Below are 110,227 nucleotides of genomic sequence, written 5' to 3' on the forward strand. Positions count from 1 at the left end.
TGTTTCTGACGTCACAAACTACCTTGTAACCAATCAGATCAACGTGTGATCGTCAACCAGTGGATCTCTGAGCTGAGCGAGTCAGTGGAGGCGGGGCTCATTCGCATATTCATAGAACCGCGTATACTAAATGAGGCGAGGGTTTAGAGTTACATTAAAACTGTTTTAAGGCATGATGAATTTTTTTTCAAGGAAAAAACTTTAAAGGAACCGTATGTAAGATTGTGGCCAAAACTGGTACTGCAATCACTTTCAAATGACTGTAGAGCGGTGTATCCCCTCCCCCTTCCCCCTGACTCGAGGTTGCCAGTTAGGCTGCAGGATCCAGCAGGAACGTCGGCTGCTACAAGGAGCTTTCAATGGCAATGGCAAGTGACGAGTCCTACACAGTACGTTTTTTTTCCGGACTTTGTCACGACGTATTTCGGATTCATAACGAGGTCTTTTAGGTTTCGTAACGTTAGACATTTTTTATCCGACACGTTTGTAGCGGCAGCTGTGGTAACTAGAGCAGAGCTGGCAACCCGGATGCCGAAACACTACTGACTTCGTGATTGGTAGATAGGTGGAGGGTGGAGCATCAGGCCAAAACACAACATGACAACATCAACATCAGTTGAGGGCTGCAACTTCACTTTTAAATGACAATATCCTGGCCGGACTACTGTTGTCAGTGATATAAGTATTTGAAATGAACATGATTTCTTAATGTCTAGTGACATATCAGGGCCATTTTATGATTAATTGAAATACATTTCTTACATACGGTTCCTTTAAATATGTCATTTGGTGATCAAAGATGAGTTTTAAAGGATAAAATTATTGACTACAGGGGACTTTAAAATGCCTCGCAAAGGGGTTAAAATGGTATTTCAGCCGAACCAACACATGCTACATATTTTTATTAATGCACAGGATATATTAATGGCCTTCATGAGAGAGAGAGAGAGTATGGCTTGGCAGCAATTCACAGATTAACAAGTATTCAAACCATGTGCCACATGAGAGTCTCAGTGACACACAGGAAAGGTGTGGCCTCTATAAAGAATATATGCTTTGCAGGACCCCTGAGACTTCACATAAGTACTCCTTTAAGTGGAAGCATTAACATGGGTTCAGAGATGACGCCGCAATACCTCTTAGACACTTGTGTGATGTGGAACACTGATGTGAGCCTGATTTATGAATGTAATGTATGACATCAGACACTAAGGACCCACAACATTCAGTTGGAGATGTGTTTGTTGGTCTTCATCACATTATGACATTATGAAAAAAAATAAAAAAATTCAGAGTTCTAAATAGAACCCTAGGGTTCTTGACTCGATTTTAAAGAACCCTTTATGCTAAGAAGGTTCTATATAAGGAGAAATGTCCTAAATGATTGCATAATACTTAAAAGTTTAATTAAAGTTAATTTTGTTCTCTCAGAAAGCTCAAGTGTGCTGTAAATAGAGAGTGAGAAAAAACCTGAGAAATAATCTTACATGAGAAATAACGGTAACACTTTACAATAAGGTTCATTAGTTAAAATGAGTGCATTAACTAACATGAACTAACAATGAGCAATACATTTGTTGCAGTATTTATTAATCTTTGTTAATGTTAGTAAATGAAAATGCAGCTGTTCATGTTAGTTCACAGTGCATTGACTAATGTTAATAAATACAACCTTTGATTTTAATAACGTATTAGTAAATGTTGAAATTAATATGAACTAATATTCATAAATGCTGAAGAAGTATTGTTCACTCTTAGTTAATGTTAACTAAGGTAGTTAACTTATGAACCTTATAAACTTATAATAAATAACCTTTCATTTCTCATCCTCATCATTGCACACAAGAGGCGAACAGTGGGAGTCAAAAGCTTCACTGATGTTCCATTGGAGTATTTTTATTGCTGTAAAATGTGATCCGTGTGAGGCTCTTTCAGTTGCTATTGTGGCATCTCTCAGTGTGTTTACTGTAGTTACAGTTCCTCTATTAGAAACTATAAGCCAGTGGAGGTTGAGAGGTCTGGATGTGTCTTTGTGTTCTTAGTTACATTCATTTAGGGAATCATTTGTGTCCAAGAACATCCTCATTTGGAAAAAAAACTATTTTTTTTTTAGGTTTTGAATTAATCTATAGTAATGATAATAGATGAGTTAAAGTAATTAAATAGTGCACTTCTTTTTTTCTTTTTTTTTTTGCAAGAGTATAAAACAATAAATTTAGGGAATCATTTGTGTCCAAGAACATCCTCATTTGGAAAAAAAAAAAATATTTTTTTTTAGGTTTTGAAATAATCTATAGTAATGATAATAGATGAGTTAAAGTAATTAAATAGTGCACTTTTTTTTTTTTTTTTTTTTTTTTTTGCAAGAGTATAAAACAATAAATGTCTATGATCTGGTAATTGATCTCATATGATATGCTAAGTAACTGCCTGTGTGATGCTTAGTTTGCTCAAACCAGTGTGTTACCAGGGCCGCTCATATCCTGACAAACATAATCTGCGCCATAATGACCAGCGAAGAGGTTGTTAAGACGAAGAAGCGCTGGAAACGGACAGCAGGGTGGAGATACAGATGAATGTTTCTCTGGTAACCAGCAGCAGGAGGAGTCTGTCTGTCTGTCACCTCTCTGTGTTCGGCTTTCACTGTCTCCACCATGATCTGTGTTCTCCTCATTCAACTGCACATAATCCTCAGAAAGTATTGCTCACTCAGCTCTTTCCACATAATCTTTAGACAGTGGGTTTCATTTCATGGGACCAACCAGAAATGATTTCAAGCTGTGTGTAACAGCTGAGTGCGATTCGGTCACTCCAAAATGTCCGGGGAAAGCGGAAGGTCATTCTGATTGTGGTTTCAATGAAACTGCACATGTTAGTGGCGCTGTGGCGCAGGAGACCAGTTAAAAGAAAAGCTGAAAATGTCCTTTTGAACATGACCTTTTGATGAAGCATCATAAAATAACAGTGAATTACTCATAGTTAAAGATGCAGTGATAGGGACGCAAACAGCATTTTTTCACAACAAGCTTCTGTTTATGTCTGTTGATCAATGTTTATGTGCGATTAAAAGCCTGAATTCATCACATCTCTTCAGAAGCCTTGGATGAAACCACTATGGATTGCAATGGCTTTATATACTTCAAAGGTGGTGTATGTAATTTCTTTGACTGAACTAAAGCATAAAAACACCATATGTTTCAGATATTTAGGAGAGATCACATACTTGTTTATCTGAAAAACACTTCTAAAGCCAGTTATTCTACTTTGAAATGTGCGTTCTGTGTCTGAATGTCTGTTTTTGTTTTGGTCCGTGTGATTCGCCCACTGCCAATTAGCCCAATAGTATTTCCACACGCCGGGTTGCCAGTTAGTGGAAAACTGTGTATTTATTATAACCGTGTAAAGCCAGCAAACAAACTGGGTCAGAGATCGCAGACCCAACCCACCCTAAAAAGCCTCGGCATCCATCTAAAAATCTCTACGAACAGAGGCATATTAAAGGTCCCATATTGTCGAAACTGAAATTTCCTGGCTTTTTGCATGATAACTGAGGTCTAGGGGCGATGAAACTACCGTATAAGTTTCAAATCAGTCGATCCACAGACAAATGCACACAGCCTGCATAAAGTAGCTGTGCCTTTTCACGAGCCGTTGTGACTTCCGTATAAATGTGATGTCAGAACTACTCAGTCACCGCCTTCAGTCATCACCCCCACCAATGGTGGATCACTCAGAAAACAACAGGCCAATCAGAAGAGAGGCTCATGAATATTAAGTAGACAGGCCAAAATCGACCTGTTCTTGGCAGAGCTCCTGAGAAAGGAGCTGTAAAAATATATTGAGATGGTTTTTGGTACTTATACCGCAAATATATATTCTTAAGGACATCAAAACCTAACATAAAACTCCAGAAAGGTGTACGATATGGGACCTTTAAAAGGCGGATAAATCAACTCATAAACTTACAGTGTGTAAGTGTCCTCACCTGATCCATTGCGCTCGCTCCTGTTGCGTGTCCTCAAGTCTCGAGTTTGAGGAGGAGGAGGAGGAGGAGGAGGAGGAGGAGGAGGAGGAGGAGGAGGAGGCGGGGAAACATCTGTCCAATATTTAGAATTTGGAGTTGTCGATATTACATACCGCACCTTTAAGCTCGAACATTTTCATTGTATGTGTCACGGGTTGCTTGTAGGAAAATTAAAATCACGTAATTCTGACTTTATTACTCACAATAGCAAGTTTATATCATGAAATTCTGTGAAAAATTGTATGTAACTGAAATATTATCACTGAAATCTTATTAGTAATTAGTTATTCTACTAGTTACTGCAAAACGTAATATCACTGTAATGCATTACTAGTAACACATTACTGCCCAACACTTGATAAGATTATGTTTTTATATATATTGTTACGTTCCCACTTTAGTCTAGGGGATTTAAAGAGGGAGTAACAAATGATGTAACAAAAATACATAAATAAACGTGAGAAATCTCCTTTCCCTTTATCCCAGCTCTAATTACTTTTCACATTTATATCCAAAAGGCTACACAACACGCATTGATTTACACCTTGTCACAAAAGGAAACTGAAAGAGTATGCTTAATGAGTTTTTCCTTTATTAAAGGCTTAACCAATATATTTATAAAACAAACAAAGATCAACAAACAGGCAAACAAATTTAAATAATAACCAGATCGTCAGGAGAGGGCCAGGTCAAAATAACAAACAAAACAGGGGCTTCCTAAAGTTTAAACCAAGATAAATTCCAGATATATACGTATATTATTTTATTTTAGCTAATGTCTATTTTACTTCAAGTAATGCATTTTTTTATGATTTTTGTTTCAGTTAACGATAATAGCGCTGTAAAGACTTCCTCAAGTAAACATGAGGGCATGTAAATGATGATGGAATATGAATATTTGGTGAGCTATCCCTTTAAATCTTAGATTCAGACATGGGGTGGAAAATACTCATGTATAACTAAATTATGACTGTTCTTTATGCAAGAAACTTTGACTTATTATAAGTAGACTTTGTTTGACATGGAAGCTTGTTTCCGCCACTGAATAAAAAAATTTAAAAGCGAAATTGCAAATTTTCTTTCTTGCAATTGCGTGTTATAAAGTCAGATGTAAACTCGCAATTGTGAGGGAAAAAAAGTCAGATAAAAAGTCGAAATTAACTTTTCAAATTGTTTATTCCAAAGTGAAAACAAGCTTCCATAGTTTGACTCATAAGGTTGACTTATTATAAAATAAAATGTTATAAAATGTAGGACATGACCTCCTTAAAAAAACACAATTAACCTTCTTTTCTTCATCCATGTGGAAAAGCACAGAGACCACTAAGCTGACCTGCAGATCAGTCATAAATAAGTGTACAGCAATAAAGTTAAGATATTTACACTGACTTATCTCACAATGGTTCGATGAGTGATCCACTAGGATCATTTACCAAACATACTTATCATAATAGCCTAGACTGCAATAAGATAGCAAAAGGTTATGCAAGAACTGCAGAACTCTGTGTTACAACAGGGCAGGCCAAGGAAGGCAACCAAAATATGATAAATGCTCTTGTAATTTGAGAGACTCAGACGCTACAGAGAAATAGCGAAACAAAAGCATAAAGCTGTACATGTCCTCACATCTGGGCAGCTGCTCAAACTTCAGCACAGCTTTTTACTACGTGAAAATATGGAAGTACAGATAGTGAAGATCTGTGTAGTGATGATGTGCCTTCTGCTAAATCTCTATCACATGATTTAGCAGAATACTGGAGGAGATAATCAACATTACTGTTTGATTCAACACTCTGTCATGGCAGTGACTATTTTATGTTTTGGCAAATATGAGCTTAATTTGTACTTGTATTTTTAGGGGTGGACTTTCATGCTTCTATTCTAAAAATCTTACATATTAGTATGAAACAAATCATACAAATTTATTCAAATTTTCCAAAATGTAAAATACAATAGTTACGTTTTCTCATGAGATTGGGTTGTTTGATTTTAATTTCAGAGGTTAAATGGACTCCAAGAGCTCAAACTACAGTATTTTCCCATAAACATCCCAATAGTGCTATGTTGATGAGCTGTAATGAGCTATTGTTGTCACATAATCTAATTACATCCATTTTATTTTTTTTTTTATTTTTTTTTTTTATGTAAAAACATCTTAACTCTTGGTATTTCAATTACATAACGAATGGGGGAAAACATGTTAAAACCCTTTAGGGCCCTATTTTAACGATCTAAGCGCGAATGGTCTAAAGTGCAGGGTGCAAGCTCCCTTAGGTCGTGTCCGAATCCACTTTTGCTAGTTTAACGACAGGAAAAATGGTCGCCAGGCGCATGGTCTAAAAGGGTTGTCCCTATTCTCATAATGAGTAATGGGTGTGTTTTGGGATTTACGTGCGTTAAACCAATCAGAGTCTCATTTCCCATTCCCTTTAAATGCCAGTTGCGCTCGCGCCATGGCAGATTCGCTATTTACATGATGGAATTTGATAGTGGAAAGACCGAACGTGTCTCCCGAGCGCAAACGGATCTGCTCGTGCTCGAGGTAAAAGTGCGCAAGCAGGCCCTCTATGGGACAAGCTGGATTCCACCATATCTTTATGTACACAATAATAATATTTTACATTTGAATCCTTTTATATTAAATATTTGGCATGTTTGTGTGCTGCTGTGCGTCCCTGTGTGTTTAATAAGCAGAGTGTATGCGAGTTGTGGACCCACCTATAGGCGCACATTACTAACGCGCTCTTTAAATAAATAAAAAGAATCGCGAAATTGACTTTAGACCAGGTTTCAGTTGGTCAATGGTGTAGTCTATTTCTATTGCCTCAAAATAGCAATGTGCCAACAATGCGCCAGAACACACAGATGGGCGCAAATGCATTTGCTAACGTGGCGCAGGACGTGAAAATGAAAACTGCGTCGGACTGAAACTAGCAAAAAAACACTTGCGTCACGCTTGGCGCTGCATTGCGTCGGGTTTAAGATTAGCCTACTTCTGATTTATCACAGAAATGGAAGGTCAAGTTGAGTGCATTGTGGGATAGTATATAACCCACACAGCTGTTTAATGCTCACAGACAAAGATTAAAAAGTGCTAATGCGACTAAAAGAATATGGTATGTATGCTTTATCTACTCATTTTATCCTTCCTTTGGTGCAGTGAATAATGCTAAATGTAATTTTGTCATCCAAGTATGTTATACAGTACTGTTTAAATTAACAATACTTTCTAGCAAGCTTTATCAGCATTTTGCTAGTTGGTTATAGCTTTATTACTTGCATTTCAATAGCTGACTTAGTTGGTTATATTTATATAAGGAGTTTTTTTTATATACCAACATTGTAGAAATTGTGAACAAATACATTTTTACATCATTTTTTACTAGACACACCCCCATGTAAAAATAAAAACAAATAAAAAATTGTGTGACCTATTGTGTGATGAACATTTGAATTGTCTAAATAACTTTTTTTCCCACTATAAAGAACCTTTTTTGTAATGGAAAGGTTCTTTAGATGTTAAAAGTCCTTTATGGAACCATAAAAGCGTGGAAGCATGCAAGCATGCAAAAACATGGCGTTTATAGCTCAGGCTTTAACAAATGATCTCTGGAACTGAATGTCCACTGAATTGAGCAATAAAGCCCTTCTACTAGCTCATTCTCTTTGCCTCTTTACCTGCATGCACCAACCGAGCAACTGCCATTGAGATGAATGTGAATGCTAACTTTCTCCAGGTATCGTACTTACGTGTGGTAGTTGTTTGATCTCATCTCATTCTGAAATGATGGCAGAATATACATACTGAAAATTCACATTTCATGCACAGTATATATTGCAGAAATAGTAGTGTGGTAGGGAAGCACCGATATGAACATTTTGGCCGATACCGATAATTCTTTATATTTGAGAGCCGATAACCAACATATTGGCCGATAAATCTAAATCCAGATTTGTTTATAATTTTTGAGAGCCTGATTAGAAAAACAAAATTTCTCACCATTAAAAAGCACACAATTATAATGTTCTTATTGTAATTTTATGGAATCAACATGCGACATTGCACTTAACAGTATTTTCCTTTTTTTGAAGTGATTTCAATCATATTTCAAGCAATTTAAAACCATCATGGCAAACAGTGCGCATCTGAAGTGTCTCCGCTTAAGGAAATAATCCATTATTTATCGGCTTTAATATATCGGCCAAATCTTCTTATCAGACCGATAACGATAACATTAAAGAATGAACCTGTATCGGCCGATACCGATATGGTGGCCGATATATTGTGCATCCCTATATGAAACACGGTCTTTCTATTAGCTCATTCTCAGCTTACGCTCTCAATTCCTCTCTGTTGTAGCATGTTTGATAAGTTAGCAGAGAGCAAAGGCTGATAAATGTGAATGGATTCCCACAATGCACTGGAGCAGAGGGGGAGGGGAAGGTGCTTTAGACCACATGGCTCCATTAGCTTGATGGAGTTTTTATGAAATTAGCAAAGGCAGTCTATGGATGCCTCCTCTTTCACCAGAACATGAAGAGAGAGAGAGAGAGAGAGAGAGAGAGAGAGAGAGAGAGAGAGAGAGAGAGAGAGCAGCTCACTCAATCACATTAGAGTCCTTATTTCATTTGTGAAAGCAGAAGGGAGGGTCACTCCGCTGTGGGCGAGAAAAGACAAGGCCTCATAAATAGGGACAAATAGAGGAGATGAAGAAAAGCACTGAAGGAACGGGTGGCAAGGGCGGCGATTTATCGGCGTGTGGCAGAGTGACAGCATGCTACAGTTTGCTGCCTGCCAAAAGATATTTCTAAATTGGATGAATTGATTCTGACCTCCATATTGTTGTCAGCAGGTGTGAGTTGTGAGTCGGCTTTGTTTAGAATAGCATACTAACATGATACTCTTATGGCAGGAATTCCTCCTCTGATCTGATGTGAAGAGACCGAACTCTAATGGGCATCACGTCCTGTTTTTCATTCATTTAGATGTCTTTGGTCTATGTTGCGTTCATATTTCAGTCGGACCGCACCAGAGTTCGTTTGAAAGAGGATTGAGACTAGGCCTGGGTATTTCACAATTCGATTCACAAGCTTGCAATTCGATTCGATTTCGATTCTGATTCGATTCGATTCAATATTGATTATTTTGGATATCAGGGACAATACATGGCAAATTTTCTCAAGGAAAACAAATCTCTTAACTAATGCTGTAAACTATGGGAGTCAGTTGTAGCCTATAGGCTTCATTAGCCTACTATAATATTGAAGGTAAAAATTAACTGATTTGTATACAAACACTTAAATTACACTTTTATTTATTTTTATAATAATAAAGTCATATGAAATATAAACATTTAAATGGTGGCTGTCATAAAAACTTGCCAGATGTATTCAAACATGCATTAAATATTGAAGAACATAAAAAGTATAATGAATATGTAATATGGTGCATATATTTAGCAAAATGCTCCTCTCTAGAGCTGACTGACGAGTTTATGGTCACTGGATATGTTTTTTCTGAGGTAAATGTGACGTTACATGACATTGTTTACAAGCTGTTTTACTGACGTCTTTCCACGGTTGAAACACGGATTGAGCGACTCCATGTCACATGATACGGATTTCGATAAGTTGTACTCTATCTTTTAACACACTTTCAGATGCTCATTCATGTTTATTTCACGCTGTAACTGGTATTATTAAGGCGGAAGAGAAGATCATGTGCTGCTTCTCTTGCCAGAGCGATCTCACGCCACAGCGGCAAAACGGTATTTATGTTTTTGAATTTCGTAAGAAAATGGACGTAATTTGAAATCTGAGACTTTGTTTCATATCAATAGCAACAAAGCACAACATTTTTTGCTATTTATTGGATGGGATGTCCGCTACAATGTTCCATTCATTCATCAACTGAAAACAGGATGACTTATCAATTCTTGGGATTTAAGAATCGATATCGGTTAGTAAAAATGAGAATCGATTAAAATTGAGAAATCGATATTTTTTTACCCAGCCCTAATCGAGACCCATCTTTTTAGGAGTCTCGGTCCGCTTGTTTGGTGCACACCAGGGTTCAGATGGCAGTGTTCACATTTATTCAAATGAACCGCACTGTAGGAGCATTGATTATTTGATATTTATTATTGGTTATTCACTGTCACGTGGGCACAGGCGATCACTTCCGTTTTCTTTATTATTTCCTTTGGCGGATTGTTTGAGGCGGTGTTTTGGAAGGGGCGAGTTGTGGGAGCCAACTTTCTGTTGATCGTATTGCATTGGTTGAATCATGTCTGCATATGTCAAGCCGAAATAAAGGTGAAATCAACCTCATTTCGAAGGTCATTCGATCTTCCATTTCCAATAAGTATTATAAGAAGTACAATAATAAGTAATATCAGCTGCAAATTTTCATGAGTCATTAGGACTCGGACTTACTGCCAAATGTTAAGACATTTTCTATAATAAATAGATAAATAAGAATCGGATTTATTTCCAAACCATCCTTTGAAATGGATGACTGAAAGGGATTCACTTACTATTTTTACATACTGTAGTACACTTTAAAAAGTCCATAGAAATAAGGTCTAATGACCTATTTGTGACCCTGGACCATAAAATGGGTCAATTTTTTTGAATTGAGATGTATACATCATCTGAAAGCTGAGTAAATAAGCTTTTCATTGATGCATGGTTTGTTAGGATAGGACAATATTTGGTCGAGATACAACTATATGAAAATCTGGAATCTGAGGGTGCAAAAAAAATCGAAACATTGAGAAAATCTCCTTTAAAGTTGTACATTTATGTTCACGATTGTGCAGCATTCACTCACAAAAATAAATGTTTTATATATTTACAGTATGAAATTTACAAAATATCTTCATGGAACATGATCTTTACTTAATATCCTAATGATTTTTGGCATAAAAGAAAAATCGACAATTTCGACCCATTCAATGTATTGTTGGCTATTGCCACAAATATACCCGTGCGACATGTGACTGGTTTTGTGATCCAGGGTCACATATGCTGATATTAAGGAACTTTCCGTACTGATTTCCCCCCATATTTAGAATTACACATTGTATTGTTTTGTGTTAGAGTCCTTAAACTTAATGGAAAATTTGTATATGGATTTTTTCTTAAAGTGTAGGCAGTATACAGTAAGCTGTAAGACTCAAAAGTCTTTAGATGTGTGTGTGTGTGTGTGTGTGTGTGTGTGTGTGTGTGTGTGTGTGTGTGTGTGTGTGTGTGTGTGTGTGTGTGTGTGTGTGTGCATGAACAACTCTTGCGTGTGAGAGTGGGCAGTTTTTATGAGACCCTCATGCATGTGACTCTTTAAGTGCCGCCACTCAGCGATCCAGTTATTTACAGATGCTGATTTGAAAAGACATCCTCAACCTGGAAAACCAATATAATGAACATTTTGTAAACAGAGCAAAAAAAAGGAGAGACAATAAGTCTGAGAGAAAATAGCTGGCTCAGACACAAGCGCTCTGGAACGTACGGTTACTTCAGGTGAGTCAGGAGACTTTTTGACAAGAATTCACCCTATTATTATCATCATCACATGAGGCTGTGCATATCAGGAGAATGAAGTGAGTCTGTGTATCAGACCTCTTTTGGATGACAGCATTTCATTAAAGCAGACAACAAAGCAGCGGCAGGAGGAGGAACATCAGAGTAATGATGGCATCCCTGCTCTCAGACAGTCTGATGTCGGCGTCTGTGGCCGGCGGGCTGTGAAACACAAGCTTTACACATTTCTGTCCAAGTTCACATGGCACATGATGCTTTATTCACAGACTGCATGCACAGAGATCTTTTTAATATCTCCGCTGATTTTCCTATAGACAGCAGAAAGATGGAGTGCAAAACCCTTGTGGAAAAGAAATGCGTTTTATTGTATTGAATTTGAATTCAAATCAAACAAAATAAGCATCGAAACTAATGAAACTGAAACAAGAAAAATATTTTGCTTATTTTCTTCATTTTGTTTATTTTTTGTTAGTTGTGTTGCTTATTTTGTTGACGTATATTCATTTTGTTGCTTATTTATTTATATTCACTTTCTTTTTTTGTTCTTTTTTGTTCATTTTGTTGCTTATTTAGTTCCTTTTTTAAATTATATTGCAGAGGTTTATTTTTTCATTTTATATCAGGTACACAGTTAAATTTTTTTGCATCTTGAAATAAATATTTCTATGTTCTGTATCACACTGTGTTGTGTTTGTTTCCTTTTTCTGTTTAGAAGATAACTGAGCCTTAAAAGCTTTACGAGGCATAACTAGTCCTCACTTTAGATGAGCTCACAAAAATAGTTAACTGACAACTACTAAATGCTTTATAACTACCTAAATTAATCATGAATTACAGTAGGAATACGTGTTAATAAAGCATTTATTAACACACTGAGTAACTATTACTATACGTTACCCTGGATGACAAAACCAGTCGCACGGGTATATTTGTGGCAATAGCCAACAATACATTGTATGGGTCAAAATAATCTATTTTACCGTAAATATATGAAATATTTATTTTTGTGAGTGAATGCAGCAAAATCGCGAACATAAATGAACAACTTTAAAGGCGATTTTCTCTCAGATTCCAGATTTTCATATATTGTCCTATCCTAACAAACCATACATCAATGGAAAGCTTATTTATTCAGCTTTCGGATGTTGTATAAATCTCAATTTCAAAAAATTTACCCATGTGACTGGTTTTGTGGTCCAGAGTCACATAATGTCTAAATAATAAGATGTATAAATGTACCTTTAAATAATTTATTAATCATTTACTTACACTCTCTAAATGATCGTATATGAACCACTGACAATGTCTAAATAACAGGTTTTGTAAATAATTTAATGCTAACAGTATTATATTTATGAATGACACATTGATGATTAATAAAGTATGAACAAATTATACATAGTTTAAATGATATATATATATAGTTTAATACAATTATTAAACATTATAGATATGCTTATAAATCAAGAATATAGCATTTATAGCTATATTTATAAAATGCTAACTGATGTCTATTTATGTAGAGACAAATTTACTAATGCTTAACTAATGATAGCTTGCAGTTATTATGAAGTGTCACCGTATTTGAGTAAATGTAATTAGTTACTGTACTTAAGTATCTTTTTGGCATACTTTGTACTTTGAGTATCAAAGATATTAGCAACTTTTACTCTCGTCTTGACTACATTTCTGAATACGTTTATGTACATTACGATATATTCGTGATGAGTAATGCGTGTCTATTAGGTGTTGAAGTGCATCTTTAAGGCCTATACATTCAGTATGAGTAAAACACTTAAGTACTGTTAAATTCAGACACTCTAAGACTAACTTGTAATGGAGTCCTTTTTGCTGTAAGGTTTTCAGGTACTCTTTACACCTCTGAATTATAGGGACATCAAAAGCTGTTACTGAAACCAAGCTGAGTCAAAGCTGTTACTGAAATGAAACGAGACTTCAAGTCAGAGCAACCACTGAGCAATAATACAAGTTTCCTCTGGGAATACTGTTAAAGAGGGAGGCTTAATGAATTTATAGGAGCGGCCAATCAAAGATTTATAGGTTGTATCTCACCATTGGGTGTGCGCACCAGAAAAGCTATTCATCGTCTCGTACATGCAAGATATTGCTTGAGCCCCATCAATATCTGTGCTCAAGTCACGGAGAACCGGGAAGAAGGGAGTGACATCATGATGTAACGTATGGGGATCAGAACTTTAAGAGCTGTCACCACTTCTGATCCTTTAATCTTTTCATTTTATGACACTATGAGAAAACCTGCCCTATAATGGTCACTGAGATGTGAAGAAGCATGTAAGCAATACCAGAGCCATGCAAACAAAGCAAGCCATCACAACAGGGACTCTCGGGTTATTCATTAAACTCCAGGTGAAGTTTGCTTTCCGGCGTGGTTTATCATGGCCGTTTTTAGCGTTTAACGATGGGAGGGTTAGCATTAGCTTCTAGCGATAGGGATCTTAGGGAGGACTGACCTTTTTGAGGCTAGGATCAGAGACAGGGACACAGCAGGCGTGAATGAAGCCATTAAGATCTATTACAATGGCCCTGACCTCATAGGAAAAGCATGGAATCTGTGTTATTGCTCTCATGGTGTTCACACGCAAACGGTGACAGCCGGCAGACCGAAGGTCAAAAACACTCGCGCTAAATATAAAGTGTTCTTCTCACCTCTGTCTTCATAATTTACAGCATCCCTCCTAGAAAGAAAGAAAACAAGATGGCAGCTTTATTGAGCAGTGATGTATTTAACTAATATCCGCTTTCTTCACATGCATGAAGAATCTCTTTAATATCGCATTTATTTGCCATTGGATATGAATGAGATTAAATGAAGAGCAAATTGAGACTTTTAATGGCATCATATTTTCCGCCCGACTTTATTTCTCGTATTTGGGACATTGTATCTATTTACCATTGTATCTTATAATTGCGACTTTCAATGTGCCTTATTAAAGGGATAGTTCAGCCAAAAATGAAACTTCTGTCATCATTTATCAAGATATTTTTGAAGAATGTTTGAAACCAAACAGTTGTTGGGCACAATTGACTTCCATAGTATAAAAAAAAAAAAAAAAATAAAAAAAAAAAAATAAATAAATAAAAAACCTATGGAAGTCAATGGCTACAATCAACGGTCAACCAACATTTCTTAAAATATCTTCTTTCGTGTTCAACAGAACAAAGAAATGTATACAGGTTTGGAACAACTTGAGGTTGATTTAATAATGACAAAAGTAATTATTTGGGTGAAATATCCCTTTAATATATAGCAATGTAGGCCTATATGTTTCTTTCATATTTTTAACTCACAATTACCTGTTTTATGTTTGTCTCAAAATGTATTGTGCCCCTCTCTGATAAATGTAAATAATAATAATTATTAAAATAAATATTATAATAAATAACAATACACTTATACACCATTGCCACTAACAATAATAATACAAACAAATTTGTTTTTTTGGTTTTTTGGCGGAAGCATTTGGTGGAGGTGAAGTGGTTTCCTTCGTCTTCAAACTGCACGTAACATTAAGCTAATACGGAAAAGTTATATTTATCCTACCATGCTACTGTAAAAGTTGCGGCAGCATGTGAGTTATGCTTAACAATCATAAAATGATAACTCAATTTCAGCCGCATTCTGAGTCTGACAATGTCATTCGTTTTTTATCCAAGCCAAGGCAATAGCAAGTGTTATTAGCTTGGGGAAATACATCTAGTGAATGGAAATTTTAAGTCCATGTCCAGCTCTACGTTGTAAGGAATTTATATCTTTGATTTCCTAGTACACTTTACAATAAGGTTCATTTGTTTATTATTCATATTAACTAACATTTCTGTAATGATTTATGTCTGTGTTCCTCTGTCCTGTCCCGTGTTCAGCAGTTCCCCGTTATGTTGATTAGTCTCCCCAGGTGTTTCTGATTAGCCACGCCCCCTTGTTATCTTGTTTAGCTTGTCTGTCTGTGTATTTAAGCCCTGTGTTTAGTTCAGTCTTTGTCAGTTCTTGTATATTGTTGCACCATGGTGGTTGTTCTGTTCCTGAGTCTTAGTCCTGAGTTTATTTAATAAAAGACTACTGCATGTGGATCCTGCTTTCTCCTCTGCTTCAACCAAGACGTAACAATTTCCTAATCATGAGCAAAACATTTGTTAGGCTACTGTAGGCCTATTTGTTAATCTTAGTTAATAATAAATGTAATTGTTTGTTCATGTTATGTCACAGTCAGTGCATTAACTAATGTTAACAAATACAACTTTTGATTTTAATGTTTTAGTAAATGCTGAAATTAACTAAGATTAATAAATGGTGTAGAAGCGCAGTTCATTAGTTCATGTTAACAAATTTAATGAAACCTTATTGTAAAGTGTTACTGATTTCATGATAGCGAACACTTTAATACATACATCAAATTTATAACATCAACATAACTAAACATGAATTCCTCATAATTACCTACTTGATTCTCTGTTTTGTTTGGTAAAGTAAATAATATTTAGTAATATCATCATTTCCCTATTTTTGTTTGTGTTATGCATTCTAATTGTATCAACGTCTTTTCATTGGTAATGAAGAGAGGCTCTCTGACCGACTGCTGCTCTCCATCGAGCGAGATATTCCAAATAATTGTAAGGAAGTCATTAAAATATATAAAAACACAACAGACAGACGGGTACTGCTTTAAATACAGGTGATTTATTTAAAAAATAAATGTTTTTTTTAAAAAGTGTCCTTTTTGGTCCTTCCGCCCCTGCCCCGGAGGAGGTCTGTGCACACCACTGTATAGGCTACACATATGTCTTGAGAACTTTGATTGTGTGAACAGAAAAGAATACTAAAATACTCCAAAATAACCCTTTTACGTAACAGAAAAGCCCACCTTGTAACTTTCTCCAACTCACACCCAGTATGTTACACCAGAAGTGATGTCATCACAAGTCTTCCGCAAGGAAATGCGAATCTGTGGACTGTAATCCCTTTCCTCTCTCGCTTCCCCGAGGGCATGAGATGAGTGACCATTATAACAGGCACAGGAAGTCTATTGTTCTGGCTGCTTCACACACTTAACCCAAATTACCCTAGAAACCAAAGTATTGATGTCAGCAAACCCACCCAACCCTTACCCCCTCAAAGCCCGTGTGCACAAATGCCAAACGCACCTTTGTTATCCAACCATTTATCTAGTGATTGAGTTTTCAGTAGTTTCAGCCTCAGACATCACGCCCAAAGACCGTCGGCTGAACGTCTGATGCATAAGGCACACACAAAATGGAGAAGACCTCTTGAGTTTTGCAGTCATCATCATCAGGGGTGTCTTTCCCGAAGTGTTAGCCAACTATGGTCCCAAGTTCCATCGTTTTTCAGCATAGATCAACATGTTGGTGTTTCCTGAAACCATATTTCCAACAAACATTCGCAAACAGCATCTAAAGTCGTGTGGTTTAAATGACAGCGCTCGACGTGTGGTTAGAAGCAGTTTCTTGTTAGCATGATGTGCACTTAATAAATCATTATCTTGAGCAAAATAAGCAAGCTGACAGTCAGAAGGCTACAATCTACATCTTTTATTTAATTTAAATGTAATTTAAGTCTTTTAGTTTGTCGAAGCATGTGTGTTTGCTTGAATCTGGAAATAAAGCAAAATAACTGAGGAAAATGAGAATTAGTCCTCAGATGGCATGTCCGTAATTTATAGCACAATTTTTTAATTAATTTGATCTCAAACAGATTCGCTATAAGAAGTTATTACTCAAGCATCGGCGTGTCATTGTTAACCAACGTGGTTGAAAGACAAATTTGCGACGGTGTGGTTTCGGGAAACAGTCGTGACTAGCTGGTTGATTTCTTCAACAATGAATGGTAGCCTACTATATAGTTAAGCAGTGAGTTATGTCGTTATACACTCACCTAAAGGATTATTAGGAACACCTGTTCAATTTCTCATTAATGCAATTATCTAATCAACCAATCACATGGCAGTTGCTTCAATGCATTTAGGGGTGTGGTCCTGGTTAAGACAATCTCCTGAACTCCAAACTGAATGTCAGAATGGGAAAGAAAGGTGATTTAAGCAATTTTGAGCGTGGCATGGTTGTTGGTGCCAGACGGGCCGGTCTGAGTATTTCACAATCTGCTCAGTTACTGGGATTTTCACGCACAACCATTTCTAGGGTTTACAAAGAATGGTGTGAAAAGGGAAAAACATCCAGTATGCGGCAGTCCTGTGGGCGAAAATGCCTTGTTGATGCTAGAGGTCAGAGGAGAATGGGCCGACTGATTCAAGCTGATAGAAGAGCAACTTTGACTGAAATAACCAAGCGAGGTATGCAGCAAAGCATTTGTGAAGCCACAACACGCACAACCTTGAGGCGGATGGGCTACAACAGCAGAAGACCCCACCGGGTACCACTCATCTCCACTACAAATAGGAAAAAGAGGCTACAATTTGCACGAGCTCACCAAAATTGGACAGTTGAAGACTGGAAAAATGTTGCCTGGTCTGATGAGTCTCGATTTCTGTTGAGACATTCAGATGGTAGAGTCAGAATTTGGCGTAAACAGAATGAGAACATGGATCCATCATGCCTTGTTACCACTGTGCAGGCTGGTGGTGGTGGTGTAATGGTGTGGGGGATGTTTTCTTGGCACACTTTAGGCCCCTTAGTGCCAATTGGGCATCGTTTAAATGCCACGGCCTACCTGAGCATTGTTTCTGACCATGTCCATCCCTTTATGACCACCATGTACCCATCCTCTGATGGCTACTTCCAGCAGGATAATGTACCATGTCACAAAGCTCGAATCATTTCAAATTGTTTTCTTGAACATGACAATGAGTTCACTGTACTAAAATGGCCCCCACAGTCACCAGATCTCAACCCAATAGAGCATCTTTGGGATGTGGTGGAACGGGAGCTTCGTGCCCTGGATGTGCATCCCACAAATCTCCATCAACTGCAAGATGCTATCCTATCAATATGGGCCAACATTTCTAAAGAATGCTTTCAGCACCTTGTTAAATCAATGCCACGTAGAATTAAGGCAGTTCTGAAGGCGAAAGTGGGTCAAACACAATATTAGTATGGTGTTCCTAATAATCCTTTAGGTGAGTGTATGGTAAACACAGCCTTGATTGGATGAATTCTACAGGATTCCCGGGAGACGTGTGTGTCGCGTTCTTTAACGGTCTACCTGGAAACAAAGCCGTTATGTGACGCCAAACCCTCCTCAATGAAGAGAAAGCCGTCGTGTTTACAACTGTGACAATGAGTGCTTATCAGGATCAACTAAATTCATACTTCAAAAGTATGTAAAGTTTGCAATAAACTCGCACAATGTTCTTGAATAAATCATTCATTAGATGCACGCCGGTCTGTTATCGTAGGGACATCGACTTTACATTTTTTCGCCCCTAAACGATGCGGAACGAAACGAACTGTGATTGGTTGCTTTAAATGTCAGTCAGACGGCCTCTGGACGGTCCTTGGCCAATCAGTTGAGACCTTCGGTCATCAGTCTGATTCTTCAGTTTCCTTCCAGTCACAAAAGAGCTTAAAATATCAATTACTCTCCAACGTAACAGATCAGTGCGGTCGTCGAAAAGCACACGTCGCAATTCGATAACGTTCTGCTGGCCAAGAAAAAGGTGCTAGACGAGCGTGACCTTTGACCCTTTCTTTATAAGTAATCAGGAATTATTGATTTGTTCTTAGATTATTAACACCAGCTCTAGAAAAGGTTTTCTAAACATTTCTAAACTAAACAAATCTGTAACTTTGTAAGTGAATTTTGTGAAATATTATCTAAAGCCACTTACTGCACTAAAACATTGTGTACTCTCAGACACACTTCCTTGTATTTTCCTGGAACATGATTGAGCACTATATGTGACCCTGGATCACAAAACCAGTCACAAGTCGCACGGGTAAATTTGTGGCAATAGCCAAAAATACATTGTATGGGTAAAAAATTATCGATTTTTTTTTAAATGCTAAAAATCATTAAGTAAAGATCATGTTCCATGAAGTTATTTCCGTACATATATAAAAACATTTATTTTTGTGAGTGAATGCAGCACAATCGCGAACATAAATGCACAACTTAAAGGAGATTTTCTCAATGTTTCGATTTTTTTGCATAGGGATACCAAACCACCGTGATAACCATATCTCAAGAAACACAGAGAGACATCAAGTCAAGTCGAGCTTTATTGTCATTCTTCCGTATACATGTATACAGCTAAACGAAATGTATTTTCGTACAGACCGAGGTGCATAACCAATACAAGAATACACAACAGCAGATCACAACATCCAACAATAGACAGTGCAACACAGCCCTCAACCATTCACATGATACGCACAATACAATACATAGCAACAGTAAACAATAGACATCAGTAAACAGTAAAATAGTGGAAATAGCCAGTAAATAGTGCCAGAGCAGAAGCCAATAAAGTATCAGTGCACAATTGTGCATTTTAATGCCCATTGTCCATTTAAAGTGACAGTACACAGTCATTTGTGTGTTCTTGAGTCCTTTATCATTGGGGGGCAAACTAATTATGGGGATGAATGTGACTACATCAGATGACTATGGAAGAAATATAACTCTCTCCATGTCTACAGTAGTCTTAGCACATATTCATCTGTCACCAGCTGTATATAAGACTGTTCTCCGCTTTATACGTTCCTTTCCGTCGATCCTGCTTTCCTCACCATTTGAGTTTTGTCAGAAAGACAAGAGGGGCTTTTGTAGTCTGTGCTTGTGACCCCCACAGCCAGCTGACACTCAGTCTGTAATGAAGTCCATTCATTTTCCTGTTCTTCTATCTGGAACTCCTACATACTGTTCATTCCTACATACATGCACGCATTAGATGCATACCACACAGGTCAAACGCCGGGACGAGACACCAGAAAGTTACCAGAAATACCCTTTAGTTCAACACTTATACTTTTTAAAATATCTGCGTTTGTGTTCCACAGAAGAAATATAGTCGTACAGGTTTGGAACAACCCATATTATATATATAGCCAAAGAGCAGACAGGGTGGTCAGCGTAACTGCCAGCATTTACAGAGCCGCTGACAGAACGAGCTGGACTTTTGATTTCATTGTAAACTTGCCTGGAAAACACTCTGTCACTGTAAAACTAACTCCATCTGGTGTCACTGTAGCATGGAGTCTGACTGACCAGCAGGGAAAAACTGCTCTGATGTGAAACATGAGGTCACAAAACAGTGACAGGGTCAATAGTGTAACTTTAGTTTTAATACTTCATTACAGTTCCCTGGAGACAGCCAGGGCGTTCCGGCACCTATGGGTAAAAAAAAAACTCTGCAGACAGCTCTCTATTACAGTGAATTATATGACAAAATAAATGCAAACTTAACACTGTTTCTGATAACCACTGATTTGCAAATGTTTGCAAATGTTGCAGATTTGATGTTGCAAAAATAGCAGCTTAATGAAATATAATGTATATGAAAATATAATATAATAATATGAAAATATATTTGTTTTAACTTTAAACTGTCAAAGTATACATGATAGATAGATAGATAGATAGATAGATAGATAGATAGATAGATAGATAGATAGATAGATAGATAGATAGATAGATAGATAGATAGATAGATAGATAGATAGATAGATGGATGGATGATTGGTCGATTGATCGATTGATTGATTGATTGATTGATAGATAGATATAGGGTTCTCCCACTCCAACTTAACTCCATCCATCAGTCCATCTTCTTTTCAACCCAGGAAAACAAGTAAACACATTCAGACCATCTATCTGAACCGAACTCCTGGGACCTGCTGACCCCTCGATGAACCTCCAAGCTGGCATTCTCCAGACCAGCCTTATCCGCCGAAATCTCTCAGAGCGGATACAGGACTCTCATCTCTCAGAGCTCATTTGTATAGGACTAAAGACGTGACCACAGAATCATACATTTGTTTGCATTGCAATCAAAGAAACGTTTAGAGCGCCTACACAGTCATTTCTCATTTCAAATGTTGGTATTTGACATGGCTGTCTGGGGGGATGTGAGTTCAATACGAGAGGTTTTGTGTATTGTCTCTAAGGAGTTTTCTGATGTTGATGAGTATAATTGCAGGAAGCACAGCCCACAGCGAGGATGTTGGACAGATCGAGGGACGGGCGAGGAATGTTGCGCATGCTAGATCTCTCCAAACAGGAATGCAGATTTACTGCCAGATGAAACACCTATGTGGTCTGACTTGCCTTACTTCTTTCGGAATTGACTTTTTAAGTCAAAAATATCTATTTAGTGTGTGTTAGCATTCACATTTCAATAAATATTTATTTTATTTGCAGTATCAGGGCCTTTAGTATATCGCTCCGTTAACTTAGTCAACTCTTGTTTTTTTTCTTATAAATGATTTATCCTTGCACATCTTTTTTTAATTCATGTTCCCTCATAATCTTGAATCAAAATAACTTTCCGTCCTCTTGCAGCATCTCTTCTCTTCTCTGATGACGAGGGCAGGGCTATAACCTGTCACTCACAGGAGATCCACCAATAGCAAACCACAACCATCCAATCAATGGACAAAATCAAGTCCTTCCCTACATTTGTTCTTGTTCGAAAAGCAATTTCACTCAGATATACATCACAATAGAAATGTAAAGACTAGCACAACTTCTGTTTCACGCTGACTTTAACAACATGTGGTAACACTTTACTTAAAGGGGTGTGCATAAGACTGACATGACACCTTCATAATCATGACATGAGACATGTCATGAATATGAAGGAGGTTTTATGCATGTTAATGACAACTGTCATTGAGTGTAATTCACTCAATAAAACTCATTTTTAATGCAAAGATGACATTGTTTGAGATGTCTTTGTTATGACAACTTGACATAAACCAATACATCATAACCTGTCAGTGTCTTTGTCATGACAACTTTACATTACCAAGACAACATAACCTGTCATAAATATGTCATAAACATGACATAGCAGATTAATCATCAAACATATGAAACTACTTCTTTGGGTTAAGATTACATCATATCACTGACCAGTTTTTTTTTCCAGTGGTACAAATTGAATTTGTCATTAATATGTCATTAAGTGTTAATACTCTGTCAAATAATTTTATAACAGTGTCATGAATATTTTTCTTGACCTCAACTACAGTGATACGAATTTAATTTGTCATTAAAATGTCATTAAGTGTTAATACTGTCAAATTATTTTATAACTAATACTGGAATACTGGGTGGGTGGGGGGAAATATGGTCAGAAATATATTCATGACACAGTTATAATGACCTCATGACAGGCAATGTCAAAACCAACCACATGACAGTTTAATGTAATTTTAACCCATAAAGCTAAGTAGTTTCTTAAGTTTGATAATTAATCTGCTATGTCATGTTGATGACACATTTATGACAGGTTATGATGTATTGGTTTATGTCAAGTTGTCATAACAAAGATATCTCAAACAATGTCATATTTGCATAAAAAAATCATAATTGAGCGATTGACACTTAATGACAATTATCATAAACATGCATAAAACCTCCTTCATATTCATGACATGTGTCATGATTATGAAGGTGTCATGTCAGTCTTATGCACACCCCTTCAAGTAAAGTGTTACCCAACATGTTAATGGAAAACTTTATTGAAATCAGTACTGGTGTTGCAAGTGGAGTTGCTGCTTATAAACAGTATTCTAGATCATTCAATCAAGAGTTCAAGAGTTCCATTGTGTTACTGGTTGAGATCTAGATCAATAAGGTGGTATTCTGACCTATGATTATGATAATGCTGCATCCTAAATAAAAAAGTTCAACTTCAGATCAGCCCAGTTTTCTTTGTGTACGAATACGTGAGACGAGAGAGTAAAAAAGGAAGGGAATGAGCAAGTATTTAAGTTTGCAGATGATACTACAATAATTGGTTTGATAACAGACAGTAATGAATCTGATTACAGAAAGGAGGTATCAACATTGATTGAATGGAGTTCATTTGAAATTGAATGTTCAAAAACCAAAGGAAATGGTGTTTGATTTTCGGCAGAGAAAAAAAATGCTGTTAGGCCATTAATCATTAATGATCAGGTCATTGAAAATGTAGATAGTTTTAAGTTTCTTATTCTGCATCGCTGAAGTGGTATGATAACTTAAGAGGCATTATCAAGAAATCCCATCAGACTGTATTTAAGTTAGCTGAAAACGTTTTTAGTATCTAAAGTTAGTATGTCCAGGTTTTATAGAGCGTCCTGACTTTCTCAATAATAGTGTGGTTTGGCAGCTCCACAGTCCAGCAGAAAAGTCAGATTCGTAATATAGTGCGGTCTGCTTCCAAGATCATAGGTTGTGATCTTTCTACCATTGACAACATTTTTACCTACCAGATCCCACACATACCCGGCTAGACATTTCTTAACTCCTCAACCTTCAGGCAGACGACTTGTTAAAATCTGTTAAAACTAAGTCTGCATGTTTCTTGAACAGCACTTATTGTAGGATGGTGCATGTTCTTAACTCTTCTGGTATTTATGCATTAGTTTTTCATTCCTTGTAACGCTCGGGATACAGTATGTATCTATTTATGTATGTTTTTTTGTTGTTTTTTGTCTCAGTGTTATAATTGTGGATGAGCTCACCAAGAAAAATTCCAGACAACCTGCTTGTTATGGCAATAAATAAATAAATAAATAAATAAGTATCGAATTAGATCATGCTGATGCAATGGTGTGTCTGGTGATATTGATGACATCAGTGGCCAGTCTCCTCAACCAATCACAATAGCAATCCTGACGTCAGCCCACCTCCTTACTCCTCTTGATAAGAACTAACTCCATATTAAAGCTGCAAGCAGCAATGAAAAGGGCCCTCGCACCCGTGCCACCGCCACCCGACGCCTTTAGGAAAACAGAGCACGATGGGCAGTATGTAAATATAGGAGGACTATGTTAAAGTAATTTGTATTTACCACACTTCCTGCTACCAGCAGGTGGCGCTATTACTATAACCGAATATGAGGATGGTCATGTGTTCAGGACAGGACTCTTATCAAACATGTGAAGTTTGGGGCAGATTGGACATTGTATGCCTGAGTTACTGCAGGTTGTTTGTGGTTGCCTAGCAACATCGGAACTGCAAGCAACTTTAATATAGAACTTATCTGATGATGCCTATATCACCCAAAGGCTGAAATTGGGTGTGCACATCTACATTTGTCAGGCCACCTGGGACACGCCATTCGGCAAAAACTCAAGATCTTCGCAATTTAACGTCTCAAAGGCATTAAGATTACACTCACCAAATTTGAAGAGGATCAGATCAAAACCGTAGGAGGAGTTTGTTAAAGTACAACGTCTGGAAATGGCAAAAACTGCAAAAAATCTGAGAGAAAGTTCAAAATAGCTGACTTCCTGTTGTGTTTAGGGCTACGCTCCATGATGCTTTTTTGTAGGTATTGGGTCATTACATGTATGTACCGAATTTCATACCTGTACGTGAAACGTAGAGCCAGGGCAATAATGTAGGGAGCGCTATTGAGCCATTTTGCCCCACAAATTTGTCAGGCCGCCGAGAGCATACCCTTTGACGAAAACTCAAGATCTTCGCAATTTAACGTCTCAAAGGCCTTAAGATTACACTCACCAAATTTGAAAAGGATCAGATCAAAACTGTAGGAGGAGTTCATGGCAATTCAGCCATTTTGCCCCACCAAATTCTGAAACCCATATAGTTTCATGAGTTTGAGAGCATGTTTAGGCCCTCAAAAAAGCGATTCACTTTGAAGAAGAAGAAGAAAAAGAAGAAGAAGAAACGGAACAGAAACAATAGGGTCCTCTCACCATCGGTGCTCTCAGATTGGTTGCTGTTTAAATCCCTTAGCAGATGTAGGCAGGTGGAGCTGGGGGAGGTGAAGGGTTGCCGAGGAACTCCGAACAACATCAATGAACCAGACTATTTATGTTGCATTTAAATGTAGCAATCCTGACGTAAGCCCAATGTCCTTTATCCTCTTAATAAGAACTGACTCCAAATTAGGGTACAGCACTCTCTGTCAATGTACCATCAGCATGTTTCAGTTTTATAAGGGTCTCTGTGATGCTGCACCATAGTGACATAATTTACGACGTCGCCTTCGCTCTGAGGTCAGGTCGTTTGGCACAATTAACCTAAATATTGTCAAAACATCCATGTGTGCCATGTGGTCAGTGACATCATCTCTCAGTGCCCACTTGCCTCCACCCACGATCTAACCACAAGGCTCCACTGATGACCTAACCTCCACTGGGTTTTCCCCCATTCTCTGCCCTTACATCCTGACAGCAAGTGGTGAAACCGTATCTGCAGTCATGAGTGTCGAGGTTAGAGGATATGTGTTTCCTGTGTGGGAAGATTCGGTCATACCAGGTGATGAAGAACATGTCGCTGGTTGCGTTTGTCTTCCAGCCCTACCAACTTGACCAAGATTAACCAAGATGTTGAAACCAGGGACTGCATTGAATGAAATCTTTTAAAAGAAGTTACGAAAGTCCTTAAGACAAAAATCGGTTTCATTTTATTTTGATGGTCCCCTTTGAACATTCTGTTGACTATATGTAACGTTGCACCTACATGTTAACTAACTCTCATTAGAGTGTAAGTAGTATTAGTAGACTATAGGGTTAGGGTTTAGATTTTAGGGTTAGAATAAGTTGACATGTAGTTGCAAATTTACTTATAGTCAGTAGAATGTCTGTTGGGGAGCATCACAATAAAGAGTTAGCAGATATTAAGCAGACAGTACACTAATACTCTAATGAGAGTTAGTTGACATGTAGTTGCAACGTTACTTATAGTCAACAGAATGTTCAAAAGTGACCATCAAAATAAAGTCCAAAAATCTTAAAGTGTTTTCTTAAAGTCCCCTTGTGGTGAAAATCAAGATTTTAATGTTGTTTATGTGGTGTTTTTAATATGCTTTCAGACAAACCATGTGTAAATTCATAAGTCAACAGCATTGCTGAGTATTTTCTCCTTAAAACTGCAATGAACCAAAGACAGTCTCAAAAACACGGTTTGAAATCGTTGGTGTTTCTGACGTCACAAACTAACCAATCAGGTCAAGCTGTGATCGTCAACGAGTGGATCTCTGAGCTGAGTGAGTGAGTGGAGGCGGGGCTAATTTGCATATTCATAGTGTATACTAAATGAGGCACGAGTGTAGTTACATTCAAACTATTTTAAGGCATGAATACTTTTTTTTCAAGGATTTTTTTTTTTTTCATTTTTTTTTTTTCATTTTGGTGATCAAATGTGAGTTTTAAAGGATAAAAGTATTGACTACAGGCGGACTTTAAGTAGAAAATGCCAGGTGCTTTGGTGTTATCTGAATGAATGGTGGGTCTTGGCAAAGACCTGCTGATCAACTCAGTTTAAAACACCTCCGATAAAATAAGAAGAAAATAGCAATTTAGAAAAAAACCATTTTTTTTAAGAATGTGTCATGAGTCTGGCCCCAGGTCCAGATCATCTACACCAGCTAAAGCATATAAATTACCAACTAGAAAACCATAGGCACCACCTCAGGCCAGTTTTAGCCTGACCTACTTTGATACCTGCTTAAAGATGTCAGGCTGTTTTTTGGTCATTCTTCTACTGATTGTTTGAGCAGGGTCTGAAAACCTCCTTCATTATTAGGCAAGACAGCTCATTTTATACATTATACATACAGAACATTCTTTCTCTTGTTCAGCTTTGCATTCCACTATCCTTCAAACCCCAAATCAAAGACGTTACAGAGCCGTCTCATCCTCCCATCTCATCACTTCACCATCCCTCCCCTGCACTCAAAGCAAAAATGCAATATCTCAGTCTGCACAACCAAACAGCACTCAGACACTTTACAGTCAGGCAGTAAATTACCATACTGCCCTAGGTTAACAAGACCTTTAATAGAAGGGTTACCGTAATCTCATCCTCCCTTCTTTTTATTTGTATATGAGTCAGGGAATAATTGTGTCTAGCTATTGTCTAGTAGTGTCCTCACTGTCATCTGACTCAGGGTCTCCTGAGAGCTGTTTCCGGTCTGCTGCACAGCATGCTCACATTACCTTCATAGACAGGAGGGCTTTTTTCTGATCTCCTCAAGCTAAAAGCTCTCCTGCTGTGTTGAATCTGCTGTGATGATAAACGGTGCTTGAATTGCGTCAGAGAGCTCTTGGGGGTCACAAGTCTTTTATTTTATATTGTGAAGATGAAAATCTGAAGAGTCAATCTGTAAGTGAGCCAATGACAAGATGCTAATTTATACGTATAATGAAGTGAATATATATATATATATATATATATATATTAATTGTCATTAAAGTGAAATTACTGAAATTAAATATACGAGCTTGATAAAAATACTAATTTTAGAAGAGAATTTCAGATGGCACTTAGAGGCTTTTGCATCTGAAGTCTTCATATATATATATATATATATATATATATATATATATATATACACACATGAAGATGTACCTTTAATTTCACCAAGCTGATTGCTCACAAAAAACACACACAAAAAAAAACACAGTCACCATGTTTTCAGGCCATTTCAAGTTTGATTTTGATGTGATATAAAGTGGTGATCTAAATGTCTAAGTTGTTTACTTACTTTTTATTTAGTATTCCCATTCCCATTGTCTTCATTCAGGCTGATTCGAGAACGTGCACGAAAACAAGAGGTGGGATTTATCACACAAACCATTCATATCCAATTATATCCAATCATATCCAATCATAGTGCGATGAAGGCATTGCCTCCTCTTACATGACTTTCCCCCATTCATTCTCAATTACCCTCAATCAAACTCAACATTTTAGGGGGTCTGTTAAAAGTCAATGGGCTCAGGGGTGGCAAGCCTCCCGCTGTAACTTCACCTGCAGGTGTTGCTTTCGGACAATGTTACTTTATAAAAATGAGTGACTTTTTAATGTCACATTTTGTAATATTTGCGTTGTTTTATTTTTGTACTAGCAATTATTTTCTCATCCAGTTGTTTTGAGGAGACACTGCCTACTTTGCCACCTTGGAGGAAATGCCCCTGATATTTGTATATATACACATGTATGTCAATCATGACAACTCTCGAAATAGTTTCAGCATTTTCTTGAACATTGCAATGTTAATGTATTTGGTCTTGGTGGACTAGATCTGCTACTGCTGTTGATTATTGAGCAAGTATGGACTTGCTACTGCTAATAGATACAGACACGCTGCTGTGAGCATGTAAGGTTTGCTGCTGCATAAATAAACATACATAATTCCCTTAGCAGATCTAGGCAGGTGGAGCTGGGGGAGGTGGAGGGTTTCAGAGGAACTCTGATAACGCACTGCAGGACTAGCTTACAGCTAACAATCAACCAGACTATTTAAATGTTGAGCAAGCAATCTCATTGGCTGCAGGATCAGCAGAGGCCAATCAGCTTGTGCCATGTGGTAATGATGTGATTGCTTGCAGATTACGTGTAAAGAACCGTGTTAATCGGTCTGCACCCTCTAGAGTTTCGTGACTGAACTATATAGTCTAATATCAAATACCAGATCATTTCACCTTTTTATGAGCAAGGTTAGTACAGGTGGATGTCATGTGGTCTGAAAAAAAATAAATAAAAAAAAAAAAAAATGTTTGTACACATCAAATCATTGATTAAAATATGTTTTTATGAAAAACAATCACATTATGTCAGAGCAATAATTAACTTTTTTTTTTTTTTAGTTCAGTTAAACAGATTGGAATTACATTGCAAGTAAATTTTTTTTTTTTTTTTGCTCTTATGGGTGGTCCCGAGGGCCCAGATGCACCAGCCCCCCTTCACTCCAAAGGTAAAGGGAAGAAGGAGAAAAACAGAGGAGTTGTTGGCTAGTTCTCAGTTTTGTGATCAACATAATTCAGACGGGAGAGGAGATAAAGTGACCTGAAGGCCAGGCAGGTCAGCAGACGCCTAGATGCACAAGGCTCTCAATTTCTGACAGCGCATCATTCTCACACAGCTCTCTTAAACTGCCCGCATCAGATAACTCTGCGGATTATCACAGAAAAGTCCTAATGCATTTCTCCAGGCACGCAACAGACCTAAATATCAGTTTCACAGGCCATTTTCATCATGTAACGTGGGGATGTTTGATGTCAGCACCTGTTGAGGTTTCTGTGTGAAGAGGAAAAAAAATATAGCAACCCTTCAAAGAAAAAAAAAAAAGAAGAGTATGTGTCTCTGTCTTTTGTCCAGAAATGTTGTGTGGTTGAAAAGACTGTCAGTACTTAAAGTGTTTTTCACATGTGAACACTGACAATGCTTCTTTACCAGTCTCACAAAAAATGTCCTCCTCTTTCAGCTCTTGTCTGGCTTCTTTGAAATAATCTATGACAGCTCAACTGTTGAGAAAAGCAAGCCCACTAACAGAGGTGTCTTTTTACAAGTAAACACAGGGATGCAGGGTCGCCACAATACATGAATGTCCCAGTTAGTTTAATATTTCCCCAACACACAAGGGACATTTTCAACAGGGAACTTTTGTTATCACCAAACAGCCTTCACAAATATTAAGGCAAGATTAGACATTTAGCAGAACACCAATAATGAAAGTAGATGAGAAGGTTAAGCTCCAAAAAAGAAGGAAATAGTCCATACAACTTGTGTTATATTCCACATCTTCAAAGCTAATCAAAAGCTTTGTCTGAGGAACAAACTGAAAGTTAAATCCAAGTTAACTTTAAGTGATCACAAATTTATCGAGATATCTATAGAAATAAAACATAATATGCTATCAGTCACACTCATCGTACTCAAAATAGTGTAGTGAGGTGGACAGAGAGTTTGTAACCATAACTGTACAAAATGTATCTGCACGTCCCGCAAACTATGGTTGTTATAGTTATTCTGTGTTTCTTATGTTCATAGACTATTTTGAATTTATCCATAAACTCTTATTTTCTGTTAGGTCCCTTTGTGTTGGCATTTCCTTTGGTTCTTACTATAGTTACTAGTTGCTTTCAATCATCTTCTAATCTGAGTCTCTATATTTACTCTTTGTTTCTCTCAGTTCATGTTGGTTCTTGTTTTATTGCAGCCATCGTTATACTGGCTATAATTATTTTGTTTCCTTTGGATGAAATCTTCTGGTTAACTTCCTTCGATCTTGTACTTTCTTCACATTTTATTAAAGCACACATTTCACTCTTTGCCTTCAGTAAACTGTTACAAGTGTATAACGCCCCGTTTGTTTTACGCCATCCGAAAAACTCCTAAACTGGCAAGCTAACTTTTTTGTGTGCTTTTGTCTGACTTTTCCGATGACATAATTTTGTAATGCATTAGTAACTACACACTGTCCTATAGTAATAGATGAAAAACAGCATGTGAGCCAAATAACATGTCTGAATTCATAGTATTCATAAAACAAAACAAAAAGTGTGCATTTAATGGACACGCCAATTTGTGAATGGCAGTGAAGCGACACAACTGATGCCATAGATCACATGACAACATGGCGGATGTAATCCGAATTTCTTTCAAACCACACACATTCATACTATATAGAACATACTTATATAATGGTCGCAAACATTTAGACAGCTTGTATCTTCTTCTTTATGTTTTATGACAGATGACAATTAGCGTGCAATATCGCCACCTACTGTGTTGGAATGTCAACCAGTTACTACCATGATTTTTTCATGATATTAACGTGTGTAGTATTAACACAATAACAATATTTAATTTGTGTAAATGTCTTTTAATATGCAGTGTAGAGAACTATGTTGGAGGGAAAGATTTTACGTGAAAAACGGCTTCAATTTCAGTTTCCCATAAAACTATTGCACGATTTCAGAAGACCTGGAATATATACTGCACACAAACTGTGTAAGTAACTGCACACAAACTTCATTTGCTCTTGCATGTATCATCAATATGCCAGGTTTGGATATGCAGAGGTGTGAGGGGAGTTTAAGAGCAAGGGCTGAAGGCAAGGTTTGGAGATATAAATATATATATTTTTTTAATCCCTGATATTCAGAAGCAAATGGACTTTAAAAACACTTGAATGTGTCATCACAAATACATGTGCAATAGCTTCACCATTGGAGGTCCTGAGGTCCAGTCGTTGAGATATGTGAGGCTCATAATGGCTGTCAACCATCAGATACTTTTATCGAGCTTCAGACTTCAAAGCTTCAGCATAAAGCCTGTGTGATGTGTGAAACACACCAAGGTCTCTGTGTGGTCTAATATCTCCAAAACGAGGGCTCTTGTTATCTGCCGGACACTACGGCCCTGCTAATGACAAGAGACAGGACTCTGGGAGTAATGGGAATACACTTTATGCATTTCAGAATGCACTTTATATGGAGATGGATAGTAGGTTCGCTTTCATTCAAAGACCAGTGTGTTCCCCAAAAGCATCGGTAGCCAACTATAGTCGCAAGTTCTGTCACAGAAATAATAATAACGATTTGGTGGTTTCCCGAAAGCTCCAACAAACATTTGTAAACAGCATTGCAAAGTTGTGTGGTTGGGACTCCAGCTCTCAGCTTGTGGTTAGAAGCAATAAGTGTGTTCGGCTTTGGCTGTGGCTGAATGTAACCGTTTGGCAAGATTTGCCACTTGTAGTCGAGGATGAGATGAAAAAGGAGACATGAAGTCGGACACTTTCTGTAGTGACGCTCTCACTGTGTTTGCATACTTTATCTCTGACGAAGTGGATTAGATGCAATATTTGTCAAATACACTGACGTTTCAGACATTTTCATGAAGCAACAGACACTTTTCATTCAATACTTTATGTACTGCTTAATACAGCACCTGTATGTACAAGAACAAAGTTAAACATAAGCCTATACCATTTAAGCACCAATCTATATCAGTTTTATTTTGAATAACATTACAAAATATAACGTTAAGATTGCATGAAAATAGTTTTTACTTGTATAAAAAAACACGTATTTATGAACATCAGCTGAGCTGAATGTGTCAGAATAAGCACGAAACACACGCGATCGTTGTCTTTGATAAATCCGGCCAATCGTGAAACAGCTGTCATCTTCAGAGCGGTATTTGATGGCATACATTACAGTCATGTGACGTCGACGACGTCTTAATTCGGACAAAATTTTTAACCAGCAGGCACTGCTTCAAGTCAGATATTGATCAGTCTGCGCAGTGCCACACCAAGTCAAACACACCTATAGTTTCTTGTTAGTATGGCATGAATGACAGATCATGATCTTAAGGAAAATAAGTGAGCTAGTATAATATACTGTATCTCCATATATATACAAATTTCATTCTACATCTTTTAGATGGTCAAAATAATGAATGCGACATTTTTGAAGAATGCACATGTGTTCGAGTATGATGTAAGAGGGAACCCGTGATGAATCAAACATCTGGACACAAAGCAAAACAACGGAAAATTAAAATAGCGAAGTATTCCTCAGATGCCATGTTCGTTATTTACAGCCGCATCACACAGGAATTACACTGAAGAGAAAACTGATAGCTGAACAAACTGCATGTATAAAGAGAGTAAAGCCAATTGCATGAGCATGTCAACAAATGCATGGCTTTCTGTTGTATAATAATCTGACATTTGATCTCAAACCATTGATTTGATTTGATTTATTTATGGATTGAAAGACATACATAATCCAAAGGATAACATGTAAAAGTGTAAACACTTATTTCCAACATGGTCCTTGGTAGTAAAACAATTCACACAAACAAAGACCTATTATAAGTCAAAGACAAAAACATTTACACAAATCATCCGGATTTCAACAACATCCTAAAAACAGGCAATCATAAATCACTCAGTGCTAGTTAAAAAGATCAGCTACTCTATTCCATAAAAGGGCCTTAACCTGGTATCTAAAAGTCCCTCTGGTATTTACCATTTTGAGGGAAATTGGCAAATTATTCCACAACATGATACCTGTATAAAAAAAAGAACTTCCAGCTGCATTGTTGACTCTGGGCACTTTACAAGAACGGATACTGGCCCTAGTATTATGGTAATGCTGTGTATGAACCATTTTTATATTGGACAGTAAATATTTGGGAGCAGAACCATTTATAACATTATACATATGATTCAGCTTTAACTGCTCCACTCTAACCTGTACTGGCAACAGACCTACTCTTTTAAAAGCATCTCTGCCAATATGAGTCCTAGGGGGTGCATTTAACAGGTAGCGGATAACATTATTTTGCATCACTTGCAGTCTGTTTTTAAGTTTAACTGATAATCCACAGTACCAAGCTGAGCATGCATAATCGAAATGACATTGAATCAACGATACAACCAGTAATTTCTTGATAGAAAAATCTAAAAGCCTTGTTCTGCGATACAAAAATTTCAATTTACCTGCACACTTGGATAGTATTTTGTCAGCAATAGATGAACAGGTTAATGACTGGTCTAATGTTAACCCCAAGTATGTAACACTTTCCTGAGACACTATTTCAGTGCCATTACATTTGATCTTAAGCAATTTTATTTTAGACAACTTTTTTTTTGTTCCAAATAAAATGGACTCAGTTTTTCCCAGATGTATTGAAAGCCTGTTGTCTATAAGCCACTTTCTGACACTATTTAATTCGTTACCCAGAGTCTTCTCAATCTCGCTGATGTCATCCCCAGAGACCAACAATGCAGAATCATCAGCATATAAAAACAGCTTACATTTCACAGCAGCTGGCATATCATTAATATAAACTAAAAATAAAAGGGGGCCAAGGATTGAACCTTGAGGCACCCCACAAGTAATATCTCGAGAATCTGATATGGCCCCCGCAACATCACAAAATTGAGTTCTTCCAGTGAGGTACGAGGTGAACCATTTCACCGCAGAATTTCTGAAGCCTATACTTTGCAGCTTTGATAATAAAATTGCATGATTTACAGTATCAAAGGCTTTTTGTAAATCAAGAAGAATCATACCCACATACTTTCCTTCATCAAAGTTTTGTCGAATATAATCACATAAATGAATAAGACAGGTTTCAGTCGAATATGCTGCTCTAAATCCAGACTGCAGTTCATATAGCAGATTATGTTTAACAAGGTACTCTTCCACCTGCTCATACACAAGACGCTCAAACACCTTTGATATTGCTGTCAGAATTGATACAGGCCTATAATTACCAACATCTAATCTACTATTTTTCTTAAAAAGGGGGACTACCCGGGCCCTTTTCATATCACATGGAAAAATACCCTGACTTAAAGACAAATTTATTATATGGGTGAGCACCCTAGAAATTACATTGGCACTATCGCGCAAAAATCTGGACGGAATAAGGTCCTGTCCAGTAGCTTTGTTAATTGACAAAGTGGATAGACACAATCTCACCCTTTCCTCTGAGACCGGATCAATTTCAAAAACATCAGAAGTGACATGTTTGGTTTTATAAAAGGAGTTTACAAATGATGGGCCATATCTACCTGACACCTTCGGCAGCTTATCGACCAGACTGGCAGCAACAGTTGTAAAAAAAGTATTAAAAACGCAAGCAATTATTATTATTATTATATTCCTCACCAACTGAGTTACGCCAATAATGACAGTTCAATATTATTGATCCACCATGGTTAAAACAACAAATGTGCAAAAAAGTGACTACAGTTTTGGAAAGCAAGCATGACTAGTCTCCAATGATGCATCATACAGTTGTCCTGAAGCAGTCAGTTACATCATTGTAAGGTAAGTTTATTTATAAAGCACCTTAAAACAACATAAATGATGACCAAAGTGCTGCACAACCAACATAACAAAGGGAATGTGCATAAGCAAAACATACCAGCTCAGACCAGAACGAATTGTCTGGTTCATGCTAGTTTGGTTCTGATAAAGCTGGTAGACCAGCAGGGTTGAAGTAAACAACACCCTCAGGTTAAGCTCAAGTTTCCCTGGTAAGGGATATCCCCACAGCAGAAAAATGACATGGAAATGTGCTAGGAATAAGTGCAGACACAGTTTTGAGAATGTAAACATGAAAGTCAATGTATAATCAACATAATTCCCTATTTGGCAACAGAAGCCTAATTTAGTGACAGTGTGCAGGGACGCCCGGCTAAGTATTGGAATCTGGAAGGGGATTTGACAGTCCACTCCGCTGGGCTGTTTATAGCCTGTGCTGCGTAACACTTGCAAAGAAAATCCAGCTTCAGCGTCGGTGTGCATGACAAGCGTGCATTAGTGGGCTGAAGAGAATAAACAGGCCAATAAATTACACCGAACGCCCGTCTCAGCCCCTTGGGATGCGTTTGTGTGCTGTAAGAGATGTGTTTTGTGTATTCGTCTACAAAAAGTGAGCAAACATGGGAAAGCTAATGTGAGTCAGCAAAAAAAACCAACTCATTATTATGCCGTCTAACAAGCATTTTCTCTCTTAATTTTATATGCTTTCCTGGACTACAGCAGGATAAGATATAAAGCAACAGCAGCAATGTGGGTTTAGACACAATGATGAGTTCATTACAAGGGAAAAGTAGTTCTATGTCCTAACTAAGAACACTGTGATTATGAGTTTAGAGATTATGCATACAGTGGCTGTGACTTGATCCCACTTGATAAAGATCTTTTGTTGGCCCTGGATCAACATTCTTAGTCCCTTTCCCTGAAGTCTAATAACTTGACATTAACTACAGTACACTTATAAATTACAGAGTAATGATGGGTTGCTAAGAATGTTGTTCAAGCCAAATTGACAAAGAACTAGCGACGATGAAAGCCGACTGTGTTGTTGCCTGCGTCTTGGTCAAAAAGTTGCGCTTGAATAAATGGCAAAGACTACAGCCGGCGTTAGAGGAAATAACTCTCCGTACCAGCAGGTGGCAGTAGTCTGTATTAGTCATTTAAAAATGGAAACCAAAAATAGGACTCAAGATATACAAACCATAAAGCAGCAATCGCTATATCTTTTTGATTATGACTCATGTTGATCAGTTAGTTGGTATTCACGTTCTTCATTAGCCATTTCGTTATTAAAATATTCAAAATGCAAGTTTAGCTCTCGCACGGTAGAGCTTCTGTGTTGTGTTGATCAATGTTTATATGTGATTAAAGTTTACTTTGGATTAAACCACACCCACAGCGAAATCTCACTGGTCCAAAATTGTGCTCCACATGGCTTTATAAATAGATAAGCTGTGTATCTGATGCTATGTGCAGGATTTTCACTTTCAATGAGGCTATAAAAGGGAGAAATTAAGTGATTAAGGTATAAGTTCTTATTTCAGGTTTCCTCGAAAAATAAATGAATAAGGAAGTGATCATTTCACCAGCTGACCACATACAACAAATCACTAGGTGGGTTCGACTTGATCGGTGTATGACGTTGAAGTACCGTGAGAGCGATTAAAGAGCAGACGGCTCTATATGCTTCTGAATCGCTCTTTGATGTCATGCACCGATTGGTCTGCGCAGGGCCACTTCAAGTCGAACACACCTAATGTCTTCGCGTCTGCAACTCCCACACACTGATATTTCAGCAGCTCGACCAGCATATCTATGCCCCATCCTCTAATGGTCCACTGCTCTTCTCTCTGTTTATCATCAGCTGACTGAGGGTTAAAGAGAGCTGGAGGATGTGGTCTTATCGCTGCCTAAAACCCTTTCATCTCACTCCCTTCCCTCCTCGGACTCTGTTTGAAGGACACTCGTTTTGTAGGGAAAGAGCCTTTTGAGGGAAAAGAGCTGTTAACCCTCACATAGTCTTGAACTCTACCTTAGGGACTTTAAAAAGCCTACTTGCCCTTTTCGTGTTGCACAAATAGAGATCAGGACGGTGCATATATCAAAGAAAAATGTGTGAATCTGTTCTGCATCATTGGTTTCTTTCGGTTTAAATCACATGAGAAGTCAACCAAGATTATACCGGACTAAAAGGATTTGGAAAGGCAAAGACAGAGACCGTGACTTTGGCTCCATGCATCTTAAAGCTTTATTTCATTATTTTTTATAAAAATAACGTTATTTTTTACATAGTACTTTCACAATTTGATTTCTCATGATATGATCCTTAGCCTTTAGCAAAATCTTAAAGCCACATATTTTTATGCCCTAAAACTACCCTGGTTGTTTCAAGTGAAATCATTTCACCCATGATTTTATCTGTCAAAATTATGTTTCCTTCAGGTTATGGCAGAGTCAAGTGAATCACAATAGCGCACGCACACACACACACACACACACACACACACACACACACACACACACACACACACACACACACACACACACACACACACACACACACACACACAATGATGCCATTCAAGTGTGTGGAGTGGAATGGAGAAAGGAATGTCTGCAGTGTGTTGGTGTGAGAACCAGACAAGAGCATCTCATCACCTGCAAGAAATCCCTATTCATTTAAAAGCAACACCAACAAAAGAGGTGATCTAGTGTCTCACCCAAAGACACTAGATTTTCACATTTTCTCATAAACATTCACTGTGCAAAATTAGAGTGTAGTGGGTGGTTGTCATGGCATTGCTGTGCAGTTTCTAGGGTGGTTGCTAGGTGGTTACTTACTGGATCAAGTCAATAGATCCCACTATCATCTCTATGATAGCCTGGTCCCAATATGTTTCAGGTGTCTCCTTGGTCTTATGGATTTTTCATCTGTTTTATAATCAACCAGATGAACATTAAAAGTCTAATCACTTAATAGTGATGTATGCATTAGCAAACACCATTAATAATGCAAAATTATATTCCCTATATTGTTTTAGACTGGGCAGAAAGCATTACTGAAATAACATCTCTGGCCTGACTAAGAAATTATGTCCAGTGAAAAGTGCATTACATAAGGTCAAAAGACACATTTCATACCAAGGTACGCTTGAGTAATGAATAATAATATAAAAATAATAATAATAATGATGAATGACATATTTCACATTTGGCTCCTGAAAACACTTTTTCTTGAATCTTGATATATCTCAACTCTAAAACTGTATATGTACAGTATCATACAGTAAATGTACCATAAATACCAAATTACATCACTGTTTTAGGGTCTCAGTTTCGGTACGGTTCAGTATGTGCAATGTTCAGGGGAAAAAGTACTACTGTCAAATAAAAAGAAAATAAGAACAAATAGTCAAACTACAAGCTCAAATACATGCAAAAGATAAACAGTGTTTTTCATGTTTTTCAGGTATCTAACAGTAGTTCTCTTACGAGAGGTCTCTCGTACTGCGTAAGATATCTTACGCTAGGGGAAAATCCTTTTCCGCGAGATATTGAAGCCAAAAATTATCCTTAATTTTGTAATAATGCAAAACGCGTTGCAGCAGCAATGCAGACATAGGCGAGACAGCTCGCGCGCCTATTGGCTGCTCTGCGGCAACTGCAGCAGCCTATCGAGCGAGGCCTGGCGTGACGTCAGACCCAATCAGGGCACTTTGCGCCCGCTGCGTCACGTCCCGCCGAAATGGGCGTGGTCTAGGCCTATAAATATCGCTCGCAGGCAGCTATTATCTGATTTTTCATCCTTCAAGCGAAGCACACGCATCGCTGGAGCTGGATTAGAAGCCGCGCCGTCGAGAGAGAGCACCTTCAGCGGGACGAGTCACTGAAGTCGCTGGCCGCGCCGCCTTCCTGCCTTCCTGCTGCGCTTTCCGGCGCTTATATCCTTCTCTTTTATTTGCACTGTATTTCTGTGTGTGTGTGTCGCCGCCGCAACACACATTTCTAAAAGAGCTAGCGTCTTTTTAAAGATGCCTTCCTGCGGCTCGTGCAGAGCCACACTCAGCGACGGGGACCGCCACGTGATCTGCGTTTCCTGCCTGGGTGAGGAACATGCAGCTCTCGCGCTCGCTGACGGCGGATGCCCTCACTGCGAGCTGATGGCAATGGCGACTCTGAGGACTCGCCTAGCCGTCTTCACCGAGACTGCTCCCCCGCCCGCCGCGGCGTCGCGCCGTAAAAAGCGCCGTGCCCAGCGGGCCCCGGAACCCTCCCTCAGCCGCCAAAGCTCGCCGGTTCGCCCGCTTGCTTCCCCGGCTTCTTCTGTTTCGCTTCCTGACGGACAGCGGCCGCCGTCTGCCGCCGCTTCCGTTGATATCGCGGATGAGGAAGCCCTGCTGGGAGAGGATGATTCCTGCTCTATCCTGGCGTCAGGCAGTGAGGATTGGGCGGGCTCTGAGGACCCCGCACCCCCTGCCCGCACTTCGTCAGGCAAGAGAGCTTCCATTGAGACGGAACTCATGCGAGTACTCGCACAGGCCGCGGCGAGCCTCGGCCTCGAGTGGTCTTCGCCTGAGCAGCCCGCTCACAACCGGCTGGATGGATTTTTCCTGCCTGGGGAGCGCGCTTCGCCTGCATCCAGACCGGCGCCTTTTCTTCCTGAGTTACACGAAGAAGTCGCCAAGTCCTGGAGCGCCCCCTATTCTGCTAGAGTGCGTCCTGCTGTTTCTTTGGCATTCTCCGCCGTTGACGATGCCAAGAACAGAGGATACCTCTCGCTGCCGCCGGTTGAAGAGGCGATAGCGGCCCACTTATGCCCGCCCTCCGCTGGACGGCGCGCTAAGCCGGCCCTACCCTCTAAAGCTTGCCGCACGACGTCGAGCTTGCTCCACCGCGCTTTCTCCGCCGCCGGGCAAGCTGCGTCAGCGTTGCACACCATGGCAACGCTCCAGATCTTCCAGGCCGATCTCCTCCGTAAGCTGGATGAGGAAGGACCTGACGCGATCTGTGTGCCGGACTTAAGGAGTGCCACGGACCTCGCTCTTCGTGCTACTAAGTCCGCAGCGCAAGCCATTGGACGGACTATGGCTTCTCTCACCGTGTCTGAGAGACATCTCTGGCTGACGCTCTCGGAAATGGCCGAGTCTGAACGCACCGCGTTCCTCGACGCCCCGCTTTCCGCCACAGGCCTCTTTGGATCCTCCGTCAAAGATTTCGCGGAGAGATTCGCAGAGGTACAGAAAGCGTCTCAGGCTATGAAGCACTTCCTCCCGAAGCGCTCCAGCTCTGCAGCAGGCCGTGCGAAACCGTCTGCTCAGAGCTCACAGCCACAGCCACCGTCCACTGCCTCCACTTCACAGCGCCGCCAGGCCAGAAGCGCGAGACCGCGCTCCCGCTCATCCGGTCGCCGCCCCGCAGGACGCGGCTCGCGACCTAGGATCACGGTGAAGCCCGAGGCCCCGAAGTCGTCCTAGCACAGCTAGGAAAACGACGGTGTTCCAGTCCCGCTGCGGCCGGACTCACACCAAAGCTATTCGCTCGTCCAGTTCCAGAAAATGTGACTGTTCCAGTGTTTTCTGCAGCCAACAAGTCGGTTCTGTCACCCGCTTGCCTGCACACAAATGCCGTTTTCACGGCTACCCAGATAAATCCCCAAAAGAGTGTATTTTCTGGTGTCCCGGCCACGGCCGATGGTGTTTCGTGTGTAGTAAGAATGCCCACTGCCCAGTGCCCATCCCTACACATAAGCACAGCCTGTCACACAGGGCTCGCGCACATAAAACCGACTCAGATCGGTTGCGCTTCAAACATGGTGAACGTGCCCACTACCCAGTGCCCACTAACACCACGTTATGCATGTCTCACGGTTTCTGTAAAAACGAAACCAACGTGCACTCGCTTCACGCAAGCGAACGATGCTTTCGGTGTGATAAATGTGCCCGCTGTCCCGCGCCCACATCCACACATAGACATGACAGTTCCCACGGGAACCGCCCAGCCCTCCCCCTCGCGGCTAACCACCGTAGAGGAGTCGAGCGCGGGCAATCTGCCCGCTGTCATCAGCGCGCCCCATGCCTCAAATGTCACGAGCGACACGCTTGTGTTACAGCACACCGAAGCTTCTCCATCGCTGAGCGAGCGGAGCGCGCTTCGTATTCGACCCCTAGCTATCCATGCAGACGCATGGGCAAAGCTACCCGGGGTTTCGAAGTGGGTGCTGAACATTATAGAAAGAGGCTATTCGCTGCAGTTTCGCCGACGCCCTCGCCGCTATGTGGCGCGCGTCGAGACCACGGTAAAAACAGAAGTAGCACATCTACTTCGAGCCGAAGTGACGAAACTATTGAGCAAAGGGGCCATAGAACCTCTCTCTCAAGATCAGAGCGAGGGAGGGCTATACAGCAGATACTTCCTGGTACCGAAAAAAGACGGGGGTCTCAGACCCATACTAGATCTAAGGCAACTGAACAAAGTGCTTGTGAAGCGACAGTTCAGGATGCTCACGACCAGGCAAATCCTTGTGCAGATTCGCCAAGGAGATTGGTTTGTGTCAATAGATCTGAAGGACGCGTATTTTCAAATACAGATAGCGTCACGTCACAGGCGATATTTGAGATTCGCCTTCGAGGGCCAGGCATATCAGTACACAGTCCTGCCGTTCGGTTTGTCCCTAGCACCCCGTACATTTACGAAGTGCATGGACGCGGCGCTCGCACCCCTCAGAATGAGAGGCATGCGAGTGCTGAACTATTTGGACGATTGGCTGATTCTAGCGCAATCTCGCGCAGTGCTCATAGAACACACGACCATTTTACTCGATCACCTCGAGGATTTGGGTCTGAGTGTCAATTGGGCGAAGAGCTCCCTGTCACCCAGTCAGAAAATCTCTTTCCTGGGCACAGAACTGGACTCACTATCCATGATAGCGCGACTATCACAACAGCGCGCGGTAGACATTCGACGCACAGCGAACTCTTTTCGCTGCGGCGCGTCTGTCCCGCTCAAAAGATTTCAGAAGATGCTAGGTCTCATGGCCTCAGCATCGTCAGTGCTCCAGCTGGGTCTGCTACGCATGCGCCCGCTGCAGTTTTGGCTGAAAGCGCGAGTCCCACGCGAAGCGTGGGCACCCGGTTTGCTTCGCCTCAGGGTCAATCAGAAATGCGTTACAGCTCTGAAACCCTGGAAAGCGAACGACTGGTACCAATCAGGTGTAAGCCTGGGGACTTCCTCGAGGGTGAAAGTGGTGTCCACGGACGCGTCCACCTCGGGATGGGGAGCGCTGCTCGAGGGCAGACCGTTCTTCGGCCAGTGGTCAGAACGGGAGAAGCTCCTGCACATAAACTGCCTCGAAATGTTGGCAGTAGACAACGCGCTGACGCGTTTTTGTCCCCAAATAAAAGGTCACCACGTCTTGGTCCGTTCGGACAACATGTCTGTGGTGTCCTACATAAATCGCCAGGGCGGCATCAGATCCGAGAAACTGTACAGGCTGGCAGAACGCCTCCTGGTATGGGCTCAGTGCAACCTGCGCTCGCTCAGAGCAGCGCACGTGCCAGGGATCATGAATATAGGACCAGACAGACTGTCCAGGAACAATGTTCCGGCAGGCGAATGGTCCCTACACCCACAGACAGTCCAACTGCTGTGGAAGAAATTCGGCAGAGCGAAAGTGGACCTGTTTGCGTCTCAAGAAAACGCTCACTGTCAAGAATTTTTCTCCAAGAGCAGGAGCGCGCTGTCCCATGTGTGGCCCCGCCGCCCGCTCTATGCTTTCCCCCCCGTCTCTCTCCTGCCTCAGGTGATAGAACGGATCAGGGAAGAAGGATGCTCAGTACTGCTGGTAGCACCGTTCTGGAAAAACCAACCTTGGTTCCCAGCCGTGATGCAGTTAGCAAGTACTGCCCCGTGGCCAGTACCAGTGAGGAGAGATCTCCTCTCACAGGCCCGCGGCTCGATCTGGCATCCTCACCCGGAACTATGGTCCCTTCATGTCTGGGCCATCAACGGGTACATGTTGGACTCCCTAAAGGAGTATTAAACACGATCACGCAGGCTAGAGCTCCGTCTACAAGACGACTCTATTCTTCGAAATGGTCAGTGTTTTCGGGCTGGTGCACAGCCCGTGGTGTGTCACCCACAAACTGTGATGTGACGGAGGTGCTTTCCTTCCTACAAGAGCTGTTGGATGGGGGCAGGGCCCCCTCCACGCTCAAAGTTTATGTGGCGGCTATAGCAGCGTTCTCAGAAACAACGCTTGGTCAGTCAATAGGAAGGAACGATTTAGTCATCCGCTTCCTTAGAGGAGCTAAGAGACTGAATCCTCCCAGACCTCCCTCAGTCCCCGTATGGGACCTTTCTACGGTTCTGGAAGCCATGAAAGGTGCGCCATTTGAGCCTTTACAGTCAATCGATTTGAAACACCTGTCTTTCAAAACGGTGTTTTTGCTGGCTCTCGCTTCAGTGAAGCGCATAGGGGATCTGCACGCGCTCTCTGTGAGCGCGGCGTGCATGGAGTTTGGGCCCAATGACTCTAAAGTTATACTCAAACCTAAGCACGGTTATGTTCCAAAATCCCTCAACACACCGTTTAGGGCGCAGATTATCTCTCTGTCAGCCCTACCGGTCCCTGATGAGGAAAGAGACGCGAGCCTCCTTTGCCCAGTCAGGGCATTACGGGCTTATGTGTCTCGCTCGTCTGTTTTCAGACAGACGGAACAGCTCTTTGTTTCGTTTAGCGGACGTTCTAAGGGACTAGCCGCGTCGAAACAGAGCCTATCCAGATGGATAGTTGATGCTATAGCGCTGGCATACGCCTCCAAGGGCATGCAGTGCCCTTTGGGTGTCAGAGCGCATTCCACGAGAGGCATGGCCTCTTCGTGGGCCTGGTCAAATGGGATTGCCTTGCAAGATATTTGTATGGCGGCAGGCTGGGCCTCCCCGTCTACATTTATAAGGTTTTATAACCTAGAGGTTCCCGCCCTGCAGGCCAGGCTGCTGTCGGTCTAAACTACCAGTATTATCTGACCTGATGCGTTCAGCTCAGAATGCTGCGTTTGCTGAGCACAGCTCAATGTTCGACAGTTTAAAGCTGGGCAAACTGTGTAAGACCCACATTTTTTCCCATCAGTTCAGGCCGTACCCCGGCCTGTCTGTATGATGAAATTCGCGTCCCTTCGACGCTACTTTATGTGGAAAAGTGAGGCTGCACCCCTCCTTCTTCCCGGACTCTCTGTGAGTTCACTGAGTGATTGTGCACTATATGTACCCCGGGCTTTCGCCCTTGGGTCTTTGGTGTCAGATCTCAGCATGCACGGCGTTTTACATTGGGTCCCCTAGCGTAAGATATCTTACGCAGTACGAGAGACCTCTCGTAAGAGAACGTACTCGGTTACTAACGTAACCTCGGTTCTCTCTAGAAGAGGGAACGAGTACTGCGTATCTTGCCGTGCATGCACACGCTCTGGTTGCTTCGATGATGAAAAACCAGATAATAGCTGCCTGCGAGCGATATTTATAGGCCTAGACCACGCCCATTTCGGCGGGACGTGACGCAGCGGGCGCAAAGTGCCCTGATTGGGTCTGGCGTCACGCCAGGCCTCGCTCGATAGGCTGCTGCAGTTGCCGCAGAGCAGCCAATAGGCGCGCGAGCTGTCTCGCCTATGTCTGCATTGCTGCTGCAACGCGTTTTGCATTATTACAAAATTAAGGATAATTTTTGGCTTCAATATCTCGCGGAAAAGGATTTTCCCCTAGCGTAAGATATCTTACGCAGTACTCGTTCCCTCTTCTAGAGAGAACCGAGGTTACGTTAGTAACCGAGTACGTTTTCAGGTACAGACATTGCATATAATCTTCACTGTATAAATTAAATAAAGATAAATCATTATTAAAGTTACAAGCGCTATTCAATCAAGAGAAGTGAGTGATTTACTTGTCTTTTGTTGTTTGATTACCATTAAAAACACACACAGCAGGAATATTAGGCTGCTGTCACTTTAAAGGTGCTCTAAGCGATGTTGGGTGATGTCACTTCTTGTTGACGTTCAATGTATTGTCAAACAGGAGGCTAGCTCGACCCTCCCTCCTCCTCATCTCCTCCCCTCCCCCTCCCTTCCTTCCGTGTTTCCTGAAACAGTCATGAACCATTTAGAAAAACCAAACTGGATTTACCCGCCTGTCCAGCAAAAACAGAGCCACCTGAATGTCAGATTGGAAGCCCTTCTACCGGCGGAGTTCTCGCCACCTTTTGAACGCTTTTCCGATGTAAATTCGGGAATTCTTCTCCTTTTCCCTCTTCTTTGTTATTTGTTCATCGGAACGTCGTCTCTTTGGTCGTGTGTCAGCCATATCAAAATTCAAGAGAATATAGATTTTTAACGTTAGTCATTGTCTAGGACATCTCTCCTCTAGCTAACTTCCCTCTTCATGCTTCTCTCTCCTCCACTCCCCCCTTCATGTGCACGCGCACTAACCCCCCCAACCCCCACCCCCAAATCATTCTTGTCGGGTTATTGGCTGGAACAGTGTTTGTTATGTTTCGTGGTCCAGGCTGGGCCAGTTTGTTTTTCTTGCCGTTTGTGGAGTCTGGGCTGTCTACAGAGACAGCGTTTTTTTTTACAGTGTGTTTAGGGGACAGGCAGCTAGCGGATAGTGAGGAGATGTTTGCTGTATGTGACAAAAAAATGTTTGGCCTAAAAAACGCGTGACATTGCTTAGAGCACCTTTAAGATAAAATGCACGGATTCAGTACACTGATACTGTTGACATGCATTGTCTTTCTCGGCTGTTTACATTCACATAACCTACTATGTTTGCTATACTTGCCAAGACAGGCATGTTGATATAATTTGTGTATGAATTTGGTGTAAATGACTGGTGATATTAGAGCATACGGCACTCGCATTGAACAAAGTTTGGGGAAGCTAGAATCCGTATCCATCGACAGAAATATACATTAGCCGAACTCTGTCTGTCTGTTTTATGTGTTGTTATTTTCAACAAACCATATATTATAGATGTGTATGCAGATTTGAGATGAACCACAGTGCAAGTACGGGAATGGTACGGCTCAATATTTGTTACTGTTACACTTCTAATATATAGGTATTTATACTTTATATATTAGTATTTATACCAAAACATAAATATGAATTAACAGATAGAAGTCAAAACTTACAGTAAGATACAATGTTTTCAGCAGCCAAATGTGAAAGACTACATGATGAAAAACAAAAGGAAAGGAGAATAGTAGCACCTATGAGAATGCTTGTCTTTGTGCTGATCAACTCAGAACTTGAATTAAGTCCTGACTCTCAACTCTATTTCCCTAATTAACATGCCACGGAAGAAGAGGAAGTGTCTTTCCCCCGGGTCTCCATCTCTCTATGTTTCAGTTGTTTATGTGAGTGATCTTATCTGGGTGACAAGCCAACAAGAACCAGCATGATGATGGATGGAGTGCTGCAGTGAGCGAGCGGATGAGTGCAGCACAATGAAGCCCAGGCACAGAACAAGGGAAGTAGAGGAAGGAGGAATGACCTTTCATGATGGTCATCTAAGGCCTTGTCCACACTAATACGTTTTTATTTGAAAACGCATCTTTTTCTCTCCGGTTTGGCCTTCCGTCCACACTGAGACGGCACACTGAAAACGCTGTCCAAAGTGGCTAGATTTGAAAACGCTGTTTTTGTGTTGTAGTGTGGACTGTGAAAACGGAGGTATTGACGTCAGTTTAGTCATGTGACGCAAATTGTACCAATGTTTATACTGGTATTGTGCCTTTTATGTGTTTGCTCACTCTTCATATCACAGTCCTGCAAATATGATAAACATGAGAGCAGTTGTGTTTTAGACCAACAACATTCGTATCAGTGATGGCGAGATATTTAGCTAAATAAAATGATCCTGCCAGAAGAATTACGCGATAACTTTATTATGTATTTTTTCTTCTGTATCATCTCAGTGAGCTTTTGTGATGTTTCACACATGCGCAGTATAAGGTGAATTTAGCGTTTTCAGGCGTTTTTCTAAATTTTCTCATCCACACTGAAACATCAGGAAAACTCCTAAAAAAACGCTAGTGTGAACGGAGAGTTTTTAAACGAAAACGCCGCTTTCAAATTTATCCAGATTAATGTAGACGTAGCCTAAAGCCCTATTCAGACGGGATTAACTTTACAAGGGTAGATGGAGTAATGTCATTTTACCACAGGACGTCTGTAGTATTAATGGCCAATTCGCACGGGATAAGATATCTCAGTAAAACTAGCAGAAGTGGGAGGAGTAACTCGATTTGTGCATCGCCGTCACATGTGTGTATTACGTTGCTTCCTGATATCACGTGCACAAACACATATAACCTATATTTATAAAACAGTTATGTCCGATCGAACGATGTATTAATTAACTTCAGATTGGATTGTGTTGGTAATGGGCACTTACCTAACGCTAAAAGATGTTTTGTGCCTCTAACAAGTGCTTCGATCTTCTTCCTGATTTGAATGGTGTGTGGAAAACACTTGAGTTTTGCCACAGACTCGTCCCAGCGTCTAGAACACAACTGAATGCTTTTTCAAGTGTCCATACTTGAAAAAACGCGGAAAACTACTTTTAAACAGGAAATGACGGAATATTTACGTACATGTTTACAGCGGGTCTATTCGCACGGGATTAGTATCACCTGAGGTAATTTTTCCGGACCTTTTTACTGAAGGTAAAAGTCGCCGTAATCTTTACTGACATTGTCCGTGATGATTACTGAGATGGCGCATTCAGACGGGACTAAAATCACAGAGAAGCTCTGGTAATAATTACTCTACCCCACCTCTCCATGTTAAACTAGTCCCGTCCGAACAGGGCTTAAGTTGGGTGTATCTAGAGTTTTGGAGAGTAGACAATCCGTGGAATCCTTCTATTCTCTGAGCTCAGATCGAATTCTGTGTCCCTAATTCCCCATCTCTAATATCCATTTGGAATCGAGGAAGACATTTGATGGACTCCATATACAGTAAGTCTTCCCAGGACTCTTTTTGGTGCCTGACCCTTGAACACACCCTGAAATTATGGTATGGAGTCCAGATGCTGAGCCCCCTGGTGGGGTCTCCACTGCACAGCTGCAGGACCAGCCGACATCATGGGCCGGGAATGTCTGACTAATCGGAGAACAGGACCACGAGCAGATGTGCTGAGTCTGCTAAGTAATCTAACATATACGTTTGCAAACTTATACAAGTGCACTCCTCCCAACACACATTTTAATAATATATCAGAACGATTTTTATCAGTCTGACATAGCATAAAAGAGTGTCAATTTGTTAAGAGAAGAAACAGATTGATGCTCTGGTCTTACTTTCTCCTCCCTGCTGAAAGGTCTAGCTCAGGGATGTCAAACTGAGTCCACTGTCCTGCACAGTTTAGCAGTTTAAACCAGCTAATCAATGTCTTCAGGATTACTAGAAGCTTCCAGGCTGGTGTTTTGGAGCTACACTATGCAGGACAGTGACCCTCCAGGAACTAAGCTTGACACCCCTGGTCTAGCTTATGTTTTGGATGCTGGTCCTTAAAGTGGAAAGCTGAAGTGCATATAGTAATTTACGTATAAGCACGGAGACGACGGAAAAACACACGGAGAGCAGCAGCTTTAGTTTCTGCTTTGACAGACACAAGACCAGCCGAACACTGTGAGTGTGTGTTAGAAATCAGGAATGGAGAAAGAACATTGTGCTTGGTAAGTTTTTTCATCTTCAAACCAATCTTGGGTCTTCAAAGTTTAAATCCCGTCTGGCTAGAGCTTTTCCCATTATGTTCCCGCATTAGATCAGTGGATGGAGAGAAGACAGTCTTTAGTGGCTGTTTGAACACATTCGACCACATGAGCGTTTACACTACGAAAGCAATCCGGTCGAATGTATTTTCCACTGCCTCTGGAAGTGGTTGAAAGTGGACGAGCTCAAACCGCTTTAGACCCTGTTTACACCTGTATTTAGCGTCGTCCACTTGTGATCCGATCGACCAAAACACATCTTAACACCAGGTGTAAACAGAGCCTAGGATGGAAACACATTTAACAAATACATTCCTGGATGCGCAACAAAAATCTCACGTGACTTTTCCTCAAAAGAGGATGTGAATGGATAACTGGACTAACCAGTGGACGGACCAATCTCATTACACAGCATCTAAAATATTTCTGAAACGCCTGAGTCAAAGTCTGTCATCAAAGTGGTTCAGTATTACCTCCCAGAACTGTCTGTCTGTTCCCAAACATCAGGCATCCACCTCTGAACACAACAGCTGAGGCATTTAGTTTTAATTATGTAGGTTTGAATTGCAACTTTGTACGGAAACGGGTGATGATTTACCTTGGATACGAGCAAGAGTGAGTGTAAAGTGTAAGGGCCAGTTCACACAAAACACATAAAAATGCAAGATGCAGGTCAGTGGAACGCAAAAAGCGCAAGATCTAGAGACACGTTTTTAAAGGGATACTCCAAATACTAAATACCAATACTTAAAAAGGATAACTATAATGTATGGCGGAATAGCACTTTCAGGAGTACTTCGACTCGGCGCAGTAAAAAGTCAAGCCTGATCCTCTTCCCACTAGAAGTGAGAAGAGGATCAGGCGTGACTTTTTACTGCGCCGATTCGAAGTTCTCCCGAAAGTGCTATTCCGCCATACATTATAGTTATCCTTTTTAACCCGCTTAGAAAAGTGCCACGTTTTATTTTGTGTCACCATACTTGGTCGTGTAACTACTCGTGTAACTGTTTTAAATAGGGAAAACGTTGATGTGTTTGGTCACTTCTAAATGTATTGCTGTTAGATACCATTGAATATACTGGGCTAAGCTAAGTGCTATCAAAGTGTCACCGCGCGCCAGAGCGATTAAGTGCACGCACTGAGATGAGAGAGGTATGTATCAACTCGTCTTACTTAAGGGAATAACATAGTTTAATATGAAAAAACGGTGGAGTATCCCTTTAAAAAGTGGAAGTTCTTTTAACTTGAGTGCATTGTTTTTAGAACACCGTCGCATGAGAGACGCTGCAAAACTGTCTTTTACCATATTATAAAGTTAATTTCCAGGTCATGGTTGACTTGAAATATGACCATGGTTGTCAGAGTATGACTTTTACCAACAAAATTTTATCCACATTTTGGCCTGTTTTTTCCCAAGCCCTTCTAATGATTTTAACATCAGCGTCTGTCTATCCAGCAGGGAAGGCAGAAAGACACCTGTGCTGTTTACAGGCGGCTCGACGCCCTGCAGTGAGGTAAACAAAGCATTTACTTACAATGGGTTGAGTACTCACAGATGTGAACACCCAAGGCAAGGCAAGTATCACTATCACTATTCCCAATATTTAGGATTAGAGGGAGAGAGAAGTCTTAAAGAGATAGCTCACCAAAAAAAATAGAAGAAAATTCAGTCATCAATTACTTACCCTCATGTCGTTTCAAACCCTTAAGACTTTCATTCATCTTCGAAACACAAATGAATATATTTTAATGCCACGCCATTGAAAGTCTGCTATCCCAAAACTGTTCAAAATGTTCTTAAAGAGATTGTAAAATAAAGAGATTGTAAAATCCAGATGAATCAAGCGGTTTAATCCAATTCTTCTGAAGAGACACGATCGCTTTATATGACGAACAGATTTAATTTAGGCTTTTATACACTGATCCACAAACATATAGATAACTCAAATATGTTTAAAGCTCAGTTGTACTCGCTTGATGCACAAGCTCAAACATCACTGGTTCTTGCAAGTCTTAAAACTCAAGAATGCTTGAGTTTACGTTTACTAAATTTGAGTGCTCAATGTACGCTCAATGCACCAGACTTACAATGTACGCATGCTAAATAACAATAAAAGCTGAATAATTCCATAGACTTACATTGAAAAAAAAGTGTCATACAAAACCACATTTTAGTTGCTCTTTGTTTGCAAGTTATTAGGCCAGTTTTCTATGTTTCTTAGCATGTTTTATATTTCTAATGCATAGTGAGATGTACTAGAGTACACGGAGATTGTGGTGTTTTATAGTGTGGAGTCAGCATGACTGAACAGACACTGCAGGTATCCTGTCTGATTTGGCAATAAGAAAGCTTTTGGTTCTTAAACACATGTCTTTTGATTCACACAATATGGCCTTTTGCTGATCTGATTCCATAAAGGATAAGAGCAGTCTATTAAAGTTTTTTCTTTCTTTTGAAAATGCAGACCGATCAAAAGGTTCTGTCTCTCAGGGCTATCTAGCTCCACGCTATAGTCATAAAGAGCGATCACATAAATCAAGACCATTTGTGAATATAATCTCTGAGTGCTTTGCATCTGCATCAATGGAGATGGAAATTCTATAAGCCCCAATGCACATGAAAATGTATGTGTGTGTTCGCAATGAAACATGCTTACTAGCATACTATTTAGTCAAGTCACAAGTCACGCGTTATACAACACTGTAAAAAATTATCGTGATTTTAACAGTAAAAGACTGTAAAAATGCTACAGTGAAAAACTGTTAATTGGTTAACAGAAAGTGTCCTTACTATATAGGGTAAATAACTGTGATAGATCTAATGGTATATTTAATGTAATTTTGCTGTAAAATACCGTTATTGTAGTCATTGTATAATTTACAGTGAAAAACCGTAATTTGACATTCCCACAATTCCCTGCGTGACACTTCACATTTGATGTATTTTTGTTGAAATAACTGTTTCGTCATAGTTTTCTTAGTTTTTTTTTTCTAATCAGTTATGTACATTAGGGTTTTATGTTACATTTAATGTTGTTAAATTAATGTTTATTGTATTTTTTAAATTTCATGCGTGTTATCATGATGGTGTTTAATGTTTGTGTGAATGACACACTGTAAAACGTGATAATTTAAGTTGAGAAAACTTAATTTCTTTAGGTGTTACCAATTGAAGTAATTTTCAAATAAGTTGATCCAACTGTTCACTTTTTACAGTGTCTGTGCAGTGTGCAGCTTATATATATATATATATATATATATATATATATATATATATATATATATATATATATATATATATATATATATATATATGAAGAGTTCAGATGCAAAAGCCTCTAAATGCCATCTGAAATTTTCTTATAGAATGATCATTTTTATCAAGCTCGTATATTTAAGTTCAGTAATTTCACTTAAATGACAATTAATAGGTAATCTTCATTGCCATTTAAGTGAAATTATTTAATTTAAATATACGAGCTTGATAAAAATGATCATTCTAGAAGAAAATTTCAGATGGCATTTAGAGGCTTTTGCATCTGAACTCTTCATATATATATATAAACTTGATTGTGTAAAAGCTGCTTGTGATGAGCTTTGATTGATCATGTGACTCATCTCCACTGTGATTGATGGTTGTCAGTGTATTACAATGGTACCAAACAGATATTAATACTTCAATAGATTGGTAAATTAACATTAAATCAGATAATGAAATACGGTTTATTACTGTAAATTTTAAGTCTGTGAAGCCTAAAATGTTGCTACCGTATTTTTTACAGTAAATTTCTGGTATCCACGGCTGCCAGTTTTTTACCGTAAATTCAACGGATTTTTTTTTACAGTGAATACAGTAATAAACTAACAGTAAAACAACAATATTAATGGTGCAAAGTTCTTCAGTTATGAAATTTCAGCTGTAAAGCAGCTCTAAAAAGACAATAATGTCATTATGCAGCTCAATTTAGTTCAAGTTTATTCAATAACATCAGTGTCAATTTTGCAGTTCATCATGAAGTGAGCATAATCAGCCATAAGAAGCTAAGGCATAAAGGAGGTGATGTTGTTGTTATTCAAGTCAGTTCAGTGTCGATGTTGCAGAGTTCATCAATTATGAAGTATTCGATTCATCTATAAAGCAGCTCTACAGAAGACATTTATCATCATCCATCTCAATTTAGTTCAAGCTTTTATCTCATCCAATAATGTCAGTGCATTCAAATTGATAATATAACTGATATTAAGTGTCTTGACAGTATGTATTGCCTACTATGTTAACCATATATGTGATATCCTGCAGTGCAACTATAAACATCTCACACAGTCGTAAGCTACACTGCCGTCACATGACCTCAAAAAACCCTGTAAACAGGTCCAAAGAAAACCCAATGTGTTCAAAAGAGACACTGCCTCCCCCTGAGACTTTAGTGTGTTCACACCATGTCGTAAGTATTCCAGATTTCAACTTGTAAAAAGTGTTCACATCCTCATATAGAGCTCCTAATTACAACTAGTAGGCTGGGAATTTTCCGAGAGCTCCTACTCACAATAATATACTTTAAAAAATATACTTCAGTCTGAGTTGAATTTATGTGCAATTAAATAAAAAAAAAGTGTTAAATATAAAGTACATCTTTATATGAATTTCATAATTACTTTCTTGAAATATTGTTAACCGCTGGATATACTGAGAAGTATTTATGCTAAGCTCAAATTTTATGCAATTTCTATTGAAACTTGGATGTTATGCATTTAAATATATTGGCAATTACACATTTGTACTAATGAAGTTGCTATATAGTATAGAACAGTTAAAATTAAAATAAGTACTTTACTTTAGGCAACAAAATAAGTGTATTCTTTAAACCAAGATTATTAAAACAACCATTTAAAACATCCTTTAAAGTAAAACTGACAATTTAAACAATAAAACAATTTTGCATGATTATTTGAGGGGATTTTTATTTCATAAATTTTTTACAGTATATGTAAGTACAGTTTTTCTTTTAAGATTTGAAGTGAATATTCATTACAATTAAGCAAGATCATTGAGATCCATGTGAACATGTCATGTGAGTATATGAACTCGTGTGTGTGTGTGTGTGTGTGTGTGTGTGTGTGTGTGTGTGTGTGTGTGTGTGTGTGTGTGTGTGTGTGTGTGTGTGTGTGTGTGTGTGTGTGTGTGTGAGAGTGTGTGTGTGTGTGTGTGTGAGAGTGTGTGTGTGTGTGTGTGTGAGAGTGAGAGTGTGTGTGTGTGTGTGTGTGTGTGTGTGTGTGTGTGTGTGTGTGTGTGTGTGTGTGTGTGTGTGTGTGTGTGTGTGTGTGTGTGTGTGTGTGTGTGTGTGTGTGTGTGTGTGTGTGTGTGTGTGTGTGTGTGTGTGTGTGTGTGTGTGTGTGTGTGTGTGTGTGTGTGTGTGTGTGTGTGTGTGTCTCCAGGGTTCTGCTGCCTGAAATGTCAGAGACACAGGGAGGTTATGGGAACTAAAGAGTAGAATGAGCAAAGACTCCGACTACTTGATCAAGACTTTCTCTCAGGAAACAGAGTGACCTACAGAGACCACCTGACCCTGTCAAGCCACTTCCTCTGACCTCTGATAGCACTCAATATGAGGTGATGCAATCCATCCAATGATTCTCTTCTTCAGGTCAAACCTCCAGAAGAAATAACACAAAATGTATTTTCTCATAGGTGGAAAAATGCTTTCAAAATAACAGACGGGAGAGTCATTTTTAAAGTCATGGCACTACTACAACAGTCAGTCAAATAGTTGGAATTTAATATAAAAATTACCCTTAAATTTCACTCCAATACATATCAAAGAAAGTGTGTTTAATTGTATTGAATCTTAAATGTATATATATATATATATATATAAAAAAAAAAAGTACAGGCAGATAATATAATATTAATAATTTTAAAAGGTTAAATTAATCATGACCATTTTACTTTACACACTTAAGGACGCCATTAAAAAGTGTACTGTTTCAAAGTGTAAATGATTTTGTTTTAATAATATTTTGTCGTGATTTAAAGTACACTTTTTTTTGATGTTTTGACTAACCATAATCAACTATAGTCGACTATATTTATCATTTTTATGATTACAATATTAACTGTAGTGTGTTATTTCATATAAAATGTACACGTTAATATAAATTAAACAGTGTTGAGGAAAGTTACTTGAAAAAATAATGTTTTACTATATTGAGTTACTCCCTAAAAAAGTAATTAATTGTGTTATTAGTTACTTTTATTGAAATAATGCATTACATTACTTTTTCACGGCTGGGCAGGACTTGCTTGTTTGGTTGGTTCATAAAGTGAGATTACATACATAAAGTATATTTGTGTAATTTAACAAATTTAATTATTGCATGTTTGCGTAATATTCTGAGTTTGCATTTCAATGAGACAAAGAGCTGTCAGTAACTTGCGTTACTCATTTGAAAAAGTAACTGTTAATTTTACTTTACTGTAAATTTAAAAGTAAGGCAATACTACACTGTAAAAAAATTATCGTAAAAGTTAAAAAACGGTAAAAAACAGTAAAAATGCTATGGTGAAAAACTGTTAATTGGTTAACAGAACGTTTCCGTACTTTAGACGATGAATAACTTTCATAGATCTAACCATACATTTTACAGTAAATTCAAATCATTGTATAATTTACAGTGAAAAAACATAAATTGACATTCCCAAAATTCCCATTCCCGAAATTCCCTGCGTGACACTTCACATTTGATGTATTTTTCTTGAAATAACTGGGTTTTTTTTCATAGTTTTGAATGTTACCATGATGGTGTTTAGTGTTTGTATGAATGACACTGTGCAACTTCTATATAATAGCAATAACTTTCTCAGCTTGTGGAAAAGCTGTTTGCGATTAGCTTTGTTTCATCACGTGACTCTAATCACCACTGTGATTGGTGTCTGTCAGTGTATTACAATGGTACCAAACAAACATTAGTACTTCAATATGTCGGTAAATTACCATTATATCAGATAATGAAATACTTTTTTTTTTTTTTTTTTACTGTACATTTAAGTTAAGTCTGTAAAACCTAAAATGTTGCTACCCTATTTTTTACGGTAAAGTACTGGCAACCACAGTTGCCGTTATTTTACCATAAATTGAACACGTACCTCACATTACTTGTAATGCGTTACCCCAATACTGATCTTAAATGACATAAATTGCAAATTCATCATAACAAATGTGTAATTAAGAATATATTTAAATGCATGAAATACAAGTTTCAAGAAAAAATAAATACATTTAAGTATATTTTGTTTAGCATAAATGCTTGTCAGTACACTTTAAACATACATATAAAGATGTACTCAATAAAGCACTGTAAACTAATGCTAGTTGCATTTAATATAAATTTAAACTATAATACATTTTCATTTAATTGCAATTAAAATTCAGTTAAATGTCAAAAAAAATAAAAAAAATCACATTCAGTTCACACTTAAGTAATATTAGTTTAAAGTGTATTATTTCCGTAATAAAAAGTATGCATGTAAAGAGTAAAATACAAATATTTTCCCTATATCCCTTTCTTGCTGCTGCTTTACGTCATATGGCATTTAACTGATGCTTTGTCAGACAAACATCCTTTTACTGGCAGTTCTGAAAGCTTCTCTGCATTACAGCTCAACCGGAAGGTCATTACGAGCTAGAATCTCATTATGATCATCACAATGATAATTTTTCCACTAATGTGTAACATATGGATGACTTCAGCAGCCATTACACGACCAAGCCATTAACCGGCTGCTAAATGACCTCAAATGCTTTTTCAAGACTGAACTCGTGTAAATACTTGATTGTTTCTCTGAAATGTTTAATGTTGTTTTGCATAAACCACTTTTCATGAGAAGTCATGCTCAGTAATTTTCCAATCTGCTGTCAAAGAAAAGTTTAAACTTTTGTTTCAAGTTTCAAGTTGAACTGATAGATCTCTTCTGTGCGTGCAATAATAATGAATAAATCAGTGATTTGCATTTCCACTTTACATTAAGGTGCACTTTTTACAGGTTATTCATGTTTATAACTAATGAATTAATGTTTTGCATGTGTCCACCCTACATTAAGGTTCACGGGTAACTAATGTTGGAATTAATTTGTTCATATTTAAAATCTCATAAAGTTATGGTTGTGCTATTATATATTTTTTGATACTTTCATATCAGTTTTTATACATTGCTGTGGATAGGCATCATGAGCTTCTAAGAAACATAGTAGGAAAAGTGACACAAGTCATGAGATATTAATAAGAAAACCACAAATACGACACCCTAGTATAATAGTTTTTGCTGCATCATGAAATAAGTATGAATAAATATATTTATTAAGCATTTATAACATGCAAGTTAAAAATGGCTCACTATTTGTAAGGTATTGCGTTAAAGTCACCCCTTTTTATACTAATGCAGTTATAACTGCTTATCAACGATTTATGCAATTGTAAATTAATTATTAGTCTTTAATGAACACCCTTATTGTCAGGGTTACGTTTGTTTTTAATCTGTTTCCCTGTTTTGCTCATGTCTGAGTTTCACATGTTCCTTTGTTCAGTTTCCCGCCCTTTGTTCAGTTTCCATGGTTACCATCATTATTAGTTCATTGGTTTCAGCTGTGTGTCATTTATTAGCTCGTTTCAGTTTGTTATTTAAGCCTCACCCTTGCCTTCACTCTTTGTCCAGTCTCTGTTGTGTTGAGATGTGTTTGCATTGCCTGTTTGCTTGCTTTTTGAGTAAGAATTAAACTTATTAGTGTTTTGTGAGTCTTCTGTCTTGAGCTTCCCTGCATGCATCATTACACTTAACCCTCAACAAAAGGGAACCTTAATGTAAAGTGTCAACTTACTTCATTATATTAGCTATCTGCAAGTAGTTGTTTAAAAAATATATATACGTTTGAAATTTGATAGGCCTATACATGTCGACATTTAATAGAATTAAATGTTTTCCCTTAGATTCCATATTAATCTTGGATTTCCTTTTCCGTATGACTTTTTTTGTGTGTGCTAATGCATTCAATGTGACCTGCACTAAGTGGACTTTGTTGACAACTTCACTGATCAGGAAATAGTTTAAAGACCCTTGAAGGAATAAAGTTTCCACAACATCCTAATAGCCACCTTTTGTGCTCAGCCATTGTGTCACAGTTTCTTTAACCCATTGTGTACCTTCAGTCTTCAGAGCTGCCAATCAATCTTTCGGCTGGCCTCGGGCTGAGAAGCTGACCAAGCATTGAGCGCCTGCTTCTTCTAGGGTTACAAGTGTGTGGTCAAAAGTGTGTCAGGTTAGAAAAACAGGCATGCCCTTGGAGGATTCGTTTAGAGAAAACGCCTCAGAGCTGCAGGTGTTCGTCGTGTGTTATGAAATGGTTTCCTCTCGACATTCACAGATGAAGTAAACCCATGGCTCACATTAGACGTGCGCAATTAAAAGGTGCGTTAGGTTGTTTTGGTCTGTTTACAAGTTTAGTGGAGGAAAACTTGAAATTGTTCGTGAAGGAAACCATATTAATCCGAAGAAAGAATGTGCTTGCTGGATCTTGTTAGAGTCGTAGGTTTTTATGGAGAGATCTTATAGTGTGCGATCGCTGCCCACCCTAATTCTTCCACAAATAAACACTCTGAACCACATGCTTTCTGCTGAAAAACACTGACCTCATTTCCCAGCAGGGACGAAGACGTGAAGAGTGGGGGATGCTGTCAAAATTTAACTAAGTATGTAGCGACAGACCACCTGTTTTCTTCAAGACGAGCTGTTAGGAAATAGCAGGTGCCTCAGGGAGGAGTGAGTGTTAAGTGTGTTTCTTTAACAAACCCCAGGTGGGGATCTGAAAGTAATTACCTCAGAATTAAGTAGAATCATATGACATAAATAGTAAGAATAGTAGGCTAGCATGCTATTTTGAATTCAGCCAGTCCAAATATATAGCGTACTGCTAACTTTCCTGCTTGTTTTAACTCTTTACATTGCATTCAGCAAGTGGTTTTTCCATTTCAGTTATTGTTTTGGAAATAACATTGCCATTTTGCATGTGTAATAGAGTTTTTCGGTTTAAAATTGTCCCTATGAGTCTCAAGAAAAAGCTCAGGGCTGATGTACACTGGAAATATTAAGTCAAGAAAAAATTAAACTCATAGCATATTAATACTATTATTTGCAAAACATGCCTCTGTTTATACAGCAACTTTAGACAAATGTACTGTAAACTAGTACGGTTATGGGTCAGTAAGATCTGTTACTTGCATATTTTTTTAAATAAAAAAAAAACTGTAATATTGTTTAATATTCTTACAATTAAAAGTAACTGTTTTCTATTTGATATATTGTAAAATGTAATTTATTCTTGTGATGCAAAGCTGAGTTTTCAGCATCTTATCATCTTCAGTGTCACGTGATCCTTCAGAAATCATTCTGAAATGCTGATTTGCTGAAACATTTCTGATTATTATCACTGTTGAACACAGTTGTGCTGCTTAATATTTATGTGGATTCTTTGATAAATAGAAAGTTCATAAGAACAGAATTGATTTGAAACAGAATTTTTGTAACAATGTAAAAGTAATACATTTTTTGTGCATCCTTCCTGAATAAAAAAATATGAATTTGTTAAAAAAAAAAAAAACCTTTTGAACAGTTGTGTAGGTCATCCATGCATTCAGAAAATTAGGAAACTGCGGAAACAGTATGATAGTGTTATTCCGGATATAAAGGGGATGGGAGTTTAGCAAACTTGTTATTGCTATTTTATCAACACAGATATTGAGATGGAAAAGGACATAAACAGGGAGAAGAGGAGGAAACATTAGCTGAGTTTTGTTGATCTAGGTCAGGGGTGTCCAGTCCTGTTTCTGGAGATCTACCTTCCTGCAAAGTTCAGCTCCAACCCTGATCAAACAACAGGCACAGATAATTAAGATCTTCATTAGCACTTTATAAATACAGACAGGTGTGTTGGATCTGGTAGGATTGGACACCTGATATAGGCGGTCCACAACCATGGTGGTTCACCGGATGGTTGAGAGAGCATGAAACTGCTCCATGATAATTAAAATCAGTGTGTAAATCAACAGCACACTCTGGATTTGTGTCTGCTAGGATTCCTACAGTCCACGTTGTGGCACCTGCTCTTTATGCTTCTCATCGTTTCTCTTTGTATTTCAGCAACTATAAATATCCCGCCCCGTCTCCCATGGCCCACGCGGCCCTGCTCTTTCCTGAGGGAGAGGAAGCTCAGGCGGATTCAGGGACCCGATCTTTCTCCTGGGAGAGAGGAGAGCCCAGCGATAGGGTTTGGGAAGGACGAGGCTTGTTTACACTGGAGATCCCAGGAGGTCTGCACTGTACAAAACACTGGCAACCATGAAAGGCAACCTTAACAATGAACATTAGACAGTGAATCAATGCTTTTTTATGCATACTCAAAAGTATTGGCTTTTTACAGACTTTAAAAGGTTTATAGTCAACATGATATTGTATTTGCAACTTATTTTACTTAAGTAATGTGATGCAATGTTGAATTGTTCACAAGACCCCAAATGTGTGTGCCTTAAATTAAGTACAATCAACTTGGATGTTTAAGTCATTTCAACATAAGTTACATTAAACTGATTCAAAAATCTTGTATAACATAAAGTTGAAAATTGCTTAACTTATTTTGATGAGTCAAAGCAATTGTAAAAACATAAGTTGTAAACTTACTGATCATATAATTTTTTAACGTGTAAATTAGGTCGATTTTGATTTCATGTTTACTTTGAGAAGACATGTTTGAGAAGCAACTGGAACTTCAACAGAAAACGGAGACTTGATTCTTTAACATCTTTTTTTCTTTTATTACTGTTTACATGTCCAGCATGGATCGTTAAACACACTCAGAAGATGTGAACAAACACGAATGTATAAAATCCTCAGTTTCTACATAAGAAAAAAATCAAAAACACAAATCGGAATGTTATTAACAAGGTAAAAACCTATTAAAAACTAAAACACAAAAAAGAAAAAAATATTGAAAAGGCACTATTTACAATTTTAAAAACGACCAAATTTAAGATAATATTACGAAAAAATATTAACTGAAAATATGACCATCTAAATTTAATTTTATCATTATTAATAAAGACGATGAGGTGTTTAAGAAAACACTGCAGCACAACGTTGTGCACATTAACAGCATTGCTTTAAATGTTAGTGATTTGCTACTACTGCATATTTTGTCTGAAATGCTCCGTCTAGTTTTAAACAGCATGTTTTTGTAAGGCTCATTACGTAAAGTGAGATTCCCTTCAAGACAGTGTGCATGCCTAGACGCATTGTCACACAACAGGGTTGATTTGATATTGAATCTACCCTTGACTGAGAATAATGCAGGCAAGAGCACACACACCGTCTCATTCTGCTCAGCTGATTCCACAAAGGTGAAGACAACATATTGTCTCAACATTTTTTGGCTATTTATTCAGTAACCTAACAATGATTGCAGTCTAATAACTGCAGCTGGTTAATAAATGGTGTGGACGGATGTTCTTAGAGGCACCTCTGATCAGAGCTCAAGTTTATATCAGGAGAATATACATACACACAGAGAGAGAAGTCGCACGGCATATGTTGCGTCACTGTACTGTCCGTTTGGGTGGTCAAACTCCACTTAAAGGGTAACTTAACTCTCACCAAAATGCAACCTAGGGTCTTTTTGTTAATCTACTCGAGGCAAACTTTCGTTTAAAAGCATAATTAGAATGGAAACGCCATTTTTAAGTGTGATCGTATTTTCGTTTTAGGTTAAATGCCTTGTGAATGGGAGTGAATGGGGCACTTTTATGATAGCATCAAAAATCGCTATTTTTAAAACACTAAGAAGACTCGACACAACATGAAACTGTGCTTGAAGTATCACCAGGGGCTCTACACATGAACTCAAGCATTGAGAACATTGTTTGTGTACACAGAGTTTACTAAAAAGAAAGATTTCGAACAACTCACTGTGTTTCCGTCCGTTGGCATTTTGTCAGTCAAAAATAGTCGATCTCCGTAACAGGGAGGAGAGTAAAGATGGAAAGCTCCTAAAGCTTTGTTCAATATAAATTCACGGATAATTTGTTGTTTTGTTGTTAGTGAAAATCAATATTGACCTTGTATTTGAAAAAGGATCCTCATATAAGAAACAATACTAAAATTCAGAGTCAGTTTATTCGCATTCGGAAATCTACTATTTTTGACTGTCAAAATGCCGGACAACAGCTTCAGTGAATTGTTCCAAATCTTTCTTTTTAGTAAACTCTGTGTACAAACAATGCTCTCAATGCTCACGTTCATGTGTAGAGCCTCTGGTGATACTTCGAGCAAAGTTTCATGTTGTGTCGAGCCTCCTTAGTGTTTTAAAAATTGTGATTTGTGATGCTATCATAAAAGTGCCCCATTCACTCCCATTCACAAGGCATTTTAACCTAAAATGAAAACACGGTAAAACTTAAAAGTGGCGTTTCCATTCTAATTATGCTTTTAAACGAAAGTTTGCCTCGGGTAGATTAACAAAAAGAGCCTAGGTTGCATTTTGGCGAGAGTTACCCTTTAACTGTGATGAAAAACCCATCATTGCGTAACATAGCAGTGGTCCTGAGCTGCGTTTATGGGAACGGTGTGACCAAAACGGTCAACGTCCATGATTCATACTCAAAGCCTTCTGAACAGAGGCTGTTGTTAGTATGCAATGCTAGTGTGAGGACTGGTGGGAGGAAGCTTTGTGGCCCTGGCCGAGGGCCCAGTCTATCTTCCTGTTGGCCAGAAGCAATGTGCAGGACAATAATGCAGCAAGAGAGAGGGGCCATTGTTATAAGAGCCAGTCCTAAACTTGGCCAAGAGTTGATTTGAGATGACGGTGAAAATATTAGACCTTAAAATCTACACTATCACATACTAATAAACAGACTGTTTTGATTATTCATCAGTCATTGTCTACCACAATCTTGTTTAGTCACCCTTATCATCTCTGGAAAAAAAAAGACAGACAGACAAAAACAGTGTAGAAACAAACTTACTTAGTTATACAGTTTTATGCATATTACTTTACTTAAGGTCCTTGCACACCGAGTCTGAAATTTCCGCATGCGTTTTTTCGCATTCTTCCTTTGGTGGCTCTGAAATGTTTGAAAAACCCGATCAAATTTTTTTTACGACAGACGAAAGTTTCGGAGGCAGTGTGTAAACGTGATTGACACAACGTGAGGTCGTATTTATTTTTTAACGAGCGAAAATTTCGGACTCAGTGTGCAAGGACCTTTACACTGATGGTACCATGGTACAGTGAATGTATCAGATATATATAACATCTGTGCTGGATTATGGACCAAACCAGTGGTGCCAGTTCCCAGGGGCCGCCAAAGCCTACAGCCGTGCCAAAGACTGCCAAAAGGACTGGCAAAGGGGACTCATCACAAGGGTCCTTGGTGTATACAGCTGAAGCTGACCACTAGTGCCCTGGGCCTCTGGGCACATATAATGAGACATGACCACTAGGGCCCCGGGCCCCTGGGCACATATAATGGGACATGACCACTAGGGCACATATAATGAGACATGACCACTAGGGCCCCGGGCCTCTGGGCACATATAATGAGACATGACCCCTAAGCCCCCAGGCTCATACAGTGCGACATGACCAGTAGGGCCCCGGGCCCCTTCTGACAAATAGGGCCCCTCAGCTAATACAGAGCAAATGGACCACTAGCACCTTTTAGTGAATACAGCCAAGACTGACCATTAGGGCCCTGCTCACCTCAGCGAATACAACATTTGGTGACCTTTTGGGTTCCCTAGGATCCCTACAGCAACCAAAGTGACAATTCTAGCACAACATGTTTTCCCTAATTGTGTTGCGTAATGCACGATAAGTTATATATATTTATATAGAAATTGGAGGGATGGGGCCCCAAAGAGATGTGCCCAAGGACCTCAAAGAACCATGACTTGGCCCTAAATACCATACTAAATGATGACCCTATTGATGTTGATGGTTTGACTCCAAGAATACCATTGCATAACCATCATGGTTGTGTCCAAAAAGAATGGTATTACCATGGTACTACAGTATGTCCAAAAGACCATGACAATATCATGGTACTTTAAAAAAATAAAAATAATAATAAAGTGGTAGATTATGGAAAAGGGTCATAAAGGAGTATTAGAATGGGCTGTAGTGGGAACAAGATGGGAATAAGGCCTGAGTGAGACCCTGAGAGTGAGCGTTTCAGATATCCTTCAAGCCTGTTTATGTATTCCTCATTGATCTGGGCGAGTGGAGGAGACGGTAAAGGGCATTGAGGGAGGGACGGAAGAGCTTTTATGTCTGATTAACTCTCCTCCAAATCTCCTCGGCCGACAGGAGCACCGTGAGGAGGGGCGGATCGCCTGGCAACGGTATTCGGTGGGATTCATCAGTGACAGCATTCCGAACATGACTGTCCTGTGTCTCCTCTACTCTCCCAATAATATATATCAAAGTGCTTTCTGCTCTACCTTGTCTGACAGGGCTATATTTATAATGCCACTCACTTTCGTTCTCTCCTCTACCTCCCTTTTTGTAGTGGAAGATGTAGACGTACTCTCTCGCTGATTGCGAAGGGTAAATGACAGAGATTTTGTCTGAGGCACTTTAAAAAATGGCGGCGGTTTGTTTTTTCAATGCTTTCCGTGTCCTAGTATACTAGCTGTGTTTATGTAGGTTAGACACAAGACTAAGCAAACACCACAGAAAGCAAACACAGACCTACCTGACAGCAGTTATATCTTACAATGTTAGGAAACTTGCCTAATTTGTCTACTTTGCCTAGTAGATCACATCAGCATGAATAAGTCGTGAATGAAACAGGGATCCTGTTTCCTCTGCTGGTCAAGGAATGCGCTCCAAAAATAACTGGCAGTGGACCCTGGACCAATGTGTGCCAACACGCTCTCATATAGGGATGGCATTGCTACACACACTATCTACCAAGCGGCTCAAGCTGAGGCCAAAAATATACTCTAAGCAAGTATGCTAACGCAGATGTGAACGCGAGGCCAATGCACTGCAAGTGTACGGTCTCGTCGGATACACTAACGTGCATTTGTATTCAAACCTCAGGGTGAGGCAATGGAGTTACCTTCAAATGTCAAGAATAATTAAACGTTTTATTCAGGTAGCTGGCTAGAAACATGTCTACAGTTTAACCAAAACTTGCTCAGCAAGATTCCCAAACTGTTGCTTCCAGACAGTGATTGAATATCTGGCCATTGAAGAATGTTTGCACTAATGTCTGATATAGCACCCCTTGAGGAAATTCTGAGAATGCAACACATACAATTGAGACAACTAAATCATATATGATCACATACTTGTGCACAAGTATGTTTCAGCCTTGGAGAGGGAGCTTGCAATGGGTTTACCCCACTCCTGGCTGTTTGTTTATTACACACCCACCCCTAAAATATCCCCATCACTGTAATATAATCCAGTTCAAACTCTACAAACACACTATAAGCCCTTTCGCAAAGACTTCAGATATAAGGTTTCTGCATCTTAACCCTTTCCTTCTGAACTCACGGTTGTCCCTGCTTCTTTCCCTCATCTCACCCCACCTTTGTCAATGAAGAGTGACGTTTCTTTGGTAGGGAGAGCTTAGGGTTTGGGAAAGAGGAGCTTACCAATGGTTTTCACCCCCTGCTGTTTTTGAAATTAGACTATTACCTAACATTCCCTACAACAGTGAGCCCCTACTAAGGCTTTTATTTATAATTGGGCCCCAAGAAGCTTTTTTCGCCTTTTAAATTGGTGTACGCTAGTGGTATGTATTTTATAGTTCTATTTTTCATATTTTCATCTGATTGAACAATGTAAAGCTATTATATAAATATACACTCTCTCTCAATGCCTCAAGCTTTTTCAACCCCCCGTAAATGTAACTAACCTAATCATTATACTGCTCAGACAATAAAAATTATAATCGCCACAGGATCACGCCACTGTTGGAGATTAAAAACACACCAGCTTGCAAGAAAAAAGTTAAGAGGGCTCAACAAATATGGACGGAACCACGTAAAACATGTTAAAACAAGGGGCAATAAAATGCACTAGGTAAGCAAAACGTAGAGAAAAGTCCCTATATTGACACCAACAGAAATAGCAGGTAAAATTCAATCAAACACAATTGGACTTAGTTACTGGTTGAATAACCAGGTCCAGTTGCTTGTGAACTGACTCCAAAAAGAAAGGTCTAAAAGTCGGAGACCACTAGTTGAGAATGTTTCTTTTTTTTTTAATGCAATAAATGTTTTCTACATTAAAAATGTTATTAGAATGACAGTTTGAACTTAAATTAGCATGAATTTCTTTGCTTTGACAGCAACACTCAAGCTGCATGAACAAAACTAATAAAAAATGTGTTGCTTTTTAAAAAATCCTGAAATTTTCAGGTTTAAATTAGTCTCTCAATCCCAGACTTTCCTTGTGGTCTCAGACGTTTGGACCCCGCTGTATATTATTACCAACAAGTTATGATAGAAGCGGCCATAGTCTTTATGATGTCTTTATGATGATGGATTATGACTTGCCCGGTCAGTTGGAAAACCACAGCTGAGAGTCCTGAGAAAAGGTGAATGGATGCAGAAATGTTCCTAAGCGAGATATTCCTTTCTCCGCTTTCCTTTCCCTCACTTTTTGCTCTGCAAGACTTCCCGTTCATCTTTTACGCAGTGATTGGAGATCTAGATTGTGACATCTTGAAAACAGAAATGAAGAAAACCCCAAAAACAACTGATTCAAAAGAAAATAAAATATTATGAAAAGGAAAACCTACCAACAAAATCAATGTGCAAACTTTCTGATATAAATAGACTAGACAACATGTTAGGAAAGCACCATGGGAAAGGAAAAGAAGGGTGAACATGAAAGTGTGTGTGTCAGTATCTGTGTGTGTGAGTGTGTGTGTGTGTGTGTGTGTGTGAGAGTTTAAGCATGTTTATGTTGTTGTTTTGTGTGTGCAAAGTTTTAGGGCATGTGAAATGGAAGGGCAGAACAGGGATCGGAGATCATTCTGAGAGGTTAAACCCAGTCCTGCATTGAACGTCTGCAGTACACTAAATACTTGGGTGCTCCTTTCCTCTGTAGTGTGTTAATAATAGCGTAGATCAATCCCAAGATGCACAGCACCAGGACCAGGGGTACCGTCACCATGATGATGTTCATGGTACGCTGCGTTTCATCAATCTTCAGAACCACATCCACCTCATTCGTTTTCTCTTCCGTCTCTTCTTTAGAGTCCACGTCATTGGTGTTGTCTCTCTCCTTGTCTTTGTCCTTGTCTTTGTCCTTGTCTTTGTCTTTGTCTCGGCCAGCATCGGGGTTGAAGGGTGGCCGATCAGGCAACTTGCGTCCCGGGTCCATGTCGGTGTCTATGTCAGGATCGAGGTCCACATTACAGCCCATGAAGTCTCTAAGAATGGACTTTGGGTAGCCCGGCTCGCTCGTCATTCTGTGGTTGTCGAATTTCCAGTACTTTGAACCCTTGTAGAAGTAAGTATGAGCTGTGTGAGAGACAAAGTTGGAGAGTGAAAATTGTGCATCACCGCATACAAACTAAATTTAGATTATCTGGTCATTACTTTATTCACTGACTGATTGGGGGAAAAAATTATGCACATAATACACATTTCAGTTCCACCTGCAAGCACACACAAAATTAAATTCATTTAATTTCAGTTCATTTCAATTCTGTTTGTATAGCGCTTTTCACAATACATATTGCTTCAAAGCAGCTTTACAGAAAATGCTTGTTTAAATTCTCCATTGTCCACCAACTAATGGTTTAGTTGTCTACAACAGTCTACAAAATATCTTCTTTTTTGTTCCACATAGGGCTGCACGATATGACATTGTGTTAGTTTGTATTTCTGCGACATATATTGTGACATGAAAACAATTTCAACAGATGACTTGAATAGCTCTATTTGGAAAGAATGAATCATTCTAGAATGATTTTGTAGGGAAGTGCATCTGCATAGAAAATAATAAACAATTTACAAGCATAGATAAATACAATAGATACAAGTTAAATAAACAGTGCTTTATGTTTTTCAGGTAAGCCTAAGATTGTGAGATTGTGGCCAAAACTGGTACTGCAATCACTTTCAAATTACTGTAGATCGGTGTATCCCCTCCCCCTCCCCCCTGACTCGAGGTTGCCAGTTAGGCTGCAGGATCCAGCAGGAACGTCGGCTGCTACAAGGAGCTTCCAATGGCAAGTGACGAGTCCTACACAGTAAGTTTCTGAACTATTATGTTTATGCTTTATGAGAGATGTTTTGCGAAGTAATTATATATATTTTTATAATTATATATCGCAAAAAAAAAAGTTCCGACACGTTTGTAGCTGCAGATGTGGTAACTAGAGCAGAGCTGGCAACCCGGATGCCGAAACACTACTGACTTTGTGATTGGTAGATAGGTGGAGGGTGGCGCATCAGGCCAAAACACAACATGACAACATCAACATCAGTTGAGGGCTGCAACTTCACTTTTTAAATGACAATATCCTGGCCGGACTACTGTTGTCAGTGATATAAGTATTTGAAATGAACATGATTTCTTAATGTCTAGTGACATATCAGAGCCATTTTATGATTTATTGAAATACATTTCTTACATACGGATCCTTTAAAGGGATACTCCACCGAAAAATGAAAATTCTGTCATCATATACTCACCGTCATGTTGTTTCAAACCTGTATGAATTTCTTTCTTCTGCTGAACAGAAAGGAAGATATCTAGAAGAATGTCAGTACCCAGACAGTTTTAGATACCATTGACTTCCATAGTAGGAAAAAAATATACTATGGAAGTCAATGGTATCTAAAACTGTCTGGTTACTGACATTCTTCTAGATATCTTCCTTTCTGTTCAGCAAAAGAAAGAAATTCATACAGGTTTGAAACAACATGAGGGTGAGTATATGATGACAGAATTTTCATTTTTCGGTGGAGTATCCCTTTAATAATCAAATGTAAAATAACACTGCATAGTCTTAACTGTATAAATGAAATATAATGAATCTTTGTCAAAGCTACAAAAGTGATTTTATATTTGTATTTTATAGTTTGATCAACATTAATGACAGCAGCAGGAATATTAGGCTGCTGTCACTTTAAGATCGAATGCACAGATCCAATAATGATAAGCATTTGTTTTCTTTCTCATCCGTTTACGTTCACGTAAGCCGTGACCGTTTATGGGGATTCTCGCCGAGACGAGCATGTTGACATCATTTTGCGTCAAAGTGTTCGATCAAGTACAAATAGACGTGAAAGAGAACTGAATTAGGTGAACGTTTAAACGGACACAACCTAAAACACGTGCTCTTTTGCACGATGATGGTTAAATTTTAATTCATCTGAGAATCACATGCGTTTTGAATCATGGTGCCTGGTCCGTACGGATCAACTACGATCCCTATACTTGAAATCGCACATCCTGCGATGTGACTATCGTGGATGCGCACATCGCTATATCGATGCTAAAACAATATATCGTGCAGCCCTAGTTCTACAGAATAAAGAAAGTCACAGGATTGAAACTACATGTGAATGAGTAAATTAAGACCATTTTAACTATTCCTTTTAAATCTAAATGAATATCTATGGTGATCGATATCATGCCACAGATCCTGTTAATACAGTTTGACTCGCAGGAACCTTCCTTTAAATTGGAAAGAGCTTTCAGTGATGTAAGTATTTCCCGATTATATTGCATTACTTTCTGAAATCACATTTCATGCATTACTCTCTCTCTCAATTTCTTTGTTTCACCGTCTGATTGATCCCCATCCATCTAGTACATTAGGTGACAGGCTCTAGATGACCCCTCAACCCCACACACCACTTCCCTCACTCACCTCCGTCATCGCTGAGGAAAGCCCCCTTGGGAGAAGACGGCACAGAAGTGCCCCACACACTGATTGGTTTAGGGTAGTCCTGATCCGCGGCTCTGGAGTGCTCATTAAAGCGCCAGTACCTGTAGTTTATAAAACACAGTTCAATGCATTTCATTCTGACTTTCCTTGATGCGACCGTTTCAGCAACAGCACAGTGACCTCATTTACATATGAAATTAACATCCACAGCAGGTGATCTGATCATAAGTGCACACCACTTTGCATTTGTATCATAAATGCTAATGCAAAACAAACACTGAAGGATGTTACCGTGGTCCCAAATCAAGGGCTTTAAACTTTGCCAGCTTTGTATGATTTTAGTCCCGTCCGAATGTGCCATCTCAGTAATCATCACGGACAATGTCAGTAAAGATTACGGCGACTTTTACCTTCAGTAAAAAGGTCCGGAAAAATTACCTCAGGTGATACTAATCCCGTGCGAATAGACCCGCTGTTAACATGTACGTACATTTTTAGTAATTTCCTGTTTAAAAGTAGTTTTCCGCAGTTTTTCAAGTATGGAGACGCTTGAAAAAGCATTCAGTTGTGTTCTAGACGCTGGGACGAGTCTGTGGCAAAACTCAAGTGTTTTCCACACACCATTCAAATCAGAAAGAAGATCGAAAGCACTTGTTAGAGGCACAACACATCTTTTAGCATTAGATAAGTGCCTAACACAATCCAATCTGAAGTTAATTAATACATCGTTCAACCGGACATAACTGTTTTATATATATAAATATAGGTTGTGTTTGTGCAAGTGATATCAGGAAGCAGCGTAATACGCACATGACGACAGGAGGGAGACGGCGATGCGCAAATCGAGTTACTCTCCCACTTCTGCTAGTTTTACTGAGATTTCTTATCCCGTGCGAATTGTCCATTAATTTTACAGACGTCATGTGGTAAAATTACATTACTCCATCTACCCTTGTAAAGTTAATCCCGTCCGAATAGGGATTTTAAAAGTTTAAATATTTTAAGAGACTTAACACCAATAAGCATTAAAGCGTTTTTTTTTTTTTTTTTTTTTTTGTATAGGAAATTCTAATAACATATTATTTTAAACTACTTAATAAACAACAATCCCTCATGAAAAGAGTTTAGAAAAATAATGAAAGAAAACCTTATGTCAGGACAGCTGTACCTCTGATATTTTTGACTTTATGCTCCTTCAAAAATATTAAAATTACCTTTTTTTATTTAGAAATGGAAATCATATCATAGAAGAGGTGTGTTCAATTCCTTGTATGTGTGAATTTGATGTATTTTTGATGCAGTGTCATTGACCCATTTATTGGAAAATGGTTATATGTAGTCAAAAAATAGTCAACCTCTCCTCTATGAAATCCAATCTGAAGTGGTCATTGAAGAAGTATGTGAGACATGTTAATACCAGGAGTAAACATCAATCTCTCTCAGCGGACCACTTTTGATCTGACCACCCGAGAACGATGTAAAGACCAGGTCCAGAACAGGCCGTGACACACCAAGCCGACATTAAAAAAAAGCTGCGCTTGATCACATCAGAAAGACTACAGGAGACTGTCAACTAGCACGTGTGTGTAAGGAAATAACTGTCTATATCAGCAGGTATCAATAGTCAATACTCGTCATAAACCGAAATTAGCACTGCAGATATATAAAACCCTAATCAAAGCAGTGCTTGCTTACCATTTTGATTATCATTCATGCTGATCACTTTCTTCATTCCAGGCGGCTCATGTTGTTATGAACTTATTCGCGCATTCAAATGCTCAGGTAAGATGACGTCAAATTAGAACAGCCTTCTGTCTGTGCCGTCTTGACTTCATTGCTTTCATCACTTTCACTTTTTTTTTGACTCATTTGCTAAGCTAAACAGCCAATCAGAGTTCTCTCTCACACACTGACAGACAATGATTCAACATGCTCAATCGGCCAAAATACCCCTGATGTCCAACTGGTGCAGGCGGTGCGGAACACATCGGAAAAACTGGGCTGGACGATGCTCAACAACGGCACAGCGATGGCTTAGTGTGTCAGGGCCAAACTTCATCACAAGGAGGATTTTACAAAACAGCTCAAGGGAACGAATAGACAAACGTTAGAGGCAGAATTCTGTGTGGAACAAAAAATAAGACTATTCCCTCACCAGTCTCCTTTGAAGAAGTAAGTGAAGCCTGAAGGTTCCCACCAGATGGCCGTCTCTATCTTGTCATATGGGATGTCTCTGCCATAATCCATCAGTTCTTGAGGGTAGCCGGGCTCCAGGTTGGCTTCCCTGAACAACCAGTACTGGCTTCCTACAGGTGGATGGTCACAAAGAGAGAGGACAGTTATGACTTTTTTTGTGAATTTCGAATAAATAGTGTAAAATATATATATATATATATTTTTTATATATATCCGCCACCCATTGAAAAACACATATCGGCACAGCCAATTTGCAGGTGTGACGAACCACTTTTTGCCAGGGTCGATATTATCCCCACCACTTTGTGAAACATCTTGTGGATCGGATGTACCTAATACAATGAAACATCTCTAGTTGACTAGCAGAGTATTCATTTCGTTCGGTTATTAAATAAGAGGCGATCTAGTGCTGGAATGTATTCATTGCCGCTCTTTGCAGTGTCGGAAGGCAAAACTGTTCTCGTGCACAGTCTCTATACACACTTCAATCTACCGCTTAACGCCGTTGCGGAAACTCTCTATTTGTTCAGATGAGATCACAAAACAAACAAACAAACAAACAAAAAAAACGTCCCCACTCTTGATATAAGATCACTGATGAACAATGAGAGAGAAAAATAAACGATATTACTATATAGGCGGATTAGAACCCGAAATATTTTACTTTTTTTTTTTTTTCTTAGATTTTTTTACTTCATCGGAATGGTACAAAACTTGTTAAAGGTTTTGACACTTGCTGAGTGAACACACACAAAAAAATAATAATTCATGGACATGATTTGAAAAGGTTATATGGTTCTTTAAAAAAGAAAAGTCAGTTGTATTGTACGTTGTCAAAAATTAGCACATTGGAAATTAATGGGAGACAAATTTCATCGATTGGAAACGTTTGGCACTGCGCACAAACAATTCTTACTGAAAGCTCTTTTTTTTATATATAAACATCAAATTTGGAACACAACTTATTTAGATTCATGGCTTTGATTTTCTCACAGTTCTAGAGTAAAACGTGTTTTAGAAAATATATATTTCATATTAAAAAAATTTATTGCATTTTTGTGCAGTTTTCATAACACTAAATGTAAAGTTGTATACCCCTTTTCAAGTTCACTTTAAGCTTTTTTCACTAACAATAATCTGCCAAGTGTATTCTTAAAAAGAGACCAAACTTAAGTCTGTGCTCCAAAGCATTCAAGATTATGCCAGTTTAAGTTGGAAATTTCATTTTCAGGTCCATGCTCAAAAAGTGAATAAATAAACTATAACTACTGCAGAAATATAATTTAGTGCCATAAATCCCCTTAAAATACAAAACATGAAATTAAAAACATTATTGAACTAAAATACAGTACAATCATTTAAACAAAACAAAACTTCAGTCATTTTTGACCAACACACAAACAGTACCAGAGTGTAAAACAAAATGTTTACCACCAGACCATTACGACATACGAACATTATTGTCAACACAGTATGTATTTATTTACTGAGGCGAAGAATCTCAGGACTAACAATATATTATATTACAGTAGATGTAAGGATGAAACTATCACATTAAATATGAGTTATGTCAATAAATTAAACTTTCCGGGACTTCCCTGCATATTGGCTAACTACTAGAAAAGCTAGAAAACTGGTTAAAAAATAAAACACTCAAAAGTTAAAAAATAAGAGAACAGAGGTTGAAAACAATAGTGAGGAAGTAGAAAAAGACAAGAAGGGGGGAGGCAGCAACACTCAATGCGTAACAGGATTTCATGGTGCATGTACAGGGACTTTCCAACCTTTGACACAGTCTCCAGATTGGTGTTTACTCTCTATCAGAACACATATAACTGCATGACAACACTGAAAAAGATGCACCAACAATGTGGGTTTGATTCGAATCCCACACTTTAGCGGTTAAAGTGACGACAGAGAGCATCGCATGGAGCCGTTACAGAAACATTGGGATAAGCTTCAGTTTTTATTATTTTACAGTATGGCAGACACCGAGGCACCATCCTCATGGACCTGTTTGATTCAACGGGCCCTTATCCAAGTCCAACCGTTGCTGTCAGCATCTGGTAGAACCGCTAGCTGACGCAATGGCCTCGCCTCACCAAGAACAGATGTTGCTCCCCAAGATGTTTGGTCTCCCGATTTTCTCGGATGGCAGAAATCCAAATTTAAAAGGGCCTTGCCAATGACATCACTTGCCCTACAGAGTTTCCTTATGGGAGCCAGCTTTCCTCAAGTACAGCGCATACACATTCATCTACACAGAAATCTTCAGTAGGAAGTCATTAGATGTCTGTTTCAGGGGTGCTGGGTGTTGATATGTAGACCTAATGTGGGAAACCTCACTGTGGTCTGAGCCGTTTTTGATTTCAATCTGTTGACAGGGCTTGATAATGATGAGTTTCTGGCCAGTTGACTTTGCACCAGAGATTTTCATTGATTTTATGACTTGCAAATATTAACATTTGGTTTCTAGTTATGAATCAAGATGATTAAAATATTATCTAGCAGGATGTTAGCATGGATGTTGTTGGACTAGAGTAGTGCAGGGATTACATTTATTGTGTGCCAATTTAGCACTGAAGTCAATGTTTTTTTTTTTTTATGGGATTTTGTTTAAAAGCTTGCAATAAAGTCTGTGGTGATAACAAGATGGACATATGTCCGAAGCTTAATGATGGTGAAGTATTTACGCTTCAAAATTCATAAAAGTTGTGTCCACTTTTGAAAATTACCATGATGAACAAAACATGTTAGAATTATAAGCTGACACAGACTTTGTTTTCTGCAATAATCAAAAAGTCAATAGAAAAATCATATTGGTTTTTGTCGAAGGAACCAGTGTAAAGCTAAATTTCCAGGTTGGTCAACAAAAATACATTACTGCAGCACTCTATTGCAAATATGAATTGCAATGGTTGTGAAAGCCACAGTAAGAGTGGATTAAAAAAATTACTAACAAATCAATAATGTGTTCACCATTTGACATTAGAAAAAACTGGGCAAACAGCAAGGTATGTTTATGAATTTATTGGTGTAATGGAGTTACATTATTATGGTTTAATTTCTAGCTTTTATTAAAAATCGAGTAATATTTGTTTTCAGTGTTGTTAGGAAAACTTAAAACAATTTTTTTAAATAAATCTGACATACAAAAATGTAAAATTCTAAAGAAAATGATTTTGGTAGTAGGACAGTCAACTAATGTTAACTTTTTCACCTTAAAATTATGTAAAAAATATATTTTCAAAAATCTGACAATGCTAAAAATACAATATGTTTGGTGGTGGTGGCAGTGGAATACTGCTAACTTTTTTACTAGCTTTGCTATTAATATTTGTATAATTTTCAAATCATGCAAAATGCTAAAAATATACTTTTATATATGCCAGAAAAAAGTATATAATTTTCATTATAAGGGTTTCTTGTTACTAATATAACATTAATTGTAATTTTCAGCTGCAAATCATAATAATAAAAGCAAAAATCCTTATTGTCGAGTCCTGATTGAAGTGAAGCTAATGCGATTTAAAGTATTCACAGTATTTTGCTTCCTTTGCAAAATTTATGGTCAATCTCCAGAATTATGCAGCTTCTAAATTAAATTTTGGCCGTTCACCTTAAACCCATATATAAAACAAAAAGCCATGTCTCTGAAACTCTACCTGTAAAATCCATCAGACTAACACATGAGAGGCTGAGGGAAATCAAGGACACTTCCTGGACTAAATGACAAACGTCAAAATCAATGGCTTGTTCTAATGTAAAAAGCACTTCAATGTGATGTAGTTCTGCCAGCCTGGGTAATAATTTCTCTCACGAATATAACATTTTTATGGTCTATATTAACTTTTAACAGCACAGAGCTATATCAGTTTTCAAGTGCAGTTAGAAAGGGAAAATACCTTTGAAAAACACAAATCGGCCATCATGCCTTTCATATGCGGCGTCGATGTCTCCCGGCAGACCCCTCCAGAAGTGTCCGATCGGCATAGGGTAGTTATCCAGCACTCGATTCCTCCTCACTCTCCAGAACCAGCGACCCTGGGGAAGGAACGAGACTCAGAATCAACGACCAGGTGATGATGGTTGTGTATTCTGTACTAATGGTAGTCTAGTTTATTTGCAGCCCTATTTTGTCCACTTTCTGTCCTGATTTCTTCGAGGGGAGGGTAAATGTATGTGTTTATTCAGATCTTTAGATCTAATGGACGAAATAAGCTCAAGCAATTTACATGTGTACGTGGACGATGGAAAAACACACGGAGAGCATCAGCTTTAGTTTCTGCTCTGAAGCCGCAAGACCAGCCGAACGCTGTGAGTGTGTGTTAGAAATCAGGAATGGTGAGAGAACATTGTGCTTGGTACATTTTTCATCTTCAAACCAAATTTGGGTCTTCAGTCGACAAAGTTTAAATCCCGTCTGGCTAGCGCACTTCCATAATGTTAATAATAATAGGTGGGTGTGGCTCTGAAGCTCCGCCTTCTCTGACATGGCAATCTTCTTCGGTTCATTTCTTCTGTCGAGTCCGTCGAGGTCAGACGTCCGTGAGTAAAAACATGAACACAGCTGCTGCTTTAAAGCAATCTACTGTATAAAGAGCTATATAAATAAACTTGACTTTACTAGTGTCGAATTGCAGAGATGGTGCAAACATCCACATCGCTACGATCAGATGCTTTCTGAACTGCTGTTTTCTCACCGTTGTCATTTTACCTGTGTGCTTATTCTGTTATTAGGAGGAAAGTGCACAGCACATATTTACATATTCATCTAAACGTCGCTCACAGCCGTGATGTTAGCTTACAGTATACCACTGCAAAGGTATTTCTTTTTACCCCTAAAGCCCTATTCGGACGGGACTAGTTTAACATGGAGAGGTGGGATAAAGTAATTATTACCAGAGCTTCTCTGTGATTTTAGTCCCGTCCGAATGTGCATCTCAGTAATCATCACGGACAATGTCAGTAAAGATTACGGCGACTTTTACCTTCAGTAAAAAGGTCCGGAACAATTACCTCAGGTGATACTAATCCCGTGCGAATAGACCCGCCGTAAATATGTACGTAAATATTCCGTCATTTCCTGTTTAAAAGTAGTTTTCCGCTGTTTTTCAAGTATGTAGACGCTTGAAAAAGCATTCGGTTGCGTTCTAGACGCTGGGACGAGTCTGTGGCAAAACTCAAGTGTTTTCCACACACCATTCAAATCAAAAAGAAGGTCGAACGCACTTTTTAGAGGCACGAAACTTATTTTAGCGTTAGATAAGTGCCTATTACCAACATACAATCTAAATTTATTTAATACATCCAACCGAACCTAACCGTTTTATATATACAAAGGTTATATATATGTGTTTGCGCACATGATGATGATCAGGAAGCAACGTAATACACACATGATGACAGGAGGGAGATGGCGGTGCGTAAATCGAGTTACCCCTCCCACTTCTTCTAGTTTTACGGAGATATCTTCATAGACAGTAAAAGAAATGGACACAGCGACCCCATTGGATTCAACGGAGAAAAGTGAAGTCAATTAGAAGCTCTCACTTCCTGGAGGTCGAGCGTACTGCGCAGACTCAAACTGAGCTTGACGACGTAGATGTGACGTGAGCAACCCGTCTGTCTTCTAGTAGCTGTGCCAAGAGAAATCTGAATCATTCCCTTCCGAAACTTGCAGAGACGGAGAGTGTGAGTAGGAGGTGTCCATGAGCTAGGAGCAGGAGCAACTTTTGCTATGTATTCTGATTAATTATTTTGTCATTTTGCCTCCACGTCTCCCCGATTGCCCGCGAGCTTCTCCTCCTGTCCATACGGTAATCTCTCTACTGTGCGACAGAGAGTCGCATGGTTATGACGCAATCGTTAGCCTATTTTTACAAAAACTGCTTCTACGGGGCCATAACGTAAGATACAAGGTAATGGAGCCTTTTATACATTTTCGTGTTTCTTTAGAAATAAATAATGGACAAATGGAGTCTTTAAACGCCTCAGATGTAAAGTTATTCGCTGTCAAAGTGACGCCAAAATGAATGGGAGTCAATGGAATGCTAACAGCAGGTGATGGTCTGCTAATCAATGGCGGCCCCCGGGGAAGCTTCAGTTTTTTCTGAAAGATTACCCCCTTGGATATCTTATCCCGTGCGAACTGGCCATTATTATCACAGACGTCCTGTAGTAAAATTACATTACCCCACCTCTCCATGTTAAACTAGTCCCATCCGAATAGGGCTTCAGAGAAGAACGAAAAACTATTTCGCTGTGAGTTTATCGGGGCCTTTAGTGTGAGCTGCAGTAACAGTGATCATGTACATAAACTCAGTGTATCCGTTACACTCACTCTGGCTCTCCACCAGGACCTTCAGAGTGTTCCAACTTCCAAACCAAGCCCAAATTAAAACCAGAGCCCGTTCTGCGGCCAACACGCTCTAAATTTATCCTGCTTTCTCCCTACACCCTCCTCAACCCCAACACCTCATCGTAACAGACACACGTGCATCTTGTTCTTGCATGGAGGAACACAGTCTTGCATGAGTTAACTTGTAGTATTGTGTTACATGAGGAACGGCCTCGTTTCAGGAACCGGCCTTTGAGAAAAGCAGATTATAGGGAGTGGTTCTTCACCCAAGGGCATCTGACTGTTGTCTAATGGATAAACTGACTACTGCGACCAGTTAATCAGTAACACCTGAAGAAGAAACACATCAATATATCTTTCCAACAAATTGTGCTATGGGTGTAACATGCCCAGTAAAGCTCCCCACATCTAGAAATAAAATGCTAAAAAAAAATGTTTTATATATTTTAAATTGTTTAAATGATAAAATATAGTAGTAGTAGCATTAGTAACATTATTTATAATAATAATAATAATAAAATTAAAATAAATAACAAAATATAATATTAAAGTAATTTTTGCTTACCACATCTATAAATACAATGAATATCTAAAATATATATATATTAACACTTTAAAAGTGCCACAGGTGCCATTTATTAATCAAATATTCAGGATATTTTGGTCCCTAGATATTTATTTGTAAAAAGGTTTACCAGGAGGACACGGACATAATTGCTAAATTACATCATTAGGATTTGTATAATGACCTAGCTATTTCCATGTATAATTATCTCTTCGTTCTTTCATATACTGTATATTTCTTCTAACTTCTCCAACAGCGATACTAAAGCAAAATAATGTGCTTCTTCATCTAACGGCAGAAAGTGAAAGATCATATGATGTGGACTCGCTTTTTTTTTTTTTTTTCAGAGGAATTAAAGATCCTCTGCCACAGAGAGCACTTCTTTCATGCAAGAGAAAATCACATGACGTGACGTGACCACAAAACCACAACTCCAGCAAAAGGGGCAGAGCAGATGCAGTCTGATGTATCTCCTGATCAACTCCAGACTCCAAATACATGTTTCCTTTCCTCTTTATGGAGCTCTGCCCCGTAACAAAGACCAGCACAAGGGTTTTTACGGCCCATTGCCTAACAAAACCTGATTGAGAGCAGGCCGACCTCAGCAGGACTCGACCTGTGTCTCAGGTCTTTCACCTGGAACTGTGACTGTTATTGTTTCACCGCTTGAGTGAATCTTACGAAGCCTGTCAAAAACATGTTTGCGACATATAATTCTCATTACTATAAAAAGCTTGGTTACACTTAATTTTAAGGTGTCATTGTTACAGTGTAATTATATATTTAAGTACTGAGTAATATTAGGCAACTACATGTACTTACTATAGGGTTAGGGTAGGATTAGGATTTGGTTGAGGGTTAGTTGCATGTAATTATGCATCATTTATTGTTATTACTATGGTAAGTTGATGTAACGTATGTAACAAGGACACTATAAAATAAAGTGTTACCCATTCATTTATAACATGTACTTACTATAAGGTTAGGGTAGGTTAAGGATTTGGTTGAGGATGTAATTATGCATAATTTACTGTACATGTAACGTAACAAGGACACTGTAAAATAATGTGTTACCAAAAGCTTTAATATAGCTAGGGTCTTTAGCTCACCTTAAAGACAAACATCTCTCCCCTGAGCATGGTGACGGTGTCGAAGTTGCCCTCGCAGATGTTGGGGCCGTAGTGATCGGGACGGTCGGTGGTGCGAGGCCCCGGTGGCCGGCGAGGAGGCGCTCCGGGGGGGTTTTTAGGAGGCTGAGGGGCCCTGGGGTCTGGATGGGCCGGGCGTCGAGGGGTCACAGTGGGGAGAGCCTGAGTGGGAGAACTGTTAGGGGGTCCTACAAGGAAGAGTGAAAGAAACAAACACAAATTACTTCAGAATTTGTACCAATAATAGCTCATTGTGGCAACCTCTTAGTTCAGTCTATAATAAACATAAAATGGAGAGCTAAAAGCTAATATATACTTTTATTAGGTACAACAGTTCAACTGCTCATTAATGCAAATCACATGGCAGCAACTCAATGCATTTAGGCATGTAGACATGGTCAAGACAACCGAGCATCAGAATGGGGAAGAAAGGTGGTTAAAGTGACTTTGAATGTGGCATGGTTGGTGCCAGACGGCTGGTCTGAGTATTTCAGAAACTGCTGATCTGCTGGGATTTTCATGCACAACCATCTCTAGGATTTACAGAGATTGGACCGAAAACTGAAAATATCCAGTGAGCGGAAGTTCTGCGGGTGTAAATGCCTTGATGATATCAGAGGTCAGAGGAGAATGACCAGACTGATTCCAGCTGATAGAAAGACAACAGTAACTGAAATAAGCACTCCTTACAACCGAGGTCTTCAGAAGAGCATCTCTGAATGCACAACACGTCCAACCTTGAAGCAGACGAGCTACAGCAGAAGAAGACACACTGGTACCACTCCTGTCAGCTAAGAGCAGCAAACTGAGGCTATACTCACAGTACAAAAGCTGTCACTGGGGCGGTACCTTTACAAAAGGTACACTTTTGTTCCTTTTAGCTACTAATATGTGCACTTTAGGTACTAATATGTACCTTTAAGGTACCAATATGCACCATTTAGTTACAAAAGTGTACCTTTTGAAAAGGTACCACCACAGTGACAGCTTTTGTCCCTTTTTTTTTCTTTTTTTTTTCTTCTCTCTCTCTCTCTCTGAGAGTGTACAATTCAAAAGACTCAACAAAACTTGACAATAGAAATTGAAAAAAAAATTGTGATGGATATTTTTGTGATGGTGGGGGTGGGGGGGGGGGGGGGGGTATGATGTTTGTGAATTTTACAAAGCATCAAGATATTTTCCAGGTCATATTTAATCTCCAAAAATAAGATAATATATTTTGATTAAAGTAAATGAAGCCTTTTATATTGATTTTGCATTGTGACACTTTCCCTTAAAACTTTCTCACTATGGTCATTTGAACAAAAAATAGATATTTTAATTGTAATATTTATTTATAAACTTTTTATACAACATGGTAGTATTTTTTGAACTGTCTTCAATTAATGCAGCAAAAATATTATAGTATTACAGTAATTTATTTATGCAATGAGTAATGAAAATATAGAGAGAGACCAGTGAGAATTAATGGACCCTGAACACATTACGAAATCCTAATGGTTCTAAAACTAGGCTTCATTTTCTGTATGCAAAAAAAATAATAATAAAAAGTCGGGTATAATAAATTATTCTTTTTAAGTATGAACAATAATAGTGATGCTTGCCTTCACAAACACCAATAATGTGTAAAATGATTAACAAATTCACCATGACATGAGCACAAGTTCTTTCTTCTAAACTGGGAAGGATGCCTACGAGTCTCCCTCACAGCTGAAACTCGCTCATGCAAAACTTAAATAAATATTACTTAAGTAAGTCCACAAAGACCAGAGTAATCAAAAGGAACATGGCCTGGTCAAGGTCAAAGTAAATCCAATCTACCACAAAAACAAACATTATAAACTTTAAACCAAAAGCTTGAATACCACTAAAACTGCTTACTGTAAACGAACAAAAACAAAAACACTTTTACAACAACACATGTATATAATAACTCTGGTCCAGACCGAACCAGGAAACTAAATGTAATCTAAAGCTGTAAATCTATATTGTCTATAAACACTGTCTGCCAGATGATAAGGAGAACAGCAGAGAACGGGATCCGGAAATTAAATGTGCCAGACCAGAACAAATGTTGCACAACCGCTACGCCAACACTTGTTATTGTTCTAAACTGCTCACTTGATCAGAGATAATATACAGTAAAATGCGTCAGGTTACCGTAAATCTGCTGGACCCCACGGAGATCATCCTCAGGAAGCTCAAAGTTTTCCGTGTCCATCCACTGGTAGAAAGGAGCCATGATCGCCAAAGGATTATTGGAGTGTTCCAGTCCAAGGGCATGTCCCAGCTCATGTACGGCTACCAGGAACAGATCATTACCTGGAGGAGACACATATTAAATATCACATGCTGAGGTATAAGAGACAGCTAACGGTCAGCAATGAGGAGGAGAAGAGCTGATTTACTGAGGTCTGATGTCTGAGACAACAGCATTCGCTCTGGGAGATCACAGCTGCACTTTATGAGCACTCTGAGGGCACATGATATAATGCATATCAACTGCATATTACTTTTGCTCTAGTTAAAGGAGTAGTTCACTTTCAAAAAAAATGTTGCTGATAATTTACTCACCCCGATGTCATCCAAGATATCCATGTCTTCAGTCGAAAAGAAATTAAGGTTTTTAAGGAAAACATTCCAGGTTTTTCTACACAGAATGGACTTCAGTGGCAACCAACTATACCAATGTTCAGAGAAGGTTCAAATGTCCGTCTCAATGCAGCTTCAAAGTCTCGACACAATCCCAGTCGAGAAATAAGAGTCTTATCTAGCGAAACGATCGGTCATTTAAAAAAAATTTATATATATATATTATATGTGGGCCGTTATCGGCGTTAACGTGCTGCGTTAACGCGAGACTCTTATCGCGCGATAAAAAAAATATCGCCGTTAATCTATTCTCCAAGTTGGGTTGGGAGATGGCTCTATACTACACAAGCTATGATGACGCAATCTACCCGCGGCCGCGAGGTAAACCCGGCTGCAAGGCATATTCGTCGTCATCTTAAGTAAACACGGCTGAAAGTGAAAGCTGGTGAAAAAGATCGGTGCAACATCCATTATTTGGACTTGGTTCGGGTTTAAGCCGTCAGACGAGCAGCAGCAAACTATATACAGAGTGTGTGGGGTAACAGTTCGGTAAGTTAACACACGACTAATCCGTTCGACCACCTCAAATTCAAAACGAAACATGATATCACTGAATACCAGCGCGCGCGTATTATTCCCATTCCAATATATCTTAGTGGTGTAGCACATAATCTCGATTTTAAGAATCGTTGTTGTGTTTCTTTTTAACTGAAAAGACATCAGTTAGACAATATTCTAATTTTAAATTTGGGGTTTCATAAGCTCCAAGCCATAATAAACATTAGACCTACTTAAGTCTCTGCAGCTAGTGTACTTAAATTTTATTTATCTGCAAAATTATGTTGTATACTTACAGTTTTGCACAATATATGTTCTCAAAACTACATACACCCTTTAAAAAAAAAAAACATTTAGCAGTTGTTTAGCATGGGTCTGTGTAATCTGTTCTGAAATGGTTTTATTATAATATACTGTATATCGTTATCGCAAGAGGCTGCAATGTATATCACAATATAGATTTTAGGCCATATCGCCCATCCCTAATTGATAGCCTATAGTAGTTGATAATAACATAGGCCTACCTAATGTTGCCTACGGACGGTAACAGTACAGTAGTAACCTTTTACAGTCTATGAGTAGAACAGCTTTCTCAAGCAGTTTGTGATGCATTTTGGAAACAGGAGATGAGCCCCTGGTCTAATGCGCCACCTGGCTTGAGAAACCCGTTCTCAAAGACTTACTTTTATAGTCATTATTTGGGTAGTACACATATTCTGAATGCCTTCGGCAGAATTCAAATGAGCCATTTTAATCTAGATTAATCTAGATTAATTGAAATTAATCTAGATTAATCTAGATTAAAAAAATTTATCTATGCCCACCTCTAATATATATATATATATATATATATATATATACTTTTTAACCACAAATGCTTGTCTTGTACCATCTCTGAGATGTGCCACGCATTGCGTCATCACGTTGGAAAGGTCACGAAAAAAAAGAAGAAAAAAAAGAATAATAAATTAAAACAAAGATGTCGGACGATTTTGAAGTGAAAATGAGATGAAATTTTTCGCCCTTCCCTACCTTTTTGAACCGGAGTACACAGACAAATAACTTAGATGGATGACGTGACGCGTGACCTTTCCAACGTGATGACGCAATGCGTGGCACATCTCAGAGATGGTACATGATGAGCATTTCTGGTTAAAAAGTATATATATATTTTATTTATTTTTAGAAAATGACCGATCGTTTCGCTAGATAAGACCCTTATTTCTCGACTGGGATCGTGTCGAGACTTTGAAGCTGCATTGAGACGGACATTTGAACCTTCTTTGAACATTGGAATAGTTGGTTGCCATTGAAGTCCATTCTGTGTAGAAAAATCCTGGAATGTTTTCCTCAAAAACCTTAATTTCTTTTCGACTCAAGAAAGAAAGACATGGATATCTTGGATGATATCGGGGTGAGTATATTATCAGCAAAAATCGTTTTGAAAGTGAACTAATCCTTTAAGTGTGCACATTAAACAAAATCGCCACTGGTCTTGCAGTAGATAAGGAAGAGAAGCTATATTTAGTTGGCTGGGTAAATTGGACCGCTTTTCCACCATTGGGCCAAACCGTTCTCGTTGCTATTCTGTGCCGATCCGACACAGCTGGTCTGGACGTGGTTTAATTTTCCACTGTGGGGATGATAACAGAGCTCTTTGGAATGTAATACAAATGCAATGATATGGGATGTAAATAGTGACCGTGTTATGAGGGATGGAAAGATATTTTTAAACTAGTTTACTTCGCTCAAACACCATGCTTGGCCAACTACAGAGAAACTGGTGGCCAGTGACCAATCCTTTTTACAGCACTGATGAGAAATGCGGGCTGAGAACGGTTTGTAATCGTGTAAACGTTCCTTACCGTTCTTGGATCCGTTCGGCCTGATGGTGGAAAGGAGGCTAAACACTCTTAAAAATGAAAGGTTCTTTACAAGCATTTGTTTGTGTTATTACCCTTGTGAAAAAGAAGTACACTTTTGCATACTTTATAGAGTACTTACTATAGAGATAATAATTTTAAAACTTTTACTTTTTGGACATTGAATGTTAATGAAATAAATGAAAATGTACAATGGTTTAAGTTTATATTAAATGCAATTAGTTGAACTTCAGAGCGTTTTTATTTTTACTTAAGTAGGACTTAAGTAAACATGTTTGTCATTTTATAATTACTTCTATTTTCTTTGAAACATGGTTAAACTGTACTGCCAAATGTACTGACATTTGTAATTACACAACTGTAATGAGAAAGCTGTCATTTAGAACATTTAAAATATATAAACTTTTAATGTAATATCAAATAAAACACTACACTTAAAATTATAATCATGTACTTTACATGTGCTTTAATGTGTTAGTCAACACATCAAAATAAGGGTTCTTCTATAAAGTAAAACGTTAAATTTGAGATTATTGCAAAGCGCACTTTTTAAAAGTATTTTTAAGAAACAGTAATGAACATGCACTCTCTTTAAGTGCACTTAAGTGGCCTTTTATTTCATTAATATTATATTATATGCAAGTACAGTTTTTAAGAAATACACTTTTGAGATTTGAAGGACACTAATTGTACATTCAGTAAAATCAAACACACTACTTTTTCACAAGGATAGGCCACTTGCCGATTGAAAATCATCATGTCCTGAATGGCTACAGATTTGTAATACATAGTGAGTGTTCCTCTCACTCAGGCTTATCAGTTCATCTGAAAGGAGTTCGTGAATCAGTGCAGAAAATTTGCATTTATCTGCACACGATTAATGGAAACACTTGCAATGACAGTGCACTCAGTCTGTGACTGATTTTAATCATATTCTGTCTCCATTTTCCGGCTGTCACAGTGATCTGTGACTCTGCGGGTGTAAATGGCTCTATGTGATTCTTAAATCCTGATTTCGGGAGGGACAGACAATGATTGACTGCTTCCCTTTAATACTGACTGTATCCATTATTAGCCAGTGTTAATGCTGGCTGCATGAAGTCATCGGATAGTAATGTTGCTTCTTCAAGGTTTTTCTCTCTCTCTCAGAGAGGCAACATCATTAAGGCTAATAAGTGTGCAGATAAGAGAAGCACTGAACTGGCTGTCCTGATGCTTTCAGACAGTTCAATCAATGACGGCTTTCACAGACAAATGCACTCGTCATTCAAAGCTGCTCTTGTCTGAGGCTCTCGACTGGTAAAAGATGCAACTTCAAGGCAGTAGGAGACATCTCTCCTCACAGCTGTGACACGGTGACCGAGACTTCAACTGTAGCCTAACAATGATGATCCTGTAGCCAGACATTACAAACCAAAAAATGGAAATACGCTCTGGAAAATCCTGGAGATTCCTTTTGAAGTTGCATGATGAGGTCTCTCTCAGTGAATGTTACAGTGTGTCAGTGATTAATCAAATGTGTCATGATGGAATGATTCCTTTAAACTGTTTGAAAAACTACATCCCATGATTAACCTTTGGCCCATTTAAAGACAAAGAGGCTTTTCCGAGTTACTTTAGGAAACAGGGACCGTATTATAGCAACTTTCGATCTAAAAGTCAGTCTTGTGACGTATATCTGAGTGAAACGGCTTCAGGACTTTATTTTGTCCATGGGGAATTCATTGGATTGTTGTGGTTTGCTATTGGTCGATCTCATGTGAGTGACAGGTTGTCCCACCCATAAGAATGATTTCTGAAGGATCATGTGACACTGAAGACTGAAGTAATGATGCTGAAAATTCAGCTTTGATCACAGGAATAAATTACATTTTACAATATATTAAAGTGGAAAACAGTTGTTTTAAATTAAAATAATATTTCACAATATTACCGTTTTACTGTATTTTCTTATCAAATAAATGCAGCCTTGGTGAGCATAAGAGACTTTTTAACGGTAGTGTATATGAATCTATAATTTCACAAGTATGTATATCACATATTATGCAATCTATAAAGCACACAGGTCCTTCTGACTCACCTTGTGTGTTTTGCGAGCCAATGGTCCACGGCTCGTCCGAGTCGAAGTGAGTATCTCCACCCATCCCCGGACCAGGGAAGTAAGCATGAGCCAGGAATCCTCCCTCTCCGTCAAACGGAGAACTGTCACCATGGAAACCCGATGCGAAGAAGATCATAATATCCGGTTCCTTCCGACGGCCGTATTTGACCTCATGGAAAGGAATCTCATCAAATGTCAGCGGCGTAACTTTCTCCCACACTATGAAGGCCCTTCGGATGGCCTCGTATGAGTTGTACTCTCCGATCTTAGGCGTGTAGTTCTGAATACTGCATCCACAACAAACGCAGGAAGAACATTGATGCAAGGAAAATCAAAATCACTGAAAAGAGTGAAGAGTCAAATTCAAACCCACCTGAAAGTTATGTGGGTCTTGTCCCACTTGTGGCCAGTAAGGGCATAACGTTTCCGTCGTACATTGGTCTTGATCTGACCCCCAAACTTGTCTGGGACGCCACAGCGGGGTCTTTTCATGGCCCTAAAAAGACAGCAACAGATGAGGGCTTAGTGTTGAAAGGTAATCACAAAATAATTCCATGTTAAGAAAGCTGAACACATGGGAACAGGGTTTGACATTAACACCCGCCAACCCGCTAAATGCTGGTGGATTTCAGCAGTGTCACTCCTACTGGCCACTTGAATGTCATATACGTTTTTCACTTGAAGTCTTTTAAAAGGGCATCTGAAATAATAAACTAAGCACAATGTCGTGTTGTCAAAAATATAAATATTTCAATATACATCGATACTGAAATATCTGAAACGAGGTTGCGTGGTTTAGCGAAGTCTGTGACGGTAGAGAGCGAGAGGACGAGTGGGATGTAAGTGGGTCAAGTTCAAGTGATAACACCTGTCTCTTGTTTCAGTAATTGGGTGGAGGGACAGTGTATAAGCCAGCAGCAAGCAGTGACAGGAGAGAGAGAGAGCACACACTGGGACTCGGAGCACGCGCAGGCACGCAGAGAGGAACCGCATGACAAAACCGACGACACGAGTTTTATGTTTATTTTGGGTGCGTTAAAAGCCCCGTCCTTTATTTTGTGCTTAGACTGAAGTCAATAAAGAGTCTACTGAGTTCCAGCCAGACGATTCCTTGTCTTCTTCCTGCCCACAACAATGAACTTTATCACACACTTCCAATGCTCATTTGCCTCAGAATAGATACATGATACCAGCTGCTCTTTCTCTCTCTCTCATCTCTCCAACAGCGAGTGACACACAAACCAGCCTCTCCTCACTCACTCACTTTTGCTCCGGATGAATACTGTTACAGGGCTTGAATTTCGGCATAGGAACGCATGTTGTGCATGATTTTACACATTCCCGGAGATTTTGTGCTCACACCCAAAGTGCGTGCACATAAAGCCATCTCTCAGCACTAAATTGAGTTCTTTTTCACTGCTTAAACAGTCAAATACACACAAAATAATGTCAATTATTGGTGAGTATTCCCGTAAACACAGTCAGTTATGTTTTAAGCGAACAATAAACAGTTGAGAAATAAAACGCATGTGTAACAGTATAATGGATCTGTGCATCAGATCTTAAAGTGACAGCAGGTATATTGTATACCTTCTGCCAAATTATGAGATAATATAATAAATATCTATATGGCAGTTTTTCACCGTGGGATGTCAAAATTGTGGCCAGTAAAAATGATGAGTGGCTTGAGATTTCGGAAAACCACTAGCTACAGTGGCTGTGAATGTTAATGTCAAGCCCTGAATGGGAAGCTCTTTTATGTCTATGCAGCATGGTGGACTTTGATCTTATTAAAGGAATATTTCAGTTTACTTTTAAATAAACATCTATGGAGAACATCTGTGGCATGTTTTCCATTACCATAGTACAATCCTTTTCACCTGATAATACACTTAAAAAAAAGGCAGATAAGCATGCTAGAAAACAGCACAGCTCAATAAACATTTTAAATAGGCAACTAAAACTTTAACATTAATGTGTAAAGGCCCGTTCACACCCAAAACGATAACTATAATGATAATAACTATAATATAACTATAATAAGTATTAATAATCGTAATTGTATGAGAATAGGGAAGTTCATTCCACAGCTAAATCAATAGCGACACAGAGGAATTATATTGTTTCAGAACTACTTTTTAACGATAAAAACATTGACAGCCAATCACAATCCAACCGAGTTTAAAGAGCTCAAGTAGGCTATTTAAGGCGCATGACTGCACACACGCTTATAATAAACTGAACAATATCATTTGTTGGAGTGGACACTAATAAAGTTATAATTATAGTTATCTTCATAGTTATCAATTTTGATGTGAATGGCCCTTCAGTATTATCTGTTAGCATGAGATTGGTGTAACAGAATCACTTGTAAACTGTTGTCTATGGACATTTCTAATCAAACTCATGTTACAACCAGGGCTGTGTTTCCAAAAGCATCAAGTTGATCATGGAGACTATTGCCACCAATGTTCTCTACGATCAATTACGATCAATCAGCTTTTGGGGAAAATGACCCCCCCCCAAAAAAAAGAAAGAAAAAAGGTAATGTTAACATTGATAATGCATGACCACAGGATCCTAGAAAAGTACTTCAACAGACATTAAATAACCAGCAATATCCCTCAAGGTTCACTATCAGGTGAACTCTGTTTTTCTGTTAAATTACAGGTTTAATGGGATGAAAGTACTTGATGAAAAATCAATGGTTTGATTACGATGAGTTGAAGATGACTGGTAGTAGCTCTAACAGTACAGCTGATACATTAGATCATGTGATGGACTGAGTCTCTTACTCTATGGTGACAGTGTCCATCTGTCCTGTGATCTCCAGCCCATAAAAGCGTTGCATGTCGCTGATGGCGTTCGACAGGATCTGAGCGGAGCGCATGGTGGACATCTGCCTGCTGGCCTGAGGGAGGTAGCCGTACATCCGCAGCCATGACTAAGAGAAAAACACAGACAGATGGAATTAAAAAGACATATCATGAGAAATCAGATTTTCCTTGACCTTTTGTGAATAGGAATATATAAGATTTATCTTAATGACATCTGAGAGATTTCTGTCCCTCCATTGACAGTCTAAGCAACTACCACTTCGACGCCTCAAAGTTCATAAAGAGATCGTAAAACTAATCCATATGAATTTTGCGGTTTAGTCCAAATTTTCTGAAGAGACGTGATCACTTTACATGATACAGATATAATATAGGCTTTTATTCACATATAAACATTCATCAACTCACACATCAGTTGTGGTAAAAAGAAGCTCAATCATGTTTGCTTGACGTGCAAGAACCAATGAGGTTCATTCTTGTGTTACGCAGCACGTTTGAGCTTCAGCAAGAACCAATGAGGTTCATTCTCGTGTTACGCAGCAAGTTTGAGCTTCTGCAAGAACCAATGAGGTTCATTCTTGTGTTACGCAGCACGTTTGAGCTTCAGCAAGAACCAATGAGGTTCATTCTCGTGTTACGCAGCAAGTTTGAGCTTCTGCAAGAACCAATGAGGTTCATTCTTGTGTTACGCAGCACGTTTGAGCTTCAGCAAGAACCAATGAGGTTCATTCCTGTGTAACGCAGCACGTTTGAGCTTCAGCAAGAACCAATGAGGTTCATTCTTGTGTTACGCAACAAGTTTGAGCTTCAGCAAGAACCAACGAGGTTCATTCTTGTGTTACGCAGCACGTTTGAGCTTCAGCAAGAACCAACGAGGTTCATTCTTGTGTTACGCAGCACGTTTGAGCTTCAGCAAGAACCAATGAGGTTCATTCTTGTGTTACGCAGCACGTTTGAGCTTCAGCAAGAACCAATGAGGTTCATTCTTGTGTAACGCAGCACGTTTGAGCTTCAGCAAGAACCAATGAGGTTAATTCTTGTGTTACGCAGCACGTTTGAGCTTCAGCAAGAACCAATGAGGTTCATTCTTGTGTTACGCAACAAGTTTGAGCTTCAGCAAGAACCAATGAGGTTCATTCTCGTGTTACGCAGCACGTTTGAGCTTCAGCAAGAACCAACGAGGTTCATTCTTGTGTTACGCAGCACGTTTGAGCTTCAGCAAGAACCAATGAGGTTCATTCTTGTGTTACGCAGCACGTTTGAGCTTCAGCAAGAACCAATGAGGTTCATTCTTGTGTAACGCAGCACGTTTGAGCTTCAGCAAGAACCAATGAGGTTAATTCTTGTGTTACGCAGCACGTTTGAGCTTCAGCAAGAACCAATGAGGTTCATTCTCGTGTTACGCAGCACGTTTGAGCTTCAGCAAGAACCAATGAGGTTCATTCTTGTGTTACGCAGCACGTTTGAGCTTCAGCAAGAACCAATGAGGTTCATTCTTGTGTTACGCAGCACGTTTGAGCTTCAGCAAGAACCAATGAGGTCCATTCTCGCATTACGCAGCACGTTTGAGCTTCAGCAAGAACCAATGAGGTTCATTCTTGTGTAACGCAACACGTTTGAGCTTCAGCAAGAACCAATGAGGTTCATTCTTGTGTAACGCAACACGTTTGAGCTTCAGCAAGAACCAATGAGGTTTGTTCTCACATTTCAAGCAAGTACGGTTGAGCTTCTCTTTATGTTCGTTGATCAATGTTTATATGTGAATAAAAGCCTAAATTCAATCTGTTAATCATAAAAAGCAACGGAGTCTCTTCAGAATTTTTTTACTAAGCCGCTAAATTCATATGGATTAGTTTTACAATCTCTTTATTAACTTTTTGAAGCGTCAAAGTGGTACTTTACAAAGCGATCTTCATTTGTGTTTCGAAGATGAACGAAAGTCTTATGGGTTGGAAACGACATGAGGTATAAGGGTGGGGTGAGAGAGAGAGGGGGAAAGGCTATGAAAATACTAAATTGTGGCACAAGTCATAATGATGTGACTCCTTTAAGACCACAGCAGTTCAAAAGAACATAAGTCTGTCACTGCCATGAGAATGAGGGAGAAATAAGATATTATCACGGACTTAAAGACCGTCACACCTGTTATACGCGACACCTAATACTGGCCCAGACTGTGTGCGAACACTTGAAGCAGATCTGACCACAGATTGAGGGGAGACGGCACCAGCTGCGGTGGTCAATTTATCAGGCTTTAGAAGCAGAGAGTGGCCACTTTTCCCCTCACTGCTGGGGGACTTTCCTCAGGGCAGAGACATGCATGGACTCCCATCTGGCTCTTGTGTGGGATGCGGTGGGCGATTTTAAAAGGCCAGAGGGTTGATTAAAGGGGGTGAAAGCTGGACATTATGCATTGATGTGCATTAAATGTGGCTACAGCTACTGCTTATCATCATTAGTTAGGTCATTAAGACAAATGATGTAATTAAACTACCCCACTGTAAAGCCCACCCTGTAGCAGCACTAATCGGGCAGCCCTACACCAAACAAAACTTCCCATAGGAAGCCAGATTTCTGTAATGTCTCGATTGTTTCTCCTAGACAGCAGTGAGATAAAGTGGAGAACAGATGGGGAGGTATTTTGCTTGTCTCATTGTTCAGAAAGTCTGAACAATGTCACAAATTGTCCTCTGATTTGTAAAGATTCTGCAATCAAAAGGCAGAGGTTTTAGGTCTATCAGACAGCACACTAATGCACGGTTTTACATTTTAACATATCAGATGATTTGTCCTGTTCTTAAGACATAACTTTACTTCCACACACAAATCCATTGTGTATATGCAAAAAAAAAAAAAAAAACTAAGCTCACAATCAATGATTAGAGAATCGCGATACAGAGGAACCATTTTTTCTCCCATTCCCAATTGCTTACAATGAGAAACATAAGAGATAAAATTGGTCCTAAAATGAAGGAACCAAGAACAAATGCAATACTAAAAGCAATTCAGAATCAATTACTCAACATTGTGTTTGTGACTTTACAAGTGCCAACTGTTTTTCACCTGGTATTAATAAGCTAATGTGGACGTCCCAATGGGCTTGTGTGGTTAAGGGGGTCCCTGCTTTAATAATGTCCCCTTCTCTTCCTACTCTGTAACCAGGGCTGTCACACTGTTGCCTGGACCCGATCTTCACTTTCCATGGCCACAGAAAACACAGGCCTTTGTGCCCTTCTGTGTGCTGAGAGGCAGCTGGATAACAGTCAAACAGTTGAATAGCTGGAGCTGTTTTGGACAAGGGTAATGTGCCACCGCAACAAACCAGCTAACAAAAAAAAAAAAAGTGACTATAACCCAACATGCATCACTATATTGGTACGGCATGTGTTATTAAAACCTTGGGTATTAAACTTCTGCATGAAGCTCATTTTGCTATGTTTGTGCTATAGACATGAATAATGCCTCAAATGATGCAGCTTGTTTGAGTACTTTCCTAAGTGATCAGACTTACTATTATCATCTGATGGATAATAAAAAGTGTGAAATCCCCTAGACTAGGGCTGCATGATTCATCGAAATAAAACCCAAAATAGTGATATGGCTGAGTGCAATTACCAAATAGCAAAGGCTGCAATTTTATTGAATAAATATGCGCTGCATGTTTTAAAATGAAGCGCAGCACTGTGTTCTTACACACGAGCAGCTCATTATCCGGATGTGTTTGCAGCGTCTCAAAATGGCTCAGTTCGCACAAGAACTCACCTCTGCATCTTTTCTGAGTTTGGATCACTTTAATGTGAATTTGAGAATGAAACACGCAGCTATCTTCTGATACGTATAACGAGAAGCATTTATCTATAAAAGAGAAGCTTTATGGCATTCCTGCCGTTTCCCCAAAAATAAAAGCTTGAACATGTTCATTGAACATGAAGAAATGTTAAAAGAAAAAAGTTACACAGTAAATATAAATGACATCAATTACAAATGCAATCGATTGACAGCACTCGTTTTTCCCCCATTTTCATATCAGATGTCAACTACCCTTGTACTTTCACACCTAATCAAACAATACCCAGCTTTTTTCCTCTCCCGGAGCACAATCCCCTTTGTGTCCCCCATAGGGCTGTGAGAGAGGGAAGTGCTAAAGGGCGGTGCAGGGCATGACACACCTTACCCCCACAGATAAGACTGCTGGCTTTCAGTCTCTCAGAGCCCTGGGGCTTTTAGCAGGGCGAGAGGTGGGAGGGTGTGTGAACTCCCACAACAGAAAGACATTACCCTAGTGTTCTGCTTACTGGCTCGTAAAGGAGAACAACGTTCTTGTTTTCAGGCTTTATATGCTCTTTTCCTTATGTCAAGGGCACCTGGGATCATTCTTTGCAGGTCATTGGAATGGACGCCAAGCTCTCCAGTGCATGAGATAAACGAAAACCTAAAGTTTTCAGCATCTATTCCACCATCACAACATCATATGTCATGCATACAGAGTAAGGCTTTGCAGAGAACAGAAGCAAGGAGAGCCATCCTTCTCTCCCATCAGCCACTGCTGCCAGCCGTTGGCTCAATGGGACCTTGAGAGCGTCTGCCAACAGCATGTCCTCCAGGAACCTGTGATTCACAGCGCGTCGTGAAAAGACTTGGGTTTAGTGTGAGAGAGAGAGAGAGAGCGTGTGTGTGTGTGTCCAGAACAATGTCAGCCAAGAATCTAACGACTAGAGAGCGCTATTATTCCTGGGCCTTGGGTGCGTGCCATTTTTTGGTCATTAAGTGAGAGGGAAGGGGGAGCGAGCGAACCAGATCAAGTGAAAAAGATTAAGAGGAAGACAGGAAAACAGAACATGACAGAGGAGGGTGGGAGTAAAATAAGTTAAAGCACGTTGGGTTTTGGGCGTTCCAGACAGGATTCTGGCTTTGAAATCTCAGGTAACTGGACTGGGGAATAATCAAACTGGAATGGGGAATAAGACAAATTTCATTTAAACTCCATGTGGTCTTCTCTCTCAGCTCGGCCTGATGTCCTTCCCAGCCTCCAGAAAATGCAATAAACAGATTTTGAAAATGCATTTAGGCTATATCTTTGTTAGGCAATGGCAGGCATTGTGAAACGAGATTCAAAGCAAGGTCAAAGGAACAAGTGCATCAATCAGTTGACAATTTCATTTCCCGCTGTGTAAATCAATAACCTTAATCAATCAAAACAGCATAATAAATTAACTAAACAATCAAGTGAGGAGTTTTCAGAAGGAGATGGAAGAATCACCAAAAGAGATTTAGAAATAGTCATTAACTTTGTGTCGCTCTAGTTAGACAGCATTTTAAGTAGGGATGTTTTAGCAAGTTCTTGAATATGGCCATGTTAATGTATTTGGTATTGCTGCTGCTACGGAGCAAGTATGAACTTGCTCCTGCTGATACACAGACACGCTGCTGTGAGCATGAATAGACATACATAAATCCCATAGCAGATCTAGGCAGGTGGAGCTGGGGGAGGTGGAGGGTTTCAGAGCAACTCTGATAGTGCGCATTGCAGGATTATCCTATAGCAAACACTGAACCAGACTATTTAAACATTGAGCAAGCAATCTCATTGGTTGCAGGATTAGCAGAGACCAATCAGCTTGTGTCATACAGTAATGATGTGATTGCTTGCAGATTGCATAAGTCTCCGCCATCTTATCCAATATGTATGTTGTATGTTTTTTGCTTAGTGCTGAGTATTAGCATTAACTTGCCAACATGCACCAAACACCACTGGAATCCATTTTCGAATCTCCCACATGAGGAGGAACACTATTTGTGTGGCATACATAGTTCCTGCATACGAAGAGTGCTCTAAATCAATCATATATGACGGTCCATTTCTGTGAGGATAAGGCAGCTATGTACAGTAGAGAACGAGGCAGGTTTCAGAACAGGCCAAACGAATCTGGCGCATTACCCTCATGACCTTGCAGTAATTGCGCTGGTCAATGTGGCCCTGGTTCCTAATAAGAGAGGAAATAGACCTACCGGTCAGTAAAAGTCATTCACTGAGACATGGACACGATTAGCAGTTAATGCATTCCCCCGGTCCAATCACATCTCATTACCCCTCAGTGTCATAGTGAGGTAGCCCAGACCCCACACAAACAGCTGAACATGAGTTTGTGGGAAAACCACAAAGATGCAACGTGCCAGATATTCCACGGATACTCAGGGCGGATAAAAAGCATAAGGGAAAAGTGGGACTCCAGGGGTTAAATGCAGGATAAAGATAAGGTTGCAGGAAGTGATACAGTCAGCTCTCTATGAAGTACAGTCCTCATAACCCCCCTCCGCTCCCTGAGCTCTTCCCGTCTCTCTATCTCCCCGCACCTCTGAACACAGTCAGCTGAACACAAGAAGTCTCATTGTTGGGCCTCAGCTGCCTGAGAGCCCTGCAGTCCTAAACGTCTCTTAACTCTTTCTGTTTGTGGCCTATTTAGAAAACAGCTGTTGCATTCACCGATCACATGCAACATGGAAGAGCAAGCCAACACCTTTTAACCCTCCACCCAGCATCTACTTAAACATTCCTGATAGTTTATGATACATCCAGAATTGAAAGGACTCTCTTTAAATTGCCAAGCAAACAGATAAAGCTATCTGAAAATTGAAGGAACCGACAACAACTGAAAGTAACCTTGCTAAGCTATGCCAATGTTCAAAACTGTTCAAAAGTTCATCATTCAAGTCCACTTTGAAGTCATATCTTTGTTTGAGAAAGCAAATGCTTTTCTATGAAGTATTGTATTGTAAAGAACTGTATGACAAAAGGCTCTCTGAGCAGCACCCACACACATACTCACAACACTCCCTATCCTCACTCAAGCGGCTACAGTTTTTGTGTTGAGGGTGAACTGGAACACAAGCTTTGAGTCTGCACTTTTTGTCATTGCAAAGAGATTATACAAACCATAAAGATGCCAAACTTTTTTCTGCGTACATACGCGTATACATACATATATTATATATATATGAGTGTGTGTGTGTGTGTGTGTGTGTGTGTGTGTGTGTGTGTGTGTGTGTGTGTGTGTGTGTGTGTGTGTGTGTGTGTGTGTGTGAGATGTGCTAATGTGCTAATCACATGCTAATGAGATGTGTATGTACTTTTTTCTGCATACATACACATATACATATACATATACATATATAAAGTGTGTGTTATAGCTCACGCTGTGAGGTTCCTCAGATACTGTACATTCTGCAGATATGCATATGTACAGCTGGCTATTAATAGGTCTGTAATCTGGGTATGCATGTTTTATGTAAATGACTAGCCTCTGTCATGTGGTTTTTCATTTGGAATACTCCCATTAGTTAACATTAAAACATGGTTAATAACAAATGCATGTGCGTATGCATGTTTTGTTGGTTAGGCAGACAATTTTCATGACAATTAGCGAATGAGACACAATGTTTAGAATATTAATGTCCTTAATTGTGAATCTCAAATGCAAGTTGTTCTCTGTAGGCTTCATAAGGTCTTGGTGTACACCTGTTGAATTAATGTATGTAGATCCAGCACAATGTGTTCATATAAAAACATGGACTTTGTTGTTTTGGTTCACACTAGGCAGATTTGGTTTGATTGAAACAAACTCTGGTGGGCTTGCTCTGTTAGTGCAGTTCATTTGAATAATTGTGAACGCTGCCATCTGAACCCTGGTGCGCAACAATCAAGCGGACCGAGACCCACTGTCCCTTCCAATGAACTCTGGTGTGGTTTGATTGAAATATGAACAAAAACAGGATGTGATGACATAAGATGAGACCCTAAAAAGGACAGAATGCTGTAGTGTACCTGATTTTTCTACATTGCCCATCGGTTCAGGCGTCAGAACTGCCATCTCTTTGCAGCAGATCTTTATTTGTGTGTGCGACCGAGGAATACCTAGCACTGTTTTGACTCATTAAAACATTTTATAAGCTTTTTGTGAGTTCTCAGCTGGTCAAAGTACCAACATATGTACACACATACAATGAGCACATTTTGCACAATGCATTGTTTTGGATGTTCAGTAAGTTCTGTCACAAAATATATGTTATAAAAGAGAATGCATGCACACTATACTTCTCTATTAAGGTTTTGGTGTGGAATTTGAGCCTTTGTTCCCAGAGTTATCTCACCACACACCCAAATCTGTGGGTCCTACAGCTTTAACACACATAATCCCCCCAAGAATCCACAGGCCGCTGTGGCATGTACAGGCCTATCAGCTGTCATTCAACATTTGTGACTGGTAGATTTACTAAGATAAACTGCTTTGTTCTGAAAGGGTTTCGGTCAAACGACTTTCTGTTAAATGATACGCCCAGATCTTGGAGATCAGGGATGCGTTTCCAAAAAGCATTGTGAATCCAAGTTGATCATGCAGACCACTGCCACCAATGTTCAGTGAGTACCAGTACTTCAAGGGTTAGTTCACCCCAAAAAAATGTCATCAATTACATCAATTACTCCCCCTCATGTCATTCCGAACCCGTAAGACTTTCGTTCATCTTCAAAACACAAATGAAGATCTTTTAAATGAAATCTGAGAGCTTTCTGTCAGTCTATGCAAATGTTTCTGACAGTCTATGCAACTACCACTTTGATGCTTCAAAAAGTTAATAAGGAGGTCATAAAACTAATCCAAATGAATTGCGGTTTAGTCCAAATTTTCAAAGTGAAAATCAAAGTGGTAGTTGCACAGAGTGTCAATGGAGGGACAGAAATCTCTCAGATTTAATCAAAAAGATCTTCATTTGTGTTCCGAAGAAGAACAAAAGTCTTAGGGGTTTGGAATGACATGAGCATAAGTAAAGAATTAAATAATTTAAATTTTTGGGTGACCTAACACTTTAAACATCCTCAAAAATGATGAAAGGAGAATGTGTAAAATTCATATTTGGGTTTTCAGTCAAACAATTGTGTGAGAAGGAAAAAAAACCTGCACAGAATGATTGATAAACAGCTGATGTAATAACCAGGTGTGTGGGAACAGCCCTAGCAAGGTCACGTTTTGATAGTGTCACAACATCAGAAAGTCCCTTAGCTTTTTTTAAGAAAACCTAACCAAATCATCAGGACACATGTTAAGCATCCCTAATCTGAAGAAACTGCAGGTGCTCGATTTTGCTTCCAGTCCAGAGGAGAACTTGTATATTTATAGCTTGTGTTATTCAAGACATTTTATTTTATTTTATATGAATCTGGGTCAGGACTGATTTAGGAAGGCAACAGATACCTGAAAGGATCAATATGAGGCTCCCTGCCAGACATCTGAATCAGTCTGGAAGAGTAAAATAATTAACTGCCGGTTCTTCTGTCAGTCTCTTTGCACAGTGCCAGACCACCAACGACTGGGTTTGGACCACTGAAGAACTGCATGCATGAGGTGGCACACCACTAACAACCCTCAAACCACACAGACTACAAGCTGTTCCACCACTTCAAACTAAAACATCCAAAAGTTTGTCTACAAGAACTCAGCTTTCAATGAGACAAGAATCTTGGCATTTCAAAAAGTTGTTAAAATCTAAATAACTTTCTAATTTGCTCTCTGATATTGCAGCAATTCACATGCTGAGTTACAGTCATTTAGCGGTCCTATAAAAACCAAACCTGAGACTGGAGAAGAAATGCACAGTGCATCAAACCTAAATGAGAAACACACACCAGATATAGGGTTTATACTTGTATCAAGCTTATTCAGTAGAGAATGAACATTAAAATCAACACCAAATGTGCAGCTACACTGTAAAAATTATTGTTGGCTTAATTTAATGTTTGAGTTAAATTAATAATATAATTAAAAATTAAAAATATAAGTTAATACAATGAAGGAGATTGGTTTAATGAACATAAACTCAAAATAACATGTCCTCTGAACCACATTAACTATTATTAAGTTGATTTGACAAAAGAAAAAAGTTGTGATAAATCATCAAAATATTTCTTTAAAGTGTTCATACAGAAAAAAATAAAATAAAATGCATTTTAGCAGGACATCAACAACCCAACTATTCCTGTTCTAGTTCTAACTCTTCAAGCACTGACAGCTATCTGAATACATTATTTTCTATTTTGTTTGTCGGTGGCCAAACGTAGTGATCAAAACCATTTAAATCTAACACTCGAAGTTCTCACCAAACTTACTGAATAAGTCCTACGTGATCAGTTTGTGATACAACAATGCAGCACATTGATAATTTGAAAGAATCACCTCTCCATTAAAGGTTTCATCTCCAAAGGCGCGCGCTCCACTCATCAACAGCACCAGAAGAGAATACATTAGAGTCCGTCTCCACAGCAACGTGAACGGGTCATCCCATAATACAGCCATCATTCTCATCGGGATCAGTGATGGTGGGTTCCGCAGTTTAAACTCTTTCAAGTGTAACCAAAACTGTCTGTAACTAAAAACACAAAAAGTCCAATGCACTCAGATTAAAAACAATCTCATCGTGGGCTCGCTTCTAGTCGCGTGTCCTTTCTGCAGAAGCGCGATGTTCTTGAGCGCAACAATCATTCAGTGAGATTCAAACACCAATTCCAGTCAATAAGGTCCGATGCTGTGTCTGAAGTTTCGGAGTGTGTTAGGTATCATATCCCGCGGGTGTGCCCACTTAATGCTCGTTTCATCCCACTCACGTGCTGACTATAAAATTAATTACATCTACAACCTACTTCAAAGCAGGCGCTGTGCAAACTTGCGTTGCAATTTCCTCTTGCGGGATGACTCTGTAAACGAAGCATGAATACCGGCTGGTTTTATTGTGGTGCAAAGATTTGTGACAGAAAGTCGCTCGTGAACGATGCCGTCGGTCGTCGCGCATCAACCACAACACAAGAACCTCAAATTGTTCGCAGATGACGGCAACACTCTCTGACACCTGCCTTGGATCACCGCCCTGCTTGTAAAGATTTAATATGATGGTTTCTTCTCGGTAAAATTCTCTTAGTATTCTTGGACGGTTTCCACTTGGTTTCCGCTTATGACGCCCCTCATGTGTGCAGAGAGTGACTCGGACTTTGTGCCGAATCCTGCGGCGTGTCCCGCTGCCGTGTAGAGCTGGAGGAGGGGCTCAACGCGACGGACATCAGTAAAGTAGCCAGTGCCACCTCCAGTCTGGACATTTATCTTAACACAAAGACACGCACGTGTTCATGCACTTTTTGAGCTATGCATTAAAAAAAAAAAGAAAAAAGTAGGCTATTACTATGCCTTTACACAAAAATAAATAAATAAATAAAATAATAATAATAATAATAGACAACAGCCTATTTAACAGTTACAACAGTTTCCTCGCTATTCAGAGGGGGAACAAATCAGAATTGCAAGATATAAACTCATGATAGATTAGTACAGAGCCCCTTAGGGGACATGGTGACGGAAAAAATCTGATATGGAGGAAAAATTATTTGTCAATGCTTCTGCGTTTTGCGTTCCCACCGAGAAGCTTTGCGTTCACTTGCTTTGGAGCTCTTTGAGAGCGAACGCAAAGTTTCCAGCGTGAACGCAAAACAGTTTGCTAGTGAACGCAAAACAGTTTGCTAGTGAACGCAAAACAGTTTGCTAGTGAACGCAAAACAGTTTGCTAGTGAACGCAAAGTTTCCAGGGGGAACGCAAAACAGTTTGCGAGCGAACGCAAAGTTTCCAGGGGGACCGCAAAACAGTTTGCAAATGAACGCAAAGTTTCCAGGGGGAACGCAAAAAAGTTTGCAAGCGAACGCAAAATTTCCAGGGGGAACGCAAAACAGTTTGCGAGCGAAGGCAAAGTTTCCAGGGGGAACGCAAAACAGTCTGCAAATGAACGCAAAGTTTCCAGGGGGAACTCAAAACAGTTTGCAAATGAACGCAAAGTTTCCAGGGGGAACGCAAAAAAGTTTGCGAGTGAACGCAAATTTTCCAGGGGGAACGCAAAACAGTTTGTGAGCGAAGGCAAAGTTTCCAGGGGGAACTCAAACAGTTTGCAAATGAACGCAAAGTTTCCAGGGGGAACGCAAAACAGTTTGTGAGCGAAGGCAAAGTTTCCAGGGGGAACTCAAACAGTTTGCAAATGAACGCAAAGTTTCCAGGGGGAACGCAAAACAGTTTGCGAGTGAACGCAAAGTTTCCAGGGGGAACGCAAAACAGTTTGCGAGTGAACGCAAAGTTTCCAGGGGGAACGCAAAACAGTTTTCAAGCGAACGCAAAGTTTCCAGGGGGAACGCAAAAAAGTTTGCAAGCGAACTCAAAGTTTCCAGGGGGAACGCAAAACAGTTTGCAAATGAACGCAAAGTTTCCAGGGGGAACACAAAAAAGTTTGCAAGCGAACGCAAAGTTTACAGGGGGAACGCAAAACAGTTTGCAAATGAACGCAAAGTTTCCAGGGGGAACGCAAAAAAGTTTGCGAGCGAAGGCAAAGGGGGGTCAGAATTGTAAGGCCGTGTGTCCACCAAAGCGTTTTTTCCCACAGCTAGCATATTTTTCCAATTGTTTTCAATGGGAGCGCCGCGTTTTTTAAATGCAGGAGTGTAACGAGGCATTGATCATCTATTTCACGCTGAAGCGCTGAGCGCTCTGCGTTTTTTACCGATCGCCTAGAGCTGAAGAATGTTCAACTTTGGGTAAAACGCAGCGCTCACTGCTGGCAAAGATGAAAACAACAAGCATGATAACGGAACAAAATAATTTAAGTCAGAGCAAATACTTTACATTGTATAGAAACAATACAGAAACAAACTATCAGTGAAATGAGATTCTAGTAACACTTCTGCAGATATGCATATGCAAGCAAAGCGTCTCAACTGAAAAAAACGCGGCACTGCCAAAACGCACTCAAGCGCCCACAGCTAGGTGTTTTCAGCTGGATAAAAAACGTCTTGGTGGACACCCAAGAGATAGAAAAAAATCGCTAGACCTATTACTTTTTTTATTTTTTATTCTGTGGCGGAAACAAGCTTACATAGATGTCACTTTAGAGACAGGGTTTTCCAATACTGCTCCACTGTCCTGCAGAGTTTAGCTTCAACCCCGATTAAACAAACCTGAACCAGCTAATAATTGGTCTTAATTCCAAGTTTACACATCAAAGGTGGCACAGAAGCGCTTCTGAAGTGGCAATTAGGTGTCTTTACACAGACTGTTTAAAGGAAGACGCCGACTTTAGCTTATTCACCGTATCCCCAGAGTTAGATAAGACATACCCTTTTCATCTCCATGCGTGCCGTAACTCTGTCTGACGCACCCACCGCTAGCCTAGCTTAGCACAATGACTGGAGGTAAACGGCTCCAGCTAGCATACTGCTCCCAATAAGTGACAAAATAACGCCAACATTTTCCTATTTACATGTTGTGATTTGTATAGTCACAGCATGTACAAATAACAAGGTCACATGAGACACAGCCATCTTCTAACCGCATACATACTGGGAACTATATTCTCAGAAGGCGAAGCACTGCTTCTTGGGCGGAGTGATTTACATGGAGATGAGAAGGGTATGTATGGACTTATCTAACTCTGGGGGATACGGTGAATAAGCTAAAGTCCCAAAAAGTCGGTGTGTTCCTTTAATGCTTAGGGGTGACATAAATGCATTTACACATCAATTTGAACTAGTATTGTTATACTAAACAATACTAGTTAATACTGGTATACTAACCAGACGCTAGAGGCTGAGGTGGGTCAGAGCAGGCGTTTTTACACAGAATTTTAAGCAGGCACAGAGCAGCCTTTACTCAGCTGTGTAAAGATGCCTTTTTGACATATCAGATGCTTTGGCTGCATTCAAAATTGCATACTTCCCTACTAAATAGTTGAAAAACAGTATGCGAGAAAAGAAGTATGTATGAATTCACAGTATTCATAAAAGTGTAGGCAAAAAGTACCCGGGTGACTAACTATTTGGCGAGATTATGAAGTGTGCAAGGGCAACATGGCGAATATAGATTACATTCATACTATATAGAACATACTTTTTAGCCTTTGTGACGTAATTACTTATTTAAAATAAGACTTTAATGATAATTTTGCAGGACAGCGGCACCCAGGAGCCGGTTTGGCCATCCCTGCTTTAGAGTTTTTTGGCTACCAGACATTCAGAATTATGCTCTGGTCAAGGTCAGACAGTTTCACTCTATCAATTTTAGATTGATTGTTTACACAATGGAAATAAATGAACAGGATGCCAGTAGCATGTGTTGAATTCACTCACATTCAAGAATAGCCCTGTGAGACTGAGAGAATCTCTGTGACAGAATCAGAAAGATATTGATAAACTGAGAGTCAGATAATGGGACACAGCGCACTCTACAGGACAGATGTTGTGTTGCAAGACTTTAAAGTAGTGCATCCCAGAGGCTTGGAAAAAATCATTTCATTATACTTTGGGAAAAAACACACGAGAACCAATGGCGGGCTTCGAATATTAGCCTATATGAGCGCTGAAAACTATAAAACTAGTGCTATAGTCAAGTACTTTGTTAAAAACTTTACGATTAAAAGAAAAAAATCAAAGTATTTAATGAAATTGATTTAATGAGGTTCACTGATGGTTCAAAAATAATCCTGAGAACAGACAATAATTATTTTTTTTTTAGATCTGGTGGCCATAAAAAATGGTGTTTTAGTTTCATCAGGTAGTTTGTCAGCACTCACAAGTCTAAAATCAGGGAAATTATGCAGACTTGATATTCTACATGAAATATATTAAATGATAAACAGGTGGCATAACAAAGGTTTGACTATCGGTTTAATTTGTGTTCCTGCACATGTAGGCGTGAAAGGAAATGAGGAAGTGGATATATGAGAACAGGGCGTAAACAGGACTCAACATTACACTTCATATAATAGGTGAACACCTAAACAGATTGTGCTTATAACTGTGACCAACCAGAATCTGTCCAACATGTGATAATGGAATTCAATACATATGAAAAGGAATGAATGCCTAAAAGATGCACTCAAAAGGTTGAATCTAACATTCATATAAAAATAAAAATAAATCATACTTGGAATAGCATTGAGACAAAGATATGCACAGATTTTTGAATTTTTTTTAAAGAAACTTGATGGAGAAAATATAGAATGTCTTTGGTTTATTTCATTTCATTTATTTATTTATTTCTTCCCTGCCAGTGTCCTAACTCACACTCCCGTCCAGTAGGTGGCAGTGATGCACTTGTAATCTGGTTTGCCAACAGCCAATAAACACCAATAAGATGTCACATAATTTACAAAAAAAAAAGTAGCTCTGGTTATGGTGGAGCTTGAAGGGTGTGGGAATTGCATGATTGGGTAAAACTTAAAGTTTGTTAGATAGTTTGTAAGAAAAATACAAAAGTTATGTCCCAATTGAGGCTGCATTCTTCAAAGGCCAAGCCTTCAAATTCCACAAAGGTCGAACCAAGCAATGTTGGCCCTGTCCCGACTGGAAGCCTAAGCCCTCACAATCTTCCTCCGAGTCACACTTTTGTGACATAAAGCCGCTTTGACTGTCTGCTAAGTGTGCTGTGGGGCTCGGCAAAAGTGCACATCGAGGGCGCATACCGGCATATGGTTTTGAGGAGCATGAAGAATCATTTTCACACATGAATCGGCTCCTCTCAGTCCAGACCCTAAACTCATTGAAAGTCTTTGGGATGTGCTGGAGGAGACTTTACAGAGTGATGGACTCTTGCATTGTCAATACAAAATCTTGGCACCTTCTCATGGAAATAAACGTTGTGATGGTTATTTCCATCAAGAGCTGCAACAATACTTACACTGAAAAGTGTAATCCGGCATTTTCCATCAAAAAATTCCAGTCGTCACTGACGCACAGTGAATCCTGGGATATTCTAGACTGCGAAGGATCAGGGGCCTCATGTATCAATCTTGCGTACGCACAAAAACGTTGCGTACGCCAGCTTTCACGCTTACGGTCGTATGTACTAACAGTGAAATTAACGCGAGAATGTGCGTTCCTCCACGCCAATTTCATGTCTGGCGTACGTACATTTCTCATTGTTTTTGTCCGTTGGCGACTCTTACAGGCAATGAAGTGAAGTTGCAAACATTACACAACGAATTGTTCTACAAGTCTACCGCACCACCACCTGTGGGAAGCATTGCTATTAATTTGCAATTTATAAAATAATTGACATATATTGTCGAGCCTTATGGGAATATTCTATCAATTTTGCAATTAAGTAAGAACATATAAAAGCATGATGCAAATTGATACAACCCTTAGTCTATGGCAATGGCAGCTTTGGTGTAATGTCCACCTTTATATCAGACCATTTCTTTTTAAGGTCATTTAGGGTAGACTGTGTACAGTTGAGACATGTGTACAGTTGAGACACCTTAAATAACTTGCGTTCGCAGCAAGCACAAGTTGTGATTTTTGCTGTGCACGTGCGTATTAGTGTCCTCTTTGATCGTGGGAAATTTGAACAACGGACGCATCTCCGATCCGAAGATATCGGGGAACGTTTTTTTTTCTCTAAGATATGACGTTCACTTCACCATGCACCCTCCACAATGAATATAGCTTATTATCCTTATGTGACTGTAAAACGTAACTGGTATCACCACAAACGTTATTCTGTATTTCATGGTATTGTGTCATGCAAGGTAATTGCAAAATCTAGAGAAATGTGCGAGGTGGCCAGCGGGGGATAGTTGAGACACATATCTACTGTAGCCCCGATAGAGTTCTATTAGGAAACACATTGTTTAGTTGTTCAGTGTTATGATAACAGTTTAAACGCCGTAATTAGCCAGCATAGGATGCAAATGAAAATAAAATGTGATATTTGTGATATTTAAACTGTGTATTATTAATAAATATTGTTACATATCTTGTTCCTGCTTTATACATTTTAACCAGTGCTAATTTAAATAAAATGAATGAATATAAATGGATGAATAAACAAAAATGTTGCACAATTGTTATTTTCTTTATTTGTCTTTATTTTTTAATTTTTTTACAATGAATGGTTAGTTACCTTCACATCATTAAAAATGGGGTATCTCAACTGTACCACATGATATTATGGGTACAGTTGAGACAAAGTTGAGACAAAAAGCACCTTATTTTTATGAGCTAATTCTGGAAAATATAAACTAAATATAAACTAATATAAACTAATATAAACTAATATAAACTAATTGATAATATCTTAGTCTACAAGGTAATGAAATGTCATGTGGCGTGTCATGTGGAAATTCACTTCTTTTCAGTGTCTATTTTTTGTGTGAAAAATCAAAACGCAAGTGTCTCAACTGTACTCAGTCTACTCTACAGTGCGACTTTCAGAACCCACCACATTGACGGCATCAGCCAAACTCTCCCACTCATATTTTTTCCTTTTGTTATTAATTCCGGAGGACAAAATTCCAAATACATTTTTTTTTTCGTTTCTACCTCCAATTCACTCTCTGTAAAGTTTCGTTTCTTGCCCCCATTTTCTTACTGTTTTATTTTGCCAAAGTCGACTCATTACCATATTTAAATTAATTTAATTAAGGGAGGAGACTGGGTGGGGCGTTGTGCTCGTGCATGTGCGCTCAATTTTACGTTAACTGGGATGTACAAAGAGAATATGCGTGGGATCCTTCGTACGCAGAGATTCAAACATCTGGGTTTTTTTGTGCGTACGCACATTTACAGCTTTGTCCGTACGCAATGTTTTAGTATGAATTCAACGCAAGTCTTTGTACATGAGGCCCCTGGCCCGGGAAATACAGGACGCATTTGTTGGCCACATTTGAAGGATCTTTTGAATTGTGACAGCCTTTGAGGGATAAAGCTTCTGAATTGGGACACAAAGTGTAGCTTTAATCTGAAAGAATAATGGTCTGGCATCGACTAATGAAAATCGGCCTGCTCGAGGGGCAGCACCAAGCATGCATTTGAAAATCTCACTGCACGCAACTGGATAACACTACGACCAATCACAACAAGCCCCATACACTTAGCTACCAGCGGAGCTAACTGGTAGCTTTCCTTTAGCTCAGTGGTAAGAGCATTGCGTTAAAGGGATACTCCACTTTTTTGGAAATAGGCTCATTTTACAACTCCCCCAGAGTTAAACAGTTGAGTCTTACCGTTTTCGAATCCATTCAGCCGAACTCCGGGTCTGGCGGTACCACTTTTAGCATAGCTTAGCATAGATCATTGAATCGGACAGGACCACATCTCTCTCAAAAAAATGACCAAAGAGTTTCGATATTTTTCCTATTTAAAACTTGACTCTTCTGTAGTTACATCGTGTACTAAGACCGACGGAAAATGTAAAGTTGCGATTTTCTAGGCTGATATGGCTAGGAACTATACTCTCATTCCTCGGATACACATATTTAATGAGCATCATTACTCGACGCCAGAGTAACTCGCTGAGCAAATTCAACTTGTGCTCTCGCGAGAACTCTGGGTTACCAGGGTATAGCTTTAAGGTTACTTTCATAACACCTTATATTATCAGGGTTCGTTCCTAATTTGTGTCCATTTCAAGCATCGCACAAACATTTTTATTTATGTAGCCTACCACTCACAAAACATACAACTTCCGTACCTATAGAATACAGTTAGACAAAACGTATAAATTTGTCCTCATAGTTTTAGTCGTTGTGATCAAATTACTACAGATTGTTCTATTAAAACCATTTTCATTTCTGACCCTTTTCACATTTTAATGCTGCCAGCTTTATAAAAAAACTGTAGAATTTATATTTATAAACTTTGCAGAAGCACAAGAAACTATTTCTGTACCATGCTAATGAAAAGAGACTTAACATCTGAACTGTATGAAATCTTCCAGTAATTGAACACGAGTAGTTTGCTCTTAACTGGTGTTTTTTAACTTAAATCTGTGAGTCTGCATTCCTGAGACTCGTGTACTTGTCATTACCAGGGCGTCTGTCTTGTCCTCGCTGCTGTCTCTAAAAAGCTCAGTCTGTTTGAACGGTCTTGTGTTTTAGACAGGTGTATTAAAGGACTGCGGTGAATGTCGGAGATAAGAGTATAGTTGGCTGTGTGCTGAGAGCTGATTGTCAAATAGAGTGCTTTCTAACATCTGTCAACACAAACAAATTAAAGCCCTTTTCAAATCCCTCCAAATACACACAGAAATTATAGTTAGACCTGCCTAAAGAAGAGCTAGAGCACAAACACCCTTCATTCTACACAGACACACAGAGAGAGAGAAGAGACTGTAATGGGACACTGACAAAAACTGGATTAAAAATGTATTCATAATCATTTGTGCTCTGGTTGAAAATTGCTGGCTGGATTTTTTTTATTTTTTATTTTTTTTATACCACACTATTTTTTTGTAACAATATTCATCTCATTTACTTGTTAAACATAATTCATTGCTACAGTTACATTTTCTAAATATCTTGATTTTATTAAATGATTTATTCTATATATTTAAAATGTTTGTTTGTTAGTTTTCAAAGCTAAGCTATAATCAAGTTTTCCACAGTTAGTCAAATGACTGCCTTTTCCATCCCTGACCTCATTTATTCAAATCAAGTCTTTAGAAGGAAGTTTTGGTCTTTTCATATTTTTCTAGAGAAATCAAATCTTATTTAGCATGATATAGTACACCAAGATAGATATCACGATAATACCATGGAGGTTTTTGTAAATATCAAGTTTTTTTTTAACCTACAGTATTTATAATGATGTGAAATAATCCCAAATGCTAGGTAACTATACGAAAATGAGCACAGTATTACAATATGATGAGAAAGTGGCAGTAAGTTACTGTTAACCCTTTAGAAACAATAGTAGCATGTAGTGCTGAGGATTTGATCATAATATCATGTGTCACCGAATGCCATTTCTTTAAAACAGCCCTTTTTGTGCTGGCATTGCGCTTTGTTTTGTTTTTCAATATATATGTGTACGGTACGTATGTTAATGTTATTGCTGGAAGCTAAATGTGATGACAAGGATGTCATT

The 110,227-nt window shown here is 39.1% G+C and overlaps 1 protein-coding gene and 1 long non-coding RNA gene across 4 annotated transcripts; one reads left to right on the top strand and one right to left on the bottom strand.

The window, feature by feature from the left end:
- Positions 1-60,920: 60,920 nt before the first annotated feature.
- On the bottom strand, positions 60,921-101,352 carry mmp15b (matrix metallopeptidase 15b). 3 transcript variants are annotated; one of them, XR_014203438.1, is made up of 11 exons: positions 100,514-101,352; positions 90,246-90,394; positions 87,824-87,946; positions 87,430-87,737; positions 82,477-82,638; positions 80,278-80,504; positions 76,148-76,286; positions 72,202-72,352; positions 70,029-70,147; positions 63,665-67,665; positions 60,921-63,593 (listed from the first exon to the last, which is right to left on the bottom strand). XR_014203438.1 is itself a non-coding variant. In XM_082160955.1 (10 exons), the coding sequence occupies exons 1-10, from the start codon at positions 100,640-100,642 to the stop codon at positions 67,184-67,186; spliced, it is 1,989 nt and encodes a 662-aa protein (XP_082017081.1). In that variant the 5' UTR covers positions 100,643-101,352; the 3' UTR covers positions 60,921-67,183. The 3 variants fall into 3 exon arrangements, 1 of the variants encoding a protein (XP_082017081.1); XR_014203439.1 differs by having other exon boundaries at positions 60,921-63,570; positions 63,614-67,665; XM_082160955.1 differs by having other exon boundaries at positions 60,921-67,665.
- LOC309492212 lies at positions 95,621-100,091 on the top strand. Its single transcript, XR_014203467.1, has 2 exons — positions 95,621-96,001; positions 96,116-100,091. It is a non-coding gene; the product is annotated as an uncharacterized lncRNA (long non-coding RNA).
- Positions 101,353-110,227: the final 8,875 nt, after the last annotated feature.

The sequence above is a fragment of the Leuciscus leuciscus genome (assembly GCF_965113295.1).
Source record: "Leuciscus leuciscus genome assembly, chromosome: 2".
NCBI classification, from domain to species: Eukaryota; Metazoa; Chordata; class Actinopteri; order Cypriniformes; family Leuciscidae; genus Leuciscus; species Leuciscus leuciscus.

Excerpts from the sequence above, each read along its gene's own strand:
- mmp15b (XM_082160955.1), bottom strand. The coding sequence starts at position 100,642 with ATGAGAATGATGGCTGTATTATGGGATGACCCGTTCACGTTGCTGTGG. Across the intron at positions 87,738-87,823 it reads AAGACCCACATAACTTTCAG|TATTCAGAACTACACGCCTA; the intron begins GTGGGTTTGAAT and ends TTGTGGATGCAG. Across the intron at positions 76,287-80,277 it reads GAGAGATGTTTGTCTTTAAG|GGTCGCTGGTTCTGGAGAGT; the intron begins GTGAGCTAAAGA and ends TTCCTTCCCCAG.